The 144,179-nt window shown below is 43.5% G+C and overlaps 2 long non-coding RNA genes across 2 annotated transcripts in view; one reads left to right on the top strand and one right to left on the bottom strand.

The window, feature by feature from the left end:
- LOC114596616 (uncharacterized) overlaps window positions 1–23,045 on the bottom strand; it is a 23,157-nt gene extending 112 nt beyond the window's left edge. The window contains exon 1 of the long non-coding RNA XR_003706576.2: window positions 22,788–23,045. This is a non-coding gene — a long non-coding RNA (uncharacterized LOC114596616). The remainder of the gene's footprint in view (window positions 1–22,787) is intronic.
- Window positions 23,046–65,426: 42,381 nt separating this feature from the next.
- On the top strand, window positions 65,427–133,083 carry LOC144327391 (uncharacterized). The gene is made up of 3 exons (XR_013392475.1): window positions 65,427–65,727; window positions 66,662–66,706; window positions 132,798–133,083. It is a non-coding gene; the product is annotated as an uncharacterized LOC144327391 (long non-coding RNA).
- The last annotated feature ends 11,096 nt before the right edge of the window (window positions 133,084–144,179 follow it).

The raw sequence follows: 144,179 nt of genomic DNA, 5'->3' as shown, positions 1-144,179 counted from the left end.
AGGAATAGTGGGGGGTTTTGAGGCTTTGTGTAAATAGCAGCTTCTCTTCTCTGTAAGAAAGGTTTGAAATGTCACATGAATTATGGGGCTGAAAGGTTTGAAATGTCACATGAATTACGGTGCTGAAGGAGACTCTTGAGAGTCCCATGGACTGCAAGAAGATCAAACCTCTCCATTCTGAAGGAAATCAGCCCTGAGTGCTCACTGGAAGGACAGATCGTGAAGCTGAGGCTCCAAAACTTTGGCCACCTCATGAGAAGAGAAGACTCCCTGGAAAAGACCCTGATGTTGGGAAAGATGGAGGGCACAAGGAGAAGGGGACGACGGAGGACGAGGTGGTTGGACAGTGTTCTCGAAGCTACCAGTATGAGTTTGACCAAACTGCGGGATGCAGTGGAAGACACAAGTGCCTGGTGTGCTCTGGTCCAGGGGGTCACGAAGAGTCGGACACAACTAAACGACTAAACAACAACAACAACAATAATAATTTGTTATTTATACCCCGCCCATCTGGCTGAAGTGTTGGGGGGCAGTGGCAGGGCATAAGGGGCAGTGGCTGGCACATTCCTATTTGGGCTCAGGTGGCAAAATGGGATAGGGCACCCCTATAAATGCTGGAATTTTGAAGGGGGTCCAGAAACTGACTGGAAGCCAGTTCCCCTAAACAGCACAGACATTCATTAGAGGGCTTCAATAGTAACCAATTCCAAGTGATCTTTCGGAAGCAGGTTTCTGATGTGGAGGGAATTATATCTAGTCTGAATCAGGTTGCAGTCTTGAACTTTTTTTCAGTTGGATTTGTTTTTTAAAGGCAATATTGATTTAAGGGCAACTGAAATACTTATCCAACTGTAAAAAAATTATTGTAGGAAGAGGAGGGGAAAGTGGTGTGTGTGTTTTAAGGCAGTGCCACAGATCTGGTACACTTGCTGTGTGGCTGAGGCAGGGAAGACCTTAGTTCAGACATGAGGAATTAACTTATTGCCTGGCCTTAGTCAGGATGTTTCCTCTGAAACTCAGTGTCCCTCGTGGGTTAATAATATTGGCTTGATTTAGCATATTGTAGTAAGGGTCACTGAGAAAATGCACAGAATGCAAAGCAATTTGAGTACCTAGGACAAGTGCTATAAAAGCAAGTGATGATATTAAATCTGTCAGAATCTCTACATTAAAACTTATGAATTATTGGATGATTTTATCTCACAAACGCCAGTCAAAAATGCAGAGGTAGACTTAGTCCTGGCCTCAGATCCACATGACTGGATTTGCATTACAGCATTGCTGTGCTGCTCTCGCTACAGACAGGCAGGCAGACAGTGGGTCAGATACTAATGTGACCCTAAGCCCCTGCCCCAAAGAGCTGCCAATCTGAAAAGACAGCATGCAAATGAAGGGTGGCATACAGAATACTACAAAAGATCAGTGAAGCAGGAAGTGATGGTTAGATTATATTTTGCATAAAACTCTTTTTTTTTTTTTGTTAAACAATCAGATAAAATGAAGTTAACTCTTATCTGACAGTAGAGCCTAATTAGAACAGTTGTCAATCACACTTTTCTCCCAAGAAACATTTCTAGTAAGCCAGAATTTGGTTTCATGGCCATTGCAGTTGAATATGAAAAACCTGTTTTCCGCAACAGCCTGAAGACATAAGGTAATGTAAGGTAAAGAATGTTTGATGAACACAGGAAAAAGTGGCTAATGACTTATAGGAGATGGGGACAAAAAGAAAGGTCACTGTCCAGCTCAGAGTCAGGAATGCTTAAACCCATGCAAATAAAACAAGCTCTGTCTTAGAAACATAGTATCATAGAACGGAGTTGGAAAGGACCCCAAGGGTCATCTAGTCCAATCCCCCGCAATGCAGGAATCTCAGCTAAAGCATCCATGACAGGTGGCCACCCAACCTCTGCTTAAAAACCTCCAAGGAAGAAGAGTCCACAACCTCCCGAGGGAGTCAGATCCACCGTCCAACAACTCTTACCATCAGAAACTTTTCCCTGATGTTTAGTTGGGAATCTCCTCTCTCGTAACTTGAAGCGACTAGTTTGGGTCTTACCCTCCAGAGGAGGGGAAAACAAGCTTGCTCCCTCTTCCATGTGACAGCCCTTGAGATATTTTAAGATGGTTTTCATATTTCCTCTCACCAACCTAGTGGTAACAGAGTAAATAATGTAAGGAGGGAGCTGTGGCCCAGGAAAAAGAGATAGTAAGGGAACACCTAGCTACTTCAAATAAATTCAGATCTCCAGGGCCTGATGAGCTGCATCCTAGTGTCCTAAAGGACCTCGTGGAAGCAATCTCAGAGCCTTTGTCTATGATCTTTGAGAATTCTTAGAGAACAGATGAGGACCCTGCAGACTAGAGGTGGGCAAATATTGCCCCCATCTTCAAAAAGGAAGACCCAGGTAACTACCAACCAGTGAGCTTGATATTGATACCAGGAAAGGTCCTAGAACAGATAATTCAACAGTAGGTCTGTGAGCATTTAGAAAAGGATACTGTGATTACTAAAACCCAGCATGCGTTTCTCAAAAATAAGACATGCCAGACCAATATGGTATTTTTTTTTTTTAATGGAATTGCAAACTTGGTGGATCAGAGAAATGCTGTGGACATAGTGTATCTTGATTTAAGCAACGCTTTTGACAAAGTCCCCCATGATATTTTTGCAAGGAAGCTGGTAAAATGTGGGTTGAACGAGGCAACTGTTAGGTGGATTTGTAGCTGGTTGGTAGACCAAACCCAAAGAGTATTCATTAATGGTTCCTCACCATCCTGGGGATAAGTGACAAGTGGGGTGCTGCTGGGCCCGTTGTTGTTCAACGTCTTCAAAAACGGCTTGGATGAAGGAACTGAGGGGATGCTCATCAAATTTGCAGGTGACACCAAACTGGGAAGGGTAGCTACATATTCAGAATTCAAAATGACCTGTTGCATCACACTGTTGACTCATGTTAAGCTTGTGGTCCACCAAGACCCCTAGATCCTTTTCACATGTACTGCTAGAAGCCAGGTGTCCCCCATCTTATGTATGTGCATCTGGTTCTTCCTAAAGGTAAAGGTAAAGGTACCCCTGCCCGTACGGGCCAGTCTTGACAGACTCTGGGGTTGTGCGCTCATCTCACTCTATAGGCCGGGAGCCAGCGCTGTCCGCAGACACTTCCGGGTCACGTGGCCAGCGTGACAAGCTGCATCTGGCGAGCCAGCGCAGCACACGGAACGCCGTTTACCTTCCCGCTGGTAAGCGGTCCCTATTTATCTACTTGCACCCGAAGGTGCTTTCAAGCTGCTAGGTTGGCAGGCGCTAGGACCGAGCGACGGGAGCGCACCCCGCCGCGGGGATTCGAACCGCCAACCTTTCGATCAGGAAGTCCTAGGCGCTGAGGCTTTAACCCACAGTGCCACCCGCGTCCCCTGGTTCTTCCTACCTAAGTGCAAAACTATTTGTCTCTATTGAAATTCATCTTGTTAGCTTGGACCCAGTTCTCCAATCTGTTATGGTCACTTTGAATTCTGATTCTCTCTCCTGCAGCATTAGCTATGACTTCCAGTTTGATGTCATCTGCAAATTTGATGAGTGTCCACTCAGTTCCTTCATTCAGTAAAGATATTGAAGAACAACAGGCCCAGGACAGAACCCTGAGGCACCCCACTCGTCACTATTTCCCAGGATGACGAGGCTTGACTATGGCTAGGGAGATGTAGCTTGCAGGTGTTAGCCTGGAGTTTAAAAGAAATGTTAAAACAACTACTATTTTTTTTAAAAAATGACAATGGAACACCTCGTGTTTTAAAAAAATATAGAAAATCAAATTTAATGGCAGTAATATCTTTGAAATGTCTATAATATTGCGAACAAGCTATGCTGTGTGTATGCTTGAAACTTTAGAAGAAGAAAACTAGAAATACCCCCCTTTTCTAGTTTCAAAAGATAGAGGAGAATCTTAACGACAGCATTTTCACAACGGCAGAGGGTACAGCAGCAAAAAGGAGGAAACGCTTTGTTGAGAAATGCTTCTTTTCCCAGGCAGCTGCTGAGCAGAGCTAGAAAAGACCAAAGGCACTTAATCATTTCAATGACAGTAAGCTCTTTGTTGCTTTATTTATTTACAAGTTTCAATTATTAATAGTGTGTGTTCCACAACTCTGTTTCTTCTCAAGCACATAGCAAAGTCTCTTTTGCTCTTCTTTTGCTTTGTGTTTTGCTTTTTTAGCTTTTTTGTTTTTTTGCATATGTGCAGGGTTGAAGGATGGATTGATGCTTGTGTTTCCTTGAACATTTCCCTGCAAAAGTGTGCCACTTTAGGGTGAGAACATTAAATGCTGTGCACTGTTTGGTGGAGCTAGCTTCTGAGGAAGACTTGGTTGGAACTCCACTATACAGTGGTGCCCCGCAAGACGAATGCCTCGCAAGACGGAAAACCCGCTAGACGAAAGGGTTTTCCGTTTTGGAGGCGCTTCGCAAGACGAATTTCCCTATGGGCTTGCTTCGCAAGACGAAAATGTCTTGCGAGTCTTGTCATTTCCCCCCCCCCCCGCTTCCCCCCCTTTTTCAAAGCCGCTAAGCCGCTAATAGCCTTTTAGCAGCTTAGCCGCTAATCCTTTAATAGCCACTAAGCCGCTAAATCGCTAATAGCGCTAATCCTCTTAGCCGCTAATGGGGTTGCTTCGCAAGACGAAAAAACCGCTAGACGAAGAGAATCGCGGAATGGATTCTTTTCGTCTTGCGAGGCACCACTGTACTGATAATTCCCAAAAGACAGCCAATGAGCATCTTACGTTGAACACACTGTCAGAGTGAGGATCTTTTTGTAGTCAAAATAGGACCATTGGCTCACAAGAGGGAGCCCCAAAGTATGTAGAACTACACAATTACACAGCATCTCCTGACTGAAGGGAAAAACTCTAATAGCTGGTGAGAGGGATCTCCACTCAAAACAACCCAGTGGGGACTGAGCTTGTTCAGTGGGTTGGAGAAAGACAGTGGAAACTGAGGCAGGGGGATGAAATTGGGTTCCTTGGAATATCCATATTCAGCAGGAGGAAACATTGTTTGGTACACCATGGGTCTCCAGAAATTCCATTTTAAACTTATCTTGATTATAGAAATGTAGTCACAGATGTTTCAAGGCTGCACTTGGACTACTGCAACGTGCCCTACATGGGGCTACTTTTGAAGGTGACCTGGAAACTGCAACTAATCCAGAATGCGGCAGCTAGACTGGTGACTGGGTGTGGCTGCCAGTCCTGAAAGACTTACATTGGCTCCCAGTACATTTCTGAGCACAATTCAAAGTGTTGGTGCTGCCCTTTAGAGCCCTAAACGGCCTTGGCCCAGTATACCTGAAGGAGCGTCTCCGCCCCCATCGTTCAGCCCGGACACTGAGGTTCAGCTCCAAGGGCCTTCTGGCGGTTCCCTCACTGCGAGAAGCGAGGTTACAAGGAACCAGGCAGAGGGCCTTCTCAGTAGTGGTGCCCACCCTGTGGAACGCCCTCCCATCAGATGTCAAGGAAATAAACAACTATCTGACTTTTTGAAGACATCTGAAGGCAGCCCTGTTTAGGGAAGTTTTTAATGGTTGAAGTTTTATTCTGTTTTTAATGTTCTGTTGAAAGCCACCCAGAGTGGCTGGGGAAACCCAGCCAGATAGGCAGGGTAGAAATAATAAATTATTATTGTTATTATTATTATTACTACTTAAAAGCTTCATTCCACTCCTGTGGCAGGAAGGTGCGGGAATAGTTAATGGAGCATGGCCGTGGAGTTTATAAGCCCACATCATGTTCTCTTTGGTCACTTTTGGTCTTCCCACTCTAGTTTTCAATCCAGGATTTCCAGACACCTAAAGGATGAGGAGCATTTTGTTTGTTTGTCCACAGATTGATCGAGTTGAACAGGTTATTTCACCTACTCTTTACTGGAGGCCAGAAACAGTAAGGATTTCAGCGCAGGTGTCGCATTAACTGGTCACATTTTGAGCAGGAATTTGCAGGAAAAGTTAGTATGGGAGAAGTGAGCAAGTGACCTCCCAATGGGACCACTGAAGCTAAGGGGCCTTTCTGGAAGCCAGCTTCGTTGGCTTGGAGGACGTATCCTGGATATAGAACACTCTTGAGGCTAACCTATCTCATTTGCCAAGAGTTGTGGGGCCCAGAGAGGCAGTGGAGAAAGAGCTCCCTACTCACTGGTCAAGGGGATCCAGGCCTTGTAGCTTTGCCTTCTCATTCCCCTGGACGTGGACAGGATTTGGCATACACAAGGGAGTCATTCAAGAATAGCTTCCCACTCTGCTTTCATTTTGTCTGCAGAAATGTGACCCTAATTCAAACTCCTTTTACGTGTCTCATTTTTACTTACGTTAGCTTGATAGTTTTTTTGTTTATCCCAGCTTCTCATTTCTCTAGCCTTAACTTCAGTCCATCTCATTTGCTCATGAGCTTGTGGTTTTGTTTTAAAAAGCAATTATTAATGTTCTCACACAATTCCAGGCACAATCTGTGAATATACGCCATTTTGCCAGTGGTGGACTTTGGGCTCTCAAATTTCAAGTGTTCGGTGTGGCACTAAAATTTGGCACACCCATTCTACAGCATTTTTGTGGCACCCCTGCAGCTGATCCACTTGCACTACACTGAAACCCTCTTTGACTTTGCCTAATATACACATTTTTTCCAGTTATTTCCCCCAATACATTACATTTTTGTAGATTGTTTCCTCTAATATTCACATTTTTGCGCACTTTCCCCCCTCAGCAGAGCATGAGACTTATGTGTTTGAGCCCCATGTTGGGCCAAACAATTCCTGCATTGCAGAGGGTTGTACTAGATTATCATCCGGTTCCCTTCCAACTCTACAATTATATGATTCTAATGTGCACATTTTTGTATGGTTTTTTTGGGGGGTGGGGTGGGGTTAGACAACTGCAGTACAGAATTTGGAGAAGTGTGAATTTTGAGTGAAAGGTGGGTTTTGGTTTGTATATTGGTTCAGAAAGTGTGTTAGGTAGCTTTGAATTAAAAAGTGAACCCCCATTCTAATTTACATGCAAGAATCGAGAGCTGTAGTTATACCATCCCACAGAGTTCCATGCTTTCTTCTATTATTGGGGACAAAACTATGCAATCCGTTTATCTGAAGAAAGCAAGTCTAAGTGCAGTTGCAGAGCTGCATTTATCTGATCTCTGTGTTTGTTATGCAACCTTGAAGCTGAAATTTAACAATTTGTTTTTACTCTTGTGTCTAGGTTTGGGGGCCAGTTATTGATCTGTGACAGTACTTTACCCCCTGACCCTTAGATATGAGGTTTTGTTTTTTGTTTGACTTGGGAACAGCATCTTGTAAAAGACCTTGCCGAAGGCTTTTCAAACTTTAAATACATTTTAATCAGCCAGTGCTTCTGTATCCAATACTTTATTGACACATTCAAACTATACTGCTGAAACTATTTTAAGCTCCATTATGATGGTAATTTGAAAATATTGACTCTGTTGTATCTTTGTGTGTCTCCCCACCCCCACGCTTTAAAGGTCTTTAATTTACTCTTTCTTTCTTAATCTTCCCTTTCTTGGACTGTGGAGAATTCCTTGAAAGATAATACAAGCAACCCACAAACCTCCCCTGCCATTACAGAATACAGTGGTACCTCGGGTTAAGTAATTAATTCGTTCCGGAGGTCCGTTCTTAACCTGAAACTGTTCTTAACCTGAAGCACCACTTTAGCTAATGGGGTCTCCCGCTGCTGCCGCGCCGCCGGAGCAGCAATTTCTGCTCTCATCCTGAAGCAAAGTTCTTAACCCGAGGTACTATTACTGGGTTAGCGGAGTCTGTAACCTGAAGCGTATGTAACCTGAAGCATATGTAACCCAAGGTACCACTATACACAGAATAGAGGTACTGACTGCAATAGATACTGGCATACCCATTTAAATGAGTCAGTTCTAGCATCAGACCTCAACCACCAATTTTATGGTAGGGGACCTAAGGAGGAGGCAAGAAAGTCAATGTATGCCCTTTTACACTGAGTATGGTTTCTATGGAAAAGGGACTAAGATATGGTTACCAGATTTTTTTCAATGAATCTGGGGACACTTTTTTTTTTTTTTTTTTTGAAGCTGAGTAGCAACAGGGAGTCAGTAGTGGGGATGGTGAGGCAAAAGACCCTGGGCCCAAGCATGCATGCATATTGTATAAAGGTGCAAAGCCCTTTTTTCGCACCCTGTGAAACATAAATGCGCAGAGTTAAAAAAAACCTGGGCAATGGCCGCCTGCCCACAACTCCTAAGCCTCCCCCGATCAGTCGAAACAAAAGGGGAAGGGGGCAGGAGATCGCACAAGACACATCTTATGCGCACAAGACACATCAAATGGGGACTTCCGGTGAGGCAAAATGGCGGGCGCCATGACAGCGAGCAGCTCCTGAGGCCAGTCAGAGCCAACTACGCTACCAGGCTGGCTCCGGGCTGCTGAGGCTGCTGCTGCCACGTTTCCCGGGGACAGATATGCAAATCTGGGGATATTCCGGGGACGGAATTTGTCCGGGGACAGATTTGCAAATCCGGGGACTGTCCCCAGGAACCGGGGATGTCTGATAACCCTAAATTAAAGGTTAAACAGCAATAAAATAAAATGATATGCAGTGCAGACCCTCCAAGTGTCCCTATTTTCCAGGGACAGCCCTGATTTAGAGAAGCCATCCCAATTTCTGATTTATCCTGGAATGTCCCGCTTCCAGGCATTTACCCAGGGTTGCATTTCCATTGGGAAAATCGGGGCACAGTATTCACTAACAGGCTCTGGTACTTCAAATATATGGCAATACAGTGGTACCTCGGGTCACATACGCTTCAGGTTACAGACGCCTCAGGTTACAGACTCCACTAACCCAGGAATAGTACCTTGGGTTAAGAACTTTGCTTCAGGATGAGAACAGAAACCGTGCGGCGGTGGCACAGCGGGAGTGGGAGGCCCCATTAGCTAAAGTGGTGCTTCAGGTTAAGAGTGGACCTCCGGAACAAATTAAGTACATAGCCAGAGATACCACTGTATTATATTAAGTGTTAATAAAATTAAATGCAGGTGCCAGGTCCTTCTCTGTCATTCCAATGGCTTCACACTCAATGGCCAGAACAATGGCCAGGGTTTTGCTTCTTTGTGAGAAGTGGAATAGAATTCACCCTGCATTGCTTTCCTGATGTTGCCATTCATCAGTAGACCTAGGGCAAGAGTTCCATTTTGGAAGGCCTTCTTGGAAGATTGCTGTGGGTGAGATCAGAAACAGCCTTTCGTGTCGTCACCCAGTCGTGTGGAACACCCTGCTGATAGAGATTCAGCGGGCGCCTTCTGTGCCAACTTTTAAACCCCTGCTGAAAACTTTTCTATTCCATCAGGCCAAGTACACCCCCCCCCCACAATGGCCTGTGGGTATTTGTTTTTAACTAATTTTTGCTTTTACGGTAACTTGTTTTTAACTTTGTCTGACTCTGTTTTCATATTGTTGTAAACTGCTGTGATATCTATTTTTTTATAAATAAATAAAGTTAAAGAGCTGGGGAATTGTCACAAGGGAGAAGGATTTCTCCATATTTGGGGGATGGGGTCTTATCAGTACAAACAGTGGTATTTGCCTCTTTCTCCTTCCTTTTAAAATGTGGCTTGGCCACAGATGCAAACACCAGACATGTATATCGCCATATTGTGGATGATGATTGGTATCTTGATGAGACAGGGCTGTGCCCACAATAGCCTCTCGAACATCCAGATAGTGCCTAGAAATTCTGAGGGCCTGGCCCTTAAAATGGTTAATTCTGTTTATTCCATAAATTGGTAGTTTCGCATTCCTGTTACTCCAAGATACAAGTGTTTGGGAATTGTAAGCTTCTAGATAGCTTCCTAGGCAAGCTGATAACTCCCTACTGCAAGTGTCAATGTGTGAGATTGGCAGAAGCTTATCTGTGTTGATTTCCTGCCAAGTCTCTGTTAGCCTTTCTCTGTTTGGTGGAAAATCCAAACAGCAGAAGTGAACTACATTGGTGGGAAATGGATGGGAAACCCAAATACCGGATGGTGTTTTGACTTTGGTGGGAAACTGGTGTGTTGCCTAAACACCAAATTTGGCTTGTGTAACCTGAATAATAGCAGGTGCTTTACTGAAGAGTATATAAGCCCTCATAGCACACCTGCTTAATGGGAAGCCCACTTAGCCTTTGGCCAACATTAGGGCCGCACTTTGTCCGTCAGGAGTCCTTATACATTGTTACCCAAAGGGAGCTCTCTGGCCAAAATTGTCAGTTTGGGCCTTGCTTTTATTCTCTCTATCTTCATCCTATGAATTAATTTGTTAAAGAGCAAAGGTATTCTTTATCTGAATCCAAAAGCGCCATTTCCCCTCTGTAAATGCAACATGTTCCTGCTTTTAGAAGCAGAGTAGTCACCCATGATGCTCCATTATTGATAATGCTTTGAATAAGGCCCTGTTGAGGGAACTAGGTGGTGGCCATGTTCTCAAAAATATGTAGAACTCCTCCTGCTCCTTGTAAAACTCAGCGAAATTGCGACCCCAGTTTCCTGGCCTCCGTATAGGTCCATAGAAGTGAGTTGGCATTTTGGGTGCAGTAGAAATTATCAGGGCTAGGAACTATTGGCACAGCCTGTCCTCTCCTTTAGAGCACAAGTAGTCTCTGTGAGTGCCCTGAAATGGGTGTACATTTCAGCAAATGACATCAGCATGTTGTGCTGTGCATGTGAGCTTCACCGGGGATGAATTAAACAGTCTATCACAGTTCCTGAGGTAAGGCCAGGAGAGGGACAGAAAATGAGTCAACTGAGCCAGATTGGGAATTCCTTTGAATTCACATGGGAAAAGGCGTATCATTTAGGGCTAAGATCATGGCCACTGGTCCCATCACCTCCTGCCAAATAGAAGGGGAAGAAATGGAGGCAGTGAGAGAATTTACTTTCTTGGGCTCCATGATCACTGCAGATGGTGACAGCAGCCACGAAATTAAAAGACACCTGCTTCTTGGGAGAAAAGTGATGACAAACCTAGACAGCATCTTAAATAGCAGAGACATCACCTTGCCGACAAAGTTAAAGCTATGGTTTTCCCAGTAGTGATGTATGGAAGTGAGAGCTGGACCATAAAGAAGGCTGATCGCTGAAGAATTGATGCTTTTGAATTATGGTGCTGGAGGAGACTCTTGAGAGTCCCATGGACTGCAAGAAGATCAAACCTATCCATTCTGAAGGAAATCAGCCCTGAGTGCTCACTGGATGGACAGATCCTGAACAGAGCCGTCTTTCCCATACGGCTTAGTGGTTCGTTGCGCCACGGCGCCGGCCTCTCAGGGGCGCCCCAGCGAGTGGGGGACCTGCACGGCTTTGCTGGCTCCCTCCCCTTTCCCTGCACGCATGCCAACTGCGCCCCATCAAACATATGGCTGGCAGGCATGCAGCTTCCTTCCCAAGCCTCCGTGGGAGGAGAACGATCCCCACAGAGGCTTAGGTTGGAAGCTGCACCCCACTAACTATATGGCTGGCGGGCTCGCAGCTTCCCTCTCAAGCCTCTGCGGGGATTGCTCTCCCACAGCGGCATGGGGGAGAGTTGCATGCACACACGCCATGGCTGGCAGTGCGCAGCTTCCGCCCCCCCCACTATCCATGGTAATTTGGGGGCACTGAGTGGATATTTGCACCCGGCGCTGCATCTGCTAAAGACGGCCCTGGTCCTGAAGCTGAGGCTTCAATACTTTGGCCACCTCATAAGAAGAGAAAACGTCCTGGAAAAGACTCTGAAGATGGAGGGCACAAGGAGAAGGGGACGACAGAAGACGAGATGGCTAGACAGTGTTCTCGAAGCTACCAGCATGAGTTTGACCAAACTGTGGGAGGCAGTGGAAGACAGGAGTGCCTGGTGTGCTCTGGTCCATGGGTTCACGAAGAGTCAGACACGGCTAAACGACTAAACAACAATATTTTGAAGAGCAAAAAAGAGGACACTTTTGCCGACTACTACTTTCAACAATGGATCACTATTATGACTCTACCCATGAAAAAGAGGACATATGGCAACCCTTTTTAAATGACAATTAAAAGTTCAGGAAAGGGTTTTAGATTCTTTACAGTTGGGACCCCAACATAACTCCCAAGTCTACATCTTACTTTGCAAATCTTTCATGGTGATGCTTCTTTAAACTAAGGAACGACTTCAATAAAAGGTAATGGGACCCCTGACTGTTAGGTCTAGTCGCGGACGACTCTGGGATTGTGGCACTCATCTTGCTTTACTGGCCGAGGGAGCCGGCATACAGCTTCTGGGTCATGTGGCCAGCATGACTAAGCCGCTTCTGGTGAAACCAGAGCAGCATATGGAAACGCCGTTTACCTTCCCGCCGGAGCAGTACCTATTTATCTACTTGCACTTGGACGTGCTTTCAAACTGCTAGGTTGGCAGGAGCAGGGACCGAGCACCAGGAGCTCACCTCGTCGCGGGGATTCGAACCACCGATCTTCTGATCGGCAAGTCCTAGGCTCTGTGGTTTAACCCACAGCGCCACGCGAGTCCTAACTTCAATAGTGATGCTGTAATTCCCTACCAAACTCAAATATTTGATTAGGGGACAAAATCTATATTTGTTTCCCCCCCAAAGCCAGTGCTACTTTATGTACTGTTTACACCATGAGGAGTGAAGGGAAAGGATAGCAGCGGGGGGAACTTCCTTGAAAGTTTCTAGTCAGATCAACATACGTATGCCAGCATCTCGCCTACCACAAATTCAGTTTGGATCAATCTCTTTTGAGTACATATCTACAGTGGCACAGATGGAAAGACAGAAAGAGTGCAACATTCTTTTGTAGTTATATACCCATGCAAATCGTTAGTTGTTACTGAACTCCAACAGTGAACTCCCAAGGACACAACAGCCAGCTCTAAAAGCTGTTGATGTGGGGGAGCTTCTGGTTTCTATAGTTGGTCCCCTTTAAGTGTTGCTGAAGTATTGTTTTTTCCCTGCAATTTGCTGCAAGAAGAAATAACACCGAAATTCTTAATATAAGCACTTGATATAAAACTACAGTACTCAGCCACGACCTTAGCCATGGCCAAGATCTTCCTATAAAGTTTATTCATGAATGAGCCCCATTTAGCAAAAGTTCTCAGCCATGCTAGTTAAGATTTGCTCTATATAGGTTCCTTCCACTTTTGATTGGGACATAGCCTCTCTTAAGTGCCCTGGTGTCATTTTTTGTTCCCGCAAAGCCACTTCCGAGATGAGGAGGAGGTGGGGTTGTGGCCTTCATGCCCCTCCCCACACTTGCGGGCGCTGGCTTCAGCCCCCACGATAACAGGGAATCCTCGGACGCGTCATTCCCAGAGCCAGCCAATCAGCTGGCTCGGGGGCGTGGCCTCGCCTACTTAGGTCTGGCGCGGCCGAGGGTCTCCCTCTTTCCCGTGCCGCAGCCGACCTAGTTTTCCCTCCCCTCCCACCCGTTAGGTAGGCTATATGACATTGCTATGGACTTCGGTTGGCCGCCGTCAAGGGGCCTGGTAGGAATTTTCCCAATTGGCAGATTGGCACCAGCCACTTGGTTTTCACCTACCTCGTAGCAAACCGTCACAACTCCACGGTATTGGCGGTTAGGCATTGGTGGGGTACTGTAGTATTGTTATGCAGATGAAGGGGAGGAAGATAGCGCCATCACCTTCCCCCGAATCAAAGGGTAGTCCGGTAAAGGATTCCGGGGGGCGTGGCCTTGCCCTAAGCCTATGGAGGTGTGGGCCCACGGCACACCCCCGCGCAGTGACCCCAGGGGGAGGTCCTAGTTGATGTGCCTCAGCAGGACTCCCCCTACTGGTGGTTAACCCTCACCGGCCTTCAAGCATGCAGCCTGAAGCCGGTTAGCTGGTAGGACCAATGCCTAAGGCCAATACCGCTCAATTCCTGTAATCAATTCCTGCTTGCCATGTCTTTCTCAAAGGATACTCAAGGCAGCTATTCCAACAAGAACTATATGTTAACCACTCTGGACACTTGAAATCACAGTACAAGTACCATATTATTTATTCACCATAATGTAAAGCCAATCGACTGAAGGTCATGTTTTAAAAAACAAAAGTACCACTACAAAGTCAACAAATACATTGCAAAAAATGCAAAATCCTGCTGATGTGAGCAATCTCTGAAAAGGGTATTTATATGTAAACTTGACTCCTGTGTGAGTAGGAAAATCAAAATGGCAGGGGCAGGGAGCAACAACTTAAACTCCAGTTTCTTCCAGCTCAGTGTTCACATTCTTGCCACAGTGTGGCTTAAGTTTCCCTCACAACTCCTTGATCACCTTCCATGAAGAAAGGGAATGCAATGAGGGCCGGGTGCATTGTTTGGGGCAGAAGGGAAAGCCGAGATAGGTGGGTGGGTGCCCCAAGAAACACGGCAGGGAAAGAGGAAGCAGACCTGGAATGATTCAGTGTGTGTCTTCACAGAGGTTCAGAGGAGGACAAAGGATACAAATGAATGAACAATAGATTCAGGGTAATGATGGATGAATCAGGGAACTAGGCAGAGGACCTTCTTGGTAGTGGTGCCTGCCCTATGGAACACCCTCCCATCAGATGTTAAGGAAATAAACAACTGCAGTGGTACCTCGGGTTACAGACACTTCAGGTTACAGACACTTCAGGTTACAGACTCCGCTAACCCGGAAGTAGTACCTCAGGTTAAGAACTTCAGGATGAGAATAGAAATTGTGCGGTGGCGGCAGCAGCGGGAGGCCCCATTAGCTAAAGTGGTGCTTCAGGTTAAGAACAGTTTCAGGTAAAGAACAGACCTCCCGAACGAATTAAGTTCTTAACCCGAGGTACCACTGTACCTGACTTTTAGAAAACATCTGAAGGTTTCGAGAAGTTTTTAATGTTTGATGTTTTATCATGTTTTTAACATTCTATTGGGAGCTGCCCAGAGTAGCGGGGTATAAATAAATTATTATTATTATTATTATTATTATTATTATTATTATTATTATTATTGCTTCTCCTCTTCCTCAACAGTTTGCTCTATGTATAGATATAGACATAGATCAGCATGGAAATTCTAAGCATTTTTGTGCATATTTTTATACATTTTAAAGTGGGGGAATGGACAGAGAAGTGTGAATTTCAAAGGCTATCTATGTTTTTATTTGTGTATTGGGTTGGGGAATGTAAATTAGGCCCTATCTGCAATATACATTCAAATCCCAATGGCCATCTGTCATGGATGCTTTAGTTGTGATTCCTGCATTGCAGGGGATTGGACTAAATGTCCTTTGAGGTCTACAATTCTGTATGATTCCATCATACCACTGCTGCTGTTCATATGTTGCTGCCGTTCAAGTGAACCAGCATGTGTGAACTAGCCGTACAGCTAAGTGTACAAATTATTATTATTATTAAAATGTATTTATTAACTGCTTATTTAATGATCTATTTTGATGTATACTTTTGAGTCCCTTTAGGAATTCTGGCTACAGTCTTAAGTAAACTAACTTGGAAGCATATCTCTCTAAATTAGTGGGGTTTACTTCTAAGTACACATGGTTAGTATCAGTTTGTTCCTCTTATATACTAAGCTTGTGAGTTAGGTATGCATTGCATGCTAATAAAATTACGAAATTATAGTGATACTGAAACTGTGTTCATAAAATTAATGCAAATGTTCATTGGTTTAGTTTAATTGTTGTCAAATATTTGGCTTAATCATACTCCTGCCTATTGGGAGTCTTAAAACAAAAAGATGTTCATATCTTGAACAGATCACATTTCTTCTTTGGGCAGGGGGAGATAATTGGCAGTAAAACAATTAAATATTATTTACAGTATGACTGGAAGAATGTCAATAGTAGTATCACCTTCAAGAGGCTGGGGTGATATGCTCTTCCTTGCTTTGTCCTAATGAAAATGCCCATGCTCATCTCATACAGTGTTCATTTGCTTTTGCATGAGTAAGGTAGTCATTAATATTCATTATCTAACACATATTAATAAGGGTGCTTACACATGAATATTTATAAACTTAGCTTGTACTAAACCATTAAAAGGCATTATTCAACCATGCAATTTTGATGGAGACATGTTGGAGATAATGCGGTATTAAGACATGCATAATACGTTAAGATACTGTAAAAAAGGTAAAGGTACCCCTGCCCGTACGGGCCAGTCTTGCCAGACTCTAGGGCAGTGTTTCCCAACCTTTTTTGGGCAAAGGCACACTTGTGTCATGAAAAAAATCTTGAGGCACACCACCATGCCAGATGGGGAAAGGTCACTTTTTACTTATGTAAAAAAAAATAAAAAAATAGTAACAGCATAGAAGGTAATGGTAGATGACTGTTAGGGTCTCCCCCCAAATGCAGAATTCTATTAATATCTTCCTTAGCGAGCCGCGTTAACCCCTGTAATGCTTTCTATAGAGTAAGCATAGGGGACACTGGGGGATGTGGAACCAAGGGGGCAGTGGGCCAAAAGAGTTCGGGATCTACTGCTTTAAACAGAAATAAGAGCCAGTGGGTTCTTCCTTTTTTAAAGTATCGTTTCAGCGGGGACAGCAGTCCGGATTTCCAAAAAGCGGCGCTTTTTTGCGTCTGAGCAAAGAAGAGAGAGAGGGGAAAAAAGAGAGAGATTGATTTGTGGCTGCGCAAAGGGGGGAGGAGCCCAGGAGTAAAAGTAGGAAGGACGAAGGGAGGGGAAAGGAAAGTTAATAGAAGGAAAGGCGGGTGGGAGAGAAAGAGAAAGAAAGAGGGAAGGAAGGGGGGAAGAGAAGTGGAAAGGAGGGAGACCGAGGCGGGGGAGAAGCGTCTGGAGAGTTGCTCCGAAGTTTGGGGGGCCGCGGGGGTGGGCGCGTGTCCCAGGAGGCGAAGGCCAGCCCGGGCTGGGAGCCGCGCCGCGGCCCGGGGGCGGTAGGCGGACCGCGGCTCCTAGGATGTGGAAAGGGGACGGTGGCGCAGGGGGAGGAGACCCGCACGGCTAGGGCAGCGCGCAGGGGGAGGGGAGCGGGCCGGAGGCGGGCGAGGGGGGCCGCGATCCCGCACGCCGCGAACATGGCCTCCTTCCCCGCGGGCCCCGCCGAGCCCCCCGGCCGGGGAGGGCGGCGCGCCCCCGCCGCCGGAGGAGAGCAGAGGCAGGAGGAGGAGGACGAAGGCGCTGCCGAGGAGGCGCGCCAACTTCTGCCAACTTCGGCGCCCGCCCCGTCGCCGCAGGCTCCTCCCGGCCGAGAGCCAGAGGACGGCGGCGGAGCAGGAGGAGGAGGATCGGGTTTGGCGACGGCTGCTGCGTCCTCTCCAAGCGCGGGGCTGGCCTCCGCCGCGCCCGATCCTCCGCGCTCGCCCGCTTCTCAGCGGAGCAGGTCTCGTGCGGCTGCGAGGCGCTGCTGCAGGCGGGCGACCCCGGCCGGCTGGGCCGCTTCCTGGGCTCGCTGCCGCCCGACGCCGAGGCGCCGTGCGCCTCGCCCGCCTCCCTCCCACGGCACACCAGGCAACGTCTCGCGGCACAGTAGTGTGCCGCGGAACACCAGTTGGGAAACACTGCTCTAGGGTTGTGCGCCCATCTCACTCAAGAGGCCGGGGGCCAGCGCTGTCCGGAGACACTTCCGGGTCACGTGGCCAGCGTGACAAGCTGCATCTGGCGAGCCAGAGCCGCACACGGAAACGCCGTTTACCTTCCCGCCAGTAAGCGGTCCCTATTTATCTACTTGCACCCGGGGGTGCTTTCGAACTGCTAGGTTGGCAGGCGCTGGGACCGAACAACGGGAGCGCACCCCGCCGCGGGGATTCGAACTGCCGACCTTTCGATCAGCAAGCCCTAGGCTCTGAGGCTTTTACCCACAGCGCCACCTGCGTCCCTAAGATACTGTACTTCATTTTTATTTAGACTTGGTAAAACATGAAGATGTACCCCATAGTAAAAATAATAACAAGAACAACAACAGATGCTAGTAAGTTAAAAGGAGAAGATGGAGGGAACTTAAGAGGCCATATTTGCCTTTTAAAAATTATTATAATTTGTTACTCACTTGGAGTGAGTGAGTGAGAGCTGTCTTGGATGCATGTTCAAGTAGAAAACTATATCTCCCCAACACAGACCTTGCTGTCTATGGTCATGTCTACCCTGTAGACTGATTACTGCATTGCACAAAAATGTATTTATTTAAGGAATTTCTATGCTGCCATTCAGGGCAAAGCTCTCCCAAGGAGGCTTACAAATGTGTTGTTGTTGTTTAGTCGTTTAGTCGTGTCCGACTCTTCATGACCCCATGGACCAGAGCACACCAGGCACCTCTGTCCTCCACTACCACCCGCAGTTTGGTCAAACTCATGCTGGTAACCTCGAAAACACTATCCAACCATCTCGTCCTCTGTCGCCCCCTTCTCCTTGTGCCCTCCATCTTTCCCAGCATCAGTGTCTTCTCCAGGGAGTCTTCTCATGAGGTGGCCAAAGTACTGGAGCCTCAGCTTCACGATCTGTCCTTCCAGTGAGCACTCAGGGCTGATTTCCTTAAGAATGGAGAGGTTTGATCTTCTTGCAGTCCATGGGACTCTCAAGAGTCTCCTCCAGCACCATAATTCAAAAGCATCAATTCTTCGGCGATCAGCCTTCTTTATGGTCCAGCTCTCACTTCCATACATCACTACTGGGAAAACCATGGCTTTAACTATACGGACCTTTGTTGGCAAGGTGACGTCTCTACTTCTCAAGATGCTGTCTAGGCCTGTCATTGCCCTTCTCCCAAGAAGCAGGCGTCTTTTAATTTCGTGGCTGCTGTCACCATCTGCAGTGATCATGGAGCCCAAGAAAGTAAAATCTCTCACTGCCTCCATTTCTTCTCCTTCTATTTGCCAGGAGGTGATGGGCCCAGTGGCCATGATCTTCGTTTTTTTAGATTTGACTTACAAATGTAGTCTCTGAGAACTGGAAAGTCATCTAGTGGTCTTCTAGTCCAACACAGTGCGCTAAGTGCAGGATCTGTAATGTGGGGTGCAGCTAGAGAAGACCTGACAAATGGCAGTCCAGCCTCTGCTAGAAGACCTCTAGTGAGAGAGATCTTATCACCTTCCAAGACAATCTGTTCCAATGTCAGCTAGCTCTTACTGTTATGAAGTTTCTATGAACGTTACATGAAATCTGCTTCCTGCAATTTCCATTCATTAGCTGCAGAGGGGAAGGGCCACAACTTAGTGGTAGAGCATCTGTCTTGAATGTAGAAGGTCCCAGGTTCAACCCACGGCATCTCCAGGTAGGGCTGGGAGAGATGTCCTACAAGAAATGCTTGGATAGCCACCGCCCATCCATGTAGACAATACAGAGCTAGATTGACTGCTGGGTCTGACTCAGTACAAGACAGCTTCTTCCTGTGCTCCTAGTTCTAGTCCTGCTTGCTGGAGCAACAGAGAATGTCTACTCAGAAGAGCCTCCTGGATCAAGCCAATGGCCTGTTTCCAGCAACTGGCATTCAGAAACATATTTTATCTTCTATGCGAAAGGCCATCATATTTGAAGACGGCAATCATGCCTCCCCTTAATCTTCTCTTCTCCAAGCTAAGCGTACCTGACTCTTTCAAGCATTCCCCATAGGATGTGGCTTCCGAACCTGATTGCCCTCCTCTGGACACATTTTTTTACAGTACACACAAAGCAATCCAATCACCAAACTAAAAATGGCTGCAGTTTAAGAGCTTAGCACAGCACTCCTCGTAAAATACAGATTGAAACAAGTTTCCAAGGTCCAATTAAAGTTAACAAACTGGGGGCGTATGTACTTCCTTTGAGAGAGAATCCCAGAGATAAAGGAAAAGCACCTGTCTCTAGTGCCCACCAATCTCATGGACCTTGACAGTGGGCCAGCAAACAGAATCCTCGGTCCCAGGAAGGTTCATATGAGTGCAGGCCACATTGGAAAAGCTAGATGCCTATCAGCATCTATCAGCAGGTAAAGAGGAACCTTCCTTGTTAGCCTCCCACCCTGCTTAGACACCAATCGCTGTTATTAAGGTTTTAGCATTTTAACAAAAGCTGGACATGCTTAGGTTGGATTAGAGATGGAGAATTCTACATGTAGCACCTGCTTTCTGTTCCAGCTATGGCATAATCTTCCAATATTCCTCAGATGAAAATAGGGACCTTCTATTCTACATCAGTTTACACACACACCCCGGCACCCCATATACATCGATGGAATATGGAAAAAAGACAGGGCTGGCTGAGCGGCCCTAACCATGAGGCTTCCATCAGCCTGCCTTGGGTATCAGAGAAAGCACCCGCTCCGGGTGTTTACAAGGCGGCACTTCCATGCCAGCAACAGAGCCGATAAGCTCAGCAGCAGCAGCTGATGCCCCTTGCCCTCCTCTTCCTGCAAGTCCCAATGTGCCACCGGACTTTGGTAATCTTTGGTAGTATTGCACCTTGAGCACGGCCAAAGTTTGGTGTCCCCAAATGAATCTTCTCAGTGATGGCTCTTTTCAATTTTGCCCCCCTCAATCTGGCCCCCTATGCTGGGAAACCACCTGAACCACCCTAAATCCAGCACTGTATGCAAGGAGAGTGCCCCCCGCTTTTCCATTTGGGAACTGTTGGAAGATATGAAATCCAAAGTGTGCTTAAGCACTGTCTTGAACTGGTTACAAGCTAAATCCATGCTTAAAGCTTTTCTTGAAATGAAACCTGACTGAACATCCTTGCCAAATTACTCTGCATGATAAGAGGGCTCTGAAGGAAGAACCAATAACATCCAAAATACATCATTACTGAAACACCTGCTCCTTTTGCTGAAAAGGCAACGCCACTTCTTTCAAATAAACAGCTCGATATATATTTGCGAAATTATACTGTATGAACCACAATGTAATAGGACTCATAATTTGTATCTTTCTAGAATGAACCATAAAATGCCATGTTTTACTAACTACGAGACCCAATAATTTATCCTACTGATTGTACTTTGCTATATTACAGGGACTTCTGGAATAAACATAACATGTTACACATTTTTCCCCCTGGTTATCAGTTAGATTTATTAGAAATGAACACACCGAATGAATATTTAGAATGTTCCTGTTATGAGTATGCTAATGTTCCCAAAGTGAGAACTTCTATAAAGCTATGCTTCTCAAAAGAGAACTTAAAGAGGAGAAAAGCCCCTCATCCTAGCTTTTCTACTGTAAGATTAATAACACAGCAATCTGGCTTTTGATCTGCAATTGTATTATCTGTTGTTAATTTAACTCTAATTCACATCATTTATTCTCATTATCTTAGATACTTTTAATGCCACTCTAAGCATTTTCATTGTTAACATTGTGTTTTAACAGTATTAGGATTTGAATTTCAATCATGATTTCTGCTATAATGTAACTTGTACCCTAAATGAGAATAATTTTGCAAGACTGACTAGAGTTTAAAAAAAAAAGCCCCACAAAAAACCCTTAGGGTCTGTTTCACTAAATACATATTCATGCTCATGCATAATTAAAAATAACTTTTTTCCATTGTGAACTGCAACTCCATTTTATATCTGCTAAATGCACAAACATGTATCAAAAAATCCACCCTATGTCAGCCTGTTATAGAGTCTCCCAAAGCCAGTTTTGTGAAATTTAATAAAGTCAAGACAGTGGGCAGCTGGCAGCATACTGAAATAGAGACTCATATTTCAAGTTGGTTCTTTTACTCCTTAAAATACCCCCCCACCCATATATATCCCATTGTTCCTCCAAGGAACTCAAGGCAGTGCTCATGCTCCCCACCCAATGTCCTGCCACACCATCCATTTTATCTTCATGACAACTCTGTGAAGAAACATATGCTAAGTATGAGTGACTTCTTGTCCGGGACTGGCTGGACGAAGAGGAGTGGTGGGAGGCACCAGCTGAGGAACTCCCAGGGAAAACCCCAGAGGAGGAAGGCTCAGAGCCAGAGCGTTTGTGGTGGGACACCAAGGAGAGGTCAGAGGAAGAAGATTAGGAGGAGGGGCTGGATGCTGAAGGGCTAACAAGGTTTCGTGAGCAGGGCGAACCTGTGACAGGGAGCAGTTCAGACTCTGAGGCTGAAGCAGAGGGGGGAGGGTCAAGAGACTGCTGAAGCATCCTAGGATTCTTCCTCTCCAGCTGCAACAAGCTCTCCTCCCCATCTGGTCTCCAAGACCATGAAGACCAGAACAGAGAACAGAGCAGTTTGAGGCTGCTTGGGAAACATCTGGGAGAGGATGAGTCTTAGAAAGAGGAGAAGGCAGGGAGCTTCAGTCCTGGCAACTGCTCTATGGGGGGCAAAACCTACTGAGAAGTGTTGCTAAGTTGTATGCCATTTCCTTGAATAAAGAGTTGACTTGACAACTGACTCTGACTCTTCGTGTGGACCTGCATCTGATTCCAGCCCTGACATTTGTTCACAATCACCTGGTGAGCTTCATGGTGGACCAGGGATTAGAACCAAGTCTCCCCTTCACTAGTCCGCTACACTACCCCAGCCCAACGGCTATCATAAATATCCCGAGCTTTAGGTATCCGTTCCAGAAGTCCGTTCGACTTCCAAAACATTTGGAAAGCAAAGCACAGCCTCTGATTGGCTGCAGGAAGCTCCTGCAGCCAATAGGAAGCCACAGAAGCCCCATCAGATACTCGGCTTCCAAAGAACGTTCACAAACAGGAACACTCACTTCCAGGTTTGTGGCGTTTGGGAGCCAAAACATCCAAGTACCAAGGCGTTTGGGATCGAAGGCACAACTGTACTTGGCAAAGCATATCTTCACAGGATATCAGTACTCACCTCTCAAGTGATTTGCCCAAGGGTGTGTCGATGCTACCTATCCTCTTGGTCTCAGGAGCTGGCTCTGCCATCTGTATCTCTTGTGGAGTCACTTTTCAGAGTTCTGCTTCCGGGTTTTGTTGCTGGGAAGTGACCATGTCATTAAAGAGATCCTCACTTCCCTCATAATGTTCTTCAAAATGTTTGTAGAGCCATCACAAGGAACGGAGCTGTGGGGGATAAGGAAGAATGAGGAACAGAATCCTTTGTATCAGGGATGGGGAGCTTGTGGCCCTCCAGATGTTGGTGGACTCTAACCCTCATCAGCATGGTCAAAGATAATGGATCTGTAAAAGTCCAGCAACATCTGCATTCCTGCCTTATATGCTATTCTATGGAGATGTGGAAGGAAAAGAGCTTGCTGTCCCTTCATATTCTGGCAGCATTTCTTCAACAGGTGTCAATCTCAAAAAATGAAGCCGGGTATCACTTACACGCACACACACACACCCCAAATGACAAAGATTTGAGTTATCCTGAACCATGCAGGAATCAACAGCAATAAAGTCTCACTATTGAAAAAACTTGAGAGCCCCCTAATCAAAATACGCTATAAATTACTGGAAAATGATTTAGACATAAACATATCTCCTTTAAGCGAGAAAAAATGTTTTAAAAGAACATACAGAGCTCTAACCCTTTAGAGAAATTAATAAATCAATCTCTTTTAGCCTCTGACTGTTAAATTAATATCTTTACTAATTATCTCTTGCTAGGGAATCTTTGATCTTCTTTGGGTCAAGCTTAAGTTAAGGAGGGTCACAGCAGTGAATAATTCCTTTAACTGATGACAAATATCCATCAGAGTCATTGGAAAATTAGATTTTCCCCCTCTGCCAGCTGGACTACTTTTTTTTTTCTCACCAGGTAAGCACTCCTGACAGTAAGAGCTGTTCGACAGTGGAATTTGCTGCCAAGGAGTGTGGTGGAGTCTCCTTCTTTGGAGGTCTTTAAGCAGAGGCTTGACAACCATATGTCAGGAGTGCTCTGATGGTGTTTCCTGCTTGGCAGGGGGTTGGACTCGATGGCCCTTGTGGTCTCTTCCAACTCTATGATTCTATGATTCTATGATTCTATGATTCACTCCTCTCCATTCTCAAAGCTTACAAAATGAGGTACTGTCAGGTTGTGTCAAAATATATTACATCCTTACCCCCCTGTTGTAATGATGTACTCAGTGCATGGACCGTTTGATGAGCAGGCCTGTCAGGGTCTGCATGACAGAAGCAGCTCGGTAGCTTTCTGGCAGGTGGGTCGCTGTTGCTGACAGGCGTGGTGGGGAGAGCCAAGGCAACTGGGAGGTTGGCGTGGTGCAAACACACTGTCAGGACCCCCTAACTGGCTCCGCTGGTGTGTTTGCCCTCCACCAACTTCCTTGTCATCTCACCTCTCCCCCTGCTGCTAAGCAACAGCAAGCCCTCCTGCCACGGAGGTACCATAAGTGGCTCCACCCCGCTCAGGAAGCCGCTTTGGTAGGAGGATGTCCATGTTAATATCGTACACCAGTCTATTTTGAGACAGGGGTGGGTTGCTAATGAATACGATGATAATGAATAAATATATATTCATTTGGGTGCACCCAGGCTGCCTTTTGGGTGCTGCCCACAGGGTACCACATATGAGGAATGGCCCAAACTGTACAGTTGATTGCACAGAACAGACCTATCCATTTCTTTTTCTTGTTTAGAACCAGTGATTTAAGGGACAGAAACAATTTCCATGGATTCCTGAAAAACATTAATAAATAGATATTTGATCTTCTGTCTTCCTTTGTCTCATTATCATCTGATGCACAGAAATACCAAGAGTTTTGTCACTGCAAGCTTCTGAAATGTTGGCTTAATGTAAACAGGATTCTGTAATGTTACTTTCAGGATGACCAAATTTTGATTAGATTATTTACTCCTGACTTGCTAACTGGATAAAATGTAGACAAGTAATTTCTACAATCACAGATTTACTTTTGGCTAGCCTGATTTCCACTACTTTCAACTTTTGCTTCTCCGTTATTAAACAGGGAAGCGGGAGCCATGAACCAACATTGACATAGCTGTAAAAATGTTTGGGGAGGTTGCAGAAACAAATGGTTTTATATTTCTGACACCTTCTGAGACACTTTTTTTTCTTTTTCTGTTTTTTTTATAAGAACGATGAAGAAGAGAGTGGTAGCGATAAGATTTATTAGATCATTTTCACTCCACTGACAATGCCTTATATGTGGTTAAAATACAGATAAAGGAACCCTATGCATAATGTAAAGCAGAAGTCCAATAAATAAAACAAAAGCTCCACCAAGAGTATGAATGCAGCAATTTGAAATTTTAGGGAAAAGCTCTGTTAACAAAAGGAAGTTGATTAAGGTTCATTAAAGTGATGTCACACAGTAATAAGTCTCAGAGACACAGACAAGCATGTAGGTAAATGTGGTGAGAGGGTAGACAGTGTTATTTGCTTCCGTGTAGGAGTTCTGTATGAGAGATCTTTCTGTAGCAAATGAGGTGGCAAATGATATCCAGAATAATGACTTTGGAATAGCTCTGAGCTGCTATCCCAATAAAAGATAACATAGACAACTGTATCTGCAATATAGGCTGGAGATTTCTGCATGTTCATTCTGGGCAAATGCTATGAATAGTCTTGTATTTTTTTTATATACTGCAGATGTTACCATACACATGGTTGAGACAGGGCAGTGACAGAGCAAAAACAGGTCGCCCGATTGCTCAGAAGTTTGATCCAGAAAGCTTTCTAAGGAGCCAAGGAAATGATATCACCTGATTTGATCTGGTCTTTTGGCGGAAGACCTGAGCAGGGGTGCCAACTTGAATGAAATATTGGGGGGGGGGATGTAAGCCCTGCTCCACATATCCAATCACATGACACAGCACACACCATTTGAATGTCAATGGCCATTAACTGGGGGGCACTCAAATTTTTTTGGGGGGCTAAGAAAGTTGGCTCCTATGGACCCCAACAACTAAATTGGGGGTCATTGAGGCTTGAAACCATCACGTGTAATGGACTTGGAGTGGGGAAGCCTCTGGAAACCAGAGCCCTATGGAGACAGGCTGAGAATTTCAACTTTAACGATTACCTGAGCTGTTGAGGGGATTGAAAGAGTTTGAATTGATTCAAACTATTTATTGAAAATGCATTTAGTCTTTAGGATAGAAATCACCTCCAAAAAACAAGCAGTGTTGAAAGCTTCAGGACTGAATTGCTTCTAATTAGTACATACCGGTAATTATTTTAGCTATTCTTTTCCCACCCCATTCAGATAGTGATCCTACAACCTCATCACTTTTTTTTGTTCTAAGATTTGTTATATGCGAAGGAATCTTTTGTTACTGAGGCTGAATCAAATACTATTTGCTACCTAAGATATATTACTAACTGCTATTAAAGATCTCCTTTCCAGCTGCACAGTAGCTGACCAAACAATGCATAAGGATCTACATACAAATATTATAAAACCATAAATCTGTAGGTCTTGTGGCTTCATGACTCGAGTGGGTTCTTAATACATTTATAATATACAGTACTGACATATTCATAATATAATCTTAGACTGAAAATTATAACAAACAAGACTTTGACCTTATAAACTACAGATAGTTGACTGTAGGAATTGGGTCGCCAAATAGTGAAAGAATGTAGGCACACTTATAAACATTACCACTGCAGTCCCCCTATATCTTTTTAAGGAAGAAAACAGTGGGATATTTTTCTTTTAAAGGGCGATGAGAATGTGGCAGGGAGCACAGTCCAAATGCCTCATTGTGGAGAGTTCCTAGAAATCTCATGTATCTTGGCTTGAGTTGTATGATGGAAGAAAGGTGGGCTGGAAACACACCAAATAAACAAGAGAGGTCAGCCATTGTGTGCATCCACCCAGAGTTGATGCTCCAAGTCTAAATGCAAACGGCCATGCCCAATGCTCTGTCTCCTAACACAAGAGCCTTTGCACCAGCAGATAGCAGTCTGTGTGACAAAAGCATCAAACACAACAGTTGCACTAGCAGAAGCTGGCTGCACAACAGCTGATTCCTGCTGAGCGAGCTGTTGTAGCCCTAGTACTCAAACATGTGTGGGTTTATGTGTTTGTCTATACAGACCTTCAAGCTGTGTTGAGAGCCCAGCAAGGAACTTCGCCTGTTCAAAAGCTTTGGCTGAAAATCTCATCCATCATGCACACTTTGAGCTAGGCTCTAAGGCTAGACAAGTACATCAAGGGTCTGAAAGCTCTCAGGCAATGTAGTCATCAGAGATAGTAGTCTGCACAGCCAGACACATACATCAAAGGTTTGTGATGACATCATAATAACAGCAACAACAGAGCTGCAAATTCTAGCCATACCTGAAGCATTTGCTCCCTTTGGTTTCATTTATTCTATCACTGGGCATATAGCGGGGCCACTTTTCTTTAAATTAATAATTCTGTTCCTTTGACCAGAAAGAATGAAATTCTAACACGAATATTAGATCAACACGAGCAACTGGGTTTCATGATGACATGGAATAAAATTTGGCTTTGGTTTAACTGCATAAAATACATTCTGGGATTTTACTTCTCTAATGCATAATGGCTGGAAATGAAATAATCCCTTCCTGAGCATGCAAGTTTTCTACTGATTCCTGATTCAGTTTTTGTAAATTCCTCTATGAAATTACCTGATCCACACCTTTTGAAATAACACATGGAACTCAGCTTGCCACTGTGCCCTATGCCAAGTGTTGCAAAGCAGTTTGTGGCAGTTAAAGGCTACAATCCACACACAACAGGTTCTGCCCAACCTTTTTGTGTGTGACATAATGCGGTAGGAGGAGGCCTGACAGAGCCTGCTGCAGTTACGGGTAGTCCCCACAAGGTCCTCTGGGGTGGCAGGAATGCCCGCCAAGGCCCATTGCGGCATATTGAGGGGGCCTGGCCCCTTTCTTGAAAATTGGAGGCAGATGGCATCCCTGCGGCAATCCTATACTCACTGAACTCAGTGAGGCTTGCTTCTGAGTAGCTATGTACAGGACTGAATTTCACATATGTCAAAATACACATTTAAGATTACACACACACACACACACACACACACACACACACACACACACACAGATATAGATATAGGTAAAGGACCCCTGACCGTTTGGGGTCGCGGCGCTCATCTCGCTTTACTGGCTGAGGGAGCTGGTATACAGCATACGGTGTATGTGCCAGCATGACTAAGCAGCTTCTGGTGAAACCAGAGCAGCGCACGGAAACACCGTTTACCTTCCCGCCCGAGTGGTACCTATTAATCTACTTGCACTTTGACGTGCTTCAAACTGCTAGGTTGGCAGGAGCTGCGACTGAGCAACGGGAGCTCACCCCATCAATACATATTCTAAGAAATAATATACGTTTAAATACATTTTGATTTTGTGAAATATATATTTTAAATTCATAGGTGAATGAGAAAACAGGATGGGATTACATGTACAAATGATTACATGTACTAATCTTTCCCAAATGACTTGAAAGAGTCAAATCCATCCGCCCCTATTTAATTTTCCAGGTTTTATCCAAATACTTGACCTTTTGTGGTTTATTTTATTTTAAAGAAGGTATGATAATAGCTGGTATTCTAAAGCTTGCAGTTGTTCAGGTGTCTTGCAAAATACAAATCTGTCCACTGAACTCATCACACAGAGAGATTATGTTAGAGACCTCACAGCAAGGAGGAATTTTGAACAATTATGGCAGGCGAGCAGGAAGAAGGGGAGGGGAGCAGAGCAGAGAGAATTCTCACAAAAGCTGGTGCTGCAACCCTGCTATTTATTGCAAGGCAGCATCCAGAGCTATCCTAAGTGCATGCAGTTTGGATTCAGGCTACATCTTCCCCTTTGAATTAAACTGAATCGCCAATAAAACTCTGCTTCGTTGGATTGTGCTTAATTGTGCAAATTTAAGGAAAGTGTTACATTTCGATACGCACCATCTAAATCTACTTAATTTACTGACTACAAGCTCCTTGGTGGCTTACCAAGGATAGTAGTTTAATAACTGTAAACGAGAAACCTAATTGGATTTTTTTTTGGGGGGGGGGGAGGAAGAATCTCAGAAAACTGAGACGTATTTTTGACGTATTTGCATAATGGGTGAACTCCTGTGGGACAGCTAAAGGTCAATTCTGATGTTGTTGCCCAGGAAATTGGTAACAAACAGAAAATTTGAAATCATCTTGAGAAGTGTACTTTGTCCATAGTTATCTACCCATGCCCACACTCACTATTAACCAATTTAACTTGTCTCTCTCAAGAGCCACACATAGTCAACATAGACATTGCTCTGTAAAAACTCAGATTTTACAAACATACACACATGATAATACTTTGAGGACTCCCCTCCACAAATTGGTCCTGCCCTGCTTCATTCATGTCCGACCCCACTGCCCTCTCCAGCAACCCCTTGTATATGAGTGTCCTTTTGTCAATCTACATATTCACAAGATCCAGGCGTATTACTCTCCTTTGCATGTGCAGTAGTGGTCTCTGAACTTTAATCCACAAATGATTACGCCAAAACAAATTTCCTGTGCCCAGCATCCTTGTCACTGCCTCCTTCAGATGAGGTTCTTGGGTATCAGGGGTCAGCAAACTTTTTCAGCGAGGGGCCGGTCCACTGTCCCTCAGAACTTGTGGGGGGCTGGACTATATTGAGGGGGCGAGAACAAATTCCTATGGCCCACAAATAACCCAGAGATGCATTTTAAATAAAAGCACACATTCTACTCTTGTAAAAACACGCTGACTCCCGGACAGTCCGCGGGCTGGATTTAGAAGGCGATTGGGCCGGATCAGACCCCCGGGCCTTAGTTTGCCTACCCCTGGGTTATCCGTTTCCATCACCTGAATGTATTAAATGAGAGTCAACAGCCCAGTTTGGGAAAGACGACCACTGGTCATTCCTGGGGGCAGCACTGCCAAAGGTTTGGTCTCCTTTGGAGGAGAGAGCACTGGACTCCTATGACATTTTAATATTTATTTTATTCACAAATATATGTATAGACACTAAGAGGAGGCAAATGTATACACTAAGCCCACAACTTATGCAGGGGTTATGTTATAGAGATAGCACCTAAAGCCAAAATTGCATATAGTCAAAACACATTGGGTGCAATGGCAGGTGGGATTGCCAAAGTTGTTCCCCCAGTTGTCCATACTTTCCACACACAATTAAAAAAAAAATGCTTTGCCAAGCACATAAAGCTGAAAGCACACACCTTAAATGTGCGTAGGTTGTGGGCTTACTGTATGCACTCCTACCAAGCTTCTAATGCACTGTGTCATATCAGATCTCTTGGGATGGGCAGTTCAAAATGCTTCTAACTCTCAGCTTTCTTTGTGCTTCTGACTCTCCCTGTCTTTGTTCTAAAACTGCTCCTTTTCTTCCAGGTAGGCTGCCCACACATAACAGCTCCTCTCCCCTTTGCTGGGTCTGTCTTACAGTTCCATGCTGTGATAGCTTTCCCATTCAAAACATTCGGTGAGCTTGCCCACTATCAAGAGACATCAACTGCCCATTATGTGTCATTAAGAAACATGAACATTCTTTTGTTAAATCCTAGACTCTGATCAAGCTAGACCTATTCAGTCGGCTGGCAGACAAAAAACCCACAACAATATTGTTGCCAACTCGCTGATTGCTGCCTTCAAAGAGCTTCTGCCATACCTGGCATCTTTGGGTTCATAAAGGCCTTGTGTTTGCTATGTGAGTTTTCTTCTTGCTTCGTTTGCTCTGCTCTTTCCCCAAAACACAGAAAATTTGCAAGGGCAGAATCTGCGGCAGCGTCCCATCTTGTCAGTCTAATTGGTGTGACTTTATTGTTACACTGCTGCCAATGAAACGTCATAGAATTGTTCAAGCAGTCCCAGCTTGGAAGATGACTCATATGCTTTACAATCTGAGCCCCTGTATTTGATTCCAAGAAAAGGACTGACCTGTTCTCTGCTGTGCTCAAGCCCTCTGCTGCATAGGAATAAAAACAGAGCCCAGCCGGATCAGACCAAATGTCTATTTAGTTGAGCATCCTTGCTTCCACAGTGGCCAATCAGATGCTTTCAGGAGCTCCACAAGCAAGACATGCATCAAGTCCACAGTCCTCTCCCACTGTTGCTTCCCAACAGCTAGTATTCAGAGGCAGACGGCCTCTGGATCTGGAGATTTCATATAGCTCTCGTGACTAAACATGGTAAGTTTGGATATGTCAAAATCTGTGGCTATTAGCATATCTTGTAGAATCTCTTGTCGATTGATTTTACTGAGGAGGGGAGAAAAGGGTGTCTTCCCTGTTCAATTTTTTTCTACTCCAAAGACAATTCAAACTAGGCTTGACTCCTGCATTGGTCAATGGTCTGCCTTAGACAGAGTTCCATTCCTTCTGAGCTGGTTCATAGTCTGGGGCTGCTTTTGGATTCAGCTTTGAAGGCCGGTATTAGGGACATGGCTGAATCGAACGCCTGGCAAGAGTCAGATTCAGGAGAAGAGGGATTGCCAGTACAAAGAGAGACAGAGTCCGACTCTGGAGACGAAAGATCGCAGAAAGAGCAGGAGGCGGTGGGCTCAGCCCCCCTTCACCAAGAGTTCCCTGAATCAGCTAGAGCAGTAGACACGGACAGCTCACAAGAAGGGGGAGGGGGAGAGAAAGGCGGCAGTGAGAGAGTTGCTATGCAACCAGCAGAGAAACAGCGTGCTTAGACTTCTTCTTCTGGGGGGGGGGGGAATTCCACCCTCCTTCTTCCTAAACCCAGAGTTGAAAGGGTTAAAATGCAACGGAAGTACAAGAGAGGAAGGACTGGAATTTGGCACCCTTCGTGCTGCGAGAGGGGCAAAGACTCAGAGTAACCTCATTTCAAAGAGCGGAAGGCCGGGAGCTCTGGATGTAATTTATAAATAAACGTACCATAAAACTGCCAGAGAGTCATTGATTCGTATCGAGGTTTGCTTGCCTGTCTGAGATCATTACAGCCAGGTAGCTTCAGTGGCTAGAAGAGACTTTTACCAGTTGCAACTGGTGTGATAGCTACGATCATTCCTGGACCAGGAAAGCTTGGCCACAGTAGTTCATGCACTGAGTTATTTCAGGACTGGATTATTGGAATATGCTCCATGTGGGGCTTCCTTTGTGCCTGATCCAGAAGCTGCAGTTAGTGCAGAATGCTGTGGCACCATCACCGATGCGAGTGAGACCCTATCAGCAGATAACACTTCTGCTCAGAGACCTACACTGGTTACTGATTTGCTACGGGGCCAAGTTCAAGGTATATAAAACCCTTGGCAGCTTGGGACCATTCTACTTGCCAGATTGCGTTACACTTTATGTGCCCCCTTGACCACTTCAATCTGTGGAACGGGCACTCCTACAGGTGCCACGCAATACCAGTTTCTCACCTGAAAGAAACTGATCTTTTAGTGTATCAGCCCCCACCCTTCAGAACTCTCTGCCCTTGGCATCAGGCAGGAGTATTCCATATACAGTACTCTTTTCAGTGCATCATAAAAATGTTTCTGTTTAGGCAAGCCTTTCCAGACATGAAGAAGGTTGATGTGTTTTTTAAGCTGGTTTTTAGCTCATCACTGATTTTAATTAATTTTTTTTCTATTTTAAATAGGTTTTTTTAAAAAACAAACAAACACCCGATACATTCTTTTCATAAATAGCTTTGAGGTTTAATTACAATCAAGCGGTATATATATCTTGTGAAATAAATAACTTTTATAAAGCTTTATCATGCCCACCCCCACAGTAAACTCCTCCCTGCATTTTCTAAATGAAAAAAAGAAAAACTCCAAATGCTTTAGCCTTTCCTTTCGGGGAAAGCATTGTTTTGATTGCCCCTTTCTGCAGATCACCAGCAGGTGGTATTGCAGCTAACAGCTCAATAGTGGTTATAAGGGACTGATAGTGTTTTGCCTGATCCCATAAAGCTGCCAGTTCTAACCTAGCAAGTTTTGTCTGCACAGCTTTATTGCTTAGAGGAACTCATCACAGCACTTCCTGTACTGATAACATCATGGCTTGATATTCCTGAGGCAGCCAATCAACGACTTTATCAGCACCCAGAATACCCAAACAGTTTCCGGGGCATGCACATGTAGCAGGGACAAGCTTATTCTTACTTATTTTTGTACTTCATTTCTACAGAAGTTAATATATTAAAAAGTATGTAAAAATATATCTAAGTAGTATATAGAAAACTAAAGCAGTGCCAAGAGAGTGCCAGTCCCCTTCACCCGTTTTTCCCCCAGGAAGGGAGTTTTTTAAATAAAAACACAACCAATGAATATTCAAAGTAAACAAGTAAACAACAACAGTAAAGGACCCCTGACAGTTAAGTCCAGTCGCAGACAACTCTGGGGTTGCAGCATTCATCTTTCTTTACAGACTGGGGGAGCCGGCGTTTGTCCGCAGACAGTTTTTCTGCATCATGTGGCCAGCATGACTCTGGCGAAGCCAGAGCAGCACACAGAAATGCCGTTTACCTTCCCACCAGAGCAGTACCTATTTACTTGCACTTTTGGGCGTGCTTTCGAAGTGCTAGGTTGGCAGGAGCTGGGACTGAGCAACGGGAGCTCAACCCGTCGTGGGGATTTGAACCGCTGACCTTCTGATCAGCAAGCCCAAGAGTCTCAGTGGTTTAGACCACAGCGCCACCAAAAGAGGCACCCTTCTTCATTTATGCTGTGCAGCAGGAAACACCTTGGGAGAAAACCCAAAGGTACTGCCCCGAACAAGGAAATTGTCAAGACTTATGCATTTCTGCAACTGGCAAATAATTAAGCAAAATAAGGGACTATTTGGTCATCTATTCCAAACCTCTGCAATGCAGGAATCTTTTGCTATATAACTTTTTAACCTTTGCTCTATGTCAGCCTCTGCCAATTTTAACCACACACCTAGCACAAGGTTCATATTTTTGTACAGATCAAGCTGAGAGAACAAGTCAATAATAACACACAGAAGCTAGCAAACTTTGGTAAATTAATCAAAAAGGTGTGTCGTCCCCTCCCCCCCCCTCCCCAAGCATCTAAATCAACAGCAAAACTTTCCATCATTCTATCTCTGCATTTAGGTAAGAGAGCCTGAGTGAGTTATTTCCATATTTTATTACAGGCCTAGGGTCCTAAAGGTTTGGGTTACAAAGGCATTTCCTTTACAGCAACAACAGGCGACTTAAGCAACAACAAATGTTACGAAAATAAAGAATTACATATTGAAAAGTTACATTGATTTCAAAATGACTAATGGTAATTATTAATTACTAAGCCTTCCTTACACAATCAACTGGCAGCAGCACTGAGAAGAGAACAGCACTGGGAGGTCCATCAGCAACCTTATGCCAAGGGCTGACTCTAAACTGGTGCAATCCCATCATGCAACCTTTTCCATTTTGGTTCTGCAATAAGAACACCTTTATTTTTCAACAGCTTTCTTTGCCAATGACTTAATTAAGAGGCGTTCATTCTTCTAACACATTGTTTTGTTTGTTCATTAATTAAAGGTTAACCCTGGGGTTCAGTGCTTTGGCCATGACTGGATCCTGTCCCAAAGGGCAGAAGCAGAAATAAGAAAGGAAAAGAATTGGTAGAATCCTTCTCTCAATTCACGGGCCCGGCTCACCACAGGAAAGTAACTGGCAGTGGAAAAGAAAGGACCTATTCATACCACAAATAGTATTAATTTGTGGAATTCACTGCCACAATATATGGTGATGACCACTATGTAGTGATGTTAGGAAACCTAGCAAGGAAAAATTTGGTTCAAGCCAAGGAAGGGCATTGTGGGAGAACCAAACACTAGAGAATTCTGGGGAATGGGCACCTGCTTCTTTAAGGGCAGACTTATTGTCTCTGACAATAAGTGGGACGCGGGTGGCGCTGTGGGTTAAATCACAGAGCCTAGGACTTGCCGATCAGAAGGTCGGTGGTTCAAATCCCCACAATGGGGTGAGCTCCCGTTCTTGGTCCCAGCTCCTGCCAAACCTAGCAGTTTGAAAGCACGTCAAAGTGCAAGTAGATAAATAGGTACCACTCCAGCGGGAAGGTAAACTGCATTTCCATGCACTGCTCTGGTTCACCAGAAGCGGCTTAGTCATGCTGGCCAAATGACCCAGAAGCTGTACGCCGGTTCCCTCAGCCAATAAAGCGAGATGAGTGCCGCAACCCCAGAGTCGGCCACGACTGGACCTAATGGTCAGGGGTCCCTTTACCTTTTTATTGTCTCTGAAAGTGTGAATAAGTTATCTCCTCCATCTACAGGAAGGAGGCGCATAGTTGATTTGTAGTCCTGACACCTAGCTATCTAAGATACGTTTCTGTGTGAACAGGGTCATCAAGAAGGGGGATCTGGCGTGTGTCTGGGAAAAGGATAGGATTCAGCTGCCAATGCCTCTAACAAGATGAGTTATTGCCCTTCTGCGTAACCATTAAAGGTAAAGGTAAAGGTACCCCTGCCCGTACGGGCCAGTCTTGACAGACTCTGGGGTTGTGCGCTCATCTCACTCTATAGGCCGGGAGCCAGCGCTGTCCGGAGACACTTCCGGGTCACGTGGCCAGCGTGACGAAGCTGCTCTGGCGAACCGGCACCAGAGCCGCACACGGAAACGCCGTTTACCTTCCCGCCAGTAAGCGGTCCCTATTTATCTACTTGCACCCGGGGGTGCTTTCGAACTGCTAGGTTGGCAGGCGCTGGGACCGAGCAACGGGAGCGCACCCCGCCGCGGGGATTCGAACCGCCGACCTTTCGATCGGCAAGTCCTAGGCGCTGAGGCTTTTACCCACAGCGCCACCCGCGTCCCTGCGTAACCATTGGCGATTCTTAATTAATCAAAAGAACTTTTTCCTGTTTCTGTCTTTTGTGCCTTCTGTCAAGGATGCTAGTCCAGCACCTGACCACTTAGTCGCCTACCAGTCCGGTTGAATTTCTGTCTGTGTCACGGTAAAGTGTCACAGGGTGGGGCAGCGAGGTAACGCTGAAGAGTAATCCTTTTCCTTAGGTTACTCTTCTGGGCTGTTCTAAGATAAGGAGGTGGTGGCAGTAACTACTGTTTCTGTTTCTGTTCTGAAAAAAAAAGCTTCTGCGCACCCCTCTCTCTCTCAGCCGGGTCTTGCCGGACTTGGAAGGCAGGTGGGGGAGTGCGCACGAATGCTTCACACTAGCTCGGGCTAATTTAAAGAAACGATAGCCAAATTCATGAAGTAAAGCTATTAGGAATGTTATGCAGATAAAGCCTCAGTTTTAAGAAACATAAATTCTGGATCCCACATGTTGTGGATAGACAGAAGTGTGGGGATAGACAGAAGTGTGGATAGACAGAAGTGTGGGTGCTCTAGTGCTCTCCCCACTCTCTGCCTCTTCCATTTGTCAGTTACTTCCCACCACACACAACCCTTTACCACTATCACATACCATTCTATGTAATGGAAATGGAAGCAGCTAATTAGCTCTCACAGTATTCTGAGATTCAGAGAAACAGCTAGAACTGAAAGACCAAGGGTGGATCTACACACAGGAAAAAACCCTGCTATAAATAAGTCATAAATTAAATCGTTATAACAAAAGAAATAAAAAACTCTATGTAAAACCACATAGAAAGGTTTTATGCTCTACAGCACCATCTAGTGTTGCATGTTTATAACACATTTAAAACACTGTTGTTGTTTTTTTACTAATGTAGCTAAGTCCCCATAGAACATGGGCATGCACTGGAACTAAGCAATCACAATTTGTGAGACTGCACAATGTATTTGCAGACGTTAAGCCAGGGGGCGTTAATTGGTAATTTCTGTGTTTTTGACTCACAAGCAAATCTGTAAGCACATCTTCTCTTTAAACCCGCCTTTTAAAATCCCAGGACAAACTTGGATACAGTTGCATTAGGATTATTGATAACGTGTTAAGCCGATTCTTCCCACAAAAGCAATTGCATTAAACTACGCAGTAGTTTTAAGCAGTAAGATGTAAGATTAAACAGCATCAAAAATATTATTTTGATCCATGGGCTTTAATTTCATACAGAACGTTCATTTAAAACGAAAAACCGGTATGAGTAAAAATAAATCCTCAAATCAGGATGCATAGTCAAGGAGCTATCTTGAATATAAGCAATATTCCAAAATGGTAGATTTTGAGGGTAAAAGTGGATCACATCTGAACATTAATACTGTATTTGGGTCAATTTGTTTCGCTGGATCATTGTACTGTTTTTAAATACTAGAAACTGCATTCTTCAAGCTTGGGTTATGAAAACAAAATTATACCTTGAACTACAGGCAGGCAGATGGTTACTTGCTTGCAGAGGTTTACTGGCCACTACAATTGGCATGGAAACAGCTTTTGCTGAATGCAAACATAACATTCTGATGTCATGCATGATGTCACCAACAGTCTAAGCTCTAAGTCCTGCCAATGTGAGAGCCAGTTAACAGACTATCTCTGAACATGGTCAAGAGGGATGTTGATAGGAGGTGATGAAAGGGTTTATTTGTGGCCCATATCAAGCTTTGGTGCAGGAAAAGCGTTTTGGACTCATCTGTCAATTGATCTGCCAACCCGTCCCAGTAGTGATGTTTGAAAGTGAGAGCTGGACCATAAAGAAGGCTGATAGCTGAAGAATTGATGCTTTTGAATTTTGGTGCTGGAGGAGACTCTTGAGAGTCCCATGGACTGCAAGAAGATCAAACGTATCCATTCTTAAGGAAATCAGACCTGCGTGTTCACTGGAAGGACAGATCATGAAGCTGAAGCTCCAAGACTTTGGCCACCTCATGAGAAGAGAAGGCTCCCTGGAAAAGACCCTGATGTTGGGAAAGATGGAGGGCACAAGGAGGAGGGGACGACAGAGGGCGAGATGGTTGGACAGTGTTCTCAAAGCTACCAACATGAGTTTGACCAAACTGTGGGAGGCAGTGGAAGACAGGAGTGCCTGGCGTGCTCTGGTCCATGGGGTCACGAAGAGTCGGACACGACTAAACACCACCACCAACAAACCCATCCAAAGGCCTTGCTGACTTGCCACTTTCCCACAGCAAAGTCTATTCAGGAAGGCTTCTTCTCAAAGGAAAAAAAAGAGTAGAAACAGCCTCAGCTGCTTTCTATTTATGAAAGGTAAGAGGTCTGTCTTAATGTTGTTGGTTCTGAAAAAAGGGCTCACTGGGTATAAATCGGAAGGGAGTGGGGTATCACAGTTGCTAGAGGACAGGGAGTGTCTTGTGCCACCACCCCAAGCTCAAAATCCTCGTTCTCACCCACGGGTGTCCCCCATCCAGATTGGACCATGGTGGCTGCACCCTTTGGGACATATTTTATTTTTGTGCCCCTTCCCCAATAATAAGCACCTCATCTGAGTTGGGAGAAAGTGGGGAAGACGTATTATGGAAAAGGGCAGCCGTGAACAACACTTGGATAACCCTAGTAGAGGAGATGGCTATAAAAAGGGAAGAATGCTTGGTCTGTTCCCTGGGTCCCTATGATTCCTCTGGTGGTATGCCCCTTTTGGCCAACCCCCTTGATTCCACAGGGTTGGTATTGGATATGGGCTGCTCCAGGGGAAACCACACTACATGGCCTTGGAAAGATATAATCTGGTTTAATTGTCCAAATTGTGTTAATTGGCCCCCGCCCAGGGGTGTAGCTAGCTGTTCCAGCAGTGGGGGTGGGGCAAGCCTCCTACAGACACTGCGGTGATCTGCGCATGGGGGTGCAGCGGTGATCCGCACATGGGGGCATCGCACAGGGGTACTGCGCCGATCTGCGCATATTCTAAACCTGGTAATACCAATTGCCAGCAAGGAAAGTTTTGCATCCATTATGGATTCAGTTGCTCAGCCCTGCTGCCCGGCCTAAGAGGACAACTATTCAGTCCCAGTCTTGCTTTAATATTCTAGCACAGCCTTCCGCTCAATCCTAGGGGTACCATTATTTTGGATTTCAGATCTCGCTTCCTTTTTATTTTTAAACATTTTGATTTTACCTAGGAAGCCCTTCATTGTCAAACAAATAGAATAGACCCCATTTCTGCTTTGGGAGGGTTACTGTCATCACTCCCTGTTTGGCAATACCACCCTGGGTGGGCCAGTAGCACCCTTAAACATTATGGCTGGGTTGAGATAATAAGACATCATGGGAGAGCAGAGTGGGGAAGAGTTTCTTAAGCAAAGGAGGCACACTATAGCTTCATTATATTTCCCAAATAGGGCTTGCTATATTCACAGACTAAAAGAAGATTTACAGGTGCAAAATGAAGGTTAACTCACAGAGCATGTGCCTGACCTGGTCCAGCATTGTGTTATCACACTGACCAGTCAGAAGCCCACAAGCAGGACATGAGTGGAATAGCTGTATCTCTCACTTGTGACACCCATCACCTGATATTCAGTGGTATACGGTCGAGTGTTCTGATTGTAAGCTTTCTAGAAGCACCTGGCCAGCTCCTGGTGGCACAGAACACGCCTTGTGATGCAACATGATTGGTAAACCCCTGCACATCTGCATGAAGTCTGAAGAAGGGGGGGGGACGCACACCATAAAACATAAAAATATGTACCATGGAATAGTAAATGTCTGAAGAATTCTAGATGGTGACAGGCTCATATAATAATATTTTTAAATGACTGTCTAATATGGGGAAAAGTCTGACCATTCAAGAGGTTTGCTGCTGTGTTTAGGCAGGTGGCAATTAATATGGGGAATGGACTGCAAGCCCCGAAATGAAATCTCCTATTGCGATTATGTTTATAAAAGTGCAAGATAAGCACTTACCGGGAAAGAGAAATTATATGGTAGGACTGGCATATTGATGTAGATTACATCATTACCTAGAAATAAATGAAGCACGTGGCCTTCTTGAAGACGGCAATGTAGTGTAGCAAGGGGAAGCATTTTCTCACTGCATCTAAATTAGCCCACTGCTATATAATTTATTTCCAAGCAAGCTTCTCAGAAAGTAACATTACATTAAGGCTTCAGTTGCCATAGTGTTGATGGGAGAAAGTCCTAATTGGTGTGTGCGTGTGTTAAATCTCTCCCCCATTCTCAGCATCCCTGGGTAGGGCAGAAATCTAACAAAATAACTAAATAAAGCATGCTAACACCCAGCCATTGGTGACCTCTGACCAGTGATGTTGGCAAGCTTCAGAGGTGGGTTGGTGGAAAGAACCTCAGTAAGTGTTTCATGGTTTTGAATTCAGAATCCCTTTGGATTTTGGCTAGGTGCGCAGAAATGCTTGCAGCGTTCCAAGCTACTTCTGTTCCTCCTCTTTCCCCGAAATGAATGGGAGTGGGGATGATGATTTTAGGCCTTAATGAGGCTCAAAGCCTTATGAACAGGGCATTTCCATGGCAAAGGCCCCTTTGTAAGGACCCAGAAGCCCTAGCCAAACATCTATCTTTCATTGGGAACTTTATTTGGGCTCAGTCATTTAGCTTCCCTTCTTCCACTCAAACTGCTGCTGGAAGGTAAGTTTCTGGGGAAAGAAAGGGGGCAAATGAGCAACTGGGAAAACTGGGAAGAGTGGAGGGCTGGCTGGAAGGCATTTGGAGCAAGACAGGCCTTTCTGAAATATCAGTAAAGAGCTAGAGAAAACATTTCCCCACAAATTCTCAGTGCCGCAGGGCAAACTCAGAGGGAATGAATGTATTATGAATCGAGATGGAAAAAGTTCATTGATTTGTATTTGGGACCTAGGGAATCTGCAGACTGGGGTGTTATCACAGGTAGTATGCAGCAGCAAGCATTTTGTAATGGATTTTGCGTGGATTTGTAATGGATTTATTATTATTATTATTTATTGAATTTCTATACCGCCCTTCATCTGAAGATCACAAGGCAATTTGCAAAATGAAAACACATAAAAACATAATTTGCACTGGCCTATCTTTTCCTCGCCCTGCTCACATATTATCGACTCCACACTGACCTCCTTTGACACCTCCCAGGCTATTGTCCCCTCTTCCTTTTTCCACAATGGAAGACACTTGCATTGTGATGCCATGCAAATTGCCCTACTGGGCCAAGAACACAAATTTAATGAAATGCAAACTGCAACAGACAGACTGAGTTTGAGTGAGGATAATGTGATCAAAAGACAAGCAGGTACAGAACAGCAAACTACACCTCTGCTTTTGAGTACTTATTTTTCTCTTCTTTTCTTGTGGTTCTGGATGGTTACTTTCAAGTCCCTTAATTGTGTTATATGTATCTGTTTCTGACAGAGTCTAACCAGCTAATTATCCAAACAACCTCAGGTTTTTTTGTTTGCTGATTGAGTCAATCACTTGAAATCCTTGGTATAAGGTTGTTGCAAAGAAAGAAAGAGGTATAGGATGTTTGTGCATGACATATTCAAAGAAAATCCCCATTCTTTTGGAGTTTGGCCTAATATTCCACAGCTACTTGAAATCTAATTAATCATTCTGATTTTTGTAGAGGAGTCCATTGTTCCAGGTTGTTTTGAAAGTTAATTGAGAAAGGATCTGAAGCTTCTATGATATGTTTGTGTTTTTAATTAATTTATTTTTTTAAAAAACAGGACTTTGTCTCACTTTTCCGCATTTGTACTTTATACATTTCACCCTTCTGGAAAAGCAAAAGCAAAAAAGCCAACATGAATGATAAGCACCAAACATTCTGCCAGCTCTTGATTTTGGGAGGCTTTTTAATGCAGGAATATTTCATAGTGTTCTGAGCTGCAAAGCGCAGCTCACCAAACTCTCAAATGCATGATTGGGGTAAGCAGATTTCTGACAACCATCTGCTTTGCCATTACTACTTCCTCCTAATCAGACCAGTGCAAATTAAAATACTGAGGTAAACAGAAGAGTTAAGAAGCTCATTGTGGAGCTGTTAAGTATGGAGTAATGTTTTCAGTGCTACTTTGGTGGTAGTTCAGAGAATTGTAGCTGAGTTAGTTCCAAAGAATGACTGGTGCGGAAAGGTAAGGTGCTTAACTTATTTTATATTTTTCTGTTACCACTGGTGCTATTGTTATCTGCTGATATTGCAGGTGGTGTTATGAGAAGCTGCTATTGGTGGAAAAGCGTTGCACATATCTCGCTATAAATAACTAATATATAACTGCAGTATGCAATCAAAGCTTTAGTCTGAAACCAGTATGCAGTATGCAATCAAAGCTTTAGTCTTAAACCAACCATGGATATTACTGCATCAGTGAAACAACAGAGAGAAATCACTCACTACAGATTTACTGTTGACATTTTCTGAACCATGCTTAAGATGCTAGACTAGAGTGACTGCATGCTAACTATGGTCTGCTTAAGTGGGGATATTGAACAGTGTCTGCAAACCCGGTTAGAGTCAACTGTGGTTTGCATCAGTGTAGATGTAATGCTGAACCATGGCTAATAATAATAATAATAATTTTTTATTTATACCCCGCCCTCCCCAGCCGAGACCGGGCTCAGAGCGGCTTACAAGCAATAATAAAAACAAGAAGAATGATTACAACTTAAAGACAAAAATAAAATACAACATTAAAATAATGGAACATTAAAATATTAAAATGTAGCCTCATTGCAGGAGGAGAGGGAAAAGAAATAAGAAAGAGAGGGAGGGAGGGAATCAAATTTATGCTAGAACAAGGAGAAGGGAATGAGCAAAGTCCTTGGTCCTGACCTTTTTACCATAGCTAAAAGTACCACTCCCCTCAAAGTTTATGCTTGTGCAAGTTACAAGAATTATACTGATTTTAAATCAGATTTGGCCATTTGCTTACTTTCTTTAGTTTTGGATTTTTAAACAGATGTGTGCCATGAAGGCATTTAGCAAGTGGAGCTCTTCCCCATAATTTCATCACCATACCTGAAGCAGCTTCACTTGCAAGAAAAAATGTCTGCAATCCTAGTTTAAAAACTGGTTGAAGTCTATAGCCCCAATTTTAAATTCCCAATTTACAGTTACCAAATCTCATTTTAATTTAGCGTTTCCTGTGTTATATATGGGATACTACAACAATTTATTCAGCTGGGTTTGGGTTTTTTTGAGGTAATTTATCAATTTTAAACTTAGTAAAAAAATATCAACATTTTGTCTTGAGATGAGATTCCTGCATTGCAGTAGTTGGGCTAGATGACGCTTCCAACTCTACAATTCTGTGATTCTATAATTCTGTGCTACTGAGGAGATCCACATATTGGCCTAGTTCAGACATAACGCTCTGCCATGGTTTAGTCACTAAACTTTAGTGTTACCAAAATGAGGTGTGGCGAATGTTGGATTCACACGCTGCTTCTTAGCCTTTGCAATTCCTATGTGCATGTGGGATTGAAAGCTTCCACTTTAAATTTTGAACAAACTGCAGTTTCTGATTATATCCAACCTGTGGTTTATGATGCGGTTAGTTATCAAAGCAGGATCTGAACGCAAGATTTGATCCTAGTTCATTTGAACAAATCACATTTAAAATAAACCATAGTTCCCCAAATTTTTTATATGAGAGGAGACTGTGACTTATTCAAAAGAGGAAGTAGATGCTTTCCATTTTGTGCTCTCATGCACAAAGGAGGAGGAGAGCGGAGTGGGGAATGAATAAGCCTGAAACTAGCCATGGCTTGTTCTCGGAATGCCAAACCATGGTTTACCATTACAGTGGTACCTCGGGTTAAGTACTTAATTCGTTCCGGAAGTCTGTTCTTAACCTAAAACTGTTCTTAACCTGAAGCAGCACTTTAGCTAATGGGGCCTTCTGCTACTGCCGCGCAGCCGGAGCACGATTTCTGTTCTCATCCTGAAGCAAAGTTCTTAACTTTCTCTCCCTGTGAAGAGGCTGCATCCTAATGTTTTAATGTTGTATCTTAATCTTTTAAATTGTATTTTAGTCAACTTGTTTTTATTATTGGTTGTTAGCCACCCTGAGCCTGGTCTTGGCTGGGGAGGGTGGGGTATAAATAAATTTATTAATTATTATTATTATTATTATTAACCTGAGGTACTATTTCTGGGTTAGCAGAGTCTGTAACCTAAAGCGTCTGTAACCTGAAGCGTATGTAACCCGAGGTACCACTGTATGTCTGAATCAAGCCATTATTTGCAGAAGCTAACCTTAAGGGTGTTTTCAATAGAAGAAAGATAAAGCTTGCCTGTTTTGTCAGTTAATGTTGGAGCATGTTGCTCAAATTTAGAGAATTACATGGGCTTTGACAGTGCTGCTTAGTTTATTCATTTAGACTATTTCCATCTGACATCATTTGTCCATCAGCCTGCACAGCTCAGTTACACACAGTTGCCATCCCAGAATGAGCGCAAGGGTCTCTTACCTGGGTTGCTCCTCATGCTGCTAGTTTTGTGCTGTAGCCCCAGATTCATTGTGCATGATGCTGCCAACTCAGATGTACCCTCCTTATTATTAAATGAAGACCCTCATTTTGTAACATTCTGTGCATCTCTGAACTAACCAGCCAGAAGCAGCATGCAAAAGAGATGAACTGTCAAAGCAAACGAGCTCTTAAATGAATGGATATAGTTTTTATGAACCTGTGTCAATGAATAAAAACACAGCACAAGAGAGAGACAAAAAAATATTTTTTAGGCAGTATCAGCAGAATGGCCTAAAAGGAGTGGGTTGTTTTTGTTTCCCCCCCCATTTCATCAAAGTTTTTAATGCCATGTCAGCAAATGTTGAGTCTTACAGAAGTTATGCCAAAAACTGCTACAGCATGAAAAATTAATGGGCTGTTTGTAAAACTGGCCAGTAAAGTGAGAGGGGAAAAACTCTTACCATATGCCAATGGAGATAGTACACAGGTTACTCCCTGTGGCGCTGTAGCATACCAATTCGGATGATCCGCAGTGGATTTGAAAGTAAATGGAAAAGCATTTCCAGTCCATAATTAACTGAAGTCAAATGACCATAAGTGCTGATTTGCACAAGTTCAAAATATATTTTTTTAATGTTGGTTATTACAGCCTCGAAAAGTAGGCATGGTTGCTACCTCCTGAGAAACCCTAATGCCTCCTCCAAGACTCGTGTAGCAAACTCATGCAGGAAGCAAGAGTAGCTAAATATGCATATTTTCAAATCTTCCTATGACATGCTGTGCATCATGCTGTTATATACTGCAAGTTAGCAAGAAGACTTATCACACCGGTGGATGGGTGGAGGGGGGGAGAAAATTAAACCGTGGCACTTCTAGAAGCTAAGGAAAAAGAGTTTTAATAATCAATATGCATACATTTTGTGTGTAAAGAAATGGCTTCAGGACACCTCTCTAACAATTTAGAATGCTGAATTCTCTTTCCACAAGTGCTCACCTAACTGTGCCATCAGGAGAAGACTTGAAATGTGGCCTGTGGCTATCAGCACCAGGATGTTGACCATTGCAGCTCTTACAGGGGTACCTTAGGTTACATACGCTTCAGGTTACAGACTCTGCTAACCCAGAAATAGTGTTTCAGGTTAAGAACTTTGCTTCAGGATGAGAACAGAAATCGTGCTCCGGCGGCGCAGCAGCAGCAGGAGGCCCCATTAGCTAAAGTGGTGCTTCAGGTTACAAACAGTTTCAGGTTAAGTACGGACCTCCGGAATGAATTAAGTGCTTAACCTGAGGTACCACTGTACTTTGTTTATCTCCTGCAAAGGGAGGTCTATGAAGATAACTGGGGATTCAAGGTTTTAGAAGGCAGAGTTAAGATACTCCCTTACAGGAATGTGTTTATTAGTTGGTCTGATATAACCACAGAAGATGCTTTCATTAGCATTGGCCGGATTCTTTCTTTCCTTGCTGTTTAAGCTGTTATTTTTGATCAAATGTTTATCCTTAACTGGATTGTAAGCTTTCATCAATGCAAGTTTTAACCCGGAAAGCAGGTTGGTTTCAAAGGTAGGAAACAGAGCCGTGTACAATTGACCTTTTGTAATTTTTTTGCTCTATTTTGCAATGAGAGAAGCGAGGTAGGGGAATTTCCCTGCAATTCTGCAGACGTTTCTTAGCGGTTGGACTTACCATTAGTAGTGCCTATAGTACAGCTTCTGTAACTTTCCATAAGGGGGTGTGGTGTTGTTGCTGCTGCTGCAAGTGGAAACAGGAGAAGATATGTTGGTTGTGTGGTTACCATTTGCTGTGCAATTTTATGTACAAAAAGATGGCTGCCCTCTGTTGTTACTGATAGTCTTCTTAGTATTCTTAGGAACCCATTGTGGTAACCAGTGTTAGAAACTGAGATCTGAAAGCTAGGAGCTAAATGGCACCTTAAACCAAGGGAATGTCCCGGTGCACTTTTTAAATAACAAGAATACAAAGCTGAAAAGGAATGAACTGCAGCTTAAATCTTATGTTCATTTTCCACACGGTCTAGTTCCCCCCCCCCAATAGTCTTAAGAGGGTCTCTTATGCAGTCTTCAGAGGGTACAGTGGTACCTCGCAAGACGAATGCCTCGCAAGACAAAAAACTCGCTAGACGAAAGGTTTTTTTGTTTTTTGAGCTGCTTCGCAAGACGATTTTCCCTATGGGCTTGCTTCGCAAGACGGAAACGTCTTGCAAGTTTGTTTCCTTTTTCTTAACACCGTTAATACAGTTGCGAGTTGACTTCGAGGAGCAACTCATAGCACGCGGTGTGGTAGCCTTTTTTGAGGTTTTTGAAGACTTTGGTGATTTTTGAAGCTTTTCCAAAACTTTTCCGACACCGTGCTTCGCAAGACGAAAAAAATCGCAAGACGACCAAATTCGCGGAACGAATTAATTTCGTCTTGCGAGGCACCACTGTAACTGGAAGAGGGGAGGCAGAAAAAGGTCCTCCCTTCCACTCTGCAAAATGCGCCTAGAACAATGGGAGTTTTGAACACTGGTGGTAACCCAGTGAGAAAGTTCTGGTGCCTTGGCTTTATTCAGGTTAAGTTTAATTCAGGTTAATCCAGGGGTCAGCAACCTTTTTCAGCTGTGGGCCAGTCCACCGTCCCTCAGACCACATGGTGGGCTGGACTATATTTTTTGTTTGGGGGGGGGGGAATGAACAAATTCCTATGCCCCACAAATAACCCAGAGATGCATTTCAAATAAAAGAACACATTCTACTCATGTAAAAACACCAGGCAGGCCCCACAAAAAACCTAGAGATGCATTTTGAATAAAAGGACACATTCTACTTATGTAAAAACACGCTGATTCCCAGACCGTCTGCAGGCCGGATTGAGCAGGTGACTGGGCCGGATCCAGCCCCTGGGCCTTAGTTTGCCTACCCCTGGGTTAAATTAATAATACAGAGTCTTCTTCAGTAAAAGAATAAAAGCTTTACTGTGTTAATGACCGCTCCCCGCTTAAAATGGGGGGCGCCCTTTGCGTGGGCGTGTGCAGCCCTAGATCTGGAGCGGCTCCATCAGCATAGGCTTGGCTTTGCCTTCCCTCAGGTGGGATACCTGGAGGTCTCCGCCTACCTCAGTGAGTTGTCCAATCCCACCTGGGGGAAGCGTTGCCAAGGAGACCAGGCCAGGTAGGGGGAGGGATTACCTGCCCACACAATAGAGGGAGGATCTTACCTGGGAATCCTCACTTGGCTCCAGAGCTTCTCCCACCCTACCCACCCTCAGTTAATGTCTTCCTTTGCAGGTTAACTTTTCTTCACAGGTTTTGCAGGTTAACTTTTCTTCACAGGTATGCGGGCGCTGCTACGTTAAGGTCAGTGTTAAAGGGCCGGAAAGGAATTTCCCTGCATTGGCAGGTTTCACCTTTCCCCGTAGCAAAACGTCACAACTTTGGCGGTATCAGGCCTTGGGCGGAATCCTTTAGTCCATCTTCCTCTTTGCGGCGGCAATACCAGGGTTCCCCGTTAAAGGGGTTTTCTGAAGGGAGGCTTTGGCCGTACGCCGAAAGGTCGTCATTGCTCTCCCCTGCGGCGGCGGCGTAACGGGGGCGGCTATCTCTGCTTGAACATATGTTCTCCAGAGCCGGCCCATCCCCCACACAAACACTGGATAACCCTGATGCTCCCTAGGTCCCCGGCTGGGGACTGGGGAGGGAGAACGCCCAATGCCTGAGCCAAGGTCTACCCACATTTGAAATTTAATAAAGTTGTGGCCAATTTAATCCCATAGCACGTTGTCTAGAGTCGTTATTCCACATGACGGGGGGGGACCACTCGGGATCTGGGGACTCCGCCTGTCCATGCAAAATAAATTTGTTTGCAAATAACAGCATAGTGAACAGAAGATTAAACTAGCTTCAGAGCATGCGGAGAGTTCCTGAGTCACAGAGTCTCCATTGAGCACAAGCTCCACCACAAACACATACTCAGAGTCTTCCTGCAAGCAGATACAATACTTATACAGAGAATGAATCATCCTCAAGATGAGTCACAGTGATTCAGCAGGCTAAATGATTCTGCAGCTTTTCAGCATTTCACAACATTTCTAGACTCCTTTGCTGCTTCCCTTACAGCTTCAGCACCCAAATACGTTTGTCACATGACATTATGATCTGGGACCCAGGTAGACGTTGGGGCCCAGGAAGTATGTGAGAGCCCACAGCACCCACAAACCTAGCTGTTTATCCTCCATCTCTTCTCTTGTTTTTCATTTAAGAGCTTGAACTGCCAGTTTGCTAATTAAACCTCGAATAGAACCAGATGCAGGTGTGTTAGTCGGGAAATGTTTATATATTAGTTTTACACACTTAGTGTAATGCTCGTTAGATCCCACAGCCTCCCTGCACCCCCCACCTGTGAGATGAATATGCATTTTTTTTGCCTTTTTTGCTGACAAGTTGGGCCTCTCCTACCAGCTCCACATGGCAGAAGCACAACTGGTCTTCACAACTTCAGAGTTGTGCATTCTCCTGATGCAGACAAGTCTTCATGCAGCAGATAGCGGAAAAGCAAGGTTTGGCATGAGGCGGAAGAATCGCGAATTTATGCTTTGCTCAAATATACCTGTTGCTGTAGTAATTTAGGAGCAGGCTGTTCTGACCAATTATATTAGTTTTAGGGGACCACAAGCTGCCCACACATTCAGTTATCCAATCCTATAGCTGAAAGGGAGCATTCACGAGCTAATCACATAAAGAGGATGTTACAAAGGTGCCTTGCAGTTTGTATTTGGGGTCTGGGATTTAGAAGATTCCTCTGGATCATCCATTCTTACTGCAATCTGCAATAAATCTGAACTCTTTCCACAACGCCGCTGCCTTTATTTGGCTAAAGGGGACTGGCATATTTCCAGACCCCCTTTATAGTAGTAGTAGTAGTAGTAATAATAGTAATAATAATAATAATTTATTATTTATACTCCGCCCATCTGGTTGAGTTTCCCTAGCCACTCTGGGCGAGTGTTAAAAGCAATACAGCATTAAATATTAAAAACTTCCCTAAACAGGGCTGCCTTCAGATGTCATTTAAAACTAGGATAGCTGCTTATTTCCTTGGCATCTGGTGGGAGGGCGTTCCACAGAGCGGGCCCCACTACCGAGAAGGCCCTCTGCCTGGTTCCCTGTAACTTGGCTTCTCACAGTGAAGGAACCACCAGAAGGCCCTCGGTGCTGGACCTCAGTGTCCGGGTAGAACGATGGAGGTGGAGACGCTCCTTTAGGTATACAGGACCGAGGCCATTTAGGGCTTTCAAGGTCAGCACCAACACTTTGAATTGTGCTCAGAAACGTACTGGGAGCCAATGCAGATCTCTCAGGACCGGTGTTATGTGGTCCCGGCGGCCAGTCCCAGTCACCAGTCTAGCTGCCGCATTCTGGATTAATTGCAGTTTCCGGGTCACCTTCAAAGGTAGCCCCACATAGAGTGCATTGCAGAAGTCCAAGCGGGAGATAACTAGAGCATGCACCACTCTGGCAAGGTAGTCTGTGGGCAGGTAGGGTCTCAGCCTGTGTACCAGATGGAGCTGGTAGACAACCGCCCTGGACACAGAATTGACCTGCGCCTCCATGGACAGGTGTGAGTCCAGAATGACTCCCAGGCTGCGCACCTGGTCCTTCAGGGGCACATTTACCCCATTCAAGACCAGGGAGTCCTCCACACCTGCCTGCCTCCTGTCCCTCAAAAACAGTACTTCTGTCTTGTCAGGATTCAGCCTCAATCTGTTAGCCGCCATCCATCCTCCAACTGCCTCCAGGCACTCACACAGGACCTTCACAGCCTTCACTTTGTAGGGCAACCTTTGGGTGAGAGGGGCAGAGCAGGAAAATCCTTGGTGCCGATTGGTACATTCCTGAGGGGGGTCTGAGGAGGGGCTTGGTCCCTATTTAAGGGACAAGCTGACTTCCCTCCAGCCACACCAGGGGGCTCAGCCCTATATCTCAGCTAGAGAAGGGACTGCAGTTCTGGCTTCAGGAATGGCTGTATGTTTCTCGCTTTTCTTCCCTGCAATAACAAAACATTTCTGCTTCTGATCTTAATCTTGTTGAGCCTTCTCCATCCCCATGTGTGCACTATTTTCAGGAAAGGCAGGCTTAGTTCCTTTTGGAATGGGCAATTAAGAAAAGGGCAGGAATGTGGACCGGGATTCATTGCTTAGATGTTTGTTTATTCCCCGGAGCACCAAATTCGGCTGTTAAATTTTGTCCGCCTTGGTGATTATACCAGGTGGCACTTACTTGCATTGGCCTCATGATGCCATGGCGGGGCTTATTCACCCCCACACCATGGGGTGCATGTGACTAGGAGCTGAGGGCAGACTTGGCTGTATGGCCATCATTTTTGAAGAATTTTCATGGCATTGAAGGAGCATATTACAATATAATTGTTCTATTATTGAAGGACATGCTTAAATGTTACATTGCAAATGGGGCCTCTTGGAATGTCTAGCTTGGGAAGATAGAGATAAGGAACAAGGATTTCTTGTAATAACAGGATGAGGGAGGTTGCAGGAAGTTTCGATTTCCCAGAAATCAGGTGACTTACAAGAAATCAGGTGACTTACAAGAGATCAGGTGGTATTCTATTTTGCAAATCTATATAAAGGGGCGCACCCTGACTACTGTGTACAGGTTGCGTACTGATCGCCCTGTGCCTTTGTTCTGCATATGCACTTCAAATCAGAATCCTGTTAATAACCTGCAAGAGCGTTTTGCCGCTTAGTGTGAATCTGTGCTTCAGGGACCCAAATAGCAGATATGTGTGGTCCTTCAGCTTCTCTCTCTGGAGAACCAAACTTTTGTTGGAAGCAGAGCCACAGACATGTTCCGAGGCCGTTGGGTCATATGGCTTTGGCATCATATTTGAGGACAGTTGGTGCGCGCAATTTGGTTCAATCAGATTTGAACCAAAGAGGACATGAGAGTGCAACTCAGCAATGCTTTGGATGTGCAATGCAGAAAGAGCTCTCTTGCTTTCCTTTTAAATTTTGAAACGAGATTGTCTTGTGTATTATGCTCTGTGGTTTGTAAAATAAATGGCATTTGTAAAAAAACAGAACTCTTCTTAGGCTTGATAGGATGCAGCCATATGTCTCGTTTGCCTGGGGAATTTTCTCCTTGAGATTCCCCCTCCCCCCTTTAATTTGGTAGGAAGCAGAACATCATAAAGAAGAAATATAAACATGCTGTAATTAAGACATGTGAAACATCCTTGGCTACTTAGCAGTCTACATTCTCATGGCACTCTTAATCTGACTAACTCACAAGTGGAATTAAGCAAAATCACAGCAGATTCCACTCAGTGATTTCCCCCCCTCTGAATTCTTTGCAGGAAGCAATAGTGGTAGAGGAGATTTAGAAGTTGGCTCTGCACCTCAGTTTCTCAGATTCCCCCCCCCCCCCCCGCCATTCTGGTTAGATTTATCTCCAAAAAGGATGATCCTTCTAAACTTTAGCTAAGGTGATTGTTGCTGCTACTTGGACAGATTTCAGGCTATTTTGGAGTCCCTGGTTCAGGGAAAATATGCCCATTTTGAGGAACGCAAAAATAGGATTGATCAGAGTAGCAGAATTTCATGGAGTCGGCACATGGCCCAAGCATGGAGAGGTGGAAAAAGGCCTTTGGAGATCCAGATGCTCCTAGCTGAGGTTGCAACTCCACAGTCATGAGGAAAAATAAAGAAGTAAATTGAAGATCATTCTGGGTAATATTTTTTCACCTATAGTTCATATCTTGTGAGAGTTGCTGGAGGCAATAAAAAAAATAGTAGCATTAAAGCAGAACAGGCAACCTTCTGAATAGTTAGCTGCTGCCCCAGCACTCTTTATGTGTCTGTCTGTGTGGTTAAAATAGGACATATAGTTTGACAAACATAGGGATTATGTGACATGCTCCCTCCAAAAATAAGAATTATTTGTGCCCGGGCAGGAAAGAGGGGCAGTTGGTGGGAGGGGCAAAACACCATAGTAATCTCAGAGCCTAGTCCCAGGGACAGCAGGAGCAAGTGCTGCTGGTAGGATTTATAGGCCCAAAATATATGTACATAAATATAATGACTATAATGCCTACTTCACAAGTACCCCTAGAGAACTTTCTGTAAATTTTCCTTCTGAATTTTTTTTATTGCATTTTCAAAATTACATATATAAATCTTCTTCCACTCCCTGTTAATTATATATACTATATTCTTACTTACATACATTGAATTTTCCCTTTCAAAGTACAATGACAGTCACCAAAGAACATTTCCCACCATAAATTTCTTTTTCTCCAAGTTGACTTCCTCCCCACCTCCTTACAGCTTCTTCATACTCCCTTTTCTCCAAACACTTTATTTATTGTCATTAAAAAGAATGGTTCTTCCCTGACTACTTTCTCCCTTTATTTTCAGCACCTCTTAATATTTTTCCTCCCCATTAGACAACATGCTTGTGTAAATATCTTTCAAAACAATCCCATTCCTTTTTATATCTTTGGCTTGATTGATCCCTTATTGCCTCTGTCATCATAGCTAATTTCGTATATTCACACACTTTGTTTTGCCACTCTTCCTTAGTTGGTATTATCTCTCCTTTTCAGTTTTTTGCTATTAATATTCTGGCTACTGTCGTCATGTAAAGGAACACCCTTTTTTTATCCGTTGAGATATTTATAGTCATAATGCCCAATAGGAAAGCTTCTGGTTTTTTACTAAATGTTTGCCCAAACATTTTTTTAATTTCTTCATATCCCATATGGCGTCCTACATGCGAGTAGGAATCCGGCAGAGACACATGCCCGACTGGTCAGTCAGAGCTTCAAAAGTTTTCTCCAGCCCGAACATCACAGCGACTGATACCACTTCAGGATTCTGCAGAGTGTTGGCAGTTTGCGTGACTCAGTAGCGCAGGATTTCGCTAAACTACTTTATTTACACATATAATACACTCAGAGCATTCTGACTTAGCTCCTTGCCCTTTCTCATCAGACAGCAAAGAGAAAGAAACAATGGACAATAGTCCTACATCACGGAAACACAGTAATAAAAACATCCTGTCTCCATCACTTCCCATTATGTGGAATGAAAACATACACTGTCATGTGATAAAAACAATCCCATGACTGCAAACACTGGGCAAGAATCCTAACATCCACCACATATGGAATAGGGTTCCCTCCCCTCTCCAACATGTGTTTGTATTTGTCTTATAATTTTTACTAGGTGTCACATAAAGGTAAAGGTACCCCTGCCCGTACGGGCCAGTCGTGTCCGACTAGGGTTGTGCGCTCATCTCACTCAAGAGGCCGGGAGCCGGTGCTGTCCGAAGACACTTCCGGGTCACGTGGCCAGCGTGACAAAGCTGCTCTGGCGAACCGGTACCAGAGCAGCACACGGAAACGCCGTTTACCTTCCCGCTATAAAGCGGTACCTATTTATCTACTTGCACTTAGGGGTGCTTTCGAACCGCTAGGTGGGCAGGAGCTGGGACCGAAAGACGGGAGCTCACCCCGCCGCGGGGATTCGAACCGCCAACCTTACGATCAGCAAGCCCTAGACACTGAGGTTTTACCCACAGCTCCCCCCGCGTCCCTTACCACATACCACCTATAAACAATTTTCAAGCCATTTTCCTTTAATGAATAGTATGCTGTGAATTGTAAATCTTTTTTCCATAATCTTTCCCAGTCTTCCATTTGAATAAGGTGGCACCCTTCTTTCTGAAATGTTTTTAAAAAGACGATGAACTACTCCCACTTGTTGTATTAAATGATGGACTGTGGCAGAAATGGAAGGTGATTTAAGCAGTGTAGCACTTCTCCAAAACCACAAGCATTCTGTTATGGGGAGAGAATGGTTGAGCCTCGTAGATATTCTCCTTTCAAATGTGAATTTGAAAGAAAACAAATTCTTTGGGGAGAGAATTCAATATTTTTCAATGGAATAGGACAGAAAATTGAAGCTTTAAAGCAAATATCTCTATTTATAAAAGAAAGGATTGCACCTAATAGTTGTGCAAGTGGGAGGAAACTCAACCAACCATCCTCTGGAGACCACCATACTTCCCCAAAACCCTTTCAAGGGGGTTAAATGGTCCCCTGACTCACCTCTGTGTTGTATGGTGCTGCAGTGGGATCAGAGCCGACCTGCCCATGAGGTGGGGTGAAGCAGCCACCTTGAGTGACGGAAGAACCCGAAGGCAGTGCCCCTGTGGGTACCCCACAACCCTCCATCACCCACAGAGAAGCACTGCTAGCACTGGTGCCTGTTTCTGATGAGATCTCACCCAAATTGTGCAGGGTCTCACTGAAATCTCACAATATCTCATGGAGCATGCAAGATTTTGTGAGATTTTGGTGAGACCTCACCAGAACGGATTGTTGCTTTGCACTGCCGCCACACAACCTAGTTAAGGGATGCTTTGGTGTGGGTGGCACAGCAGCGTTGACTGGTTCCTCTCAAGCAGTGAAATGGGACACGCCACCCTTGAGTGTGATTGTCCAAAACTAGGAAGAGCAAACTTATGCTATAATAGTAATATAATAATAATTTATTTTTATTCTTTTAATCTTCAAAGATCTTTATTGAAACTTAACATATATACATAATAACCAAAATTCCCAATGATTCCCTCACATAAAATATAATATCTAAATTACAACAGCTGCATAATTATACACTTAATTATAAAACCCACCATCCACCCTCTACTTCCCTCCATAGCAATTCAACTTCTTTATATTTCTTTCTACCTTCCCCCCCTTGCATTCTATAATTATTTTTGTTAAATTCTGATTTTTCCTTCTTTCATTACTGGTTTTGTTATTGCTTACATTTTTTATTCTACGCCCATTAACATGTCATTTTTAGAACAATATTTTGACATATAATCTTCGAAATACTTTCACTCCGTTCTTAACTTTTGATTTGATTGATATCTTATATATAATAATAATTTATTATTTCTACCCCACCCATCTGGCTGGGTTTCTCCAGCCACTCTGGGCGGCTTCCAACAAAAGATTAAAAATACATCAAAATATCAGTCATTTAAAACTTCCCTAAACAGGGCTGCCTTCAGATGTCTTCTAAATGTCACATACAGTCATACTTCATGTTACGGATGCTTCAGGTTACGTGTTTTCGGGTTGCAGACCACGGGAAACCTGGATGTACTGGAATGGGTTACTTCCGGGTTTCGCCGCTCATGCATGCGCAGAAGCGCCAAATCGCGCCGGCACAGACGCGGCACTTCAGGATGCGAATGCTGCGGGTTGTGGACGTGCCTCCATCACGGATTACATCCACAACCTGAGGTTCCACTGTAGTTGTTTATGTACTTGACATCTGAAGGGAGAGCATTCTACAGGACAGGCGCCACCACCAAGAGGGCCCCCTGCCTGGTTCCCTGTAACCTTACTTCTCGCAATGAGAGAACCGCCAGAAGGCCCTCAGCACTGGACCTCAGTGGGGCTGAACGATGGGGGTAGAGACGCTCCTTCAGGTATACTAGGCTGAGGCCGTTTAGGGCTTTGAAGGTCAGCACCAACACTTTGAATTGTTCTCGGAAACGTACTGGTAATGCTAGCAGAATTTCCATTTGTACAAGAACCCTCCACCTCTCTTTCACTGCATCTCTGCTCAGCAGTTCCCACTGCTCCAGATGGTCCACTAAAGAAGAAAAGACTGGTTGTGCGACCTGCCTTATGCTCATGCTACCATTGGATCTAATGTCTGAAGCTCCACTGGTCCATCAGGATTCCCCCCCCCCCCAAAAAAATATCAAAATATCATTGGAATAATGCCTTTATTAGGACCAACCCGAAAATGACAAAATAATTAGCAATCTTTGTAGGACTTTTCTTCAGACATTAAACAATGACTCTGTGTGTGTGTGTGTGTGTGTGTGTGTGTGTGTGTGTGTGAGAGAGAGAGAGAGAGAGAGAGACGAGAGACACCCTCATTCTTTTAACAATGTCACCCCTATACCAATCAAAAGCAATTTATGCACCCCTTATAGTTACAACCAGAAATAATTAAAAAACAATAGCCACTTTAAGTGTGACTAATGAAAAAAAGCCATGATAAAATAAGTGATTCTCTGACTGACTTAACCCAGTCATAGTTGAAGTGCAAATCACATATGAGCATTGAATTGTTCAGAGGTGGAATGCCTTCAGACATCAGATGCTGGGACAAAGATCAGGGAGAGTTCATTGCCACCTCTGGGAAAAGAAGGCTGGACTAGATGAAACATTTGTTTAATCCACCAGGGCTCCCGCGTTCGTAGGCTGGCGTGCATCCAGAATATGGATTCCTTAACATCACATCATAACCTCTGCAAGTAGGCTGAGAAAAAGTATGATGAAATGAAGAACAGTTTTGCTGAGTATTCAGCACTGACCATATTCCCACTAAGCCGCCTCTTGACATTCTTTAGGACAGCAAGACCATGAATTGTTGATTTCAGGTCAGAAATAGTTGGGATTTCCCACAGCTCTTTTTTTTTTGCATTTCAGCTATAAACAATATAGATATTGATGCTAATTTATTCCTTTGATCTTCAGAACAATGCTTTGTAGACTAGCCCCGGAGGGAAATTGGTCATATATGCAAATTCCCTGAAGAATTGTTCTGCATTTGCTTTGCATTCTTTTACTTGCTAATTAGTTAACATCTTTGTCCTATAACATAGTTTTGATCTATATTTGACATTACAGATCTATGATATTTGGATTTTAATTAAACAATGCCATTTATATTGTCTCTCAAACTATCTTCCATGAGTTACCAACAGAAACAATGAATCTTGGACATTGTCATACCATCTATCATCTATCCATCCATCCACCCACATATGCCTTTTTTGCAGTCCTCGGAATGAAACATCTTCTTATAAGTTACGTCCAGCAACTTGTGTGAATTTGCTAAATAAGGCTTGAACAACTTGTGATCCATGCTAAATTTTGGCCATCTGCCCATTTATCGTTTCCTGCCAAGTTCTTAATACCAACCACCACAATACACACACATTGTTCTTGCAGTTCTAGAAAGGCAGTCAAAATGTTAAGGTTTATCAGTTCTAACCCTGATTACCACATTCTATTAATCCTAAAAAGGGCGTTTGGAAAGGCTCTGCTGTGTTTACCTTTTGGTGTTAGCTTTTATGTTGTACACATCTCTCCTATTTCTTTGTTGAAACTTGTTTTTGGTTGTTGTTGTTTTTAAATAAAAAGACTACAACCCCACAGTGTTCCTCCTTACTCAAACTTTTGCTGCTGTTGTTTAAAAGTGCCATTTTCCTCTCATTGTCTCCCCACCGCTGCTTTACTCAAACTTCTGCCATTGTTTGGAACAGCCAATTAGGCTGTCCCACGTGAGGCAGTTAAAGGATGCGAAGCCGATTTGAGTGAGACCTTGGATGACATTGTTTGGAATAAAAATTGGTACACTAAGCTGCTTTTCTCTGTATTGGTCAATATATGAGATAATTCCACTGAAATCATCCATAGAAGATACTATACAGTGGTACCTCTGGTTAAGAACTTAACTCGTTCTGGAGGTCCGTTCTTAACCTGAGGTACCACTTTAGCTAATGGGGCCTCCCACTGCCACCGTGCGATTTCTGTTCTCATACTGAAGCAAAGTTCTTAACCCGAGGTACTACCTCCAGGTTAGCAGAGTCTGTAACCTGAAGCGTATGTAACCCGAGGTACCACTGTACACTGGTGTGAATAGCATATGTTCATAATACCATTAATCAGACTTGTTGAAGAATATGTGATGCTGTTGGCACATATTACCCACATGAGGTGGGTTTCCCCCCCATGTGGCTACCGGTACTTTCTGAGCACAAAATCTTAAGGAAATTGGAATCATTATTGGCTGTTCAGCAGTCCTAGACACCAAATTGTTTCTTCCTTTTTGTAGCACGGCCCTCCTCTGTCAAAATACTATTTCTGTGTGTGTCTTCTGTTGTTTCCTGGAACTTCTGTATGCATCTTTTAAGAATGCAAGTAAAGAAAAGATTAGTAAAATGTATATTTGTTCCTAGATCAGTCTATACCAAAGTTTTATCTCCATGGAATTGCTCTGAATCATGCTTCCTTTCTACACTGACATGTTCAGATCCTCCTTGTAGTTATCTATAGACAATATGTTCAGCATCATGTAAGTCACCATTGGCTACAAGCAGATATTTTGTAATCCTTTCAACAGCAGAGGTACAAACCTCCTACTAGCCAGCATTTCAAAACACTTTGAATGGTGGTATTGAAGGTATAATCAGTGCAATTCACATTATCTCCAGCCCCTGAATTTTTTTTTTTTTTTGTCACCTATAATAATACTTCTTCACAAGCGAATTCAAAATATTTGGTTTGATCTTCCCTACCAGCTTGCTAACAGGAACACCATGAAATGTTTTAGAAGCTAAACAAAACCCTCATTCAGAGCTTAGTAAGTTTAATGACCTAGAAACAGGAAAAGCAGAAACAGTGATGAAGGCAAAGAGAATCGTACAACTCATATCTGTGAGGACAGAACCAAGGCTTTCATTATTATTTTTGTTAAAAGGTAAAGGTAAATTTTGGCCATCTGCCCATTTATCGTTTCCTGCCAAGTTCTTAATACCAACCACCACAATACACACACATTGTTCTTGCAGTTCTAGAAAGGCAGTCAAAATGTTAAGGTTTATCAGTTCTAACCCTGACTACCATACTCTAATAATCTTAAGAAGAGCATTTGGAAAGGCTCTGCTGTGTTTACTTTTTGGTGTTAGCTTTTAAGTTGAACACATCTCTCCAATTTCTTTGTTGAAACTTGGTTTTGGTTGTTGTTGTTTTTTAATAAAAAGACAACAACCCCACAGTGTTCCTCCATCTCTCCTGACCATTAGGTCCAGTCGTGACCGACTCTGGGGTTGCGGCGCTCATCTCGCTTTATTGGCCGAGGGAGCCGGTGTACAGCTTCCGGGTCATGTGGCCAGCATGGCTAAGCCGCTTCTGGCGAACCAGAGCAGCGCACGGAAATGACGTTTACCTTCCCACCGGAGCGGTACCTATTTATCTACTTGCACTTTGATGTGCTTTCAAACTGCTAGGTTGGCAGGAGCAGGGACCGAGCAACGGGAGCTCACCCCATCGCGGGGATTCGTACCACCGACCTTCTGATCAGCAAGTCCTAGGCTCTGTGGTTTACCCCACAGCGCCACCTGCGTAATTTGCCTAATTTGGTGTGCTTCTATAGGGTAGGCTTATACATCTGTCTAGTCCTCCTATATTACTCGGACAGGGTGAGAGGGAGATGTACCATCAGAAAGCTAAGTGCAGGCTTCCTCAGCCTCAGCCCTCCAGATGTTTTTGGCCTACAACTCCCATGATCCCTAGCTAGCAGGACCAGTGGTCAGGGATGATGGGAATTATAGTCTCAAAACATCTGGAGGGCCGAGGTTGAGGAAGCCTGGCTTAGTGTGAAGTGAATGTAATGGGCTGTGTTTGGAAAGTCTGTGATCTTTGCTGTGATGGTTGGCTTGGAAGCTGGACTCCAGAAGCTGAGGAGCAGGCTGTCCACGGTCTTTTTGACAGACATTGTGATCTTTGAATTTTAGCCTAGCTCAAAGTGGTAGGACTACAGTGGTGCCCCGCAAGACGAAAAACCCGCTAGACGAAAGGGTTTTCCATTTTTCGATGCGCTTCGCAAGACGATTTCCCCTATGGGCTTGCTTCGGAAGACGGAAACATCTTGCGAGTCTTGCGATTTTTTTCGCTCCCCCCCCTTTTCTAAGCCGCTAAGCCGCTAATAGCCTTTTAGCTGCTAAATCTTTAATAGCTGCTAGCCGCTAATAGCCTTTTAGCCACTAAGCCTTTAATAGCCGCTAATAGCGCTGATCTGCTTAGCCGCTAATAGGGTTGCTTCGCAAGACGAAAAAACCACTAGACTAAGAGACTCGCGGAACAGATTATTTTCGTCTTGCGAGGCACCACTGTACTGCAAGAGATGGTGTAGGCTGGATCGGAAGGAGATGCGGGCCTGATCTGGCCAGGGAGCCACTGGTTCTCCATCTGGTTCCCACAAGATCAGCCCTCTGAAGCCTTCCTGTTCTGGGCAGAGAAGCCTCTGCCCCCTTTGCTGTTCTGCTGGGGACTGTGGCAAAAGGGGGCCAGTTGGGGGAAGCTTTGGAACATGGGAAAAGGTATTGCAGTCCTGGAGCTGGCATGTAACATTATTTCCCTACAGCTGCTTTTTGAAATATGGCAAACCTTGAATTCTCCGCCTTGAATTCTCCCCTTATGGAGTAACTGACACAACTTTGCCTGGATCATGGCTATTCTGCTTCTTTCTGTGGCATGTTTCCCATTTCTAAAGGGGACTCCTTGCTTGCTTGCTTTCTGAAAGCTTCTCAAAGCTGGATCTCTCACCCATTGCTGACAGCTATGATGGCCTCATCCATACTGCTTGGTGAAGATGTACAGTGGTACCTTGGTACTCAAATGCCTTGGTTCCCAAGCGCCAAAAACCCGGAAGTGTGTGTTCCGGTTTTCAAACGTTTTTCAGAAGCTGAACATCCAATGCAGTTGCCGGCTATTGTTTCCGGGGCACCTGCACCAATCAGAAGCTGTGCCTTGGTTTTCAAGCATTTCGGAAGACAAACAGACTTCTGGCATGGATTAAGCTTGCCACGTTGGTTTTTGCTGTTTATTTTGCGTTTTTGAGGCTTTTTCGGTTCATTTGTTTTTGTGACTGTGTGGAACCCAGTTCAGCTACTGATAGATTGATTGTGTGACTGCGGAAATGGATAAAAGCCCCCCATCCAAACAATGACTATCATCAGTGCAGGTAAGAAATCTTTTTTAATTTTTATCATCTACAATAGTTATAGTACAGTACATTGATTATTGCTTTCATTTTATGGATCAATGGTCTTGTTAGATAGTAAAATAGATGTTAAATTGCTGTTTTAGGGGTTGGTTTTAAAAGTCTGGAATGGATTAATCCGTTTTGCATTACTTTCTATGGGAAAGCAAGCCTTGGTTTTGGAACACTTTGGTTTTAGAATGAACTTATGGAAAAGGTTAAATTTGAGAACCAAGGTACCACTGTATTTGTTTTAAGGGTGTTTATTGTGTCATTGTATCTTTATATCTGTATAATTTTGTATTTTTATTTTGCAAACTGCTCTTTGATCTTTGGAGGGTGGCATATAAATTTAAATAATACTTAGTATTCTTGTTCTCCATTTTATTTTTTTCTGGTTGTATTAAAATGTTTTTAAATTATAAAATGTGGTGAGAGATGCTTTAGTTTAGGATAAAAATCATCACAAAGCACCAGTGTCCTACTGGGAAACTGAGATCACCAATCTGAGTCACAAATTTAATTACTTTATAGTGCCTAAATAGAACATTTGATTTCTTTCCTTTAAAAAGTTAAATCCATTGTGAGATAAAATTGCTGGTTCAACTCCAACATACAGGTGATAGAAAACAAGATATAGTAATTTTCACATTAAATAGTGGTAAGATTAATTCATTGTTAGTAGCACATCTATTAGGCAGAGGACATAAAAGGAGCTAACAAACACTCCAAAGGAAATAGGTTTTCTTCTCTTCTTCACACTCTGCAAGTCTCTGTGGGGAAAGAAGTGTTCATATTTGGTATGAACCGCCCTCCTGTTACATGAGAGAATATCATGAAAAATTGAACTAGCAAAGGAAAGGAATGCAATGAGAAGGAAATAATGGGAAAGAAAACAGGGTCAGTGATTATGATTACTCTTATAATGTGGGAAATGCGTGGGAAACATTCAAACAGTACCTTAAAAGTTTTAAAAATAAAAAGATGCATTTGTTGCAGGATCAATTCACAGTTAAATTTATTGTTTTTGAGTGAGAAATCTGGGTCAGCAGGTCCCATATCTTCTCCAAATGAAAGGAAGGGTGTTGTATAAAGCACTGTAACGTAAAATATTGTTATAAGATGGATTTTTCTAAAATTAAATTTTAGAAAACCTTAATGTATGAGAACAGTTAAGCTTTGTGCAAATTCACTCATGCAAGTGACTCCATCTCCTCAGGGCCATCTTAAGCATATCCGGCACTGTGGTGCAAAGCTCCCTCTGCCCCCCCTCCCGTTTCCCAGAGTTGTGTACCTTTTTTTAGGGAGGACAGCACTGCCATGGTGGGGCTGGAGGAGGCGGGCAGCAGCTGGAGGGTGGCTCCTCTGACAGGGAAGAGATGGAGGCTGGACCGCGGTGGCCACAGCAGACGGAGGCTCCGGGCATGGCACTGCTTCGACAGAACGTGGCAGAGGCAGGCGAGGGCGGCGAGCTGATGCCAGGAGGTCCAGCCTCCACCTCTTCCCTGGCGCCTCCAGAACTGTGCCACTAGCCTCTATGGGTAACACGCCCCTGCATCTCCTATAAGTCCCAGCGACCGTGGTGAGAGTCGGAGCCCAGAAATATCTGGATGACCAAAGTTTCCCAATGCCTTTTCAACAGTCTTTAAGCCTAGCCTTTGTGCACCTACATTATCATTTGGCTAAGCCTCAGCCCTCTTCTTGCGCAGTTTGAAGGTCACACAGAATGCCAGGACATTATGAGGGAGAGGCTACAATTGTGTCCCACCCCCCTTTAGCAAGACAAATCTCTGAAGGCTGCAGGACAATCAGTAGGGCCTCGTTAGCAAATTGACCAGGCCAATATTAGGTATCTAATATCTCAGGTTGCCTAGCCTAGATGCTTCATTTTGCACATGACAGCTTCTGGACCCAGTAGGACTTCTATCTTTCTCTTGGATCCTTCCATGTATGTCACTGTAGATCCACGCACCCCTCCCCAATATCCCACACAAAAAATGCATGGAGCACTCCTACCATCGCCTCTTGGCTGCCACAGAAAGTGTTGGTATATGATTTGGACTATGTCCTGCTATGACATGCTAAGCTATTGAAATTTTCAAAGTTTGAGCACCCAGAGTTGAACTTATTTTCAGTGGTGGCTGAAGCTATATGGGAAGTTTCAAAATTCAGGAGACTAGCATGCAGGGGGAATATGCACACACTTGTGAATTGATGGAAATACATTATACAGAGAGGCTAATATTTTTGTAACCTAGATACTTTCTGCAAGGTTCTGTACACTTAAAGATATACGGTTATATGCTTCTATATATTCAAGGACTATATTTGGTTTGAGACATATTTTTTTATTCTTAATAGGCAATTTTTGCATACTGATTTAGTACGCCTACATATTTTGAAGTCTCTTCTCGAGCTCCAGCAATTTCATATGTGTAAATCAGTATGCAGAAACAACCAATGTTATTCACAGTTCCTTTCCAGGATAATGCAAGTGCCATACTTAGAGTGAACCCAATTACCACTAGTAGTTTATCACAGTTTCCATATGACACACAAGCACCTGGGTACCATTTACTACTGCAGAAGGAGATCTAAAATCAGGCAGTATATTGTGCCACTTCATATAAATGTATAAAGAAGTGCATCTCAGTGTTTCAAAAGAAAACTGCAATTCGGAGTTTAAACTAACCCATGTCCATGATGCTAAAACACGGCAGACAATGTCCTCAACTGTGACTTGCAGCCTGAGCCTAACCATGTTTGATCAGAATTATGCCCTGTTGATTTAGAGCCTAGTTACATATTCCATTTCTCATGTTGCAAGCAGAAGAGCTCTTCCTGTCTAGTATGGATGGACAATACAGTCCATCATCGGTCTGAGATGCTTTCCAATCTGTTCATTCATAATTTTGTTTGGGTTTTTATGGTGCATTTCGCATTTCTGCCGCTTAGCATTTTTTTCCTCTCGGTAGTTTTTAGGCTAGTTTTACATTATGCTATCATATTCCATTACTATTTATTTCTGAGGGCAGCCTTCATCAAACAGATCCTGTGGTGGCGTATTAGAATAAATGTTGCTTTCGTGCTGCTTATATTGGTTTCATGCTTTCTGCTGATTTTATGTGAGAGATAACTAGCAGCTGGGAGGAGTTGCACAAGGCAGGAAATGCTCAGGAGCATCATTTCCTGCTGAGGACCATGGAAATGACACATAGGGAAAGGAAATAATGTTTCATTGACTAGTAGGGATGTGGACAAATTGGTCAATTTCTCAGTTTCTCATTTTTCCAATTTTACGTTCAGTGTGCTGCACATTTCCACCTCACTTTGCAATAAAAAATATTATCATGAATATTGAGCAGTATCTTAGTGTAAATTTCTCCTAATATTACACATTTTTCTCTGAAGAATAGTATATGTGTTTTCTGCAACTCTATTTCCCCGAATATAATGACTTTTTATATGCTATTTCCACTAATATATTCATTTTCATGCACATCCATCCCAGTATATGTACTTTTCTACACGTTACTCGGCTTGAGAACTACTTGCTTAAATTCAGAGAAGTGTGAATTCTGAAGGATGGCTGTGTTTCGCTTCACATATTCAGATAGGTTTGCTTTTAAATGCAAACCGAACTGTCCCCATCCATATGCACCATTGAGACCTCCCTGCTCCTTGACTACCTCCTCCAAAAGTTAACTTTTTCCTATTTGGCAAAGGTTATACAGTGGTGCCTCACAAGACGAAATTAATTCGTTCCGCGAGTTTTTTCGTCTTGCGATTTTTTCATCTTGCGAAGCATGGTTTCGGAAAAGTTTTGGAAAAGCTTCAAAAATCACCAAAGTCTTCAAAAACCTCAAAAAAGGCTACCACACCGCGTGCAACTGCACCTCTTCAAGCAATGCACCCTGGGTATTAACGGTTTTAAGAAAAAGGAAACAAACTTGCAAGACGTTTCCGTCTTGCGAAGCAAGCCCATAGGGAAAATCGTCTTGCGAAGCAACTCAAAAAACCAAAAACCCTTTCGTCTTGCGAGTTTTTCGTCTTGCGAGGCATTCGTCTTGCGAGGTACCACTGTAGTGGATTGTACCTTCCTTGTTCCATGCTAGTTGAAGAGAAGGAAGTGGGAGCAGAGCTGGCTTAGCAGGCTAGCTGAGCATCCCCGTGCATCATGCAATCATACAAGATCACACAGTCTCCCACTGTTGTTTCCAAAGATGGATAGAGGTCAACATATCTCCTCTGTAAAACATCAGACTGAGATAGTAATGTATCATTTCCAATTATCGCTGAATCTTTAGCAAGGCACTTTATGCAGAAAGGTGTCATACGGCTTGAACTTTCCCATAGCTGCAGTATGAAATTCATGTTTTCCTATAAAAACTGGAGTTCTCTTGGTTTTGTCTCCATTCTAAAGCTGTTTGGCACAACGGAGAGACGCCCTGGGATACTGAAGACAGAAATACAAATGTCGTGGTTATTCAAGGGATGTTTATTTATAAGCCTGGATCTACCAAAGCAGTTGAAGGACACTCGAAAGGGGGAGACTGATGTTCAGTAATGCACTTGTGAGAATTATATCATTTGCTCTGCTTCCTAGGAGTGGAAGGCCCCGTGCTGTACCAACATACCACACCGAATCAAAGCCATGCTGTTCCTCTGAAGTGCATGTAGTGCTGAAAACATCACAGCGGTTTTTCAGTGGCAAGACCATACACCAGGTACTGAGTCTTTCTTTCTTTTGTTATTTGAGATCCCGAATTTCAATCAGACCTACAGCTACCTGCTACGTCTGGAAACATATCTAATTTCATGTTGAGCCACCTGACTGCCTGTTCTGTAAGAAACATTTCCCCACTGTTATTTGCCACCAACCTAGCAAAGGTTAGCCATAAATCTTTCCCAGCAAGGGGTGCTGATAGTTCAGGAGCCTTACTGATAAGCAGTGCTCTGTTTCAGAGCTCATATAACCAAAGCGCCTGAATTGGCATATCTTTCTCAACAGTATTTATATAGGTTTGTGGAAATTCAACAAGTTACTTCGTACACCTAGGCAATTTCAGGGCTAGCTGTGCTGAAATATTTGTTCTCTCCAATTACATAGAGCCACACGCTCTTGGTTTGGCATTTATTAGCATAATCTGTTTGTGATCACTGCCTGGATTCTATTAGTTAACACCTTGGGCTAATTTATATGAAAAGGAAAAAATACATTAGTTTTATTAACCCCCCGAGCCATCCCCTATATATGTGGCATTTCCACTCCCATGAACTATGGGCTGGAAAGAAGCCATGCTTCTGTGCGTAGGCTGAACATAAGAGGATTACCACATAGGTTAAACACTTTTTAAATGAGGGAGAACCTTCCCTGGTTAACTGCTATTCATGTATGCCACTTTCGATATAAAGCCGCCACTTTCTGCAGTAAGTTGATGAGCCAGAATCTGATAGAGAAAACATTGCAAATATACCTTCCCTTTTAATAGTTATTTTCAATACCAGTGGCAGACTCCGGGAACTGGAATCTGCCATATTTCTTTACCCAAAACATCTGGATATTTTGTGGTGGGGATTCACTATACTGAGGAATAAATAAGAGTAATGGTTTTGTTACAAAGTGCTCATCATAATTAATTTACCTTTAATGATTTCTAGAGATTACTCTGCATCCTGATTGTTCTGCTCCTGTCCTTGGCAGAGGTGAGTTTGCTCCCTCCCCTCCTAGGGGAAAGGGTCTCAATGCCGTATCTTCCTCTGGGAGGTGGCTGTGAGCCATATCATAATCAGAGAGGTCAGACTAGCTGCTCCATTCTCCTTTCTCCCTCTGTGCCCATTTTCAGCACCCTCCCTCTCTCTATAGTCTGGGCTTTGGCCATTTGCTTTTTATGAGACTGAGTAGTAATTTGGGGGGAACCCCAGATGGACATGTAGAGAACTCCTCCACACTGTAGAAAATTCAATGTTGACTTAGTATTATTTGGCTGTTTCACACTCAGTGTGGGCAGGTAAGGAAAGGTAAGGCCTTAATTCACTGCCACCCTGAGGTATTGTCTGACAGATTTAATGTCCGGATGCCTAATCACTCAGCCGCCAAGACACAGAATCACGTTGCAGATAGCTCTCTTGATTTTTACAATGAAAAGATCTTACTCTGTTTTCACCTGGTTACGAACCAGGGACCATTTGCATGTTAGTCGAACGTGATAACCACTACACTACGGAAAATGCTCTGGGGCCAAGTGTGCTCCAGGCACTGGCTCAGGCCCCCTTTAAAGATTAGGAGAGGAGTGGAGCCTATTCCCCTCCGATCCACTCTCCTGAACCTGCCCCCCCCCCCGGCTGCTGCAGATTGGCCCGTTCAAATTTGGGTTCGGCGGGAACCCAGGGTACTCCGCAGTGTCTGTGGGCGGGTGGTGCCCAGCCCAAGGGTATGGCACAGCAAGGCTCCACAAGGGCAGCGGGGCCCCACGCCAGGCCACAAACTCTGCTCCCCACCGGTTACAGTGAGCGGACATTAAATAAATATAACTTTTTAACTACGGTGGAACCTCGGGTTACGTTACCCTTGGGCAGGGGTCTGCAACCTGCGGCTCCGGAGCCGCATGTGGCTCTTTTATACCTTTGCCACGGCTCCGGGGCGGATACTAGCAAGGGGAGGAGGCGCATTGTGCGCCCCGACACTCCCCACTGTGGCGGGCGCTGTACTGGCTGTGACGTCGCATGGGGGCGGTGCGTGCATTAGTCACGCACTGTCCCAACGTCACCTTCCCGCCCGCCCGCTACATTGTAAGGGGCATGTACGCTGGTCACTGCATTGAAAGGGGAGTGAAGAACACGCACACACAAAAAGGTAACTTGTTAATTTAACGTTTATTTCTATGAGGAGGAGGAATTCTGAGGGGTCAAACAAAGAAATAATAAAAAAGTGACAAAAAAGTTATTTTTATAATCATGAGTTTTGCGGCTCCCAGTTTTTTTTTTCCTTCGGAAACTGGTCCAAGTGGCTCTTTTTGTCTTAAAGGTTGCAGACCCCTGCCCTTGGGTAACGTAAACTTCGGGTTGCGAAAGCGGCAAACCCAGAAGTGTTTCGCTGCATGCGCAGAAGCGGTCTACCACCATGTGCGCATGCATAGAAGCGGTCTCTCCGGTTGAGAAAACTTCAGGATATGGCCGGACCTCCAGAACGGGTCCCATTCACAACCAGAGGTACCACTGTACTTAATAAGGTGTTCTGAGTCTCCTTTCTGGATGTGGGGGCAATAAGACTACATACAACGGTCAAAATGACTCAATTGCTAGAAACGTCTGCATAATTAGGGCTCTGTAGATTCATTTCATTTAAGAAGCAGAGCTAATTCAATACATCAATTCTGTGTCTCAGACTAAATATTACAACCTACAGTTCTTTCTTTTTCCATTTGAAAGGGAATTCGCAAATAGCTTTTTGAGTGTGTTCAGAAATAAATCTTTGTTGAACTATATAACTCAGTCTAAATATTTTTAGGAATGTGTGTTATGCTGAACCAATCCACGAAAGGGCTTATGAGTAGGTTGGTGAGAGAGAGAATGCACACAAACAATCCAAGAAGCTAATAGCCTCAACCTATTCCAGATGGGTAGCTATGCCACCCCTCTACAGAAACTGACAGAAACATAATGCACACACCTTCCATTTGAATTATGTGATTTTACATGAACGCAGTATATATTTGCCTACAGCAAGAATGTGAGTGGGGATGAAAGAATGGCTCACCCCACGTAATTGCCCCCCCCCCCCCAGTTGGGGATGATGTTGAAAATCCATTTGGTGGAATGAAGCCACACAGTTCTAGTTTTGGCAACCACATAGGGTAGCATCACAGAGAAGTGGCTCGCAAATGTCTGTGGGTTGGTATGAAGGGTCTCTGTTGAACAAAATCAAGAGTCTCCCAGAATCTGAAAGAGAGGCGTTTTGAAAGGTTTCTTGAATGCTGCCAAGCATGTGGTAGAAGTGACAAGTTGCTTTTAAATGAAAAAAAATGGCTTGCCTTTATGTGTGCGTATAACGATCAGCAGGTTCAGAATAGTCTAGAATTACAGGACCACAAACCTATTATGGCTTAAGCTTTTGTCAGAAGCTAACAAGTTGTGAAGTATGCTATACTTTGAAGTATAATATCTTGGCTGACTGGATGCAGAGGACTAGTGGGAGACACCAGCCGGGGAACCCCCTGGAGAACCCCCAGCGGAAGGAAGCTCAGAGCCAGGGGATTGGTGGTGGGGTGATGATGAGTGGTCAGAGGGACAAGAAGGAGCAGACTGGGAGGAGGCATCAGAAGAGGGGACGAGGCTTAGTGAACAGGGAGAAGCTGCGGCAGAGCACAGTTCAGACTCTGAGGCAGAAGCAGGGGCTGAAAGGCCAGGAGACAGAGAAGCTGATTGCTGAAGAAGCCAGGGAATTGCCCCTTGCTCTGGTCTCCTTGAACATGCAGAGAAATGAAATGGGCAGAGCAAAGGGTGGTTGTGCACAGACACAGCATGAAAAACACCATGGAGAGGAGGATCTCCTAGTGGGCACCAGGAAAGCCGGACCTTTAGTCCTCGCAAGACCTAAGAAAGAGTTGCTGAGACCACTAGCCCGGAGCTGTGGTTTGTTTCCTTGAATAAAGAGTTAACTTCAGTGGCCTCGGGTGTTTTGTTGCTGATCTACACCTGACTCCAACCCGGGCATATAATCCTTTTTAGAGTATAATACGGTCATGCTTCCTCCCTTAAATCCATTTAAAATTAAACTGCACAAAGTTTAATTTCTGCCCCCCAACCTACTAGGCTGCAGCAGGCTTTGCCACTTCATTTAATGAGACAGTGGCACTGAAAATGTCAATGGTTTTCTTAGTTTTTCTTTCGTGAATTTTAGTTTTGAGGAAAAAATAATTGAAATGTGTGCTGAAGCCCAAATAGATTTTCCCAAGCACATGCCCGGCTCCTTAAACATTTCTACTGATCTGCTTTCTGGGTTGCTAAGAGTATACAGTCGTACCTCTGGTTACGGATTTAATTCATTTCGGGGTGCCATACGCACCTCAAAAACTCTGTAACTAAAGAGCGCTTCTATGCACAGAGCGCTTCTGCGCACGGCACACAGAACGCTTCTTTGCATGCACGAGCGGCGAAACCTGGAAGTATACAGTTCTGGGTTTGCCGCGACCATAACCCGAAGATTCTGTAACCTGGAGGCTATGCAACATGAGGTACCACTGTATTGTCAAGTTGCCATCTTGTGATTCCTGATGGTTTAATAAAACGGCCATTGATGTTTGACTGGTTAACATTTCCTAAATAGGTGTTAGTGGCTGGATGATGTTTCTTTAATGACCAATCAACCTGTAGGTTTGGGTTTAGTAAGAGTTTTCTTCCTTCCTGTATGTGCATGGCAGAAAAGAGACTGAATTTGGGAAAGGCTCTAATTAGGGGTTAAATACAAGGGTTTTATACTGCTTACAGTTAATCACTTAAAATAATTTTTTTTCTTAATTATTGAAACATTCTTACAAAAAAAACCCCTTTACTTCAACGCAATATGGTTTTGCCACATCCCCCTACAATCAGTGCCATTGTAAACTGATCCCACTCAAATTTATAATTGTCTTTTCAACCACAGATCTGAGCTGCAAACATTCCTGTCTTTTTTTATTTCAGAACAGTTCATGCTCAGCAGCTCTGCCAATAGGTGTTAGAAGCATCCCTGATGCAAGTGCAACCCAATATAGATTTAATTTATAAGAACGTATATCATCTCAAGAGTCTCTCTCTTCAACTTGCCCAAGCTAGCACTGCTCTTTTTAAATGGTAATAATCTGATCAACATTTGTATCCTGTGTTCATTCTGGACTCCTCACTTGTTAAGGTAAATGACAAAAGCACAAATGCAATAGAAGTTTATTTTTAAAATCAAGAAAATCTATATCTAATTTGATTACATGTCATCCAGAAAACACATCCTACTAACCACCACAAATCATGCCCCTTTGCATGAGATGTGCTTTCCACAAATCTGAGGCCAGCAAAAAGATTTAAACAACCCCAAATGACATTCAAATTTCTCATACTTAAAAAATGGGGAAATCTTAACAGCATAAGCAGCTTTAGCCTTTAAAAGCAGGAGGCTTAAAACTTGAAATCAGTTTGAATTCTCTGAGCCAGTCTTTGTCTCTTAGAAAAAAATATGAACAGAGGCACAAACTAGATAACAGCCTTTTATGGGGTACAGAAATTAAAGTAACAGAATTACCTTTCAAAGAGATCCCCAGGGCTTTAATGTAAAAATAGCTATTATTTTATTAGACAAGGCTCTAATCCACAAGCTGCTCAGTAGTACTCCAGACTTCCAAAAGATAATCAATGCCTTCACTGCAAGACTAGATAGGATGGGGAAACAATGCAACTGAAAGCTGCTGGGGAGCCATCTTGTGGTGAGTGTATTTAATCCTTCAGAAAGGTTGTTAAATGGGCTTCAAAAGAATCCTTGTGTCCACAAGAAACCCAATGCATTAAGCTCAGGTAAAAAAAAGGGCGAAAACTTTATTGGAAAAAAGATTTCTGAAAGTTTTGCATTATAAAAATGTGATCCCAATACTGCAGAGTTTGGTCTGAATGCTGGACAACTGTGAACCCAGCCTACTTGTTGGGATAATGTCCAGTCTGCTGGGTCAGTCATGTGAGATGTAAAACTGCAGTCAAGCACAACATTCCTACAGTGGACATGTTAGGGGATGTTTTGTACCACTCGGGAGAAGACTTCCTGTTTCCTCCTGAGCTGGGACAGACTTCCACTACATGTGGCTTGAAGAGGGTGTGTGGTCTGTTGTACTAGCATGGAGGAGCACACGGCCTCCATGTTCCGATCAGTGTGTGTTCTCCATTTTGTATGTTCCTGTGTGTTAGGAGAAGTGACTGCTAATTCCCTTATGGGACTTTTCATATAAATACAGTGGTACCTCTAGTTACGAATTTAATTCATTCCGGAGGTCCGTTTTTAACCTGAAACTATTCTTAACTAGAGATGTGCTTTCGCTGATGGGGCCTCTTGCTGCCGCTGCGCCACCAGCACACAATTTCCGTTCTCATCCTGGGGCAAAGTTCTCAACTTGAGGTAACTCTTCCAGGTTAGCGGAGTTTGTAACCTGAAGCATTTGTAACCTGAGGCGTTTGTAACTCGAGGTACCATTGTATATAGTCATGTAACCTAAGTCTGCCTTCAGGGATCTATCTGTGAACCTGAATGAATCTGTGAGTAAACTACTTTTATATTAAGTTTAATCAGATTCTCATGTCTATTCTTTTTAAGAGGGATTAGAAGGGATCTTACCAGGAATCTTAAGTAGTGAGGCTCAGATGAGCCAGCAACAAGCTAACCGCTGTGTCATTTAAAAAGGGGGATGTTTGGAACTCTGCTAGGTTATGGAACTTGTTAGTGCAAGTTACGAAGGATATCATTAAATAATATATCCTCTCCTGCCTCCCTAATCATCCCCGCAAGTCACAATACTACCACCCAAAGGCCTTTTCCCAAGCCTCCCAGGGCCAGCCCACCCGTGAGGCAAGGTGAGGCGACTGCTTCGGGCAAGAGGATCCACAGGGGCGGCATAGCCCGCCTCCAAGGAATGCTTCATTCACTGCTGCTGCCACTGTGACAACAACAGCTGTGGTGCACTCCTTGGAGGTTTCCGCACGCCCATGTTCAGCCCACATCTTCAGCCCCTGCATGGGCTGGGCGACGGGAGCACCTTCTCCGACCTTCCGATCACAGGAACGCAGGAACACCAATGCACCATTTCCGAGGAGCAGGTCCTGGTGCTGTGGACTCACATCTGCTCATGTGAGCACCCAAATGCAGCAGAGTAAACGGAAGCAAAGCTGTGGAGGTTTTGTAGCATGCCTAATTTATTTCTACCAATTAATCAAATAAAAGAACGTAACAAACAAGAGGAGCAGCTCTCATACAGCCATCCTGTCTTAGACAGATCAAAGAAACAATACAACAGTACTAGAGACGGAAGTCTCAAAGAGTAGCTTCCGCCCCCTTCTTTCTCACAGCATGAAAGTAAAACAACATGATCAGGTGATCCTTGCAATGGGAGGGATGAAAATACTGACAGGAGGCTCCCCCCCCATGCCGTGCCACCTTTACAGCAGCCCATTTTGTGACCACACTCTTCAACAGCATATATATATATATATATATATATATATATATATGTTTTCAAATACAAAACAAAATTATACACTCCTTACATCTTAATTACATCTTACTTCTCTTTTTTGACTTCCCCCAATTTGTCTGCAAATCCTTCATATTTTTACTTTTTACAAATTTCTACCCGTTGTTTATGTTATTACTGTAAACTTCATTCCATTTTTAATACTTATTTTGACATTTTCCCATCACAGAGCTTCATTAAAACTTAAAAATGTAATCTGGTTATTACTCAGTTTTTGCACATATTGAATAAACTTTTCCCAATCTTCTGTAAATCTTTGATCTCGTCGATTCCGGATCCTTCCTGTCATTCTATCCAGTTCTGCATAGTCCATCATTTTAATTCTCCATTCTTCTATCATAGGTAGCTCCTCCTGTTTCCATTTCTGGGCCATCAATATTCTTGCTGCAGTCACTGCATATAAAAATAACTTCTTTTCTTTCTTATTTATCTCATTACCTGTAATACCTAGTAAAAATGCTTCTGGTTTCTTAGCAAATGTATATTTCAACATTTTCTTCAATTCATTATATATCATTTCCCAAAAGCATTTTACCTTCTTACATTCCCATCAGGTGATCAAGGCTAACATCTTCGGTAGCACATTCATTTTGATCGTTGCAATTCTTCTCCAAAATGACAGCTTCATTCTTCCCCACACCTCTAAGTCCCTTTTAATCTTATTCCATGTTGGAATGTAATTATTCTGAAACAAATCAATACTCCTGGGGGTTAACGATACTCCTAAATATTTGACTTTCTTAACCACTTCTATCTCTGTTTGTTGCTGTAATCTATTAACTATCTCCTGATCTATATTTTTGGTAATTGCTTTAATTTTTTTCTTGTTCAAAATAAATCATGCCAACTGACCAAACTGATCAATTTCTTTCAACACTTCTGTTGCCACATTCGTAGGATCTTCCAAAGTTAATACTATATCATCCGCAAAAGCCTTAACCTTGTATTCTTTCCCACCCACCATTACCCCTTTTATCTGATCATTACTTCTAATTGCTCTTAGAAACACTTCAAGGACCGCGATAAATACCAATGGTGATAAAGGACATCCTTGTCTTGTACCCTTAGTTATTTTTATGTTTTCCGTTATCACATTGTTAACTATTAATTTAGCTCTTTGATCCATATATATTGCCTTAATACCATTTAAAAACATTTGTCCCACCTCCATCATTTCAAAGTTTTTAAACATAAAATCCCAGGAAATATTATCAAAGGCCTTCTCCGCATCCACAAATATTAACATAGCTTGTTTGTCATTCCTGGCAGTCAGATATTCCATAACATTAATTATATTTCTGATATTATCTTTCATTTGTCTGCCTGGAAGAAAACCCGCCTGATCTTTGTGTATTAACTCCTTCAAAACATTTTTCAACCTATTTTCAACAGCTTTTACCTTACCAGGTATTCTGCATGTTGTAATACCAGTTATACTTCAGGTGATAAATTCAAATTCGAAACAATAACCAATAACTACTCAGTGCATATTTTAGGAGGACTAAGTAGGTCTAAGCCTGCAAATCATAAAGTTGAAACTGCAGACTGAAATAGAAGAACTGTAGGATGTGAAATACACGCCACCCCAAACTTCTGCTGCTCCCAGAGCTAGCTGTACAATAAAGATCTCAGTGCAATATTAAAGACTGCTTTGACATATGTTGCCAGTCAGCTATTTCTCACCTTCTGCTCTCTCCCCATTTGGATAACTGAAAATTTGGAAAACTAAAGAGCTTTGACTCTCATGCAAATTTCAAGCACCCACAAACTTGTTGGGCACCCTGTTAGCTTTTTTTAACACCAACAACAACTATTATTTACTTGAAAAATAAAATATGCTACATGGTGCAAAAGATGTAGATTTCTTATTAGTACTCCAAAAGAGCACCTGCATAAAGAGATTGGAAGCCCACTTGTTCACTCATAAGTGCCACTGAATGTATTTCCTAGGAAGTGTGCTTGCATCGTGAATACATTACCTAGGCAGGTGGCGTATACCAGCAGCTGAGAAACCTCTTCCTCATGGTTCAGCTTTATATTGTGGCAATATCATAAGCAGAGACAGTAAAATTGGCTTCCCATACTACCAGTGTCAGTTTCCTAGTGAAGGTACAATGCATGTGGGAAAGCTACATGATCTCTATGCAACCCATGCATGGTCCTTGTATATACATCACCACTGTGGTGTGAAAGGCAGTGGACAACATTTAGGGTGACCACTACAATACCTATGTAGTATATTAAATGGTCCTAAGGTTCTTCTCAAGTTCTACAATGGGAAATACAGTGGTACCTCGGGTTAAGAACTTAATTCGTTCTGGAGGTCCGTTCTTAACCTGAAACTGTTCTTAACCTGAAGGACCACTTTAGCTAATGGGGCCTCCCATTGCCGCCGCGCCGCCGGAGTACGATTTCTGTTCTCATCCTGAAGCAAAGGTAATATTTCTGGGTTAGCGGAGTCTGTAACCTGAAGCGTATGTAACCCAAGGTACCACTGTACATCTATGGTGTGAAGGAACAATTGTTTCAGAGGGATCTGGTTTGCTGCTCTTTTTTACTTTTTTCCCTTAGACTGTACTGCTTGCTGAATATAAGTATGACATGTCAAGAATCATGCTTTCAAACATAATAAAATATTTCTGAACTGATGTAGGAACATTGCTTCTACATAACCCTCATTTATTGCAACTGAATTATATGACGAAACATTTGATGGATTGCCCTTAAATGACACAATCCTCTAAACCTGTGTACATTGATGTTGTTCTTAGGCAGAGCAGTTATATCCTGGTTGGCATAGAAACAAAGGGTAGCCTATCTCTGAAAATGGGGCAATTATTCATGCCTTTCCTCAGTAATGCACTACTCTACACAAATATATCTGAGGACTTTGTGGTATTTGCAGATGTACTTTACACACACACTATCTGACATTAAAACTTTATTAAAATGAGATTATTTAATACGTCATCGTGTGCAGTCAGCAAATTCATTATACCTCTAAGGCCAGAAATCTGTGCTACCAATGAATGACAATGGAAAATTAAAAAGAATTACTTGATAGACATGGACAAGTGTTGAAGTCATCTTAGCTAGGTTCAAAAGCTACCATCTGTGTTGTGTTTGCCTATCTCCCTACAGGCAGTGATCCAAAAACTGTGAACTTACAGATTTCCAATGGCTAGCTAGCTCTTTCATGAGAACAATCAATAATTTTCTCTCACTTTTAACTTACACGTGTGTAAATGTCAAGCTACTGAACTGCTAGCCAGTGCTGACTTTCCATTGAGAATTTGTGTTTTGATTTATTTATTTATTTATTTATTGTATATTTTAATACTACCCTTCAATTATGTTCCCAGGCTGACTTACAAATAACAAGCTTAAAAAAAATATCTCAATAATAAAAGCAGCATGGAACTGAAACCAAAACTAAAAGTGGAGGTTCTGTGTTTGTTTGTTTTCTAAATAGTCCACCCTGAAAATGTCCTGAAAAAAGCCAAACACCCCAATGGGGGAAGGTGGTTTGAGCATATTACACCGATCCTCGATTGCACTGGCTGCCAATCAGTTTTCGGGTCCAATTCAAAGTGCTGTTTTTGACCTATAAAGCCTTAAACATCTCAGGACCACAATACCTAAAGGATTGCCTCTTCCCATATGAACCAACCCAGACTCTGTGACCATCATCTGGGCCCTTCTTTGTGTGCCTCCTCCAAGAGAGATCCAGAGGGTAGCAACACAAGAACGGGCCTTTTCTGCTGTGGATCCCCATTTGTGGAATGCTCTTCCCAGGGGGAGGTAGTGGAGGACAGAGGTGCCTGGCGTGCTCTGGTCCATGGGGTCACGAAGAGTCAGACACAACTAAACGACTAAACAAGAACAACAACAACTTCCCAGGGAGGTTCGGCTGGTGCCTTCATTTTATATCTTTAGGTGCCAGGCAAAACCCTTTCTCTATAACCAGGCCTTTGGCTGATTAACATTATATGGCCTTTTAAAGATTTTTGTGGGAGAGGGGTCATTTTGTTTTGTTTTTGATCTACTATATATTTTGTGCTCTCATTTCACATGTCTACAAAACTGCCCTGTGGTCTTCAGATGAAGGGCGGTATATAAATTTAATTAATAAATACATACTGTACACCCAACCTTCAACCTATTGATTTGTGACTACTGCTGCCCAGTCACAAATATCCCTTCTTTAGGAAAGGTGATGGGCAGACTTGTGGTAGAACAATTGCAAGAACAGTGGTACCTCGGGTTACATACTTAATTCGTTCCAGAGGTCCATTCTTAACCTGAAACCGTTCTTAACCTGAGGTACCACTTTAGCTAATGGGGCCTCCCGCTGCTGCTGGCGTGCAATTTCTGTATTCATCATGGGGCAAAGTTCTTAACCTGAGGTACTTCCTGAGAGCCAGCGTGGTGTAGTGGTTAAGAGCGGTAGTCTCGTAATCTGGGGAACCGGGTTCGCATCTCCGCTCCTCCACATGCAGCTGCTGGGTGACCTTGGGTCAGTCACACTTCTTTGAAGTCTCTCAGCCCCACTCACCTCACAGAGTGTTTGTTGTGGGGGAGGAAGGGAAAGGAGAATGTTAGCTGCTTTGGGACTCCTTAAAGGGACTGAAAGGTGGGATATCAAACCCAAACTCTTCTTCTTCTTCTTCTTCTTCCGGGTTAGTGGTGTTTGTAACCCGAGGTGTTTGTACCCCGTGGTACCACTGTACCCTTCAAAGAAGCAGATTGATTTGACCCATTTCAATCTGAGTTTAGGGACTGAATCAGCCTTGGACACCTGATGGATGACCTTCATCTGAGAAATACAGGGGCCGTGTCACCCTGTTATTCTTCACCTCTCAGTGGCTCTTGATACCATTGATCACGGTATCTTTCTCAGCCATCTTAGTGGGATGCGTATTGCAGGCATTTTTTACAGTGGTTCTAACCCCATCTCTAGGATCAGTTGAAGACAACAGCATTAGATTATTGTCTTTTGTCCCCAATGGCAGTTGTGCTTTGGCGTGCCACATCTTGTCCTCAATGCTGTTCAATATCTATATGGAGTCATTGGTTCCTTTCATTAAGAGATCTGGAGTGAGGGGTCATCAGTAGGCTGGTGATTCACAGATACAGCCTCTCTGTAACATCTGAATCAGAAGAGGACATGGAAGCCATGGACAGTTGTTTAGACTCGGTGGCAGACTGGATGAGGGCCAATAAACTGACTCTCAATCTAGGCAAGGAGGTGTTGTGGGTGGGTGATTAGTCAATTAGTCAATTCCCTTCTTTGATCTGGGTCATATGAGTGGGTTCATAGTCAGGAGGTCATGGTCACAGGTGACCTTTTGGCGCAGGAGACCTTTGTAGCTAGTAGGGCCTTCTACCTGCTTTGGCTGTTCACACACCCTCTCATGCCTTGTCCCTCACCATTGGAGACAGGTTCTTCCCTCATCTTGTCTGCCTAAGCCAAGTGATCCAGCTACCCTATATAATACTGTTCATCCTTCTTTTGCCTACTAAGAGTTCTATCTCCAATCCCTCTTCAGCTGTTCGTTAAGGTCCCCAGGGACAGTTAAACCAATTTTCCCCTGCCCAGACAGAAAGCTTGCCCCATCAAACACATTAAAATACAAATAAAAGACTACATTACACATTAGCCATTAAAACACAGGATTTCTTCACACCCACCAAAGTGACCGGGGGGAGGGCAGTGTTGTGCTCTGTGTTTTGTTCTTCCCATGATAGAAACCCACCCTATCACACAGCAACTTTCAGGATATAATTGTTTGTGTGCCCATAACTATGTTGTTTTCATTGAAAATTAGGGAAACAACTCATCTTGGGGTAAAAAATGGTCCTATGGATTGTCCAGCTCAACACAAGTTATGCCTCTGTTTAAAAATACTTAAATAATAATAATCATTTCTAGTTTGACTGACATATCTGTTGTGTGTTGCTGTCAAAGGCTTTGATCCCCCAGAGTCATTAATAGCTAGATTTAGTTGGTGAAGCCTAGACGTCTTCCCTTAGGACCTGGTTTCTGATTAATTTCTCTTATTGGCTATGCTATGCTGATGATTATAAAGCCCCTTGTGTGAGAATTGTTCCCACTGCAAGTCTGTGGCACTGATGATTATATTTTGGAATGGTTGTCAAATTTCACTTACAGAAAGCCTGAGAGAGATAGTGCTCAGATGTGTTTAGAAAGTCAGGTATATAAGCCAACATGAAGGAAAATGTGCAAGCTCACCCACTTTGTTATGTGGATTGGGGCCTCCTCTTCTGTGCCGGTGTTTAATGTACAGAATGATATGAATGCATTTAAAGATGTGCATCCTCATCCAGTCTGCATGTACAGAGCCGGATCCAGTCATCCCTGTGCAAATAATGATCAAGATTAATAGAAGAGCCTAGTTGGGTTGGAGGAATGAGCCATCTAACAGTTTACAATTGTGCCCCACACATAAAACAATCTGAACTGATACTTGTTTCTTATGAGCCCTTAAATGACAGCTTCTCAATTTGGAAACTGTGATTTAACAAGCCAGGATATCACTGCCAAAGCCAGTACATGTGGGGAGGAATTGAATGGTGAAGTGGAAGCGTGTGAGTACATGGTGTGTTGTTGTCTTGGTGTATTAGACCAAGACTGTTACGTTTGAAAACAGGCCAGCATGGATATCACCCTAATCTATTGCATGCACCAGAGGAGCATTTTGTATTTAGTGACAAATATGTCCATTTTGATTTTAAAACATTTTAAAATGTAAAGGTGGCTAGCCTGAAAACCTCTGAAGCTACCAATCAGACATTTGTTTAGGGTTAATCGAATTCCATGGCTCTATATGAAAAAGCAAGGAAGTATGCCTTGAAAGAAAACATTATGAAAATGATATATAGGTGGTACATGACCCCAGTCAAGCTGGCAAAAATATATCACCTGTCTGATAACAAATGTTGGAAATGTAAAGAAGCTGAAGGAACATTTTTTCATCTTTGGTGGACGTGCCCAAGGGTTAAGGCTTTCTGGGAAATGATTTATAATGAATTAAAAAAGTTATTTAAGTATACCTTCCTTAAGAAGCCAGAGGCCTTCCTTCTGGGCATTGTTGATCAAGGGGTGTTAAAAGGGGATAGAACTTTCTTTATGTACGCAACAACAGCAGCAAGAATACTCATGGCTAAGCATTGGAAGACACAGGATTTGCCCACCTTGGAAGAATGGCAGACGCAACTGATAGACTATATGGAACTGGCTGAAATGACCAGCAGAATTCGAGACCTGGGAGAAGAGACGATGGAAGAGGACTGGAAAAAATTTAAGGACTATTTACAAAAACACTACAAATTGTATGAATGTTAGGAGAATGCACGAATGAAAGAAACATGGCAGCAGTAAAATTATTGTAAGATATATGAGAATATGTGATGTTTAAGGTAATGTTGAAATTTGAAGTAATATTATGCTCATTATAAGCAGTTTAATTTAAGACCAACATACTTTAAAGTTGAAATTGAATATTGGTGATTTATAAAATAAGAAATGGAAGTAAGGCAACAAATTGCTGCACATAACTATTTGGTTGGGAACGCAGGGAAGGGTGATGTGAGGAAGTCCAAAGTTTGATGGAAAGTGGATTTATGAATATATGCACTCTATTTTTTATTTTCTTTCTATATCTCTATCTTTTTTTTATAATCTTATTCTGATTCTTTTTCTGTTTCTTATGCGTTATTTTGTTATTTGGCTGTTTAAAAAATTTCAATAAATATTTTATTATTTATATATATATATATGAAAAAGCAAGGAAGTTATGGCTGGTTTTGCAAAGCAAGTCAATTGGATTTCCAGAGATCTACATTTTCTGGATTGCAATCCAGATCAGGGTTGGAGGCGGGTGTCAGATTAGATCTGGATCACTCCAGACTGAATCAGATTACAAATCAGGAGGACAAATCAAATTTGGGGTCCATGCTCTAAATTTTATATAAGCCAAGTAGAAAAGTTTGAGTAAACTTAAATATAATGCAAGATTAATAGAGGAGTGCACACTTTTAGTCTACACATTTACTGCCATGATGGGAAGCCTCTCATTGTGGACAGGACAGAACAGTGAAGTTCCACTGTGCAGCTAAAAGTCTATGCTAGAGGATATGGTATGAGAGGCATGGGGAGGAGAGATTTCACTGTATAGTTTTTCTTCATTTTTCCTGTTATTCCAATGCATAAACTATGCTTCCAACATATATAAAAACATCCCTTCATGCTACCAGCATGAGTTTGACTAAACTGCGGGAAGTAGTGGAGGACAGAGGTGCCTGGCGTGCTCTGGTCCATGGGGTCACGAAGAGTCGGACACGACTAAACGACTAAAGAACAACAACAATGCACAGGACTGCACCAACCCTTTACTGCTTTCTTGTCAGGGAAGTTTAGGAGTTTGCCATAACTTACAATCTCTGTGTTTTTTGGACAAGAAGTGTTAGCCCTAAGCTGAAACCAACTTTGTTTCCCTCTTAATTAAAGGACGTGGGTAAATAGGAATACAGCACCGAGTAAAACTGCTGTAATTGTAGAATTGTATACTATAGTTCATAGAAGAAAATGACTAATTGTATAGATTGCAAACGAAAATGACTAAGGATTTGTGCAATCTTCATGTGCCGATATTAGCTGTGGCAAAAGTCTTTTCAGCAGGGCTTTGAGAGGTGCTGGGCAGGGATGTGGGAGGCATGTATGGACTTTTTATTTCCTGTTGTGTCTCCGTATGCTGTCTGCTTATGTGCCTTTGCAGTTGTGTTGGCAGAGGCAGGGAAATAGGCCACTGGGACACATCTATGTGTCGAGCAGCGCACTGAACCTGAACTGGATTTTGCTCAGAAGTGTGCATATACATTTGCTTGCTTTCAAGCAGCTGAGAATAATTATGTTAGTGTTCTTATTATACGTATCCCACACATACACACACACACACACACACAGAGAGAGAGAGAGAGAGAGAGACTGTCACGCAATGTGGATCCAGATTGCCCAAATGCTTTGTTCTTTTCTTGTTCCAATGTCGCAGAATTCTCAGAAGGGCCTCTAATGGGGTGGAAGTATTTTCTTTCTTATTCCTTTAAACCTTCCTCACTTACTACTTAAGCAATTACAGTCAGTAGAGTCCAGGTGGTAATCAGCTCAGTATGAAATTGCTTTCACACTATAATTTTGATAAATGTTCCATGGTAATTTCCACAGTAACACTAACATTAACAGCAGGGATAACTGACACCACTGACTGGCCCCAGGCCAAGTTGACCCAGTGTATTAACTTACAGCAAAGGCAAAGTGGAATGGAGTTGCTTATACACCCAGGTATATCTGGATGGCGATCCCACATACATCTGCTCCATCAGAAGCATTGAGCTCAAGGAATTTGCTCCTAAGTAAGTCCACAAAGCTTACCAGCCTTATGTTGCTCACATTTTTAGAAAAATGTTTCCCCCCCCCCCATTCCCATCAAAAACATCCAGCTTTGGTAAACAAGAAGTAAAATGCTCCATTTAAAGACTGGATGCACACATAATTATGCAGAAGCTCCACTGGACATAAGATATGCCAGGATACAAATAGAGCTCTGAGGCTGCTACTTTCCATGAATTATGGAATCTTGCCTTGCAAGAGTCTAATAATCATGTGAGTTTGGTATTAGTTTTAACAGTAGCCTTGGGCTAAGTCGTATCAGTTCAGACCAATGGCTCATCATTTCTCTCTGTTTGCTTTATTTATGCGGTTAATGATTGATTTTATGAGCCTTCATAGGGAGAGAAGGCATTATAAAAATGTAAAAGTGGGAATGGAAATATTGATTAAAGAAAATTTATTCACTTTTGCCCCAGTTCAGGTGTAACAACAAACTGCTGCGGTGCTCTTCCCTCCCTTAGGGAAAGAGCTGTAGTTCAGTGTTAAAGCGTAAGCTATTGCATGCAAAATGCCCAGATCCAGTCTACAGCATCTCCAGGTAGAGCCGGAAAAGACTCTTGGCTGCCTGTCACCGTAGACAATATTGAACTGGATGGACCATTGGCCCATAGCTGTCAACTTACAGATTTGAAAATAAGGGACCAGCAGCCTTGAAAATAAGGGACCAGCAGCCTTGAAAATAAGGGACCAGCAGCCTTGAAAATAAGGGACCAGCAGCCAAAATAAGGGACCAGCAGCCTCACCTGTTCCAGGCACTCCAGTCCTCCTCTCCTCCTGCAGTCTGGTCAAACTCATGCTGGTAGCTTCGAGAACACTGTCCAACCAACTTTGTAACCAGAGCTTCAAGTGAATAGAATCTGAATCACATGCACCACAAGGCCTATGCAGCCTCAACTTAAGATGGCTCCCCGGCCTGGCTCTGCACTGCAAAGTTTGCAGCAGCACGTGCACCAAAATGGCGTCCAGCATTCAAAAAACCCCTCAGCTTGCATTAACTAGCCACACACAAGGCATGCAAGCTCCACCCACCCCATCGTTCTTAGACTTCTTATTGGGTGAGCAACACAGCCAAGCAACCCAGTTGGAGCCTCCCTCCTCCCTGGCCGGCAGGGAGGGAGGGAGAGGAGCTGCTTCCTTTGAAATTTAAGGGACATCATTTAAGGGACATCTATCAATAAGGGACAGCAGCGGGACATGGCGCTGGAATAAGGGACTGTCCCTTCAAATAAGGGACACTTGATAGCTATGCATTGGCCTGATTCAGTATAAGGCAGCTTACTCAAGGTTAATTTGTGTGGAAGAGGAGCAGATTGATTGATTGTGCTTTCACTTTTGAACTAAGCACAGTTACCAACTGCACCAAGACTTGGAGACTGCTTTGTTCTAACTGTGGTTAGTGAAAGTACACTGCGATAAAACCATAGCATTGACCCCACTCACAAGCAACAGCAGTAAGAAGGCATCCTTCGGCAACCTCAGGGGGCAAGCGAAAGTTTTAAAAAACTTCTCAGGAGGGCAGACAAAACTTTTCTTTCTTCTTGCCAGGAGTATTTGAAGTTGGTGGGCACAAAGGCCACTGTGTTTGCCCGCAATGTGTCGGTCATAGCATAGTGTTGTTCCAGACGCATTGTTGGTGGGGGAGGGGGAGATGGCAGTCCACAATGACCACCAAATTCAGCTGCTCCTGGCTCCTTGAAGTGGCTAAGAATATTTTTGCAAATAAGATGTTGTTTTTAAAGGCATTGCCATCTCCACCATTACTGGCAAGCCTCCAATTTTTAGAAAACATCTGCCTCCCTCTGAAAATAGTTTGAGTGCTCCTCACATCACCATCACTGAAAAACATACACCTGAAAACTGCAGAACATATTTCTAAACTACAGTTCTTTAAATATAATACAACCCTATCCAAAAGACTCGGCTACTTCATCAGTAAAACAACTTTTGTGTTCTATTTTAAGGTTTAACTGATCAAGGTCACTCATTTCTCCTATGTCTTAGTTATGTTACCCTGCAGCCAATAATAGAAATGTTTGATGGCAAACTGCTTAGTGATACTCATCTCTTGATCTGTCTAAAAACTATCCAATTCCTTATTTATAGTATTCTGAGATTTTGTTATCATAGGATGTTTTCACTCACCTTATGCAGCAGCAGAGTCTCCTTGCTAAAGTCACTGGGTAACAGTGGTGTTTGAGAATGTTTTTCGTTGTTTTTCTTCCACTTCCTTGGGGCTCAAGTTGCAGTCTCTAATGTGAATTAGCCAGAGAACTGTGGTTAACAAAGGGACAAGGGTTTAAGGTTTCCTCCAAATGGCTCTCAAAGGGGGAATATTTCCCCTTCTCCTTTGCCCAATCAGGTGATCCTGGGAGAAAGATCTCAGACAGTTGATATTGGTGTGTCATTCCAACTTTTATTTCCCCCTCAAAGCCAGTTCTGTTACTCATTTAAAGGTCAAATCGTTTCTGCCCTTTGGAGGGCATTCAGGGAATAGAGCAGCATCACTTTACGTCTTTGTCAAATTGTACACTTTGAAACAGGGAGTCCTTCCAAGTCCAGCAAAAATTGGTTTGGGCTTCCCCCAAGCCTTCCTATAATAAAAACAATTCGGCTGTCATTGTGGACTCTCATCGGAGAATATCCAGCAGACCAAAGGCAAAGGGGGCCTCTTGTGCATGCTGTGGTCTACACTCCCAAAGCAGAAACATCAGAAAAGAAATATATGTGAAGGAAAAAGTTATCTCAGGACTGCAATGATTGATTGTGGCTCCAGTGCTAATGGTGGGCACTCCAGTCAGACTTTTAATGTGTAATTCTCTTTAAATTGTTCTGCACTGATTTTTTCCCTTAATCAGCATTGATTTCAATATATTATTTGTGTGATTATTTTTTTTTAATGCTCTTGGAGTAGAAGAGCAGGAAATATATACAGTGGTACCTCGGGTTAAGTACTTAATTCGTTCCGGAGGTCCGTACTTAACCTGAAACTGTTCTTAACCTGAAGCACCACATTAGCTAATGGGGCCTCCTGCTGCTGCCATGCCGCCGGACCACGATTTGTGTTCTCATCCTGAAGCAAAGTTCTTAACCTGAAGCACTATTTCTGGGTTAGCGGAGTCTGTAACCTGAAGTGTATGTAACCTAAAGTGTATGTAACCCGAGGTACCGCTGTAATTAGCTGAAATAACTTGATTTGTTTGTTTACATGAGGAGGTATATGCCACTTGTTCATAAAAATATCCAAGTGGTGAACAAAATATACAAATATACATAGCAAGTGTATTGAAACCATCATGAAAACAATGCGAAACCCAGCAGGCTTTAGGGATGCCAAAATTATCCTTCTCTTTTAAAAAGGTGATAGAACAGATTGCAAAAACTATCGAGGCATCTCTTTATTAGCTGCGGCCGGCAAAATTCTTGCTAACCTTTTCCTAACTATATCTGAGGCTACCCTTCCAGCTGTTCAAAGGCCACAATCTCACCCTGAGCGGGGACACTGGAGAATCCAATGGAAATGGGAGGAGAAATTGCAGATATTTGCTTATCCATCCCATGTCTAGAATGGAAATCAATCCAGCAAATATGATCATTATTTGCTGTTGCGTTCAGTCTGCAATCAATATTTAATTGATTACGTTCCCTCTGCATTTGCATTGTGTTTGCGTTGTAGTGAAGGGGTGGGATTATGTAATCACAACATAACTTTAGTAAATTATGTTATTTCACCACAGTAGACTGTGAGACCAAAAACTTAAGTGTTTGATGGAAGATGATCTGCAGTGGGATGGAAAATGGCTCTGCAAGTGGCAAATACAGGGTTGAACAGAAATGATGCCTTCTTACATCCCTAGCCCTGCTTATCCACACTTCTGTTTGTTCCATGATTTCTTCTTCTTCTTCTTCTTTTGCGATTACTCGTGGCCAAGTAAGATTGTCCTCCATAAACATGGTTTTAACAATGAGTCCGTAAGTGACTATAGAGACCAATTCTGGATCCACACATCCTATCAGGTGGGGACATTGGTTTCCGGGTGGGAGTTGATCATGGTGGGGGTTTGCCAAGCGTGCCTTCCTCTTAGCACGTTTCTCCCTTTCGGTCTGAGTCTGAGTGTTTTCAAAGCCCACGACACCTTTTGTAAAGGCTGTTCTCCAATTGGAACAATTGCATGCAAGTGTTTCCCAATTGCTGGTGTTTATACTACATTTTAAAAAATTTGCCTTGAGACAGTTTTTAAACCTCTTTTGTTGACCACCAGCATTACGCTTTCCATTTTTAAGTTTGCAATAGAGTAGTTGCTTTGGAAAGCGATGTCAGGGAACTGCCATCGGAAGGACAGGAGGTGCAAAGGCTCACTGAGGTTGAGAGAGACATAGCAGCTGAAGAGGGAACCAGTAGGGGGAGAGGAGGAACTCCAAGGGAAAGTGAGTCAGAGGGATGGCTCAGAGACGCTTCCAGCGAAAACAGTGGGGAGGTCTCAGGACCTCCTATAGGGACACCCACTCCTCGCCGGAAACTGTCACGCCGAGAGTCCAGAAGACGTGTTTCCGTTAAGGAGCTTTTATGTTGGAAACGATTCCGAAAGCAACCACTTTCGGATTCTGCTAGCGACTGACGCAGCCATGCCGGAGGGGCTCCGTCACAGGCAGAGGTTTGAAAACCTGACCAAACTCTGAGGGACTTGCATTTTACGCACAAGTGGCTCATCATCCCTTCTCAGCAATCCGAAAGTCCTCGAAAGCCAGCTTGTGCAGGGAGAGGCATCATGAGCGACCCAGCCGGAACCGGAGGAGCAGGAGCAGCTGGAGGGGGTCCAAGCCTGGAAGAAAGGTACAGGGCGTTGGAGATCCAGCTTGCGCTGCAAACGGCGAGGCTCGAGGAGAGGAGGGCTCAGGATGCAGAAAAGGGAAAGGAGAAAACCACCCCGCTCGCCAGAAAGGTGCCAGGATTGGTGCAGAAGTTTGGGGGGGATCCCAGGAACTATCATGCCTTTAGAACAGAGATGCAATATGCTCTCAACCTGCAGTTTGATGACTTCCCCGACGAGGAATCGCGAGTGGCTTTTGTGATTGGCCATCTCGAATCGGGAGCAAAGGACTGGGTTAGACCCCTGATGGCAGTGAATAATGAGATCCTAAAGGACACGAGGAAGTTTTTTCGTGCCATGGACCTGATGTTTTCCAGCGACATTGAGCAGGGAGTGGTGCGAAGGCAGTTAATGGCTTGCAAACAGGGGAGCCGATCTGTCCGTGAGTACTGGACTGAGTTTACCATGCTGATCCATAAATTGGGGTGGGATCTATCGGCGGAACCCATCCAGATGCTTTTCGAAGAGGGGCTTTCTTCGGCCGTGAAAGATGAACTTTCCCGGGGGCCCAGGGCGGAGTCTATGGACCAGCTGACCAAATCCGCGCTGGCCATAGGAGCACGCCAGGAGGCGAGGGCTTTGGAAAAGCGGGAAGGGAAAGGGGAACGTTGGAGGGAGTTCCGCATTCCAGACATTCCAGAGCCACCTTTCCCGCCGGCAGAGCCGATGGAAGTTGGAACAGCGTGGGCGCGCGCAGTTTCAAATCCCAGTGAAGGGCGGAAGAAGGAGGGAAAGAGCGCCAAGAAATGTTATCTCTGCCAACAGCCAGGGCACTTTGCCAGAGTCTGCCCACAAAGAAAGGAATGGCAAGGGATGGCAGGAGCTGTTGGGGAAAAAGAGGAGGAAGGCAAGGAGCAAGTAAAAGCCAACGCCTGGCTGCCACCGTCGGGGCACAGCAGCCAGGCCAAAGAGCAGTGAAAGTGCCCACGCCGGAACCTCCAAGACCTGCTTTAGTGATAGAGGTGTTACTAGAGCTGCCAAACGGACACCCACTAAAGATCAAGGCGCTTTTGGATTCAGGCAGCTCCTGTAATTTCATGAGTAAGGAGTTTGCAGCTGAGCACCAGATACAGACCATCCCTTTAAGTAACCCCTTGCAGGTGACCACGATTGACGGCAGAGAGCTGTTGGGAGGAGAAGTTAGCCAACAGACTGTCCCGATGATAATGAGGGTGGCAAGGCACACCGAACGGATAGCGTTTAACGTGGCCACCTTGGGAGGAGCTCCCATCATTTTGGGGATGAGCTGGCTGGCGCTACACGATCCGCTAGTGGGCTGGCATCAGAGGGTGGTCTCCTTTGGGTCAGCGCATTGCCTAGAACACTGCAAAGAGGGGAAGGTTCCGGGAGGAGCCAGAGTCACCCTAGCCGGGATGGAAGTAACGGATAAAGGGAAGGTGCCCCCGCAATACGCAGATCTGAGCAACGTATTCAGCGAAAGGGAAGCAGACAAACTGCCGCCGCACAGACCCTTTGACTGTCAAATCAATCTACTCCCTGGGGCCCAACTCCCAGTGGGCAAGCTGTATGCCATGTCAGACAGGGAGATGCAGGAGTTGAGGGAGTTCATTGACAAAAACCTGAAACGAGGTTTCATCAGAGAGTCCCGAGCGGTGGGGGGCAGCCCAGTGTTTTTTGTGGACAAAAAAAACACAGATAAGCCGAGGCTTGTAGTGGACTTTAGGGCCCTGAATGCAGTGTCGGAACCCCTGGCTTTCCCTATGCCCCGAATTGATGACATTTTGACCAGGGTGAGGAAGGGAAAGATTTTTACAAAACTGGACCTGCGGGGGGCGTACAACCTGATACGCATAAGGAAGGGGGATGAATGGAAGACCACCATGTTCACCCCTTTGGGAGCCTTTGAATACCTCGTGATGCCCTTCGGTCTACAAGCAGGCTCGGCGTGCTTTCAAGCCTTTATGAACCACGTCCTGGGACCTTTGCTCTACAAGAATTGTGTGGCCTTTTTAGACGACGTGTTGGTATATTCGGAGGATGAGGAGCAGCATGTGAGGGACGTTCGAGAAGTGTTGGGCAGGCTGCAAGCCAACCAGCTGTGGGTGAAACTGGAGAAGTGTCAGTTTCATACCAAGGAGGTGGAATTCCTGGGGTACCGCTTGTCAGACAAGGGATTGGCAATGGATCCAGGCAAGGTCCAAGCGGTACTGGAATGGAAGACACCGAAGACCAAGAAGGATGTGCAAAGATCCCTGGGGTTTGGGAACTTCTATCGGAAGTTCATCAAGAACTTTGCCCACTTGACGGCGCCCATCACCGACTGCCTCAGCAGCAAGAAGAAATTTGTTTGGACGGCGGAGGCGGAGCGAGCATTTGAAGAACTGAAAAGGGCTTTCGCCTCGGAAGAACAACTTCTGCATGTGGATTTACGAAAACCAATGAGAGTGGAAACCGATGCGTCCGACCGGGCGGTAGGGGCGGTGCTTCTTCAACCGAGGAGGAGTACGTCGGAGTGGAGACCGTGTGCCTTCTTCTCGCGGAAGCTGAATAAATCCGAGAGGAACTACACGGTGTATGACAGGGAGCTACTCGCCATTCACGAAGCGTTCCGGAGGTGGAGACATTTATTAATTGGGGCACAACACAAGGTGCAAGTGTGCACCGACCACAAGAATTTAGAGTATTGGAGAACGGCTCGAGTGCTCAACCAACGACAAGTGAGATGGGCACAGGAATTCTCCAAATTCCACTTTGAAATTTGTTATGTGCCAGGCCCAGAGAACGTCAGGGCGGACGCTCTCTCACGCAAACCAGAGTATTTGGAGGGGGAGGGGGCAATCGAAGAGAGACATGTCATCCCTGAGGACCGCTGGGTGTGTGGGGCGGCGCTGGTGGGGCAACGAGAACTGGTAGAGGAAACGGAAAATGATGAATATGCCCAGGATAAGCTCAGAGGTCTCAGGGGGGAGGGCGAGAGCCCCGGAGGTTTTGAGGAAAGAAATGGGGCATTGTATTACAAAGGGGCACTGTATATACCCGAAGGTGAATTGAGGGGGAGAGTACTCAAGCAGTTGCACGATAGCCCCACGGCGGGACATTTTGGGCAACACAAGACCATGTGGTTGGTTACCAGGGAATTTTGGTGGCCCAAGGTGAGGGAAGATGTAAGGGAGTATGTAAGAGGGTGTGACCAATGTCAGAGAGCCAAAGGGGAAAGAAGGGCGCCGGCAGGGTTATTAGAACCATTACCCACGCCAGAACGGCCCTGGGAAGCGGTATCGATAGATTTTATGACGGATCTGCCGAAGTCCAAGGGGAAAACAGCCATCATGGTAGTAGTAGACCTGTTAACTAAGATGTGCCACTTTGTAGCATGCTCACATGCAGTCACAGCGGAAGAAACCGCGAAGTTGTTTGTAGAACACATCTTTAGGTTGCACGGCGCCCCCTTGAGGGTGATCTCAGACAAGGGCAAACAATTTACTTCCAGGTTCTGGAGGAAGCTCATGAGCTTGCTGCACGTGGAAGTCAATTTTTCGACTGCCCGGCACCCTGAAACCAACGGGCAGGCGGAAAGAGCAAATGGCATCCTCCAACAATATCTGAGGTGTTATGTCAATGACAGAGAGAACGACTGGGTCGAAAAGTTGGCGCTGGCAGAATTTGCCTACAATAATGCGGAGAATGTGTCCACAGGGATGAGCCCCTTTTTGGCTAATTACGGGTGTCACCCCAGGGCATTTCCAGGGGATGGAGGGGAGAGATGGAGCGTCCCAGCGGCCGAACATTTTGTAGAAGAGATGGAAGCGATCCATCATCAGCTCCAGCTCAACTTAGAAAGGGCCAAGGCACAATATAAGAAGCAGGCAGACAAGAACAGAAGGGAAGGTGAAACCATAAGGGTGGGGGATCAGGTGTGGCTGTCAACCCAAGGGTTGCTGTTCAAAGGGGGTTGTAAGAAATTGAGACCCAAAAGATTGGGACCCTTTATGGTCATTCAGCAGATCAACCCAGTGGCTTTCAAACTCCGGTTGCCCAACCACATGAAATTGCACCCAGTGTTCCACAGGTCGTTACTGTCACCGTACGGGGGGGACGTGAAGGGGAGCACGCCAGGGAACCCGCCTTGGAAGAAAGGGAAAACAGCAACCATGTAGCGGAAATCCTCGATTCCAGGTGGAAGGGAAATCAGGTGGAGTATTTGGTGGCGTGGGAAGGGGAACCGGAGTCAGAAAACACCTGGGTGACTGCAGGGGAGGTCAATGACGAGGTTTTAATAGAAACGTTCCACCAAAGATTCCCAAGGAAACCTCAGCCTGTAGCAAGGTTTAGGAGGGAGTATTTCGGCACCACCGACGAGGAAGAGGAACTGGAAGGATTCGCGGATTCGGAGTTGGAAGAGGGAATGGACTCCGATGACGAGGAGTACCGAGTGACCAGGGACAGCAACAAGTGGAGGGAAGTGTTCGAGACTTCGGAAGATGAGGGAGGTTCTTTCAGGGGTTTTACCTCCTCACCGCCCGTAGGGGAGGAGACGGGAGGGGGTGAAGGGGGCCCTGGAGGGGAGGTGGATGTCAGGGAACTGCCATCGGAAGGACAGGAGGTGCAAAGGCTCACTGAGGTTGAGAGAGACATAGCAGCTGAAGAGGGAACCAGTAGGGGGAGAGGAGGAACTCCAAGGGAAAGTGAGTCGGAGGGATGGCTCAGAGACGCTTCCAGCGAAAACAGTGGGGAGGTCTCAGGACCTCCTATAGGGACACCCACTCCTCGCCGGAAACTGTCACGCCGAGAGTCCAGAAGACGTGTTTCCGTTAAGGAGCTTTTATGTTGGAAACGATTCCGAAAGCAACCACTTTCGGATTCTGCTAGCGACTGACGCAGCCATGCCGGAGGGGCTCCGTCACAGGCAGAGGTTTGAAAACCTGATCAAACTCTGAGGGACTTGCATTTTACGCACAAGCGGCTCATCATCCCTTCTCAGGCGATCATCAGGCATTTGCACAACATGACCAGTCCAACGAAGTTGATGCTGAAGAATCATTGCTTCGACACTGGTGATCTTTGCTTCTTCTAGTACACTGGTATTAGTTCGCCTGTCTTCATGTGGACAAGCCCTAAGTTAATGTGCTTTTTGCAAAGCAGCATCAAATTCTGTTGGGAAACATTTTCATCTGGAGTAAGATGATTTCATTTCCTAAAACGTGTAATAGTGTTTTGTGTCTCTCCAGTGGAGGGGAAAATATTTTCAGTCAGAAGGAAACACTTTAGAAAGTTGCCTTTTGTTTTAGTTGTCACTTCTCATGCTATCCTGAATAATATAGTGGGGGCAGAAGGAGAGAAGAGAGAATCTTCCTTACAATCAAGCAAGAGCTCAAAACACAAAGGTAGTATCAAAGCGTAGTTTAGGAGCCACTGTGGGCGTACCTGAAGGGACAGAAGCTGCGAGGAACAAAAGGTATTATCAGAAAAAAGATTGCAAAGATGAGAAAGATGAGCTGGAAGAGAAGAAAGTTAGAGAATTCGAGTGATCAAGGTACTCTGAAAAAGCAATAAGCACAATAATTAGAAATTCACACACACATAAATACGTTGCAACTTACCAACAGTTGTCAGAAAACATCTACCATGCCCTTTCAGATTCTGGAAAAGATGTTTTTATTCCATTTTGTAAAGATGCCAGCCAAGAATAAATGTATTCATGACTGTAGGGATATTTTTAAGTGCTAATATCAAATATGTCACAGAAAGAGAAAAATGTGACAGCAACAAAAACAATTGAGGTATATTAAAAATGTGTGTGCATATGTGTATCTACATGTAGTGTTGCAAACTCCTTACTTTCCCGAGAGGCAATAAGCTGCAGGAAGAATGCTATCTAAATATGGTTTTCTTTGGATGAATCAGCACTGGATGATTACAGTGTTTTTGTCATATTTGCTTCACTTAGAAATAAATAGCATAAGCAGAGGGAAATGGCATGTGCGCTTGTTCTAGCCAGTAAATCTGCAACCCCAAACATTTCCAAGAAGAGGCACTCTGTCCCCCAAACCGTTTCTTTCATTACTTCACAGACATACACTCACACACCTTCAATGAAACCCCCGATCTCCTTTGCTGGTGTTGGAGTGGTGTTTGGCCCCGAGTGCAAGCTTCACGTGGGAATGTGTGCATTCGCTTGTCCAATCATATGGAAGATTCTGTGTGAGAGTGGTGCATTGTGTGGGCGCGTGATGTTTACTTAGGACTCTTGGCATGAGAACATCATAAGAGGCCGGCTGGATTTTCCCGTACAGTATCCTGTTCTGACAATGGCAAACTGGCTGCTTATGGAAAGCTCAGAGGCTGGGCATGAGCAAAAGAGCATTCTCTCCACAGGCGATTCCCAGCAAATGGTATTCAGCAGCCTACTGACTCCAACAGTAGAAGTGGAACATGGAATTAGCTGCCACGGCTAGTAGCATGTACAGGCAATGTGTGAACTGTCTCTAAATATTATTCCAATGGGAATTGGTCTGATTTGCTGCATTTTCATATATATGAAAGGAAAGCACCAAATATTTATATGACAAAACACTTATTTGTAAGCATGCTTTGTGCTGTGGGACTATCTTGTATCAATGGCAGGTTTTCTGCACAGCTGTATGATTATAATGGACATTTAGGGAAATGGTCAAAATCCAATGCATTTTTATGTCTATTTCTGAATACTCAAAGACTACAAAGCAAAAAGTAGGCTTATGTGCTGACTTCATTTCAATCAAGTACATTAGCCGACATCTTAAGAGTACAACAGCTAAGCCAAAGTAATAATGGACTTTGCTTGAACATTCAACTAAAACATTAATGTGAGCCTACAGACATCATGGCTTCTTTTTCCTATAGGAGGAAGAAAATGCAGAATATGCTGGTGATTCTTGAAGGGAAGATAGACATCTTTAACTCTTTTGACCTTGGATATTTCAAACTAAAGTAAACATTCTTCTGCTGAAAATTGATTTTGAAAATTATAATGAAACAGTCCTCTGGGTTTCAGGTGGTTGTGGTTCAAGTAGTGTGAAATGGTTCCTGTGATAAAAATAATAACAATAAAATGAAATTTACGCTCAGTTATGGCCAAATATGCCCATAGGATAGCTTGGGGTGGGGGGATGAGTCAGATAAAAAACTCTCCATAATAGTTATAATTAAAATTAAGAAAAAGAGCAACAGAATCTGAAAGGACCAGGAGCACTTCCAAAGGCAGAAAAGTATTCCAGCCATTTTGGCCAGCCTCTCTGAGGTGGGAGTTCCACAACACAGCTGCCACCACTGAAAATAACAATTTTCTTTTATTGCAGGTGTGTACAAAAGCATGGTTCTCTTACAATAGTGCTGGGAAGGGTGGGGATGCTTACCTGGCTTCCTGGCTCCAAGGTCTGCAGTTATCAAGATGGGGAATGATGCCGCACTGGGCAAGTTGCTACGTTCCTAGAAGTGGGACCAGCAGATTGGCTTCACTGCTGGGCTGAAACCACCAACCTCCTCAAACCACTCTGAGCTTCTCCACACCTTCGTTTGCCCTGCCACTTTAGGGCTGAATCAGGACAAACGGCAATTAGGTTTTATGTGGGTTGTGATTTTATTCTGGTTTAGTGTTAAAGAGTGGATTTTCCAGGGGAAAGCAGCAGGGCGAAGGCAAAACCACTCAGACCCATGTAACGCTTCAGGTTACAGACGCTTCAGGTTACAGACTCCGCTAACCCAGAAATAGTACCTCGGGTTATGAACTTTGCTTCAGGATGAGAACAGAAATTGTGCGGCAGTGGCACAGCAGCAGCAGGAGGCCCCATTAGCTAAAGTGGTGCTTCAGATTAAGAACAGTTTCAGGTTAAGAATGGACCTCCGGAATGAATTAAGTACTTAACCCGAGGTACCACTGTACAAGGCTAAAAGTTTGAGGATCAGAGCAGGCATGTAAGGGGAATTTAGCCCTGCTGATGTCTTGAGGAAATTCCCTCCTCTGAAGGTAATATTTTAGATTGGGGAAGAGATCCCTTCCTGTCATCATTGGGGATTTTCTCCCAAAGCAAATTCTACCTTCATCAGATGAATTTTCTAGGCCACAGCAGGGGAAGAAGTGGTCACTCCACCAGTTAATACAATTAACTTAGTAGGTTTGGTTTTTTTAACACTTTTGAGGGGAATGAAGGAGGAGTCTGTTTGGTTAACATTTTGCAGTGGGTCAACCTGATTTTGCGTTCTCAAACCTGCTTGCAAATTGGAGCAGAATCATCAGTCAATTTACAGACATGTTTGCTATGCTGTTTCAGTCTCCAAAGGTGTGCATAAAAGGTGTGTGTGTGTGTGTGTGTGTGTGTGTGTGTGTGTGTTGCATAGAAAATGGTTATTTCAGAGTGCAGTTCAATATAAGGGCATAGGTGATAATTAAAGTGAGTGTTCAGGTTGCTTATAAAAACACTCTCGTTCTCTAAAAATATATAGAGAGTAATTAACACTATAAAGAAAACAGTCAAGCTTTGTGTACATCCATATGTTTGTGAAATGAAGGAGCAAGTTTTATTCATGGTGCTTAACAATAGTTCATACAAAAGTACAGTTGAGCAAAAATTCTGCGTATAACAAAAGAATGAAACTTTAAGAACAATAAACATGCCCTCATTAAAATCCTATAGCTGCATTTGATTAGGGAACAGCAAACCTAAGCTAATAATACATCACTCTTCCAAAGTATTGTTGTTAATCACTTTACATTCTCCAATTCCAGAATATAAAGCAAGGAAGTACAAACAATCTTTTCCTCTGATGTTAAATGTCTTTGTTTGGAAGTAAATCCATTGATCCACCTAGCTCAGTGGTTCTGAAAATTGCCGAGGGACACCAGTAACAAAATGTTGGTACCCGGGTATTTACAAAATGGTGTCATGTGGAGGCAGTTTGGCATAATCAAATGGAAATCACTAATTTCATTTTCTGGTATTTAATCTATATTTGGAAATGGCTAAATTCTTTGGTACAGCATTTTCCTTGTGGCAAGGTGTAGCACAGCTCTGCTTTCCTCAAGCTAAGTGCAGACATTTGCTCTGGAGTTACTATGACAGCCTTTCCATTTTAGGCAGAATTTATTGACCCGAAGGCTGTGTGTAGAAAAGGCCTTTTCTTTTAAAAAAATTCCTCTCAAAAGGAGGTATTCCTTCTCCCATTCTCTTTTCACACTCCACTTGAACCTCATTCCCCTCTCTCAGTTCCCCATCCACCTCTTTGGTCCTTTTGCATTCACTTCTTCCTCCTATAGATAGATAGTTTATTACGGCCATAGGCCCATATTCAATACATCATACAGCAAAACAGGTATAACAAGATAAAATTAATAAATTAAATTACGTTTAAATCAAATACATCTCAAACCGTAAGTTTCTAAATTCCATTAAAATAAGAACAATATAGCGCTTGAAATATCAAATTATCAGTATAAATCAATATTATTTAGGCAAAATCAATAATCATAGAGTAATCCATTTTTCCTTTTATAGGCTAATACTGTTATCAGAAATCTGGCAACAGAAAGGGACCTACTCGGATCAGAATCTTGCAATAAATGTATTAGCTGTGTTTCCAAGGAGTCACCTGAGATTTCCAATAATAAAGGGGACAAAAATCTGATCCGAGAAACTGAATGTAGTGAATAACAGAATAGTATATGTTGTAAAGATTCTATAGATCTATTATCACATACACACACCGCTGAGATCCGACCATTGGAAAATCTATTATTCAAGACATTGGAAGGAAAGGCGTTAAATCTTGCCTTAATAAAGGCATATCTGTGGGCCGCTACAGACAAAGAAGTCAAATAAGATGGTATCTGCTGCGAGGGGACTATGCCAAGATTTAATGGTGAGCAAGTGCCACTACCCAAAATGGTGTTTTGTTGTAGGTCAATCTCAAGTTTTTGAGTGAGGGTTTTTTTTGCTGTGGCTAGGTCCAATTCCAATAATTCTGATGGAGACAATCCATAGGTCACTACTTTAGAATGGATCTCTTTTGCCCCTAGGACGGGAAAATTATCTCTCCAGAGGCATTGGATCAAATACAGATTCGGGAGCCTATGTCTTAAGGACAACCAGTAACAAAGGCTGCGCCTCCAAAGAGTATTTTCTAAAGATGTAGTTTTTAATTCTAAGCGAATAGCTGTGTTACTAACGCACTGAGGAAGTTTTAGCAGTCGTCTTAGAAATTGATTTTGAATTACCTCCAAGGGCATCAAGTTTACTGCGGTCCCCCATAAAGGAACAGCATATGCCAATGTTGCAATTACTTTAGCTTTGAATACTTTCAAGGCAGATGGAACATGAAGAGCCCCGTCCGAAAAGAAAAAGTGCAAAAGTGCAAAGGATAGGGCCTTGGCCTTGTTTAAAATATGTGCAATATGCGCCTTCCAACCCAGATTATATTGGAGAAAAACTCCCAGGTATTGAAATTTATAGACCTGTTCAATAGGTTTTCCATCTAATTGCCACTTATAGGATTTCCGACTTTTTGAGAAAATTAGTACTTTTGTCCTTTTGCATTCACTTCTTCTTCCTATAATAGTTTCAGCATTCACTTCTTCCTCCTATAATAGTTTCCCCCTCTTACCCCCTTCCTTCTTATTCCTTGTTTATTTTATTACCAATAATAAATATTAACCTTTTATGTATCTTTCTAATTTCCTTGAGCACTTCCTCTGGCCCTTTCCCCTCAAATGAGGGAGAATTTTCCTCTCTGCCCCCAAGGTGCTTGTCTACCACCTTTAATCAGCATGGAAGCCAATGGCACAGCTAGTGGGCTGGGCAGGCAAGTGAGAAGGCATTGGGCAGGCTGTGGCACTGAGACACACCTGTAAGTGGCCCAAGGCCCACTGGTGTATTGTGGTCCCCTGTCTGAGAAACACTGATCTAATTCATTCCTGTCTGTACCAGTGGTGGTGTTGGTTAGTTTTCAGCTTTCAACGTGTCTGACTATCGGCTATGTTGACTGGGGCTGATGGGATTTGGAGTCCAACAATATCTGGAAGGCCCCACCCCTGGTGGTGGCTCTTCAGGTTCTCTGACAGGAATATCTCCCAGCCTTATCTGGAAATGTTGGGGGTTGAAATTCAGACCGTTCACATACATAGCCTATACTCTCCTACGAAGCCATTTGAGGGGGACATTTGGCCCTTCGTGAAATTTTGCCGTCTCAAAAAAACCCCCTAGATGTTTGCTCATCCCTTCTGAGTTGCTGAACATGGCTGCTGCATGTAATCCAAATATGCCTCTTGGGCGGAGACCCTCTTTTCTGGTACTGATGCTTGACAAATGACTGTCAATGTTTCACTCTATTTCACCCGCTGATGAGATGTTGAAGATACCATTAAAATAATGTCCATTAGAGCTTTTGCTAGAGCTGTCTTTCGTCAGGTTTCAGCCTCCTTCCTGGGAGTCTCTAGAAATTCAATTTCTGAGTGACTCACGAAGCCGGACACAGCTCACCAACATGTCATTGGCATTTCCATCTCATTTCACATCAGAAACAATATTTATCAAGAGAAGAGCTATCACACATTCAGCTGCAAGTGCACTGAATGACGAGTCTTCAAGTGTTAAGAAGTGACAGGCATGTGTGAGTGAATCAACCCTTCCCAGATATATGCTAAGCCTGCCATATGGATGGCACCCTAGGAGAGAACACCACCATGGTGATTATTTTTCCCCCCTCCCCATAGGAAACATGATGTGGTCCCCATGGGAAACATAAGCCCTGTTCATGCATTATTCGTTTGCAGGGGGTAAGTGTACAAAGCAAGGAATGAGCTCATCCTTTTAGCCACTCGCTACTTACCTTATTTATTTATTTTTGCAAAGTTAACATATTCTATTTAGCATTTTTTTTAAAAAAGGCACTCCATAACCACATGTTGTTCACAGTTAGTTGTGTGAGCAGAAATCACAATGTTCCTGTTCACAAACAGAGGCCATGCACGTTTGGGTTGTGGAGAGCCACTCCTGGTGAGCAGAAGTTCATGTACTGGGTTTCTGCACACACAGATGTGATGTTGGGGTAAGAGGAGAAGCATGGTCTTGCTCCTTGCTCTGCATGCTTATGCTAGAAACGTGATAAAAGGACTGCTGCCATCAGCCAATGGAACTAAATGTGGGCATGGAAACATACAATGAAGAGAACCGGGAGGTGGGACATGAGCTTTTGGAATTGGGTAGCCAAGGAGGAGCAGCACGAAAATGTCCCTTCAGAATATCACTCGGGCAACTCTGCTGCATCAAAAGGTACTTGCTGAGGAAAAAGGCTCTCCTGAAAAAATGTGGCCTTTAAAGGTGTTTTTATGCTGGAAAAGGCATTCCTCTAGTGTTAAGACTCCTTTCCCAAACGGCAAACTGAGAATTTGGCTTTCCACCTGTCATAGTTACCTTGTACAGAAGACAATTTGAGAGATAATGTGTGGAGGCAAAACTGAGGTCAACACCACCTTTCCCACAGCCCGAGCTCCATGCATTAACTGCTTCTTCTGCGCAAAAGCTGAATATGCAGGCAGGTGTGGAATGTGTATTTTTTAAATAAAAAAAACACCGCATTGTATATGACTACAATGGGTTTCTGAGAAATGTAAGCTATCTGTCTCCCTGCCTCCGGGTTCCTGAAGGGGCTAAGTACAGGACTATAACAAGAGTGCAAAACAGCAAAATTTCAATAGCCTCATAACTGACCTGACCTGTCTTTGCACAATAACTGTGAGATTTGACAATAACATGATCGTAGTGATATTTTGCAGAATCTGCTGTTAAACAAACTCATAAAATGTGACAATAAAAGACGAAAACAAACATAAATTTTATCTGTTCATTTGAGTGAATCTGTATTAAAATATTCTTTATCAGATACAGTTCCCCTTCTCCCGCCGGCTCCAGGCCTTGAAAAACAGCAGATCGGCATACCAATTCAATTCGTACTTAAAGAGATTCGTACTTACCTACACTGCATATAGGTAATGTTTATTGTTCCCTTAGGTTTACTGACTTCTCTGTGCAATGTCATTTAGAAAACAGAAGGGGCAGCTATCATGCTTTTCTATACCTGGTGTAATTATGTTATTTTCTGTTAGCATTTGACCCATATTGTTGTAACACAGGAAGAGAGTGTTCTTTAGAGTCTGGAGGAAAAATACCCAGTGGAATATAAACCTTTCCTAGTTCATTTTTAAGCATAACTAGTATGAACAAATGTATGCAGAACTTGAACCAAATTTTGTTAGTAACTGAGACCTTGGCTCCCCTTACTATTTATATTGTTGAATCCAGTCAAAGGCAGAGGTTCAGAAATTAAGAGCCTTCCTCAGACATAGAAATGAACAAGCGGGAGACTGCAGCAAAAATGTGGTAGTGTACCCCTTGTGTGTTACCTTGGTCTGTGACTGTGGGAAAACTAAAATTAAAGTCAGCATCAATGCCAGGAGTATACCTACTGAACTTTTATAAGTGCAATCAGTCAGCATGCAAGTTACTGGAGCACGAGACGTCTGCATGCAGCCAAGTGTCTAATTTAGCCAGCTATGAGGTCTGAAGTTGATAACATAAGGATATATATAAGTAGATTGACATTTGCTGCCACCTAAGAGGTATGCGGGTGGTGCTGTGAGTTAAACCACAGAGCCTAGGACTTTCCAATCAGAAGGTTGGCGGTTCGAATCCCCGTGACTGGGTGAGCTCCCGTTGCTCGGTCCCTGCTCCTGCCAACCTAGCAGTTCAAAAGCACGTCAAAGTGCAAGTAGATAAATAGGTGGGAAGGTAAATGGCGTTTCCGTGCGCTGCTCTGGTTCGCCAGAAGCGGCTTAGTCATGCTGGCCACATGACCCGGAAGCTGTAAGCCAGCTCTCTCAGCCAATAAAGTGAGATGAGTGCCGCAACCCCAGAGTCCGTCACGAATGGACCTAATGGTCAGGGGTACCTTTACCTTTACCTTTTAAGAGGTATGGGGATTTTTGACTAGGAATCCAAATCAGCATCAGCTCTGACCTGCAATGTTATCAATGGTCAATATTGCAGGGCTCCTCTAAGCTAGTCTTTCGGCACAGCCCTCTAACTGAAGCATAACCATGAAATGCACTTCAGGTTTGTTGTAAACCACTGAGATCCAGGCGAGTATAAACTGCAGTGACTCCAGTGTGAACCCAAGCGCTGTAATACTTAACACAGAGCTCTTTAGACCTAGGAGCTGCGCCACTGCCTTCTGTGAATTGCAGAAATTTGGAGAAGACATTAGCCAATTTTCTTCAATGTCTGAGATATTGGGTACTCATTCCCATTAGATGTGTAGAACTTGCCCTAGTTCATAGAAACAGGGCATTTCCTATGTCGAATGAGCTCTGTGTCCACTATTAAAATACTTAAATGCATAATACAATCATTGGGATGGGAAAACAAGGGTGGAATCTGGCATTGACCTTGATTGTACATCTATTTTTGAGACTTAACTAGTATATTTAGTATAACAGAGAAATAGCAACTTCTTTTTGTAAGCTAACACCTTTCAATAGATGCAGAATTTGTACCCTACATATTTGGAAGGTTAAACTCTTACTTCTTTTTTGTCAGCTTCAGAACTTTAACCTTTGAAAAGTGCCCCCCCCCATGGTGCACAATCATCAAATTGCAGCCTTCTAATTGCTGCATTTGAAAGGGTCTTTGGTTGAAAACAGGTACAGTGGTACCTCAGGTTACAGACGCTTCAGGTTACAGACTCCGCTAACCCAGAAATAGTACCTCGGGTTACGAACTTTGCTTCAGGATGAGAACAGAAATCGTGGGGTGGCAGCAGCAGGAGGCCCCATTAGCTAAAGTGGTGCTTCAGGTTAAGAACAGTTTCAGGTTAAGAACAGACCTCCAGAATGAATTAAGTTCTTAACCTGAGGTACCACTGTAGTTTGTTATAGTCATCATTTATTAATCTTATATTTTGAGTATAAAAAGCAAATAGCTTTTATAGCTAATAAAGAGGAAATGCATCACCAAAAAGAGGACACATATTTACATATGTTCTGGTGAAAAGGTGGGATCTGAAATATCTTAATAAATAATAACCGGACCATAGAACTTTTGCATAGACAGATGTGTTCTACCATAGAGCTATGCATAATGTGTTCAGTGGATATAGGAACCATCACACACAATATATATACATTCTTTATATTGTCTGTGATATTTCAGACTTTGTCTCATTTTTCCTTCCCAGGTTATGCTAATGTAGACCAAAATAAACACAATAGTTTGAGAACCATATTTAAGGTGTTAATTGAGTGATATAAGTTGGCACCATTTAGCTATAATTGGAAGACTGAGCATCATCTAAAAACGTAAACCAAAACCCCCAGAATTGCTTTGTTTTTATTTTTAGTTCTAAACAACATGACTGGGAGATTTTGCCTGAGGGAACAGGTAAAAGGATTGTATCTGGTCCCTTTCCAGTTCAATCTAGAGAGAGAAAAAGAGAGACAGGATGTCAGCTACTTTTGGACAATTGGCTCCTATTAGGCCCCATCCATCCCAGCTGTGGCTAATTTAAAGAGTCACAGGTGCAGCAGTAATCTGTCAGCGGGAATAGTGGCAGTATGGGCATTCAGCTGCATTAACACCCTGCAGCATAGACCTTGGCTTTCCTTTAGGCTACTGCTCCAAAGGAGTCAAATGATGGAGATTAATCACCAGCACAAATTTGACCAGGTGAAGGCAGAGGCTGGTGGTGTAGGGACGTTTTGGGGAAAAACAGTCCATGCTTATGTGATTCTCCTTTGTCCCCACCAAAAATAGTGGAACTGCTATGTTATTCCCTAACATACAGCTTTTATTCTCTGGGTGATGTTATATACTTACATTAGCCCTCTTACGGGATTCACACATTCTTATTTTCTCCTCATCTTTGCAGAAGCTATGCCTGTAACTTTCTTTACCTTTCTCATTTCTGCCTGACTATTTTCTTCTTTTCCCATAAGAACATTGCTGGGTCGGTGGTGTGATGGATAGATCTCACGTGACTCAGGTCATGGCCCATATGGGTGGATGTTTTACATATGACTTGAATAGCGTAAGAGGAACTGTGGAAATAGTAGCAAGTAGACCACCCAGGTACCATTAAATTTTTGCATTGGCACTATTGTCTGGTACTGAGCTCTCAGGTGATTCAGAGTGTATTTCTCCATTCACAAAACGATAGATAAATGGCTTAATTGCTTTCAGTTTGTATATCAGAAGATCTACATGACTGTAACTGTGGTACTTGGTACACTTAAAAGTTGAATTAGGCTGAAATTGTGCACTTTGTGAAACACAAATTATAGCATCACTGAATATATATTCATTTTAATGGAGAAAAACATTTTAAATCATCAAGTGCTGCTCATGAAGCTTAAAAAGCTTCAGTTATTTTGAAGCATTTGAAATTGTCAAAATTGCATACAAACATGTAATGGTTTTTACTTGTGAAGACCATTCTCACATTCTTGGGATGCATAACAATAAGAACAGATCTCTTCTGTTACATTGACGTTTTCTTGGATGTTTGCGTATTGCATTGGGCAATGAAAGGCCATTTGCTTTCTGCCCATTGTGGAATTCTGAAGCAGCTGAGTACTCAGAAACATCCCAAAAATGCATACCCAACTAAACCAAAAAGTGCAGATATGAGCTGGTTTACACATGCTGGTGACAAAATGATAAAATCTGGAGGTGATAGATGGCAGGTGGGTCTAACTTTTTTTTAATGCTCCCCTGTGTTAAAAACAACCTGATGTGGCAGAGCAACTGGGCCCAAACCTTTATATCTACCATACAAGCTTTATATCTGCAGGGAGGTTTTTTCCTTTCACATTACAGTGGAACCTTGAGTTACGTACCATCCTCCTTACGAATGCTTCGGGTAACGAGCTCCGCTAATCCGGAAGTAGATGCCCCTAGTTGCGAACTTTGCCCCGGGATGCAAGCGGAAGTCATGCGCCGGTGGCACGGCAGATCATGTCCTCCTCCCAGAGAACACGCGTTGCTGTGAGATCATCAAGACTGACGTCACTACTGTTGTGGGTGGGAGCGATTGGATAACCACAACAACCCAATTGGTGGTCCCTTGGTTGCTGGGGAAAATCCGGCCAATGGGATCATTTCATACATTAACCGAGGGACACATATATACCGCTGCACGTTGCGTTGAGCTTCCTCTTTTTCGCCTCATGCATAGGATCACCTGCCCACCCTCCTTATATTTAGGGATCATTATGACCTTCCTATGCCATTGTGGGTCGTCTGTTCTTGGGACAGGGGCCCGGTAGGAATTTTCCCATTTGGCTGATTGGCTGGTGCCATTTGGGTTTTGCCTGCCGCGTAGCAAATCGTCACAACTTTGTAAGGTTTGGCGGTTAGGCATTGGTTCAATGGTGGTGGAGGGGATGTGGATAGGCTGTGCCTGCCCCTCCAATGCTAGGGTATTCCATTAAAGGAATCCAGGGGCTCGCCTTGCTTTTGTCCGATCCCCTTCCAGGGGTTAGGACCACGCCAGAGCCCCTGGGAGCATCTGGGGTGAGCTTGAGTCTGGACCTGGTCCAATGTTTTCCCTTACTGACCTCTGCCGGAGTCCAGGCCTCAGTGCTGCCCTGCTGAGGTCAGGTGCAGCTAGTCAGGAACCAATGCCTAATCAAACCACTCATCATCTGTAATCAATAAAGTTGTGGCCAAAATTATGCCAATAACCTTAAACTAAATTCCGTGTCAATTGTGCCCCTATTTATTGGGGGAGGTCTCGGAATCTTAACATGCAACAGTGGGAGGCCCCATTAGCAAAAGCACGGCTCATGTTAAGATGGGTTTCGGCTTAAGAACGGACCTCCGGAACGAATTAAGTTCATAACCTGAGGTACCACTGCATAGGAGACTCCAAGGTCATACCCCCAATTGAAGTTTAAAATGGTAGGGCTTTATCTACACATGCAGTAAAATGAGATGGTAAAATACTGAAGTAACACAGACTGAAGGAATCCCATGATTTAAAGTTCTCCTACATAAGGGAGGCTGAGAAGGGAGTCTTCTCGTCTGGGCAGCCCAGGACCTCCATGCACACTGCCCAGGCTGGCGCCTCGGAGAGGTCACTTTGGTGCTGCTAACAGAGGCAGCGGTCATGAGTTACCAGCCCCTGCATCTACAGCAGGGCTGTGATTCTCCAGAGATCTGACTTCACCCCCAGAGGTGTACTCCGTTTCTCAAGACAGACTGATGCCAACAACAAACATCCCCGCAAGTTGAATACTAGAATCTTAGTTTTCCATTGCTTACTTGGGTTTCTTCTTCAGGAAATTTCTTGTTACCTATGGGAGCGTTCAAAAAGTGGCTCAACCCCACGTATAGTCTGAAGCGGTATAAACCTCTCTGCTACCTCAGCATTCTATCTATTTCATTCTGCTTCATGTGTAAAGCAAGTCTGAGATGGAATCAAAAGTGGGAAATTAGATTACATCTACAACATCCTCCAGCATAATATTGTTGTTGTCCTGATTGCCTCGTTGTGTTCACTGTATCCAATGATGGTGATCACATTTGCTACTTCATTAAACTTTGTCCTATAATTTTCCATACCTTTTTTTTATCATCCGCGTTCATTTTTTTGGGTATCCAATTTCTCTACTTCTCTTTGTTTCCTTGCTTATAGAATGGCTTATCCTTTCCCAATGACTTTGGGAGCAATCCTAGAGCAAGATTAGCAAGCATGGACAGGCTAGGATCCAGCAGATACAGGCTTAACTCTCTCATCCTCAGGCCGGCTCCACTGCAGCTCAGTTGGGACCCAGCCGGCTGAGCAATCCCAAATAAGTTGAGCTGGCAGAAAGGGTAGTGCATATTAAACACTGTTTTAAAGGCTTAGTTTCCCCCCTGGCAGGCTTAGGCTGACACAACCAGCAGTAACCCCACTTCTTTGGATCTGGTGTAAACGCTGGTTTAACGTATACTGGGGTTGCTTTGTGCCAGCTTCTTGTGTGTAGGATTGCTGCCTAAGGCTGCAAACGACACCTCACTTAAGTGGGAGTAAGCCCCATTGAATTCAATGGGACTTGCTTCTCAATAGAGATTGTTAGGATTGCAATCTCATTTTCCATTCTTTTCTTGCTGTCTATCTTTTGTCTGTATTTCATACTGTTGTTAACTTAGTTTTTCTTTATCTATCTGATATTGGGGTTTATTCTATTGAGGGATGTGAAGGGGGGGGAATGTATTTTTCTCTGTTTTGGATTTAATGTTTTCCTTCTGGCTGAGCTGAGCTTTCATCTCTTTTTTAAAAATTCATATTCAGTTCATTTGTACTTTGGATTTCAATTCATATTTCATAAATCAGAATGAAAGGCTGTACTCCAAAATGGTGCTAGTGGTAGGGAACTTTGTCCCAAATGTACTTAGTGGACAATGGGCAGTTACCCTAGTGCAAATAAATGCAGACCTGTTTTCAGTAATATGTTGTTGCATATTAAGTTCCCAAACCGCCCTTGAAATAATTCACAATAGACACAGAAATTATGGTTTAAGGTTTTTGGCATAATTTTGGCCACAACTTTATTGATTACAGCATGTGAGTGGCTGCTTAGGCATTGGTTCCTGACTAGCTGCACCTCACCTTGGCAGGGCAGGACTGATGTCTGGACTCTGGCAGACGTCAGTAAGGGAAAACAATCTAGGGGAAGTCTGAGCTGAACACCAGTCTCTAACCTCACCCCAAATGCTCCCAGGGGCTCTGGTGTGGCCCAAGCCCTTTGACAGAGATTCGGACAAGAGCAAAGCGAGCCCCTGGATTCCTTTAACGGAATACCCTTGCAGCAGCAACTTGGAGGGGTAGGCACAGCCAACCACACCCCCTCCACCAACCAATTGAACCAATGCCTAACCGCCAACCTTACAAAGTTGTGACGATTTGCTATGCAGTAGGCAAAAACCAAAAGGCACCAGCCAATCAGCCAAATGGCAAAATTCCTACCGGGCCCCTGTCCCAAAAGCAGACGACCCCTAGACAGGCATAGCAAGGTCAATAAGCCCCCAAATATAGGGAGGGAGGGAGGGTGATCCTGTACACACAGTGAAAAGAGGAAGCTCAACAACACATGCAGGGATATAAATAGCCCCTCGGATGCCAATTGCGAGCTCCCTGAGCCAAATTCCTTCCCCAGCAACCGAGGGGCGACCAATCGGGAGTTGAGGCCATCCAGTCGGGCAGTTTGGGTGACCTCACCGCAACACGTGCTCTCCGTGATGGAGGACACAATTTGTTATCCTGCCCTTCTTCTCAAAGGAGCCCAGGTCTGCAAAAGTCTCCATTGTGTGTGTAACTAAATAAATCCAAAAGAAAGAGAAACCCAAAGCAAACAATTCTTTTGGGATGAGTATGTGTTATGCTTAATCCATATGTATTAAATCTGAAATAAATACAACCCATCCCCCCCCCCCGATTGATATTTAATTTCCTTCTGGATTTCCCAAATGAACATCCAGAGTATGTGTTCTTCTTACCTCTCTCGTTTCACATTTCATTTGTCTACAGATAGTGTTCCTTCTTTAAACTCTTCTCAATTTTCTGTGTTCCTTAAGACTGAGTTCTTGGTTCTCATATGTTTACTTTGTGTCTTCATCCTCTTGGTCCTTTTGGTTTTGATTAATGCCTCTAGGCTAATGATATTTAATTAGACTTTTCTGTCCCTGTTATCGCTCTAGCATCATTTCCTAATCTTTTAGCTTGTCTGTCCTCTCTTGGTTGTCTTTTCATTTTCTGAAACCTAATTTAGCTAAAGCAGTTGTTGTTTCTCTTCCCATTATGTCTGCACATTCCTCTTTCATTGGCTGTTCCTGGCATTTTCCTTCCTCTGCCAGAAATTTTGGGCACTCTGTTTCTATTTGTCCTTTTCATTTTTCATCCCATGAAACTTCCATTGCTGAGTTCTGTTACTATTAGGTTCCTAATCTTTAAAGATTTGTTCTTTTCTTTCTGTTGACACTACTCCTTCTTAAGCTTGTTGTTTGATTATTATCATTTATTGCAGTAGGATTATTTCAATTCCTTCCATGTTGGCTTGCCCTTATCTCATTTTAGGTTTCTTATTTCTGTCTTTCATTTTTCTACTTGTGCATTTGTATGTGTTGTGCCTCTCATGCCTTTTCTGCTTTCTTTTCATTGGCTTTACCGTATCCCTTCCGTATTCAGTTCAATACATTATTATTAAAGTTGAAGGGTATCCATTTCATGGCTCCCTCATATCTTCTCTGCTTCATGTTATTCGTCTCCATGATCTCTTTGTTTGTTTTGAATACTCTGCCAATAAGACCTGGCACATTCAATCTCTAGCCGCCTTTAAGAAATGTTTTAACATGCATTTGTTTCAGTTACTGTATATTTGAGAGGAGATCTTTCTTCTATTTCCATTTTTCTTTCCCCACTCCCCTTTTCTATCCCCTTTTCTCTTGTGCTATTTATTTAGCTTTAAGCTTTGAGTCAGATTCTCCCCCCTGCTCTGTCCCAGCCACTCCTTGGGGGTACTTTTGTACAACACCTGTAAATAATGATAATGATGCTAATATAGTAGTAGTATTAATGATACTAAAAAAGGGGGAAATGAAAATAAAGATATTTAGTGCCTTGCCTTCTGGCACCTGAAATGTGAATCCTAATTTTGATACGCAATTTTGTCAACAGAACCTGATGATATGAGCAAGTCTTTCTTCCCTGTTCTTAATAGTGGCATGGAAAATACAAATTGAGTTAGAGCAGTTCTTTGCCAGTTTATACTGCAATCCAAAACAAGCATGGCAGAAGTTAAGCCGGCAAAAAGGGTGGTGATCCTCTGGCACTATTTTAAAGGCTTGTTTTCCCTCTGCCAAGGTTAGGCCCCACTGCTAAACAGAGTTTTCATCTGGTGTAACTTTATGCTGGCTTAATTTACACCACTTTGTTTTATGCCAGCTTCTCAGGTATAGGATTGCTTCCTGTGTGTCAGAGTTAGCCCTTTCATGGCTCCCTCCTGCTATTTTGTTATTAATGTCTAGAAGTCCTGAATTCAAATCTTGTGGGAGCATAGGAGATTTTTGCAGTAGAAGAAAGTGGGTTTTTGAGTGGATTATTTTTGAATGTTGGCTGAATAATGCCCATGTCATGTTGTTGTTGTTGTTTAGTCGTGTCTGACTCTTTGTGACCCCATGAACCAGAGCACGCCAGGCACTCCTGTCTTCCACTGCCTCCCATAGTTTTGTCAAACTCATGTTAGTAGCTTCGAGAACACTGTCCAACCATCTCGTCCTCTGTTGTCCCCTTCTCCTTGTGCCCTCAATCTTTCCCAACATCAGGGTCTTTTCCAGGGAGTCTTCTCTTCTCATGAGGTGGCCAAAGTATTGGAGCCTCAGCTTCAGGATCTGTCCTTCCAGTGAGCACTCAGGGCTGATTTCCTTCAGAATGGATAGGTTTGATCCTCTTGCAGTCCATGGGACTCTCAGGACCTCTACGTATCTCAATAGTACCCTAGATGAAGACCAGTAAAGTGTGCTCAATCCAGTCAAGACAAGGGTGCTGCTTGTGAGTGGTTTTTTTGAGCAGTTAAGTGGCATTCATCCTGCTTTTCTTGGGGGTTGCACTTTCCCTAAAATGATCAAGTTCATAGTCTGAAGGAGCCACTAGAACCAGCATTGTCAATGGAGGCAAAAGTAGCCTTATTGACATAAAGACCCTTTGTAAGCTTTGGTTGATACAGCAGCTTTCAATCCTATCTGAACAGAGGTAACCAGAGCCTTTAAAAAGCCCTAACTGACTTGGAGCTCAGTGTTACCTGAAGGATCACCTTTTCCTGTATATGCTTCAAGATCTCTATTAGAGACCCTTCTCCAGGTTTCCCAGCTTTAAGGGGTGAGGTGAGTTAGGTCGGTCCAAATCTTAACCACCATGTCTAGGGTGCTTGCTGGTGGGAGGTAAGTGTTAATAAAGAAAAATGGGTCTCCTGCCCCTGCACTAAACTGTAGTGGCAGGAAATATTCATAAAGCATATCAGACCCCACAACACTAATTTCCCCAGCCAGATCCTGTGAGGTAAAGGTGGTCAGTCCCCCACTTCCTTGTCCTTTTTGATGCCTCTTGACTGCAGAGAGGCTATGATGAGAGTATCCCTGCAAATGTGGGAGGTTAGCATCTTGCAGCCAGGTTTCTTGCAGGCAGATGATATCTAAATTCTGCAGGAACGTAGTTAAATCCTCATCTTGTTGTCCTACGCTGCCAAATTCCAGGTGAGGATATTAAGATCTTTCTGAGGTCTACTAAGTCAGAAATGAGAGCTCTCAGGTGGTCTCTCTGTAGCACCAGTTCCAGTACGGCTGGCTATATCACCGGCATTTGGTCTTGAGGATGCATAGTTTTTGATGCTGGGTTCTTATGGGAATGGCTAAATGTCGATTCCCCTTCCCTAGGTGTAGACATCTTCCATCTTGGATGGAAGTTCCCGCTATAGGGTTTTGGGAGCGGTGCTGGGTTAAAGGTTAAAATTCCCTGCGGCAGAATTTTTCCTGTCGCCCTTGTCTCTCCCTACGTACAGGAATGTTATTGGGGCAGGTGAGGTGAGTTGACACTAGGGAGAGTGTATTTTTGGTGGTGATGTACTAAATAAGTTATGTCCTTGTCAGGGAACTGACATTTGAGACTAGTGAAGAGAGAAGTAGCCCCAATGATGCAGGGGAGGGAACTAGCAAGGAGAGAGAGAGAGAGCTTCCGCTGGGGAAGGAAATCAAGGGGACACCAGGAAGAAAGGAGAGGCTGAGAGTACTTCGGAGGGAAGGCTCAGGGACTCTTCCAGTGAGATCAGCGGGGAGAGTGCAGGACCTCCGCTTGGCACGCCCACTCTGCGCAGAAGGCTTCCGCGCAGAGAATCTAGGCGGAGACTTGGAGTCAAAGAATTCTTATGTTGGAAGAAGTTCAGGAAACGCCCACTGACGGATTCTGCCAGCGACTGAAGCAGCCGCGCATAAGGGCTGTCCAGCCAGGGAAAGGTTTAACCACCCAAGCAGCTTGGAGCAGTTGGTGGCTTACACACAAGCAACCCCAATTCCCATTACAGTCCTCATTAGGGGTTCATCTGCTCTAGAACCAATTTGGATTCTGCCGTATTTTGCTGAAGATCTGTGATCCCTGTAACTTCCCCCTCCAACTACCCCAGCAGCACAAGAACAAGTTTTGTAATATGTGAGCTGCAGGGTACCTGCTTGGTGATTCACCACCCACCATAGCTGCACTCAGCCCTAGCAAAAATACTTCTTATATAGCAGCACCACTACTAGCTAGCAATAAGATATGGACTTTCTTTGCACACAGGGAGCTACAACTTTCCATCCTATAAAAAGCTCCTTTACATATGATAATAACAACATAGAGCACACATAATATTCATATCTTCTTTAATGAAAAATTGGAAGACGCTTCTGGTGCCATAAATTACATGCAAGGACAAATTTAAAAGAGTTGTCCTTGACTGCTTCAAATCCACTGGACAAAAATAAGCTTTTGTGATTTATGGAAAGGGGGAATAATGACTTTATTAAAAGGCTTGTTGGAGCTCATTTTTCAAAATATATAGTACATGAGATTATTTCCATTTATTACTGATTTTTTATGCCTCAGTTGTGGCAGGCAATACTCATCATTTGTTTATCTCATTAAAATTCTCTCTGCAGAAAGAAAGCATTATGTCATCACTGTAAAGATTACAAGTTCTGTAAGGTCAAAGTTTCAAAATGATCTTAAGTAAATTGGCAGGATGGTAGAAAAGGAGGCACTATTCTGTCAGGTAAGTACTGTATGAAGGGTGGGGGTTCAGCTGTTCAAAACCTTCAGTTGCTGCACTCTCTCTATAGATAGCTGTGAAGACATACTCTGATTCACACATAAAGGAGGGAAATATTGGAAGTGCTCTAGCATTTGGTTTCATTTCATTTTATTTAGGTATTTCATGTGGAATCTCAGGGGAACCTACAAAAATATAACAACATAGGAGATGATCCTATGGCAAGACCTGCCAAGATGGATGGGATAATGGATGGATGGATGGATGGATGCCAGGATGAGCAGCTTAGGATGCAGAGGATGCCTGGCTTAGCCAGGCTCAGCTGATGTTAAGTGCCCAGCCCTGGCTCAGCCAAAAATATGCTTGCATAATTTGCTCATGCTGGCTCATGCAAGTCCCCCAAGAGTCCACCGCTGTGGCAGAGGTGGGATCAGACAGGAAGGACTTTGTTTGAATCCTTTGCTTGTTCAGCTTTGTCAAGTGACCAGGCGACCTGGCATAAAACATCATCTTAATAAAGTTCGATTTTCCCTCCCCCAGGCAGAGCAGAAGCAGGCCCACTGCAGAATGGTGTTTGGATCTGGCATAACTTTATGCCAGCTTAATTTGCACCAGCTTGCTTTATACCACCTTCTTGTGCATAAGATTCTTCCCTGAGCAATTTAAAATAGTAGCAATCCACAAAGCAGAAAAAAAAAATACAGCAGTGATCCAGAGCAAATTAAAACATTGCATGCCCTCAGTTCACATGGATTAAGAGAGAACGCTTTGGATGAAATGACTGAGCACCAAGAACTTGCCTCAGAACTGTATGCAGCATGGAAGGATTCTAAAGCAGGTGCTCAAAGGTTACTCAGCAAATGAGAAAGTGTTCCCTAAATGTAGATTAAAACAACAACAACAGCAACCACTCCTCTATTATTCATGGTCTTTTTCCTTACAAGTGTATTTTGGTTGCAATTCTAAGCAGACTTACTGGAGTCTAATTTAATTTGGGATTTACTTCTGAATAAATCTGTTTAGCATTGCCCTGGTGCTGCTAGAAAGTTCTGGTAGTCTGTGGTCTTACAGGATTTCCATACACCTAATACTTTGCAAAATACAGTGGTACCTCGGGTTACATACGCTTCAGGTTACAGACTCCGCTAACCCAGAAATAGTACCTCGGGTTAAGAACTTTGCTTCAGGATGAGAACAGAAATCGTGCTCTGGTGGCAGCAGGAGGCCCCATTAGCTAAAGTGGTGCTTCAGGTTAAGAACAGTTTCAGGTTAAGAACGGACCTCCGGAACGAATTAAGTACTTAACCCGAGGTACCACTGTACTTACTGCACTTGCATTTAATTATTATAGCTGGATTTTAAATGTTGCTTTTCGAATGATTTTTGTGGCTTGTGCCAGTTTTTATGTGGATATTGTATTGATTTCAAATGACAGAACCGAGGTGAAGTGTGTGGAATGTCATAAAATGTTTGGCATAATGTGATGATGGAGTTATTTGGAGTAAACCTTAGGTTTTCTATGTAACCTTAGGTTTTCTATGGAGAGCCAAGATGCAATGCCTCTTGTAGCTGAAATTACGATAATCCGAACAAAATTGGTACTTGCTATTATTTGTGTAACAACCAAAGCCACAGGGTTAGACTCTGATACTTAATAGGAGGTAATTATGTAGGTGCCATTGATCACCATTTGCTTGTCGCACTGCAACACAGGCTAAAAGCCACAATGCTATTGAGCTCCCACTGGGATGACTGCAAAGTCACAAACACTATAGCTAAACAGAACTGTTTGATAATGCCTCGAGGTTATTGTGTTTAGTACTGTTTTAAGGATGTTGCCTGTTCACTTCTACCCTGTGTTCAAAATTTGCCCAAGCCAAATGCAGCCCTCCAGGGGCTAGATAAACCCGGTTTCCTGGAGCTGCAGAAACGAACCACGCACTTGTTCTGACTACAATACATGACTGGTGAACTGTGTTTGGCTCAGTGGGTTAAAAGGCCAATTCTAATATTTTTTTTTTTAAAAAAGCTCTTGTTGATAGTTAGGCTGAAAATAGAATAAAAAGAGAGTTCCATAACCTCCAACGTTTTCCCAGTGAAAATAGAGACATTCTATTTAATAATACAATGGTACCTCAGGTTAAGGACTTAATTCATTCCTGAGATCCGTTCTTAACCTGAAACTGTTCTTAACCTGAGGTACCACTTTAGCTAATGGGGCCTCCCGCGCCGCCGCCACACAATTTCTGTTCTCATCCTGAAGCAAAGTTCATAACCCGAGGTGCTATTTCTGGGTTAGCGGAGTCTGTAGCCTGAAGCGTCTGTAACCCAAGGTACCACTGTAGTAATAATCGTATTTCCCCTCCCATCTGACTGGGTTCCCCTGCCACTCTGGGTGGCTTCCAACATGTATAAAAACATAATTTAACCTTTAAAAACCTCGCTATACAGGAGTGCATTCAGATGTCTTCTAAAGGTTGTATAATTATTTACAGCGGCGCCAACTTGGACCCCACACTGGGTGGCCAGAATGCATGTGCCACACTGTCATGTGGCACTGTCAACACCATGTGATGTCCTGACGTCACTACATCATGGCGGCGTGGCACACGGCTAACGAGTCCACCGGCGCTGTGGCGACAACTGAACAGGGGCCTGTGCTTCTGCCACAGGGCTTCTGTTGGGACCTGCTGCGGCTGCGGACATGCTTTTGAGGTGTGTCTGCGGCCGCAGCGGGCACCAACAGAGGCCCTTCAGCGGAGGTGCAGGCCCTGGCTCATTCGCCTCTGAGGTGCCACATTGCCAGAGGAAAGCTGGCGGCCGGTGGCAGTGGGCAATGTACAAGTACCCACAGGAAATTTTTGTGGGTACCCAGGGCCACCTAGAACTGGCTTCCCTGGTTATTATCTCCTTGGCTTAGAGGTCACATAACTCCATATGCTCCAATATTTTTCTCATGAAAATAGGGATGTCCTAAGGAAAAGCAGGACATTCCGGAATCATACGGCTTCTGTAAATCTGGGACTGTCCATGGAAAATAGGAACGCTCGGAGGGCCTTGAGTTCTGTTTCCAAAATGAGTTGTGTCCAGATTCAGCAGTCTTTCATTTTTTCCAGCTCTGAAGAATAAATAATATATATATACAGTGGAGAGTGCTGAAAAGAGTGAATTGTGCACTAGTTTCTAAAGTAATGAACCAGTAAGCCTTAATGAAGCGACATCTTCACAGTACGCATATAGGGCCTTGCCAGTACATCTTTCTTTTCAGTTTCAAAGCCGAGAAACACAAATAAAAATGTCCTTGGTAACAGAGTCGTTAAGTAGTTACCACTGAAAAGCATAATGTATGGTGGATTTTTAAAATAATTATTTATCCTGTCAAAACAGAACATGCAGTCTGCTGTAATTCACACATTTCATTTCATTTCATTTCATTCATTTTCAGTTTCAATAGACAGCTCCCCCCCCCGCCCCCGTTTTGTGAGGCTTTGCAAAGCTAGACTAAACTCCAAAGCTGTTGTGGAGAGAAAAGCCCATTGAATGGATTGATGGCTTTATGTTTGACAAAAGACTGACATAACGTCGATTGGAACGCTACAACATTTTAATTCTTTTTCGTAGAAAAATAAAGCGTTAAAAGTGTTGCCTGACTCCTGACCTGTGAGCTGCCACCTTTGAAAGTGAGCATGTTCAAATGGCAATGGGGTGGATATGCCTTTGCCTTTGTCTCCACCGTGCAGATAACATTGTGTGTGTTGCATCGCTCCACATGGATAGCTTTTCAGTTGGATGCCCAAGTCACATTATTCTTCCTCCAAGAGAGATCTGGTGTCATTTGGCATTCACGTGAAGCACCCATCTCTCACCTAGCTCTATCTGCTATTGGAGGCATGCTTCCTGCTCAGCCATGCACAGATTTTCTTGAACCTAGTGAATACAGTGGTGCCTCGCAAGACGAAAATAATCCGTTCCGCGAGTCTCTTCATCTAGCGGTTTTTCGTCTTGCGAAGCAACCCTATTAGCGGATTAGCGCTATTAGCGGCTTAGCGGCTATTAAAGGCTTAGCGGCTTAGTGGCTAAAAGGCTATTAGCGGCTTAGCGGCTTAGAAAAAGGGGGGGGGAGCGGGAAAAAATCGCAAGACTCGCAAGACGTTTTCATCTTGCAAAGCAAGCCCATAGGGAAAATCGTCTTGCGAAGCAACTCAAAAACGGAAAACCCTTTCGTCTAGCGGGTTTTTCGTCTTGCGAGGCATTCGTCTTGCGGGGCACCACTGTACATGAAACAGGTTACATTTTCAACGTTTACTCAGTTTTCTGGGCAGTCAGTTGCACCAGGAGGTACAGAATAAACCCATCTATGTGCGGTACTATACATCAGGAATTCATACGTCCACACTCACATCAAGTGACATGGAAAAAATGTTTCCCTCAAAAGCAAGAACAAACGTTTCGTGAACATCGTGCTGTGGATCTCGCATTTAGAGTACAGTATTTATTAAGGACAGAAATGTTAGGTGATGGTATCATGCATCTCCAAGCGAGTGTCATGTTTCTACATGTGAAAGCCCCCAGAAGTTATGCTACTCTTCAATGATGTGCTATCATTGGCCATGTAGAGGTCAAGCAAACAACATAAGGTACGATATAATACAAATATATTATACACAAAGAGCAAATGCTGTACTTTTGACAAATAAAGTACAAGGTCTTTTCTTACATTCCTGGTTGTCTGGAAAATGGAGAGCTTTTCTCCCTACTGCAAAAAGCTCATCACTTACATAATTCAGAGGGGGTTTTTTAAAAAAAAAATCAGACATAATGAATATTCTGTTTAAAAAGTAATGACATTTAATCAAGTAAAAAATATTTCTTATACTCTGTTCCAGACATTTCATTTTAAGAGGATGCAAAAATATGGAGTAGGCTGAGGAAATAACAAAAGAAAATATGATAATGACCATGGAATTCTTTACATGATGCATTTTAAATAAAAAAATCCCCTAGTTTTTTTTTTATTTGACCTGCCAGTGGAACCAAACTCCTTTCTGTGATTCACACAGAGTTCCTTCCCTTAAATATCTGCATAAGTTTTAAGTAGGTGAACAGGGCACCTTTCAGGGAAGTTTTAGACCAGAAGTGATGATTGGAAAACTTCCTTTATAAAGATTCTGGTCGTTGGTCCTTCTGGTTTCAGATAGTGGTGTTTTCTGTGCAAAACATGTGCTCTCCCACAGATTTATGGTGCTGGATATTCTGCCTCTGTTCCTGGTAAAAAAAACCCACACAACTTAGTTAAAACAACAAGGAAAAGGCTTCAGCAGTTGAATTGCTGCCAGTCAAGTAGTTCGCAAACATCCAGGTATCTTCACAGAAAAAGGTGACCATTTTCATCATCATAATTTAAAAGCTGTCTTATTTTTCTGAATGCATAAGAGGTAGTTGTATGGTAATTTTGAAAATCACGTTTTTGCATTAAAAAATTGTTCAGCACATTGCAATGAATCATAGAGAGTTCTCCTAGTTTGAGTAGGTAAGAAATACACAATTTGTTGTTTTCCTCAGAACAAAGGAAATTTGTAAAGGGGAGGGATTGTTCCCTTTCTTTAACAATAACGAAGGTTACAACTAAATTCAACATGCAGTACTGGGAGAATTATATGCTGCAAGAGAAAATCATTGTGCATTTATTTAAATAACCAAATAATTAAGCATTAAACATAACGAAAAAGATATGAAATATTCAAATCCATAAATCCAATGCTCCTTTGTCCTTCCTCTTAATTATGCAATCTTTATGATAGATATTTTAATATACACAAATGATGGTTTGGGCGCTTTCACCCCCTGTCACAAATACGTTTTTTCTTAAACCAGTAACAGAATGAGGTGTTTGCTGTTTTATTTATTAAGAATTACAGCTCAGAGCATTGGTATGGCTGCAAATGAATGCATAGAATTTCTGGACCTGAGTCCTGGTGATCTATTGTATTCTCTGATTATTCACATACTGATGGCAGGCAAATCTTATTGATTTCTATTTAAAGATAAGGAAAGTGAATTTGAATCCAGGTAAAGTAGGAAAGGGGAAAAGCTCAGCCTCTGAAACTTGATCTGTCACTGTGGATGTCAGAGAATTGGACTCTAAGAAGAGACAAATATGGAGATTCTCTCTATTCACAGGATTGTTCTGTGTTCAGAACTGGAATTTGTTGAACTGGAATGCAACCCATAGGCATTCACAGCATGTGTGTTTTTACGTGTAATTAATTGTGCGTAATTAATTAATTTCAGGAGTGGTTGAATTGCCACCGCCTTCAAGATGGCTGGGACCACTCCCCAGGGGTGTAGGAAGTGGGGGCAACTGCCCTGGGTGCCCTCACTGAGGGGGGTGACATTAAGCGCACTGCCCACCTGCGACTCCCAAGCCTACTACCCCCAGCCTTCGGTGTAAGCGGGGAGCAGCGCCGCTTTGCCGGTGGCATTCCCCCCTTCACCCTTCGTTTTGACAGCTTGGGGGAGGCTTGGGAGTTGCGGGCAGATGGCATGCCGAATGTCCGCCATGGGCAGCTTGCTCTGCCCCCATGAGCGGCTTGATGCTCCGGGCAGCCGAATGGCTATCCCATGCCTGGGAGGGCACCCTCCAGACCACACCCCTCTCAGGAGCGCATCCACCCTGGGCAGTGCAGGCTTATGCTCCACTGCTGCCACTCCCTGCCTCAAAAATGGTCAGGGACAAAGAAGAGTGGTGGGAGGCCCCAGATGAAGGACCCCCAAGGGAAGCTGCAGAGGAGGAAGGCTCCAAACCGGGGGGGGGGGGGTGAGGGTGGACACGGAAGACAGGTCAGAGGAGGAAGGAGGGTGGGATGCTGGAGAGTTTAAGGCTGCTTGGAAGACATCTGGCTCAGGAGGAGATTTAAAATGAAGTAAGAGTGACGGAGAGGGACGCGGGTGGTGCTGTGGGTAAAAGCCTCAGTGCCTAGGGCTTGCCGATCGAAAGGTCGGTGGTTCGAATCCCCGCGGTGGGGTGCGCTCCCGCTGCTCAGTCCCAGCGCCTGCCAACCTAGCAGTTCGAAAGCACCCCCGGGTGCAAGTAGATAAATAGGGACCGCTTACCAGCGGGAAGGTAAACGGCGTTTCCATGTGCTGCGCTGGCTCGCCAGATGCAGCTTCATCATGCTGGCCACGTGATCCGGAAGTGTCTGCGGACAGCGCTGGCCCCCGGCCTCTTAAGTGAGATGGGCGCACAACCCTAGAGTCTGTCAAGACTGGCCCGTACGGGCAGGGGTACCTTTACCTTTAAGAGTGACAGGCAGGCAGTCTTGGAAACTGTGCTACTGGGGGCAAGGTGTGCCCCGTGGTGCTCTCTGATAGCATGCTGTTTTTCCTAATAAAAAGCTAACTGCTGACCTGTATATGAACCAGCCCTGGCAAAAATGCATTGGCCCTGTATCCACCCAGTTGGCAAACTTTAGTAAGGCAAGAGAGGCAAGGGTCGAGTGAACACATGGCTGGTCACATTGACACAAGCACCTTGTCCATGTCCTCGGGTCACATCAGCTAAAGCTGAATCCGTGGTGTTATGCTGCACACCTCACCGGAAGCTGCAAGATTGCTAGGATTGCTAACTTTACCCTTTCAAGCCAATAACAGGTGGCTTTCAAGGGGTCCAAGACTCCACTCCCAGAAGTAGTTGTCAACAGATACATATACAGTGGTACCTTGGGTTAAGAATTCAATTCGTTCTGGAGGTCCATTCTTAACCTGAAGCACCACTTTAGCTAATGGGGCCTCCTGCTGCCAGCGAGTCGCCAGAGCACGAAGCAAAGTTCTTAACATGAGGTACTATTTCTGGGTTAGCGGAATCTAACCTGAAGCGTCTGTAACCCGAAGTACCACTGTATATGGAAAGAGAGAATGAGAATGAATATATATGCTCCTTCTGATATGTATTTGCTCATCACTGTAGGAAACCGGCAGAGGCAGAGCCAATCCCAGAGTTTTCCTATAGTAAGGACACTATGCCTTGATGTAACTTGTTCTAGGACACTGAGGGGGGTGGCAGGGGCAGTTGCCAAAATGTGCCCACTACAGAGAGTTCTACCATTATTTCTTTCTTATTGATGACCAAACAGCAGCATAATGTTAAGTTTCTGCCACCACCAGAAAATAGCAAGCATGCCCCCTGAAATGTTAAATAATTTTCACATCTCACCCTAAAAATGTTGCCAGAATGCCCCTGTGTTTACACTGCCGCTTAATTGTGTAAATGGAGGGGTACATATCACAAGTGCACTAATTTTCATCTGAGCTGGAAAAGAATTCAACTTCTTTCTTTCCCTGCCAAACATCCAGGCACCCGCCCCTAGACACTGATACTCCAAACTCTGCTCACCTTCCTTCCCATCCACCTGTCTGATGATTGCTGCTTTTGTAGTGGCAAGAAAGAAAAAGACCTGTCCCTCCAGCTGAGAAGGTGCAAAACAGAGAAGATCCATTTTGGAGTGCCAAATGTTGGCCTCACTTTCTTACCAAAGATGACCAGTGTCCACCCCTGCTCCTTCCTTTGCCACATACAGTGCATGAAGTGCAAATTGTTCTGAGAAATGTTGTTTCCCCAAGTGCTACTGACATCAAGGAACTGGATCTGGAACCTTCTGCCTGCCACTAGGCCATATTTTACCTTGCTCCTGACAGTGCTGCAATGTCATGACTACAAACTCCGAACCATTTGTGTCCTTAATAGTGCTGTAAGATCACACACTCACCTTTAATTTCATTGAACTCTTTATGTGTGGAAAACTTACATCTGCAGCAGGATGGACATAGCCATTGCTGATAGGGATGAAATCATCATCCCATTAGCAGATTATCAATACTGCTGTCACCTTGAATTAAAGGAGAGGCCACCATACCAGGGCTGATTGGAGCCTATTACTTTTCTTATAAGAGCTGGAGATATCTTGCTAGTGATTCCAGTTGATTCATATAGTATCAAATTCAAATGATGATGAAATGATCCCATGCTCATTTTTATTTAAATTTCAAGTATTCCATTTCAAACATTTAGCTCTAGTGTCTTACATACAATGCACCTTTTAGAGCAGCAGAGGGCCTGTCTGCAGTATCTTGGCTGCTCTCCTTGAGAGCACAGAGCCCACCACCACAGGGGATGTCTGCAACTATGAGGTAAAATAGAAGGTGGGGGCATGGGCTGAATTTTGGCATTGCACTGGGCAACAATGAAATTTGGGGCCCTAAGGTATGCCACTGCTCTCCTCCTTTGCTTTCAGGCCATGAAAGGTGGAGGCCACACAGAGCTTGAGGAACATATTCCTGGCAGATACAAGCAGATTCAATTTTTTTCTAAAACAAAAAACTTTCCACCTGAGTAGAGAAGACAGTGTGCTTTGAAAGCATGGCGCTGTGCTGAAGGGGTGGTTTTGTGTTCGGGTTGGGAGAAGTGTGTGTATGTGTACGGATGGTTGAAGAATATGTGGAAAGAAAAGATACATCTGGTAGTGATGATCTTAAAAGTTCATTGCCTCACTTCATTTTCTCTCTTTTACATTCTGTAAGTGATGTGGCACTGACCGCACCCATTGCTATCTCCAACATATGTTCCCTTGTAGATCCTCTCAGAGGAACTTGATCTTTAATGATAGAAGATTTGACTACTCCTGCTTCAAAGTTCTACATAATGGCGTGGTTATTCAATTTTGCATCAAATTGTAGCATATATTACTTGATCCTAAGCATATTCTCTTTCTGGAGAAGAGGAGGTTAAGGGGTGATATGATAGCCATATTCAAATATATAAAAGGATGTCATATAGAGGAGGGAGAAAGGTTGCTTTCGGCTGCTCCAGAGAAGTGGACACGGAGCAATGGATCCAAACTACAAGAAAGAAGATTCCACCTAAACATTAGGAAGAACTTCCTGACAGTAAGAGCTGTTCGACAGTGGAATTTGCTGCCAAGGAGTGTGGTGGAGTCTCCTTCTTTGGAGGTCTTTAAGCAGAGGCTTGACAACCATATGTCAGGAGTGCTCTGATGGTGTTTCCTGCTTGGCAGGGGGTTGGACTCGATGGCCCTTGTGGTCTATTCCAACTCTATGATTCTATGATTCTATATATTACTTGATTTGAGATCAAACACTTAGCCCTAACCTGGGGTGACAAGGGATCTGATAAGGCAGAATAAGAACCATTTATACATGGGGTGGAAGGAGAGAATGGACAACATAAACCCTTTCCATTAGGCTTCTGTGTGCATATATGTGGAAGCCAGGGTGGTCCCACAAATGCTGTTGAACTACAGCTTCCATCATCCTTGACCATTAGCTGGAGTTCAGCATTAATTGGAAGGTACCAGGTTGGCTATCCCTGACATAACTCTTTAAAGGAAGCTGGGATTCTACTGATCAGCTGGTGGGAAAGGGGGAATCAGACCCCAACTCCCTGCTGAATACGGGATAGGTGATATTCTGGCCTTCAATAAAGACTTATCCATCACACAACCTCAAGTGCTGCAATCGCAGTATGTTAATCGAAGCCAGGATGGTACACACACACACACACACACCTTTTGATGTGATCATTTTTTTAGTACCCAAAGCTCACTCTGACACATGTAAGATGAAGACAATGTAGAGGCCTCTCATGTCATTCAGTAACAAGTAATATCGCTTTAGTGGAAAGGCATATTTTCAATCTAATTGGTAAAAATCAGAACGAGAGAGAGCGCGCGCAATTTGAAGCACTTTGTTTCCAAACTGCAAGGCATTGAAAATTGAATTGTACACAGAATGAAATATGTTGATTATGTGGAGTGGCAAAAAAGAGGTCGAGCGTTTAGTCGTACTAGGGTACGTGATAGTGCTGTAGTAATTTCCCTCCTCTTCTTTTTTTTTATTGCAGTTCGTGAGCTGTCCAATTGAAGTAAAAATAGTCAACAATGACTATTGCTCATTTGGTTTCCATTGAATATCTGACCAGGGAAATCTGTTCTCTGCATGCACGTTAAAAAAAAAAAAGTGGGGGAGAGAGTAATTTGGCTTTGCAAAGAAAATGCGCAAGTGCCCTGAGCCAAAGATAAACAGCAAAATGGCAACTCTTCGGTTATCATTCAATGTCATTTCTGCTTTGGCTGCAACCCCACACTAAAAGTCAGATAAATTATTGTCCAGTTTTAGTTCAGTGGCTGGAAAATAAATTACTTGCACATCTCTTGCGAATTAAGTTATCCCTGTGCATGCATATAAATCATACAGAAAGGAAAGAAATTATCCCCAAAATGTTCACAGACCCGTATTCTTCTTTCGTAATAACATACATTTCATCTACTGGAATTTAAAATGGGAGTACAGTTAATATGTTTCCAAGATGACCTTTTATAACACTCTGGATTATTAACTGCTTGAAATCCTGGCCGTGATACGAGACTGCCAAGTTATATATAAAATTCTTAAAACTGTATGATATATCATTTCAGTGCAGAAGGAAATTTTATTTTGATATACCTGATTCGTTTTGATGACGATCTGATTTCTGTCTTCTCTACCACTTTGCCGTGATCAGTAACTCATAAATGAAATGGGGAAAGGCCAAACAAATTGTGGTTGTCAAGAGAATCTTCAAGAGTATTGATTACATTATTTCAATTTCAGATACAATATAAATCTAATCTGAACACAAGCTACTGAAGTCAGTAGAATTACAGTACAGATGCAATCCAGCTTCAGATAAGTTCTGCATAGAAACACCTATAAGAAATTGCATGTATCTCATACATACTGTACATTTCCATGTGTGAAGCATTTTGGCACATATTTACTGCACACATGCACTGTGGGAAGTAATTGCCTACACATGCAGAAAGACACAAGCGTGCTTTGTCATGCTTTTATAGGGTTACAAGCTTGGGGTCAGAGAAATGCTGTGGGTGTAGTGTCTCTTGACTTCAGAAAGGTTCTTTTTACAAAGTCCCCGATGATAGTCTTGCGAAGAAGCTGGCAAAACATGGGCAATGGGAGTTTGCCTTCCTCTTCGCGGTGACGTTTCCTCAGAATCTGTTCCGGAGGGTTTGGGGAACCGGCAAGAGCAGATTTTGAGGACATGCCCCAAAATGCTGGTGGTTTTTCATGAGCATTAAACACACAAACACACTGCTACAGAAATGTGTTGAACTGAATTTAAGGTTGCAGAAATGAGAAACTGGGGGAACTGAAACTGAAAGCTCCTTTCACCCTTACCCCCCAAGTAAATGGGTAGAGGATTGCAGCCTAAGAGTTATATGCACCGACGAAGACGAGCCCTACTGGGCCAAACTAAAGATCCATCCCGTTCAGTCTTTCGTTTCCAACAGTGCCCCTCCCAATGCCACAGGGAAGAATGCTGTTCCCCACAAGTTGCTCTAGCAGTGGAATGAATAGCAGCCACTTCTGAAATACCTGTGTCTGCCATGGCTATTTATTGCATGCTATATGTAGACAGGTATGGGGAGATAATAGTAATTAGATAATAGTAATTTTAGCTATAACGCTATAAGGAATATGAAAAAAATGGAGTATTAACAGGTAAAAATTTAATGTTATAATATTTTAAGATTAAAGACTAGGATAAACAAAGAGGGAAAAGATTTGCTGAACTACTAAATTGAATTGGAATACAAAAAAGGGAGGTGTGAGGAGGTCTGGGAAATAAGCAAATGAAAAATAAGTGATGGAAAGATGGAATTGTTTTTTAACTATTTTTATTTTGTATTTTTCTTTTTTCGTTTTTCATTTTGTAAAATCTTAATAAATATCTTTTTTAAAAAAAGAGGAATGAATAGCAGCGACTTCTGAAATACCTGTGTCTGCCATGGCTATTTATTGCATGCTATATGTAGACAGGTATGGGGAGATAATAGTAATTAACCTCTTTATGCATGCTTGCCCATGGATGATGGTCACACTCACACACAACTTATAAAGATTTTATCACTTAAAAGACAATGCGAAAATCCCCTTTGGTTAATCTTTGCTGCATTAAAAAAAGTGTCCAGACCTTTCTACTGATTTGAACTCATGGGGGGGAATTTATTTGCTTCAGTGACCAGATTATTGCCTTTACCCCGATGCCTCATTAAAATGTCTGGATTTGAGTCACACATAGCTGATGAGCCAACATTGATTCCCTCTAGTTTACAACATGAATGAACATTTTTTATTTGGTAACTGATGTATTTTTAAAAGCCTATGGATTGCACAGAGGAACAGGCTCCTCTTAAACCCTCTTCCTAATTTGGATTCACATCTTTAGCATTAACAATTCAGTGTTATCTGTCTTATAGCACTAGGTTCAAACACTTAAAATGCAGGTCTGTCTTCAAAAACAACACAATTAGAAAATCTTCCACTCCTGTGACCCAGACTGCATCCTTGTGAAAGATTTAAGTTACATGACTTTGCCTGTTTGGGCAACATGATTTATCCTCTCAATGGGGCTTTTAACATCTGCTACAGATTATGCACTACATAGCAATTAACCAATCTTTTTATTTTATTTCGAGTTCTCTTCACTGTAATGCGCAGCTACCCCATTTCGCAATGTTATCGCGTTGTGTGTATTCCCATCATCTCCAACATCAAACTCACATGGAACATGAAATCACAATGTAATGTCAGTCTTATAAGGGAGAAGAAAGCCAGTGTGGTGTTGTGGTTAAGAGTGGTAGTCTCGTAATCTGGGGAACCGGGTTCGCTTCCCTGCTCCTCCACATGCAGCTGCTGGGTGACCTTGGGCTAGTCACACTTCTTTGAAGTCTCTCAGCCCCACTCACCTCACAGAGTGTTTGTTGTGGGGGAGGAAGGGAAAGGAGATTGTGAGCCGCTTTGAGACTTCTTAAGGGGAGTGAAAGGCGGGGTATCAAGTCCAAACTCCTTCTTCTTAATCCCCAATGCCACACATAACACTTATCTCCACCCAGAGACATAATGGTTCAATGCAATGTGACCTGGACATGGAGAGGAGTGTGTTGCCTGGTGTTGTGCTTTATGGGTTTGTGGTATATCAAGAGAGGCTGGCAGGGAGGAACAGAACCATGGACCTGGCCTCAGAAGTGGCAGTGCTACCATGTCCCAAGATGGTGAAGGGCAGGGAAGAGAAGAAGTAAAGTTTGAGTGGTTTGGATGCTCTGGCAGGCCACGCAGCAATGCTGTTTCTGGGGTCCATGTTCATAGCCCCTCCCCTCGCCACCAGACATTCCTGCTTCTTTCCACTCCTGAATTCCAGTTTAGCTATAATTTCTACAAATCATTCCAGAATTAGACCATGCCCACAGTTTACTATCCATTTTTTCAAAAAACAAAAATAACACAAAGGTTTCCTTCTCTTAATTTGAATCTCTTCCTATTTACATTATGGAGCACATGTACACATTGAGAGATCAGCGGGGGGAGGGGGGAATCCTAAATGGTCTCATATGCAAAGACCCCTGTATTCACAAAGCACTACACAAAAAGAAGCTTGATATAGCTATATCTGCAAGTACATTGAGACCGGGGTGTGTGTTTGTATGCTTTCCTGCAAGTCCAATTTGCTGGTCCCCTTTCCCCACCAGGAAAAGTAAAGGAACGTTATATCTGTTTTGCCTTTTGGTAGGGGAGGGCATATAAGAAAACTGGTTAGCATGCACTGGAGTACAGTGGATTTCTTCCACCCACTTGTATCTCTAGAGGTTAAATAGTAGAGTCTGACAAGGGCAAAATAATCTTCTCTCCAGTGCATATGCATGTGTGTGTGTGTGTGTGTGTGCGCGCGCGCATGGATACAAAACCCCATGGAACTGCTTCCGATCCATTTCCCTCATAACTCGCTATAACAAACAGTTGAGTTTGAGTTGCACCTGCTCTATAGTAAGTCAAGCCAAATCTATTGCGAGATGAAATATTCCTACTTTTTTATATATAAAGAAAACTGATAGGGGCAGCTTACTAACATAGTCACCTTCAGAAGCCCAGTGCAGAACAGGTTATCGACAAGCAATGGACACAGCACCCCAATGAAAGAAAAGAGCCTTTGAGACTATTCGAGGGCAGGGGGAGGAAGAGGACAAGCGACTCCTTCTGCAGTTCCCTCTGCTAGACTACTAAAAGCAGTTTGGCTGTTTTTCACCCTGCCAGCTTTGCAAGGGGACTTTGTTAATGACCCCAAGTGTGAGAACTGGTGCTGTCCACATCTGCTGCACAAGCACATGTCTACTCTGATGAATTGCCATTGAGTTCCATGGGACTTGCTAAGGGGGAGAGTCACAAGTGATTGCTGAGGGAGGGTGACTGGCCCAAGGTCACCCAGTGAGCTTCATAACCAAGTGGGGATTTGAACCCCAGTCCCCCTATTCCTAGTCCATGTGTTGAGACAGCTTGTACCTGAGTTTAGTGTAATGAGTGGATGAGCTTCTAAACAGGAGTGAATGGCGGGGAAGGGTGGTGGTGCTTACCTGGCCTCCCAGCACAGGTATCACTACAAGTTACCGGCAAGGTGGGATGAGGTGATGAGAAGGCTGCTGTGGCACAGATATTGCAGCAGAGCCAACCCAGTGCTCTCACCAGAGCATTCACACCTCCCTGCCACCTCCCAACTCTCCCTCCTGTACCACAATGTCTGGTCAATGTCTCTGGATAGGATAAAGTACATTGCAATGGTTTCAAGGGCCTTTTGGGGAAGCACTGCTGGTGAAAGGGCTTACAGGGAACAGCTGGCTCTAATTTACCAACTGAGCCTGAATGTTGGCTGAGATCATTAGATAGGAAAACTCCAGAAGGAGATGAGGTAGGCAGCTCAGGGTGTGCTCAATTTCCCTTTTCTCTCTCTCTGTCTGTCTCTCTTTCATTATTTTAGCTGAAGTTTCGCTTTGAAAACTCAACTCTGAAGAGTAAAAGCCTGAGAGGACGCTCTATGTGATCCTCTCATGAAGCAGGAAAGCTTGTGAGGGCACCTCATAAACAGGAGTTTTTGAGATTCTGTTTGTTTGTTTGTTTATTTATTTGTTTGCCAGAAAATCAAAGCACTCTGCTGATGCAAAAAAAAAAATAAAAATAAAAATCCAAACAGAAAACATTGAAACGAGCGAGGCTTCTGCCAGTCCTGTGGAGAAAGCTCAGCTTAACGCGATGGGGCTTGCTGGTTCATTAGAGAGTTAAATCAGCCATCTGCACTTGCTTTATTTCCCCTGCCCCACTTTCCTCTGTTTTGCATAACAGTTTGTGTGGGGTTTGAATGGTGTCTAATAAATAGCCGTACAAAAAGGGCACCAAAATTAACAAAGGAAGACACTTCTAGAAGCCACTCCATATGGGTCAAAAAAACACACACCCCTCTATCAAGTGAAGAAGAGACATGAACATTTCTTTTATCTATTTGCTTTTCATTTTTCCTTGATGAAACACACTTAATGAACTGTTTAATGCTGATGACTGAGGGAGCCAATTTAATTAGCCACCCTATCAGAAATGTACTTACAAAACCTTGCCTGTTGCAATTTGTAATCACTTCTATGATTGTCTCCAGACAAAAACCAAAAAAACCCCAGTGACATCCTTTCTTGGCCAGTTTTCCTTGTCTGCTGCTGCATTGTGGGCCAATTATTTCTCATTTTTCAACATACGGAGACAGCAAAGCACTACTTCGGCTGCCTCATACAACTTGTTTAAATGCATGTTCTAGAGTTGAGCTTCAGCTTACAGGCCATGGAAATATATTTTTTGGCTTCTGGTTCAGCCCCTCAGTTTCTACCACTAACTAGCTGGACACCATGGGAAGCCCACAGCGAGGAGATAGCCATGTCCTGTTCTTTTCCTCTAGCACAGGGGTTTCCAGACTGTGGCCTGTGAACTCCTTCACCCAAGTGGTCCACAGCATATCTGTGAAAAATGGCAGGGACAGGGGCTGGGAATGGTGGAAGCTGCAGCTGCTGCATCACTCTCAGAAGGCAGTGGTCTACCCACAAGATAAGCAGGATGGACCAGAAGTGAGTGGAGTGGAGAAGATTAGGTGCGTGAAAGACAGAGCAAGAGAAAATGACTTGAAAGGAGTGGAAAGGATTAAGAACCAGAAAAAACCCAAGAGCTGGTAAATCAATAAAAATCAATGAAATAAGCAATGAAAGCACAAATTATCCAACACGGTGCATTACAGTTGCTACAACAGGAATAAAAAGCATTAAGTGGTTCACCAAGACTCCCAGGAATTTTCAAGTGGTCCGTGGTGGAAGATAGGGGATTTTGGGAGCCACTGCTCTAGCATATTGTTGTGAGGAGGATTTTTTGCCAGGCAGGATGAGGGGAGTAGACTGTATGCCAAGACCCTTCTGACCCCTCCATTACAGTGGTACCTCAGGTTACAAACGCTTCAGGTTACAGACTCCTCTAACCTGGAAGTAATACCTCGGGTTAAGAACTTTACCTCACGATGAGAACAGAAATTGTGCGGCAGCAGCAGGAGGCCCCATGAGCTAAAGTGGTACCTCAGGTTAAGAACGGTTTCAGGTTAAGAACGGACCTCCGGAACAAATTAAGTTCTTAACCAGAGGTACCACTGTACAATAGAGTCCTCTTTCATTTGTTCATATACAACAGTCTCAATTGTCTCATGCCAGATTTCACTATAGCACCACTTAAACTTCTGTAATTTGGGGGGGGGGCTTCTTTTTCTTTTAAAAATGAACTAATTAATGCTGTTGCGAGAACATAACAAAAACGGAACAGGCCCCCAATGCCTCGACATGTTCTAAAACATATGTTTTGCACATATAGTGCTATAACTCAAATGGAAAGATCTCTGGGCAGGGTCGTGGTTATGATCCACTGGGAAGTTGATTTCACGAACTTAATTTATTTTAATGAGCAAACCTGTTTTGTCTGGGAAGCACCAGACGAGAACTGGTAATTATGAAAACTCTCCACTGTTCATCATGATGAGGAATATATCACAATTACTTTCATTTTTCAAAAGATTTACTGCTTTCCCTCTATTGGCTTTGCCAAATCACATCTCCTCATGACCCTTAATCCCCTTTCAGCTTGCCAAAACTTGCAAGAGCAGGTGGAATACTGCCGGATAGAGGATGTCTCACCACAAGATTCCTTTGAAATTGACATCATAGTAGGCCCTCTATGTAAGTGGTCTCTAAGGCCAGGCTGGCTGGCTCCCATACCCCACAACTAGCCCCTTTTAAGTGGGGCATCCTGGATCACAGAAGCCAATCCCTGCTTGGATCCAGGAATGTCCCATTTAAGACTGGCACCCTGACACAAGTCAGCAGGGTTGCACCTGACTCGGGGGAGGCCATGGCAAGCGAAGGTCGGAAGGGAGAACAAGAAAGCAGCGAGTGGTGGGCAAGAGCAGGTCGTGGCGGGGGCAGTGGGATGGTGAGAGGCTGCGTGTCCCTATTTGCCCTCCCCAAATGTTGGGGCTCCCTCCCTGAGCTAGCTGTGCTATCCAGGCCAAGAGAGTTTGGTCAGTAGGACAGGCTTTATAACCACACTGATTGGCGTCCAGGCTGCTCCCTCCCTGCACAGGCAGACTTTAGTAATCTTTCACAATATGCCACCTTGTGCGCGGCCAAACATTGGTGCCCCAAAATGAATATTCTCAAGTATAATATGGTGCCCTCTCGGCTCAGGGAACCACTCTACATCTGGCGCTGCTCCCTGCTAGGGAGGCCAGACCCTGATGTCAGCGAGTAAGCCTTTATGAGCTCACCAAGTACATCTCTCCTGAGGCCCAACCTATCCAGGTAGAGAGCCTGGCCTATGAGTGAGTGTCTCTAAGTCCTGCCTGCTTGCAGGTATGGTCTTTAAGTGGAATGGAACATCGAGCTAGAACATCAGTTAGAGGAGGCAGTCAAGTGGACTTCTGACCCTCCTTCTCTTTTTTTGTGAATGAAGGTCCCATGGGAAGGGCGCTAATTTGGAAGGAAGCTTCCAAAGGCATACCCCATGTAGGAAAATGGGTTGTCACTGCCAAGGTATTTAACATGGAACAACCATATTTACACTAATAGAATAGAATTTAATCAAACAGGAAATCCAGAAATCTTTCTGCCTGCCACCTACTGTGAGTGCTTACCCATAGTTGAAGATTTGCCATAGGTTCATCATACGAAGTCATAAGGTTTACTGTCAAGCGATTAAGCAAGCAGTCCAACCCTGCTTATGCTGGGTTGAGAGGGGTTTTGGAATGAGTGATGGTGTCCTGCTGCCAAGTTCTCCAGACTAAGCTAGCCTCCCACTGGCTGCCAGGTGTATAGAAGGGCAGGCCCCAGGCCTGCTTGTAGGATTCCCTCCAGCTACAGGCAATGGAAAGAGCTGAAATGAGTTGTTCTGCGGGTGGGAAGGTCTGGGGCTGAGCCGGCCCAGAGTTTGCTGTTTCCCAAGCTGGTCTCACATGACAGCATCAAGCCTGGCCCTGGACAGATCAGGGTCAATGTCCTGCCTCTTCTCCTTCCACTATGGCCACAGTGCAAAGCCCCACTGGCAGGAGGGGGTAGGATTGCACCCCAAATGGAAAGGTAGATCACCCTTTTCAGGCATTCACTCCAAATGTGGTTAAGGGGCAATGGGGGCCACACACAGAAACTGTCAGGATTTTCATTCTCTCCCATGCTGCAGAGTGTGTGTGACTACTAGATCACATGCTCTGTGTGTTGACATTCCATTCTTTGGAAGCATGGGAACGGAAGGAATTATGCGTCACTTCCATGTTCTTTGTTCTGTTCTGTTGATGTTCTCTCTCGGCGCTGAATGAGAGAGAGAGCCATGATTCTGTGTCTGTATATAGTGTAAATAAATACGTAGTTTAGATCTACGGATGGTTCATTCTTCTTGCTGTGCTATGCCACATTAGTGTGCATAAATCAAGCTGGTTTATGTTGCTGAAGGGCACACTGGAATGAAGGGACGTGCCATTCCAGAGTTATGCTTACCGGGAGAACACTCGGAAAGGTCAGGGAGACTGAGGGGGCCTCCGGGTGACCCCAGAGCATCCTAAATCCCAACAAATGGTAGCAGAGGATGGTTCTGATCCACACCCCTGCAAGTGATTTCCTTGTGTTAAGTGGGAAAGTTTGAAGGCGGTGGTGTAAGCACATTCAGGTGAAAGGGATTAGAAGTCTTCCTGCATTCAGGAATTACCAATTGTACAGAACCCCCAATAATGGCGATGATGGTATGCGCATTCCACTGAACATGCCATCTTTTTTTCTGCCCTTCCCACTTAACACAGGAAGACTGTGGTGGAGTGGAGGTAGGGGACATTGTGAGAGGTGATTACATCCACCAGGACACTGGGTGTGGGTCTCATATATGGAACTCCATCCCACATAAATGATTTCAGATAACAGCTGGTCCGGTATAATGCCTGGTGAGGTTTCAGAAGTTGACCAGAAACATGATGACTCCCAGCCTTTGCTAGATGGATATGGGAGGCCTTTCTTGAAGTAACCCAGTTCCTGGCTATTCAGAGCTCTAAAGGTAAATAAAATTAAAATTAAAATAGTCCTTTGAAATAATGGGTAACATATGAAACTGATCATTGACTGCTTAATTTTTCCATTGAAGGAGGTTCTGCTTCTCCAACAGGGATGAAGAGGAGAAATAGAAATACTTTATTGTCACTGTACCACTTGTTTACAGTGAGATTAAACAAGCCCCCCTCCCCCCCAATCTCTCAGTCCTTGTTACACTCTATGTGCTGTCATATGACCAAAAACCCCAATGTTGCATTCAGCAGCCTCATGACCCATGGGTAGAAACTGTTCTTTAACCTGTTGGTGCAGCTTATCATGCTTCTATATCTCCTGCCCAGATTAAAAAGGTGCTGGCCAGGGTGTGAGTCATCCCTGAGAATATTCCTCGCTCTTCTGAGGCAACGGTCTCCTGCGATAACATCTAGCGGACTTAGGGGACAGCCCATGATATCGTGTGCTGTCTTCACCACCCTCTGTAGGGACTTTCTGTCCATGGCTGTCAAACCAGCATACCACACCGTAATACAGTATGAGAGAACACTTTCTATCATGGACCAATAGAAGGAAATCATCAGTTACTGTCTAACATTGTTCTTTCACAAGACCTTAAGGAAATGAAGTCTCTGTTGGGCCTTCCTAACCACCTGGGCTGTTCTGACCTTCTAAGTAAGGTCTTCACTAAGATGGACTCCCAGGAATTTAAAGGAAGAGACTCTCTCCACACAGCGCCCCCCCCCCCGATATACAACAGGGCTAGCTCTCCTCTCTTCCTCCAAAAGCCCAACACCATCTTCTTTGTCTTGCCAATGTTTAGGTGCAGATTGTTCTCTGAGCACCATGTGGATACCTTTTGAACCTCCCCACTGTACGCAGATTCGTCTCCGCCTGTAGTTATACCCATTATGGTGGTGTTATCAGCAAACTTAATAATTGCAGTAGAAGGGTCAGATGAAATGCATTCATATGTATACAACGAATACAGATATGGACTTAGCATGCATCCCTGTGGAGTGCCAGTGCTGAGCTTCAGGGAGAACCCACCAGCAGCCTGTACACCTGAGGCATGATGTCAGATCAGAGATGGTTTTGTGCCAGGGGGGAAACAGCAAGCAATTGCTGCCATGAGACAGAAGAGGGGGGAGACAAGTGCTGGTTTTGTGTATCAGAGTGCCCAGCCGGGGTTCACTAAGCCAGATGGTAAGTAAGCATTTAATTCCATTTCCTCACTGGCTCGTATATTTTCTCTGTTGCCTTGGCTCCTTGACAGATTGATTAGCAGACAGTGTTTTTATTTTGATCTTAAATAAATTCAGAGGAATTAAAATAATGAGCACAGTTATTTTGTGTTTCTTTTTTAATTGTGTAGTAATTAAGTTTTATTTTCTCTGGGTTGGATTAATGTGTGCTCCCTTGCTGTTAATGTTAATGCAAAATGAATATCCATGGAACCGAGTAGGTATTTTTAGAATGGCCCTGATGTAATGAAAAACAGAACGAGGGAGGTTTGTGCTCAATCAAACATTGTGTTATGCAATTTCTGCAATGCAATATTAAAGGTGTGTGAGATATATATATATATATATATATATATATATATATATATATATATATATGTTTACACACACACACACACATATATATATACATAAAATCCACAACCCCCTTCTCTTAAGTATTCATGCTTGGTTAGGATGTAAAGATGGGGGAGAAATTAGAATCAGATTTCACTTAAAGCCACATTTATCAAATCTGCACTTTCCAAATGATGTGGGAACTGAAACACAGCGATCCTTTGAAATTCGCACTTATCTGAATTTTGTGATGCAGTTCTCCAACCAATGTTTACATAAATAAATACATGAGGGAGGTGCATAAAAATGATTATAATAGCGAAAATAGAATTATAGCAGGAGTTTCTGCTTGCAAAAAAATGTGCACACTAGTCAAAAACTGCATACAAAAATGTGTTCTTTAGAAGAAATGCATACAACATGCTGACCAGCATTCACAAGGAAATGAATGTGGAGTACTGAATTAAAAATTGGAAAAATGAGAAACAGAGAGAACCAAATCTGACAGCTCCTTTCATTCTTTGTTAGGGCCAATTGAACCAGAAAGGACCCTCTTGTTACCAGGATTAGGGGTGTGGAAAATCCCAACCTCCAGAAGTTGCAATCTGTATTTTTATTTCCTTTGAAATCCCTCAAATGTATTCTAACATTCTAAAATGTTTTCTAAGAAGGGAGCTTCCACAGTTACCTCTAGGTTTTGCTTTTGGCAGAAACTGGTCACAGTCCTCCCAGATCTTATCCACTGTGGTGAAAATTTTGCTAACAGCTTTATCGGGACATGCAATATTGGTGATAAACTGATGACACAACTTCGTTATTAAACATGCATTGTTGTTGTTTAGTTGTTTAGCCGTGTCCGACTCTTCGTGACCCCATGGACCAGAACATGCCAGGCACTCCTATCTTCCACTGCCTCCTGCAGTTTGGTCAAACTCACGTTACTAGCTTTGAGAACACTGTCCAACCATCTCGTCCTCTGTCATCCTCTTCTCCTTGTGCCCTCCATCTTTCCCAACAACTGGGTCTTTTCCAGGGAGTCTTCTCTTCTCATGAGGTGGCCAAAGTATTGGAGCCTCAGCTTCACGATCTGTCCTTCCAGTGAGCATTCAGGGCTAATGTCCTTCGGAATGGATAGGTTTGATGTTATTGCAGTCCATGGGATTCTCAATAGTCTCCTCCAGCACTATAATTCAAAAGCATCAATTCTTCAATGATCAACCTACTTTATGGTTCAGCTCCAAAGAAGGCTGATTGCCGAAGAATTGATGCTTTTGAATTCTGGTGCTGGAGGAGACTCTTGAGAGTCCCATGGACTGCAAGAAGATCAAACTGTTATGCAGGTCCAAGATTATGATACGCACAAGGCCAAGGAAAGCTCTTGTTAGTTGCTTTAGGTAAGCAACTGACAAAATGGATCATTTCTATTTTAAATATACTTAGTCTGCATATTGACTTCGTATATTGCATTTTGGGATTTCTAATTGGGTTCTCTCTCTCTCTCTCTCTCTATATATATATATATATATGCACACACATTAAATGTAAATGTAATGTAAATGAAATGTAAATTCTAGGAAAAAAACATTTCCCAAAAGGAAATTTTTGTTAAGCTTGGATAGCATTTTTGCAACACTGAAATCTACCAAGTGATACAAAAATGAGACTCATAAATGCAGACTTAAAATCAACTTTTATGTTAGGTGCTGAAAGGAACCGATATAAAGTTATCACTTCTAATATGAGGCATTTCAGCTAAGGTAACAACAAAGGATAAAATTAAAAAGAAATCCATTCCAGAAAAGCATGGTGTTAAACCATCATTAATCTATAGTGCTAGGTATGAAGTTTCATTTTATGACACTCCCTCTATAACTTCTCATGCAGAACAATGTTGTAATAAGACGTTGTACCTCAATACACCTCATTTTTATTTTGTTTTGTTCTGAGAACTCTGTCAAGGGTGGCAAATTCAAATTCTGATATAGAAATAATTTTTTTAAAGACAAAATTAAAAGTACAAAGGTAAGTATGAAAAATGATTCTCCCCCTTAAATTGGAACCCTTACAACATAAGGTAAAATGCCCACAAGCTGTCTACCTAGTCAGTTTTGCAAAATGGTCACAATTTAGTCAATGTTGCATTTACATTAATTTTATTTATTTCATTAAATTTATATACAGTTTGACTGTAAAAAACCCCCAACAACCCTCAAAGTGGCTTATCTTTGTTTGTCCTATTACTTGTGGAGCATCCTTCTCATTCTCATGGTTAGGAGGAAATGAGGCCAGGAGGTGCCATTTTTCATGGCAGACTCATGCCATTCTTGGGTGAGGTACAATTATCTGCTACACACAGCGCCCACATTTCCAAGTAGTCTGATGAGAAGACCTCATACCTCCTTATTTACACCGTTTTCATTTTGCTGCAACAGTGCTGTGTTAGTAATCAGCTGTTGGTTAATTTATATTGCGTCTTTACGTTTTGTTTTCTGAGAGCCATGGCTGAAGAATGTCCAAATAATAATAATTAATAGTAGTAGTAGTAATTTTCCTCCAAGCACTTTTGTGAGAGTAAGAACTTTCACAGGGATAATAGTTTGCAATAATCACTATCCAACTTGATCTTTAAAATTGACATAGTCTTGTGTCACATTTTCCTCCTTCTCATCCACCATATAGCAGCCCATCATGTAAATGATACTTTTAGCATATTTAATGAGCACAACTGTTCCTCTTGATTAAATAACACAGACAAATAATATCCTTCTTATAAAATCATCTAAAAACCATTACCTGACTTAAGAGGTAAACATCATTGTCATTCCCCAAAGCACTGTCTTTTTAAAATATTATTACAATGAACATCTTGAATTAAAACCTAATTAAAATCTGCATATTAATGTGTGATTGATGAAGACTTTGACTGATGGTACCAAGGCACAAATGCATGCTTTGAGTCTTCTGATAATGGGGTGGAGTGTCATAATTTCAGATGTTTAGGCCTCCAGATGACCTTAGATAGGGTTTGCCATATTTCAAAAAGTGAAAATCCAAAACACAACAAAAGTTGTTGAGCTCTTTTGGGAAAATCTCAAAAAAATATATCAAAATTTAAAGCTATATTTTAGGAAATTCATCAAAAAATCAACAATACATCCAGGTTTCCCTGGACATTTTAACCGATTTTTGAAAATTCCACCCCAACACTATTTTCGATAGATGAATCCTGGATACATCCAGAAATTCCGGATGTATGGCAGCCCTACCTTAGGACAGTTATAATGTGGCAACCTTAACAGGCTCCCCCCCCCCTCCAGAACTTTCTTCAACATGTGGAAAGCTTGGCTAGCAGCTGGTGGAGGACAAAATGGGGGGGGGGCTGGGTGAGCACATTTTTTCTCTCCATGTGTAGAGAAGTGAAAGAAAAGAGCTGTGATGAGTTCATGGAAGCATGTTGGTTATTTAATGACTGCTATTTTCAAGTGACAGTTTACACAAATCAAACATGATGTCCAGAGATTTCATCTCACAGGTATCACTTCAAACTCATTGTCTTCCAAAGGAGGCAGTTCACCTTTTCAGATCCAAATCTTTGGGTGCTGAATAATCAACTGATGAGACACCAAGTAAAATAAATGTGTGTTTGGCCCTGTGGTTTAGAAAGCCATGACTGGGTCGTTGTCATCTCTTTCTCCCCTCCTCTCCTCTCTCACACACAGGCGTGGGCACAGGGTACGGAGCGATTGGGTTCCCTCAGCTTCCACGACCCGTGTGGAAAGGAAGAAGTTGAGGGAAGCAGTCAGAGAAAGATGAAGGCAGAATAAAAGGGCTGGGATGGACCTGCTGCTTCTGCCTTCATCTGTCTAAGGTGGCGAATGGAGTGGGGCAGAAGTTGGCATAATGAGAGTGGAGGAATGGGCAGTGGCTATATGAAAGTTTCAAACTGTAGTTGCTCTCACGCCAATAGGACAATGGATTACAAGTGTGGAACAAATATTGCCTGGCACCTGTTGTGTGTCAAGGTCCACATGCCACCCCTCAAATAACTCACAACACACACATAATTTTTTGTTTGGGTTTTTGGCATAATTTTGGCCACAACTTTATTAAAATACAATTTTTATGAGTGGTTGCTTAGGCATTGGTTAAGACTATCTGTCTGCCCCCCCCCCCGCCTGGGGACAGAACTGACATCCGAACTCCATCGGATGCCAGTAAGGGAAAACAATATTGGGGAGCAATGGAGCTGAGTCACAGGCCCTCAGCGCTCACCCGCATGCTTCCCAGGGCTTGCCGGCCCTAGCCCCTCTCCAAGGATTCGGACGAAATCGTGGCAAGCCCCTGGATTTCTTTAACGGAATTCCCTTCCACAGCAGCATTGGAGGGGCAGGCACAGCCAATCCTTACCCCTCCTCCAACCAATTGATAACCAATGCCTAACTGCCAACCTTACAAGTTGTGACGATTTGCTACGCAGTAGGCAAAAACCAAATGGCTCAGCCAATCAGCCAGATGGACAAAATTCCTACCAGTCCCCTGCCCCAATGGCAGACAACGCCATGACAGGCATAGCAGGGTCAAGCAAAACCTTCCAAACTCAGGGCGGGTGGGCGGGTGATCCGGCTCATGCAGCGAAAGAGAAAGCATCAAGCTGCGTGCTCTGAATTTAAACACTTTGGTCCCTCCCACCAAATTTGCAACAAGTAAATTCCCCCAGCAACACAGCCATCCAATTAAATGCCAGGGTAATATTTATCACCCTACCTGGCAACAGAGGGGTGACTCAGCGGACCCCACCGCAACACGTGCTCTCATTTAGGGAGAACACGCTTTACAGTACCGGTTCTGCAGATCGAAGCAAACAACTGTTGAGGGGTTGACCTTGAATGTGGGCCAGTAGCAAATGGGCAACCAATGCAGATCTATGAGCAGAAGTGTGATGTTTGGACAGGTATCATGTCAGCAACCATGCTGCAGCATTCTGCACAAAGTACATTTCGCAAATCAGGCACAAGGGAAGCCCCACACAGAGCACGTTGCAGTCATCTAATCTACTAAAATCCCAAACACTGAAATGAACAAAAGGATGATTGCATTACCGACTTTTTTTTTAATGAGCTCACATCTGCATTTCGTTGGGAAGACATTTCTTTCTCTTATGTGTAACTGAAGGAGAGTCCTTCAGGCAATTAACTATATACTTTATGAGCCACATCCCCCTTATGTCTATCTTAAATTCTTTTTATTTCTCTCTCCACACATGCAAATCTATCGCTCAGTTCTCTCTCTGTGTGTTTATGTGGACCTGGCTCAGTTGCATCCAAAATGCAGAACAGTTGTTTGATCTTTCTCCAGGAACAAGTTTCCAATTATAGATTTGAGTCTTAATGAGAAAGCAAATAGATTGAAAAGTGGTCTGTCTGCTGGTTGTGTAATCCAGAGAGACCAAACAAAAAAGGATTTACCTTTAACTATGCTTTTCATATTTCACTGACCTCAGTGCTATAGCAGAGACAATAAGTAATAAGTGCATATTAAGGGAACACAAAGCATAACATACAAAATCCCATGTGAGTCCCATCTCTCCGCCTCCAGGCTCTAGAATTGAAGTATGCTAATTAGAATAATGTATCTGCCCCCAATTGTGTTTTTGAAGTTATGCTTATGTAATCCCATTCTTTCCTTTTAAGAGGGATTCTCTGGTGTAGGCTAGCAGGACCTTGAATATGATCCAGCTCCAGGCACCTTGGGTGTGTAAAATAGGCCTGCAGTGGAACAACACCTGGTTGCAGGCAGAGGGGGCGATTCCAGAATGAGTATCTGTTTACGGAAGCCAAGAACTGACAGATGCTTATATTAGTAAATATAACTGACTGAAATAAAGAAATCTCAATTTCGTACCATTTCCAGGTTCCTCAACACACACAAACACATAGTCACATATCTAGTATGTGTGATCTGGATTTAAAAAATACTTACATTTTAAAACTGCATAGCTTTGTGATGTCAATACTTTTGGAAACGGAATTTGGTTGTGGTGATTTAAGAAACAAAACAAAAACCTTTTTTTTTTCGAGAGAGAGAAGAATGAAGCCTCAATTCTTAATAGTCAGGATGAGTTCCCACTGTTTTATCTGCCCATTTAATCATGCACTATTTACAGTATTTGTTGGTGTGGATGTTAATGCATGGAGTCTTGCCTTTAATGGTCATAGTTTTCACAACAATTCTTCCCGGAAACCTGGATATTTGTCACATTCATGGTAAATGCTTTCTATTATTTTCCACATTGAATAAGTCAAATTAATATGATTCTCTTGACTTACACATGTTTAAAATTCAGAAGATCCCAATTCTGCATGCAAATGACATTGAGTGACTTTAAAATGTTGGTTCCCACCCACCCCCACCTCCCTCTCTAGACACAAGTATATTTTTCTTATTAATGCCAGGGCTGTAGCTGCAGCAAATGTAATCTTGTGTTAGTGAAGTATATCAGCAGTTCATGAAGAGATTGCATTTTCTGTACAGTTTTTTAAAAAGAGTATAATGTGACTATTGGAAAAAATAGGCATGGTAACATTAGCAAAGTCAAATAAAGTTGGCTGCATTTAATTATTGGCAGATTCTTCCTACAGTTGCAGCGGAGTTAACCACCAAAAAGTATGCTGATACCTGTAAAACTGTAAATGGCAAGGCAATGGGGTAATACGCGGGAACTTTACCTGTAACAGGTGGTTCCAGCAATTATAGAACATTGTGCTTGCTGAGATACTGAAAAAACAAGGGCACCAAAGAATCAGAGACTTTATTCTCTTTACTGTGTCTTTTAGCAGGAAAAAAGTGCACATAAAAGAGAACCAGCCAGTCATGAAACATTGTGTAGAAATATTTTTGGTTGGTAGCTTAGAGGGTAACAGGATTGACAGATGTCTGTTGGGAAAGTTGGAGTGCTGCTTGCATTGCTGCTTTTAACTGTAGATCTGTTTTCTTATAAAGTGAAGAGGAAGGAAATTTAACAAAGAAATCAAACTAGGCAAAGCAATACTATTTAAAGCCAATTTTTACTCCTCAAAACGAAATACCATTACTACTACCACTACTACTAATTTTATTATTTGTACCCCACCCATTTGACTGGATTGCCCCGGGTACTCTGGGCAGCTTCCAGCATATATAGAAACATAATAAAACGTCAAACATTAAAAACTTCCCTATACATGGCTGCCTTCAGATGTCTTCTAAAAGTTGCGTAGTTACTTATCTCCTTGGTATCTGATAGGAGGGCGTTCCACATGGCTGTTGATCATAGCCATTGGCCTCCACAATGTATCTATTCAAGAGTATTTATACCCTGCGTACTAATCAATGTTCTTAGGGTGGCTCACAATATATTTAAAACACAATAAATTTGTGATACAATAGTCACAAGAGCTGGGCAGAGCTGTATATAAGCCCCCCTCCCCTTGCTCTCTGATGTTCGAACAAATGCCGTCCTGCAACTGAATGGCCTGGCTCTTGAAGCAGGCTTTGCCAGAGCCAGTGTGGTGTAGTGGTTAAGAGCAGTAGTCTCGTAATCTGGGGAACCGGGTTCGCTTCCCCGCTCCTCCACATGCAGCTGCTGGGTGACCTTGGGCCAGTCACACTTCTCTGAAGTCTCTCAGCCCCACTCACCTCACAGAGTGTTTGTTGTGGGGGAGGAAGGGAAAGGAGCATGTTAGCTGCTTTGAGACTCCTTCCGGTAGTGATAAAGCGGGATATCAAATCCAAACTCCTCCTCCTCCTCCTCTTCTTCTTCTTCTTCTTCTTCTCCAGATTCCTCATGCACAGGTCTGTGCTTTAAAGCCCCATGTCCAAGCAAATGGTTTGGGCTTTTTGTTTTTCGTTTTGTCCTGGCACTTTCCCCAGGGAAACCCGTCTTATACCGCTGAATTGGAGCAAAATGGTAATCCATGAAAACACATTTGCTGCTTGCTCCGATTCAGCAGTAAAATGCAAGCTTTCCCAGGGATAGCACCAAAACAAGGAAACCCCACTCAGACACAGTGCTTTGTCTCACATAGTCTAGGACATCCCCACTGGGGGGGGGGGGGGCTGCTGCTGCTGTCTCATACAGGAAGGGACTGGGTGGAACAAAGATGCCTTCCTCACAATTCTCAGATATTCCAACTGCCTTTCCTCATTTGCTGCTGCCTCAGTGCCATTTTATATATTTCCCATACTTAACATGAAAATGTTTAACATATTCACATAATAGCAGTAAGTCAGCTATACACCTTAATTTTAGCCCCCCCCCAAAAAAAAGTATGACAACATCACATCCCTGTTCTGCCAAAGGTTTTGGTTGCCAAAGACAGCAGCTCTTTTGGATTCAGACAGGCAATTGATTCAATAGTCCAGAATGCCAACTCTTTCCTTGAGTGGAAGAGGCAAAAATGACCTACAGATGGAGTCAGGAACCAGTTGATACAGAAGATGGCAAACCTCAGAAACAGCCCCTCTGCTGAGCAATTCCTCACAGGCCCTTTTTTCTTCCTTGTATTTTCTGATTCCCCTGCAAATCTTTGTGTTTAGCATTTAACTTTGACACCTCATTCTCACATCTCCAACAGCAGAGTGCCCTCACAGCTTGTCTAAAGACTAGCTTTGAAAGTCACCCTGCCCTCCATTTAACGATATTTCACAGGTCTCCATTTGGAAAGTTAGAAATCTTCAACTGTATAATTATTAAAAGTTGCCCTGTTCAACTACAGACCGCTAACAGTCACCACCACATCATCTGCTCAACCACAGCCATTGTCAGTACTTATTTCATTTTTTTAAAAAATGCCTTATATTGCCTTCTAGTTAAGTCTAGACTTCTGTGGGAGAAGCCGCTGCCAGTATTTCCCAACTGTTTGCCCTTGTTGTACAAGCAGCACTGTGTTGGGTCTTCATGGAGAACACAATGATATAGTCCCATTAATTCCATCCGATTTTCTTTTGGCTTTTGTGAGTTAATATCTTAATCATATTTGTTGTTCTTCTCATGCAAAGATTAATTAAAGCAAGGAAAGCAAAATGTTTACTTTTATACCACTTATCAGCCTGAAGGCCCCCAAAGCCCTATATTAAAATATATAAGCAGAATATGAAACAAAGTTCGGTTGATCAAATAAGAACAAGGTAAAATAACAGGAGGTAGACCAAGAGAAGCAGGAACAAATCACTTGCCAGAAGGTGAAAAGCTAACACCTGTCTTTTCCTAACACCAAATATTTTGTTTGCTTGAAATTATCTGCTTTTTGTATTCATTTTCAGCCAGGCCACTTTCTTTCATTTTTCTTCTCCAGACTTAAAATTTGGTGTTGAGGTTTCATTTGATATTTGGAGCCTCGCTCCAGGAAATCATCATCAAATCATACACACGTTACCTGTGTGTTCCCTGATTTGGTGTGCTGGCCATATCCACACTACACATTTAAAGCACTATGATATCACTTTAAACAGTCATTACTTCCCCAGAGGGTTCTGGAAGGCATAGTTAGTTATGGGTGCCGAGAGTTGTGGGGAGAGTCCTATACCTGGCCCAGAGCTACAACCCCCTGCAAAGGGGAAACGGTTGTTAAATCACTATAGAAAAACTGACTTTTCAAAACGGAGCACTGGACATTTGCTGGGGGGGGGGAGAGAATACCT

This window comes from Podarcis muralis, chromosome 4 (assembly GCF_964188315.1).
Source record: "Podarcis muralis chromosome 4, rPodMur119.hap1.1, whole genome shotgun sequence".
NCBI lineage: Eukaryota > Metazoa > Chordata > Lepidosauria > Squamata > Lacertidae > Podarcis > Podarcis muralis.
Note: the sequence above shows the minus strand (reverse complement) of the source record. Positions and strands in the feature narration are given on the sequence as shown.